This window comes from Pavona decussata, unplaced genomic scaffold, assembly GCF_977016875.1.
Source record: "Pavona decussata unplaced genomic scaffold, jaPavDecu1.1 SCAFFOLD_153, whole genome shotgun sequence".
NCBI lineage: Eukaryota > Metazoa > Cnidaria > Anthozoa > Scleractinia > Agariciidae > Pavona > Pavona decussata.
The window spans coordinates 198778-311115 of NW_028145565.1; the positions used below are offsets into that span (position 1 = coordinate 198778).

Below are 112338 nucleotides of genomic sequence, written 5' to 3' on the forward strand. Positions count from 1 at the left end.
CGGCAGCTGTATATACCTCAGAAAATTTTTATCGGCCGGATTAAGCGCTGAAGGCGCCCGCCAGTCAGTAAACATTTTTTATAAGGGTGCCATTATCCTTTCGGACAACTTATCAACCAGTCAAAATATCAAGTAATACCCTTATTATAACAGGAAACAAAACGACTCTTTTTCGACTTCTGCCAGTTTCTTTCTGGGTACGTTTGGGATCACCGGCTTTTTTAAGAAAAAAAGAAGGAAAGAGTAAAAGTAGTCCTTTGATCCGTTCTCTTCGTCACTATCTATAGAGATAAGTAATAACATAATAATGCAGAATTTTTGGCAAACATTTGGAGAACAAAACTTATTTTTATTTGAAATCTTTAATTTGTCATTTTATTTCTCATAATGAATTTTATGTTAATTTACCAACAAACGTTGCCTTCTCTCAAGATTTCGCTTCCTTTAACAAAACAGCTGTCAAGGCGATCTCTTGCGCTAAGAGGGGAAGTTTTCGCTTGTCTGCCATCAAATGAACTTTGTGCTATAATTGTATGTGGAAACCACTCAAACAATGCTGTTGTGACAAGTAAGCGGTTTTGGAAATTAATCAAGGTAGTAAATCCGTCTAAAAATAGCTGAAGTTAGAAATTCAATTACCCTGATGCCATATGCCTCTCTTCCAAGCGTTGTCATAACAGAAATCCATGGGTCTGTCGCCCAGCCAACTAAAGATTGCACATGGGGTAGTGGTTAGGGGATAGAATGATCTGCATCGAACAGGAAACTTTACTACCCCCCAGGAACAGGTGCATAAATGGCTTTTGGGGGTGGATACCAGTAACGTGCGTCTTTGCAGTCGCCTACAGAAACCAACCAGTGTCGCTTGTGTCCATAAGCACGAGAATAAGAAAAATCGCAAGGTTTTTATTTGTTTGGCGTTGAAAAATACCCATCCGTAAAAGGTCCGTTGGTGTTGGTTAGTATTCGCATTGCCATCGATTTGACACGGCCTGGTAAGTTATATTCTTGGCTCACACGTTAATGACTGACAAGCTTCTTTGACAGCTTTTGTTGGTGACTACAACACACGAGCAACTTACTTTTATGTTTTCGTGTGCACAAGGGCGAAATTAGTTTTTGTCTCTGTTTTGGACCAAGTTTACAGAGAACTTCTCCACCTTTCATGTATGAACAAGTCAAAATTGTCCGCCGAAACTCGATATATTTGGAAACAGGCACACCAGTTTTTGAATAAGGAGACTTGTTCACGAAAACTTCGCTACCAGATTTTATCGTACACACGAGAAAATGTCAATGAAATCTTGCTCATTATTCAGACAAGCAAGCTTGGACAAATTAGTTTCCTCGGTTTAGGTTGCTCAGCGATAATGGTGTTCAACACTGGCTATTTTTTTTATTTATTTTTTTTTTTTCGAGAGACTTGCCAAACCGGAAAAATACACGCTACTATACTTTATCAAGAACACAAAAAAATATAAAACTTACCAAGGAATAATTGCTTGTGTATGTAAATAAATGAAGTTTCATCTAACGTAGGGTGTATGTTAACAAAAAACCGGTCAAATTTAAATCGGGTACATTGTTTGAACTGGAAAAAAATTATCGTCACCAGACCCTTCTGTGACTGCTGTCGCTAACGACTATCCGTTACAATGATTGTTTTTTTTTTTCACTTCTCTGAAATCCGTGCTGCATCCGGGCATTGTTTTGCCTGCCTGCCAAGCAATGGTTGTATAGGGGACTATGTAGTCTAGATAGGAAGACAGAAAAATAGATAGAAAGGTAGACATAGAAAGAAAGAAAATCGTAATTTTTATGCGAGACAAGTGGCACGAAGCCACTTGCCTTATTTAAAGCCTGAGTGCCCTTTTTTCAACAAAAGTTCGCGTGCGTTCTGCCTCAATTTCACTCTGGAGTATGCGTGATCAGGATCTCGTTCTCCAAATTCCCTGCGCAGTGATTCATGTACAGTGCGTGAAGCACGCGAAAAAAGAGGCGGTTAGTAATTTTCATCGCTAACCGGCGGAGTTTACGAAAATGTCCGTGTTGTGTATTCAGCTTGTCTAATCATGAATGTTGGGTGTCTACAAAACCAGCACAACAACTGATGGCGACTGAAGAAACCGGCCTCATTAGTCATGTTCCCATGTTTTGGTTTGGCATGGCGAGTGTCTTTAAGAATCAGTTTTCCTAAGAAACACTTATGCCGCACGTTTCGTTGAGGGTTCAGTTTTGGGAAAAGAATTAACTTGCAAATAATTTTACAATTAAAGGCCGGAAAAAGGATGATCAACCATAATTCTGAGAATAACGCGGCCTCATAATCAGACATTCAAAAACAAAAAATTTTGACAACAGATGTGGTAAAATAAAAAATATAGAAATTGTGAGAAATTAAAAGTTCTTCCTTAACAGTTCTTCAGCCTCCTTCTGGGCCTGTGAACAAACAAAAAAATACAACAGTTTTATTTGTTAAAAGGCATGGACGACCAACGCAGTTACTAACGCAACTTTAGCAGTCGCAAAAAGAAAGCCTATAAGAATTTCCGGTTAAGTTAATCAACTGCGGTGGTCTTCCATGGGACTACATGCAAGAGGCCGAGGTTAAGGTGATTCCCGCGAAATAAAAGTTGTTGTGAAAATTTTCTCAAAATTGCTGTGATTGTTCTCTACTATATGTTATTTCGAGAAATGTAATAAAAAAATAGGTCATCATGTCCGCGAACGAACTATGATCCACTCAATTTACCCCATAATCACTTAAATATTCGCTTTCAAAACTGAGTTTACTTGATCAATTATTGCCATGTCTGGTGGTAACAGAAGTTACATAGATAAAGCAGAACTTAGAAAGATGAATTTCTTGGTAGGGAGGCATAGTATGAAGTAGTATGCCCGCGAATGGTGGCCAAGCTCGTATTTCTGGCCATTACATTTTTCTGTGGTCAAATTTTAATTAAATTTTCAAACATGCATAAAGAGGATAATAGCTAAGTTAAAATAACGAGATAAAAAAAAGATAGTTCACCGTGCTCGTTTAGGAGAAAATAGGCATTAGTTATTGGTTGGGCTTAGCACTGATCAAGGAAAATAGACCACGTTTTCAGACCCTTTTCAACGTGCGTGCGAAGAGGATTGAGAGCGAGACTTAGGCCTCTATTTTTTTCGGGTTGGTTGGTCAGTTTGTTTCGTTTCACGTTATACGCTCCTATGCATGCCACGGATGTCACTGCTGGTGCGAACGCATTTCCTCGCGCGGCTAACAAGCGCCCTGGGCTGAGTTGCTCGAAGCTTGGTTAGCGCTAACCATTGGTTAAGAGGTATTAAAACCTATGGGTCGTCATGGTATTTAACCCGGGTTAGCGCTAACCATGCTTCGAGCAACTGGGCTCAGGGCGCTGCTTTATTGAAATTTTGTATTCTTTTAGTTTTCTAGATTAATAAGCTGGTTTGAATTTGGAAACTTATTGTCGCACCAGGAAAAGTGGTCTCTTCTTTAGTGTGCGTTACTTTATTAGTTCCAAATTATTTTCAATTATGAAAGGCGAAATCCTGTTCTTGAAAAACTCTAACTCTCAAGGAAGGGCGTCTTAACGTCTTAATGACGTTAAGACGGCAAAAGGTCGCTTATTTATTTAATACGGTATTTTCTATCGCATCACATTGGCTGAGATCTCAGTTCTTACCAACTGATCATCCACAGTTTTAACTGGATTACTGTTCGCTGCTTTGTCCAGCCACATCTTGGCTTCCTCTTTCTTTCTTTGCCGCAGTAATGTTTTTCCAAGGAGCAAGTGATTTTTGCTGAAGAAGTTTGCTTCCACTGGGAAACGAAAACAAATATGTGTTATGTTTCGTTTAAAGTTTTTTGATCGCGTTCGACGTAGTCCTAATTGCGATTGGAATGGAGATTGTATGGGGACAATCAACGAATGGATCTTGGGACGCGTATCTGCGACTTGAATTTAAGATCAAAGGAAATGAAAAAAAGAAAAATGAATAGCCTCTGAACAGGCTCCCAAGTGGGGTATAGGCGAAAGGAAAATTTTGCAAGCCGGGCAAGCGAAGCGCGGTACGGGGGCAGAAGCTACAAATTTATGCGCTTTCGTTTTCGCTGGATTTCCCCAATGAATAATTTTATATACCATTATTATTGATATTCCGACTCAATCGAGCGGAATGATTGGCATAAAATTACCTTGTTGACATATTACTTGCAGGCTAATTACAAGGGGGCGGAACGGCGGCATCAAAAGAATGTCCACAGGTTCCCTCCCTTCCCCCCCACCTCCTCCTCCTCTTCTCCGAGCTCGGTGGGTTTTTTTTTAATGAAATGCTTTATTCACCTTTTAAGCTGAGCTCGTCAACAAATATATACTAGTGCGCCCCAGCAGGATTCAGCTTCCTAAAACCACTATAGCACTCCACTTTTACTTAATAGTGTTTCTGGTCGTGTGTGAACAAGTCAACAGCAATTTTCTCTCATGGCCTTTGGGGAACTTAATCACAACCCTAACGTTAACAATCCGTTGTCAAACTTCAGTGTCTAAGTTCAGAGTTCATGCCGGGGCCAAAAGATACCCTCCCTTGATCTCCTTAGGCAGCCTTCCACACCACCATCTCCGCTCTTACCCCCGAGGCACTACGAGACGTCCCGCCTTGAACACCAGTCCATCATAATTGCTCAGTTCAACTCTCATAGTATAACAGGGTGTCACCTGAAGGGGAATATTCGATAGATTCTCAGGCCAGCCTTCAAGTATGGTAGACATTTTGTAAGGTTTCATCCTTTGTGGTCTCCGGCCTGATGTTCTGTATCCTCTCTTGTCGCATGGTCGGGAATTGAACTGCATTGGCAAATTCAAATTCACAGGAGGTTCCTTGACCATCAGCTCAGATCTGCTCATCATCTCTGCCAGGTGCTGAGTGTGACCAGGGATCGGAGGAGCATACCTTTTAGGTGCTACACGGATGCCCTGTCTAGTATAGTCTCAAGCTGCTACGCCACGTTGTTGTCAGAATAGATCACAAGCCTTATGATCTGCTTTGACAACAACGTGGTGGCCATAGACGAAAGTCAAAAAGTAGATTAAAGAAATACATTTAATGTCCACAACACGGGAAGTGCTTGCGCAATCTCCCGAGCCAGAGGCTCATGATAAAGTGCTTGACAATAATCCAGATGGAATTGGAATTTGGAAATGTTGGTTTTTGAGGAGAGGGGAAAACCGGAGTACCCGGAGGAAAACCTCTCAGAGCAAAGACGAGAACCAACAACAAACTCAACCGACCCACATATGACGCCGAGTGTGGAAATCGAACCCGAGCCACATTGGTGGGAGGCTGTAGTGCTCTGGTGCCACTTGGCCAACATCTCTTTCTCTGTGGTAGCATAGTGAGTCTCTAGACGTCTCAGTACTCTTCTAGCATACGCAAGCGGCCAACCTTCTTGGATAAGGGCAGAAACAAGGCCCAGTCTGCTTGGATCACACTGTACGAGTTTCTTGTCTCGATCGTAGTTGGTAGGCAAGAATTGGAGCTTGGGTAAACAATTGCTTCACCTTTGTCGTCCGTGAAACCTCGTAGCATTCTACTCCGACTTGTCTAGAGTGTGTCTCCTAAGTGGCTCCATGACTTGAGAGAGTCTTGGGAGAAATTTGGGAAGGTAGATAACAGTACCATTGAGTTCAGCTCTCTATATGTCTTCCTTGGTCTTAAGTGTTTCTTGCTAAAGAATGACTTCCACTTTATTAGCATCAGTTAACAAATCTCCCATGATATCCACAGCCACTTTGCCCCTATTGAACTTGACTGACTTTTGCTGGTAGCGCTCCAATAGTGATATAAGATTCTTGTCGTGGTCATGGAGTCGCTTCGTCAAGGCTGTCACCAACTCCATACACCAAGATGTCATGCGCGATGCATGCAACGCTCGTGATTCCTTCTACAGTTTGGTGAAGGCGTTTCTGGAATATGTCCACCGTCTCCTTCGAAATGGTGTCGAGAAGGTAGTGAGCAGACTAAACTCTTCTTCCAGGATACAGTGGTTATGCCAACATCCATTGACACGACCGAGGTTGACCTTCATAATCAATTTAACAATTCCAGACATGGCTATAAAGCTAACTTTAAACCAAACCCGGCTTTAAATATCTCATTTCCTACAAAATGAAAGAAGTTCGATTTCCTTTGACCATCTCACCAAATATTTCCCCAATATTTTTTGAAATTTTCTCACGATTTCGTGTGGAAGCAAAAAGCAAGAAGGTCAGACGAGCTATTACAAGACCTGATGTCTACAGGGGAACTGATTAGAGTGTATGTGTGTGGGGGGGGGGGGGGGGGATTAATAGAAATTTCATGGCATGGAAAAAGCCGGTAATTTGAGTCGTATTCGGGCCATTCTAGCCTTACTTACAATTCACTCTAAGGATATTAGAAATTACCGTTGCACACTTACATTCTTCAGCTTTTCGAAAATGTTCCAGTGCCTGTGAAAACGGAAAAAAATTATGACAAAGTGTACAACAGCCAGTTGTTGTTTTTAAGACCTTACAGAAAAAAAACCCCGATAACAACAATAACTTGGTAAACGCATCTACATTATTTCGGGGCAGACTGAACAACTATACATCACAAGAAAATACGTACACTAAGCTTAACTTCAACAATTTTTGAGCACTCATCTTAACAAAATAGTATGTCCTAATCCTTTTAGTGTTAGTCTTTCTCTCCTCTGCAGGACTTTGGGGAGGGAAGGTTAGCTACTGGGTAGAGTGATTCAGTTGTAGTTGCAAAGAAACACGGGGATATAGAGTGCAGTCGATAACCAATCCCATCGGTTGGAGCTGAGGTCATTCTGCACATTGGACCCATCCAAATGCTTCAGCAAATTTCTGGTGCAGCAAGAGCATATTTAACATTAAAAAAACATAATCATACTGTTTATTTGAGAACTCTTAGTTTGTTAACCTCTTCATATGTAGCAGTTGGTGGTGAAGAATATAGAGTAGCCGCCAGTTGTCTTGTCATCCAACCCATGTCAGCAAAGGTGAAACACCTGTGGTCAGTAAGAAAAGTAATAATATATTTCTATGAAGAAACAACACAACAGAGTAAAAAATATATAAAATATCCAATGTTTATAATCCTGTCAAGCCCAATTTTTTTTAATAAATTCACATATCTCAATGGTTATTTTCAGGGTTCTTTTACAGGAATTAATTCAGCAGATGGATCAAAATGACGACTTCCTTACTGGAAATGTTACTGTTATAGATTAATGTTTGTGAGGACTTGTTGGATTGAGGAGCTTGAGCAATCTTTACAAAAAAAACAAAAGGACTGCAAAAACTTAAGTTTGCAAAACATGGGGAAATGAGGTTGAGAGTGACACTTAAATAAAAGTGCTTTCAAAAATATTAAATCATGAACTTCAATATTTCAATAATAATTCAAAACTTTTGCACTATTTCAACCATCATATTACACAATTATTTTTGCAAGCTAATGACTGGTATAACTTGTGGCTCTCTCAACATAAATATACTTTATTTAATACACTTTATAAAGTAGAACCGGTAATAATTGAAATGGCAGATCTTAAGGTTAATATCCATATATATGCAGACCTCCCAAGTATATGAAATGTTAACTAATGACGTGACCAAACACCTCCTTTGAGCCTCCTGCTGAGCAGGTGGAGTGCAGGTGTGAGACTAGTCAAGTGGTGAAGCTGGCCAATGCCCCTACCCTCTCAATGTTACATTACTTTATACCTTCACTGAGTGGATCCTGCCCTCCCTAAAGCTCTCTTAGAGATTCTGCACTGGATGAGAGGTGACAGAGTGAATTATGGGAGCTAATGGTAAGTTATTGTGTACTGATTGCATGAAACAAGAGTCCAAGCAATAAAATTGGTTTTCTAATGTCAAACGTGGTCTTTCATTGGCCTCAAGAGAAATGCAGGTCATTATAAACTAACTAAAACCCAGTACCTACCAAGTACCAAGCAAATGGTGACAGGTGGGGTCTGTTGGATTTAGTTCTGTTGCTTTCTGTCAAAAAATTTCATTTTGTGAGGACAACATATGTAAGAAAACAATCCATGCTATAATATCCGACTTAAAAGTATTATAACTGCACTGTTAGTGTTTGGTTAAATGTCCAATTATGCTTGAGAACCTTGGAATGGGACGATGCTGATTATGTCACAGCATAAGGTTTTATTTCATAGGCAATTCTTGTAATAGACGGAAATATGCAGCCACATTTACTGGGGGTGAAAACGAAGGTGAGAAAATGTGGGGCAGGAAACAATAATTATTGGTATCTAATGTAAGATGATGAGCCAAAGCACAAGAAATAAACAAAACAACCAGTATAAATATTATATATATGTATTTTGGAAACTTTAAGGGATTTAACAGTACAATCAGGTGATAGCCACCAAAACAATGGGGAGGGATTCCCAGCAACTGAGTGTAAAGGGAACAAAACTGGAACAGTAACACTCCCTGTACATCCCCCCATCCAACCCTAAAACAGGTTTCATAAACTATATTTTTGGTCAGAGGCCAACAGGATTTAGCCCTCTCACTCCCAAGAAAGCCATATGGAACACGAAGTCATTACTTGCTCAATATTGGGTCAATTTGTATCACATTTGGACACCAAACAGATCAAGGCGAGATCTGTACGTTGCAAGCATAAAATTTTACCCCCTTCTATATTAGACATGATAAACCACCCCTCCTTTTTTTGAAACTTTATCCTACTACACTTTTAATACCAAGTAAACAGTTGACAAGAAACTATGTACTGAGATCTCCAAATTAAGCTATAGTTTAGGGGTATACCCAATATACATGAAAAATGACATATTTTTAAGGTTTTTTATTTTTTCGTTTTGAACACTTTTCAATCTAATCTATTATTTCCTTTGGTTTTGCAAGAATGTTATATGCAATGTCCCAGACAAAACCTTGGTATATTACATTAATTTTGGTATATGGGTTCACTGTTGCCATTTTCCAAAACTATGGCATTTCCCAGTGGGAGTGAAAGGGAATGCAAAGTGTGACTAATGTTTGCCTTTCAAAATACAGTATCAAAGCATCAAAGTTCGAAATAAAAAAAAATAATGTAAACATAGCTTAGTGTCCTTTATCATTCTTGTGGCTCATTAAAATGGTGAATTTTAGCAATTTTTCCAATAATGCAAACCTTTTGGTATTCCTATACAATCCCTAATATACTGAATTTTAAAAACTTCCAACAGCTAAACATTAGACTCACCCTTTGTGTGGGTGGCCTGTGCCCCTCCATTGAACATAATGAAAATTCCAAGTGGGAATGGTGGCGCTGTTCAATGGAAACGTTTTTGAGGAAGAATAATGAAGCTCAATTGGAATTTGGCAGAACCAAAACAGCTCTCCTTGAGAGGGGTGTAGGCATCTTCTGGAACAACAATTAGCATGAACAGAGAATAAAACTTACTTCAAAATGCTCCTTAATGGTTAATGCATTCTGCAATTTATACTTCACTCCTTCAACGTCACCAACAAGTGAGAATGAGATGGCATACCACTGTTGAGCATATTAATACAGAAACACCCACACAAATTAGTGATGATATTAAGTTGAGGTTTTATTCATAGATTCCTATAAATATCTGATATAATTTTATCGGAATCTATGAATAAAACCTCAACTTAATTAATGTCATCACTATTTGTGCGGGTATTTAATACTGTGAATTTGATGGAACATTATTGTAGGTTTTTAGACTTTATTTTTCCATGGAAGAGAAAAGAAGGCCTAAAATTCAACCAATCACAGAGAGTAGTAATGCAAAACCGAACAAAGCTAAATTACTTTTGACAATCAATTGAAAACCACTCTAATATACCCAAATTATTTTTGACACTCACCTTATGGCAGGCAAAGTTTTTGTCATCCAAACTCAAGCCCAGTTTAGCATGTTTCTGTGCTTCATAGGCCAAAGCTTTCTTTTTCTCTGAATCTGCACTTTTTATTGCCAACACTCGGCAAGCTCTTACTAATCGCCACTCCACTTCTGCATTGTCTTTGTATTTAATAAGAATTTCGTAAGCTCCTTGTGGCTCATCGTTGTTAAACAACTCATCAGCGGTCTTCAAATCACTTTCAATCTCACCCATTTTGCTTGCAGATTCTTGAGCCATGAACAAGCAGTAGGGAACTACCTTTCCTGGTGATTCTGTAGAATTTTCATGACTTTATCCAGAATGTTATGGTATAATAAACATACATTATTGTTCTAGGAGCTAAGGAAATTGTAAAGTGTATAGGTAGCAGTCAAGAAAGGAAGCCCCCTGGCATAGCCAATCAAATGTTAAGTAATCAAAGTTGAATCATGCAATCAAACTCCATCCACTGAGTACAATCAAACAACAATCAGTCCGGTGAATTTAAAGTTTGATGGAGTTTAGGGATTGAACTGAATCATCAACAGAACAGCTTGCCAGTAAACTTAGCAATCAATTCAATACCTTATAGGAATATAACAAAGCTTATTAACAAGGGGAACAAAATCTATGTGTTATAAAATTAACGCAAATTTTCAAAAAGTATGTTTACGTGTATTTAATAAAAGCAAATTTGTGTAGCATATGTTTCACCTCACCTAGGTGAAAGATACTCTGACAGTCAGAGAGGGGTATAGAATGGTCCTTGAAAAATACTGGGTCTCAGCAAATTTTCGGCGGGTCTCGAGATCTCGGCATCTCAAACTGAAGTCTCCGAATCTCGAGCTCGAAAAACTAAAAAGGGGTCGCGGAATCTAGCTATTGAAATTTGAATCTCAGAGTGTCGCAAACCAAGCGAAAATTAAGTCTGAATTAACTGTCCTAAACTGACAACAAACAATAATCTTGAAAAACGGCTCAACATCGCAATCGCTTCTGTAGCTTCTGTGAAACATGTAAGCTTGGATAAATTCTGCTTGTAAATTGCTACACTATGCTTTTCGGCAGTGTTAGTAAAAAACACGTTTTGCATCGCGACGTCTCGGGCTCGGATTTAGAAAAAGTAGTGGAGTCTAGGTCTCGGATTTTAAATGAAGGTCTTGGCGTCTTGGCAGGTCTAGGATTTTACCATTCTATACCCCTAGAGAGGTACAGGTAGATGACATGCAATTTTGTTGGAAATAAAGGTGTCTTAAAATAACGATGCTGTAAAATAGTGTGATTTTAATTAACAATGGTGTAAATTAAAGTTCATAAAACTTACAGAACATGCATTGTTAATTTTCTATAATCAAGTAGTTAGAAAATCAAACATTGAATTGCATTCAGTTGTCAAGAGTTTTTTTTAGTTCAATTAAGGATAGTGCCTCCTAACACAGCAGTATCTCCAACATCGTTCCCAGGGTCTCTTCTCTTCAAGACCCTGGGAACGATGTTGCAGTATTTTAGTGCCGTTTATGACTATGCTGAAAAAGCATTTCTTAGGAAGGGCTGTTGGAATCCAATTGGGGGTAACCATTCCTTTTAATTTTTTTAGAGATAATTAACTAGCACTACCTCCAAAAAACTCTTAAATACATAACAGTGTAAAGCATTTTTGACAAACTGAAGCTTAATTATCTCTGGAAAATGTGTGCAGTGTTTATCCCCAATTTTCTTTTTAGATTTCAAAAGACCTTGCTAACACCTTGTTTTCCCGCAGTCAGTCAAAAACTGTGCAGAAAATATGTTCGCATTAGTAGGTATTTTCCTTAAGAAATTAGAGGTTCTCAGACTAGCCCAAAATGCACAGTACAGAACGTACACATGCACAGTAGCATATGGAGGCACATAATTTGCATTACCGAACTGAAATGAGTCACAGGTAGGCCAAGCACAACAACATGGGCTATTTTGTATACAAATTACCTAACTGAACTCCTTTGCATGGCTATTTATGTCTTGTGTCCTTGAGCCACCTGTGACTGTATATCCTGTATGCATAGTTTTAGCATATTATGCATGTATGCACAGTTTGTTATTCACCATTCTGCATGGACTTTGCATTAGATTCTACATTCTAGGGACGTTTGGCTGTGGATAATATTATTGGAACCTACCTTAGAATTACAGTGCTTATCAATATCTCCAGCTGCAGGGGTCGCTAATTTCTCCCTGCATGGTTTTCTATCCCAAATTATGCAAAAATGGCTGACATTTTGATATTCTTTTGTTTGCATTCAAACTAACCTCACTACCCTCGTTCTTGAGTTCAATTATCAAAAGAATATTTTCCCTTGAACGCGGCTAGTGAGGCTAATTTGAATGCAGACAAAAGGATAATAAAATGTCAGCCATTATTGCATTGAGTGCCCCATACAATGATGGCCCATCGCATTTTTTTCCCGGCGAATCAGCGTGTGTTTTGAGACGTCGGGGCCTGGGACTGAGGAGTCTTACGCAATGACCTTGAAAATCGAGATTTTTTAATTTTTTAATTTGCTTTGCGTTGTCGGTATTGATTGCATTTTAAAGATTTCCGGGCTATTCCAGCATCGAATCTAATACTTAATTTAAATAAAAGTATACAAGTAAATGCATACACACAGCCTTTAAATCAAGGGAGCGAAATTTGGACAAACGTTTTAGGGGAGGAGGTAATACGAGTCCTCTAAAAGGGACTGCGTGAGAGGCTAGGAAGCTGCTTACACGGGTCTGAAATCGATTGTCCAAGGAGACTACCTTCCAGGCCTAATGTAGTCAAATGTACGTAAGCTGAAATCTTTGAGCTTTTACGACAAGATCTCCACAGAGCCCCCACATTAATTATGTATACATTTTGTGACTCAAACTCTAGGACCCTCTGGCTATTTACGTTTACCGATTTGGGAAGAGGGTTAGTATCACAGTATGTCGGGGCTGTGACGTGCGGTAATCTTTCCGCTTTCACCATTGAAACTACGTACAAAGTGATGCAAAACAAAAATTCAACCTACCCGAGCTCAGCACAACTCTCTCCGAGGAAATTTTAAGTGTCGAGTAACCGACAATAACTCGTGTCCAGATAAATTGACTTGTTGAAATATCTTGTCATATGTGACTGTCTACAGGTAGGGGTATCCAAAAATATTTATATACGAGGCACGCGCGTGATGGATCTAGCGAGTAGCAAAGCCAGTCCCTCCACAGGGGGCCCGCACAATGTGTCTGTGTAGCCGATTGTTATTATATAGTAAATGCACTGGATTTACCGTTTGCTTCACCTATAGCGATATATCGCTAACTATGTATATAAATCAACTAGAAATACGTGACTCGCAAAACCTCGCGAAGCTGGGGCTGGGTGGAAAGCCCTCTTTACTCGTATTGTAGCATCGAATGAGGAGATTAAAAGGTTTCTGAACATAGCAACTATTTTGATGAGCATGGTCTTTTCGTAGTTCCACAGGCTAGTTTGCGGTTTGCGGTTAAAAATCTATTTCTGACGAGATGAAATGTACAACGGGCGTACAATGCTGTCGTGTTCGATGAATTTATTTCCCACGGAAAATTATTTTACCGCGGCCACAAAACGTGTAATTTCTTCAATGCAATCTTTCACAAAAAAGATTTCTGGAAGAAAGGGAAAAGATTCTGGAGAGATTGATCTGGATCCAGGGAATATTGATTAAATTTTATCCGACACGCAAACTTTCCCGATGTATGCAAATTTTGCTGCAGACGACGCCAGACAACCTGACGTCATTCATACTTTGTTTTTCACCGTTGCTAGGCAATATGCGGACACCTTCACGGAAATATATAAACATACATACATACATATATATAAATATATGTTCGGCTCGAATTTTCACGGCTTAGCTCCCGAGCGCGGCCTTCGGCGGGCCTTCGGCCCGACAAATTTATTAACCTCGCTACGCTCGGGCCTTCGGCCCTCGCTCCGCGAGGAATGATAAATAAACGTTGAATTACCTTATCTGGGGTATATAGTCGTCCTTTTACCTCAAAAGCGGTTTTTGAGTGATTTTGAAGGAGTTTGAGTTCGCCGTTGACGGCGAACTCAAACTCCTTCAAAATCACTCAAAAACCGCTTTTGAGGTAAAAGGACGACTATATACCACAGATAAGGTAATTCAACGTTTATTTATCATTGATTTATATACATAGTTAGCGATATATCGCTATAGGTGAAGCAAACGGTAAATCCAGTGCATTTACTATATAATAACAATCGGCTACACAGACACATTGTGCGGGCCCCCTGTGGTCCCTCCTCGCTCCCTTTTCTAATTTCAAGGCATAATTTAACCATCACTTTGTGCGCGTAATCCGAGGAAAAAAGTACGATTGCTCGCATCCCTTGTTCCTAAAATCAAATTATAAAGCTTGTTATTAGCCCTGTTATTAGCCGTGGTCACACTACACACTTTTACCCGGCAAAAAAAAATAATAATAATAAAAATATTTACCTGGCAAACTCACTCGTATTCACCAGAGGCAGAAGTTACTTCGCGTTTCAATTTCTCCGGTTGAAACGATTATGAAAGGTCATACCGGCCTAACCGGTATGTACAGTCAGCATCCTGGACTCAGCGTGTGGGGTTGTCTTGTGAAAAATAAATTTGAAATTTTGGCACGCACTTGATAGAAGACTACGCTATGCTCGAAATCAAACCGACTGCAACGATAATTTTTCATTTTATTTTCTTGCTACTTCTAACGATTCTAATTTCAGCGAGTGAGACACGGGTGCAACGGAGAAGGCGAGCAGTACTCAGGGCCGTACCTAGGATTTTTTGTCTGGGGCCGGACAAACTCCGCACACCCCTCGCATTTCGTCTATGATCTCCCGTATACAAGCAGGGTTTCTAATTGGACGTTTTGTTTTCACCCCTACACGGAAAGCTGCCTAAGACCTTTAAAAAAAAACACACGCGAGTGATGCTTTTTGTCTTAAATGTCATGACTTTTTATGGCATAAACACCTTGTTTAGCTGGAACCAAACACTGCCTCTCATTTAATGGAAAATTTAAATCACAGTCAATGCACTGCTGTAAACAAAGAGAAAATCATTGAGCTCCCACAATTCAAACGCACTATAACAGTGGAGGGAAGCATTTGCAAAAACACAGTCGTGGTTTACGTACAATTCAAGCCTTTTGTCACTGTGAATGTACTGTGACACGTTGCATAGCTCTATAACATGCTACAACGATTACCAGAGAACCAAAAAAACAAAAAGCAGTGGCAAGAAACACAACACCTTGTGACAAAAACTAATAGTCGGGCCCGGCATTACAACAACTACAGAATTAATGAACCTCACAGTACGATACAAGCAACTGATTAATTCCTGTCCAGGGAGGTCCCTGATTCCTGTCCAAACATTACACAACAAAACCATCACGCACGTAAACGAGCCAAACCAAACCCAGCTGAAATGCCTTATGTGCCATAAAAACAGCATCGTTGAACACACAGAATACTAAGAGGTTATATGAATGCAATTTTTCGGAAAAAAATGTGTCCTTTGAAGCCCGATCCGTGCGTCGTTAATACATTAGTGCTTTATAGTAATTATGTACTCCTACAACAGTTTGCACTATAATAAGAGTTTATATAAACATAACAATAAATGAATTAATATTAAAATATGTATAACCATAATATTAAAGGCTGGTTTCCATATGATCGCGGATCGCAGATCGCAGATCGCAATAAGGTCTGCGATCGTCTGCGATCATATGGAAACCAGCCTTTAGATAGAACTACGTGGTTCGATCTTCTGCGATCGTCTGCGATCGCGATCGCAGGATCGCAGACTATCGCAGAAGTAGTTTCCATATGATCGCAGACGAACGCAGACCTTATTGCCATCTGCGATCCGCGATCATATGGAAACCAGCCCTAATAATAATATTAACCACGAGAAATTCAACAAGCAGAGATTTTTAGTCAGCGATGAGAAACAGTTAAATATGTTTAAAAAATCTTTAGTAGATGTCATGTTTCAGCTTTCGTATAAATCGTGACGAAATACAATGTATACCGCCAATGATTTACGTCGCAAAAATAAATTTCCTACAAAGAATCAGAACTGTCACTGTTGTCACACTGTAGTCGGCGATTCTTCACTTCCCAGGCTGTAACGAAAAACTTGCAGGTCAAAAACTTCTTCATTGTCATCGTTTCTCTTGTGCCTGCCGCGACGAGGGACTAAGTTGTACGTCGTTCCATCTTCAGCAAAATCTGTTGTGTTCATTGCAGAGTCCATGAGGCCGCACTCTTGGTCGTCTTCTTTGCTGCGAAGCCGTACGAAACAAAGTGTAGAACACACAATGAGACAAAAAATTACAACCAAAAACATGAAAGCGCCAAGAAGTAGAGCGATCATCGTCATTTTATCAAAGGTTATCATCCCTTGATTTCGCATGTACACTGGATAGATTGTAAAAACCGGGCAACGAAACAAGGACGTTCATACGAATTTGGTTATCGACAGTTTTTCTTCCAGTACATGCATCTCAAACAAAAGATAGCTACAGCTGATTTTGTGAGTTGATCTGCAGCTCGGAAGCCGATTTCATAGACGGATGATTTTGAGCGGAACTGAAATAATTTCATGTTAGTAAATTTTCTGTTATCATTTTGGCTAAGGCCGGCTTTTTGTTTCGGTTCATCCTTGGAAGAGCACTTATATTTGCATCCCAATAGCAAGTGAAAGCAATGCATGTTCGAATAAAAGAGCGGATCTTCAGCTTATGCAGGTTGAGTGGAAACTAGCAAACACGATCGGTTTACGATGGTTTACGCCGAAAAACATTAGTGTTTTTATTATTTTTCTTCGTCAAAGAAAAAAAGTGCAATAAAATAAAGCTTGAAGGTCCCCCTCCTTGTCGCTAACATGCCATTTCCGAGTTGCTTTGAGCCTCATTAAGTGCAAAGCTTTTCATGTGAAAATCAGTTTTATAATAATAATAATAAATAATAATAAACTTAATTTATATAGAGCTAAAATTATAAAATATTGTAAAGCGCTTTACAGTACATATAATTAAAATCAATATAACAAGGCGCACTAATGTGAAAATTATCATAACAAACTACAGTGTATAAGGCATGTCTTTAATAGAAACATTTGGACTGGATCGTATATCGAGAGGGAGGTTGTTCCAAAGTAATGGCCCAGAATGCGCAAAGGTCCTGTCACCAAAGGTCTTGTGATTAGTTTTCGGCACAAAAAGAAGTCCCTGGTCACAACAGCGTAGGGGATAGACTGAAATGGAATGGGATAACAGCAGTTCTTTAACGTATTGTGGAGCTTGATCGTTAACAGCTTTATAGACTAACAACTGAAAGCAAATGTGAATAAGGCAGATAAGGTGTGATCAAATTTAGGTAGACCAAAAATTAATCGAGCAGCTGCGTTAAGCACTTTCTGAATACGATCAGTTTGATATTTAGGAATGCCAAAGAAAAGAGAGTTGCAATGGTCCACATGTGAAGTTACTAATGCATGAATAATAGTTTTCGCCGACTCAGGATTGAGGAATCAGTTTCTAATTTGGCGGATTTTATACCACCTAGCAAAGGCGTTGCTACATGTCTTGGCAACGTGAATCGACATGGACATGGACATGTTAGAATCGAACCAGAAACCCAAATTACGATCACTGTGGAGAGGCTGAATGGTAGAGTCGCCAACAAAGATGGAATTAATTGATATTTTTGATAGTTGTTGGCGAGAACCAACAATTAGAAATTCAGTTTTCGAATCGTTTGTCATCAGGCGATTATAAAGTAGCCACGCACGGACATCAGAAACGCAGGACTCAGTAGCAGCTAGGGCAAGGTCCTGTGAAGAACCGCTATCGGGTCTGAACTGGAGAGATCAGGAGGTGCGTGTCATCGGCATACCCTTGAGCTGAGGGAAGGTGGTTAGCAATTACGTGATAGAGTCGGGAGGCGTATAATATGAATGAAACAGGACCCATACAGCTGCCTTGTGGGACACCGCAATGTAATTGAAATTCATCAGAAGAACTATCATTGATGAGAACGCATTGTTTTCTGTCCGCCGGATAAGATGCGAACCAGGTATGAGGGCTGAACCAATGACTCCAAAATCATTTTCAAGAACACTAAGGAGAATTTGATGATCAATTGTGTCAGAAGCCGCGCTCAAATCGAGTAGCACTAGAGGCGTAATTTCCTGATTGTCCATAGACATGAAAATATCGCTTTGAACCTTAAGCAAGGCAGTTTCAGTCGAGTGGAATTTTCGGAAGCCTGACTGGAATTTAGGTAAAGGAGCATTGCGTTCACAATGTGGGAGTAATTGAGCAAGAACTGCCTCTTCAACAATCTTAGAGATGAATGGCAGATTGCTAACAGATGTTTTCAGCTAATTTTCATAAATAGAAAATATGCACGAAGCCTCGCTTTCATAATGAGGCTCAAAGCGCGCGGCCTATTGGTTACTTTAGTTCGTTGGCATTCTCGTCCCCAGAGCCCCAACGTTTTTTTTTTAATTAATGAACGAGTGGCTCTGGGTCCATCCAAAAATATCTTTTTTTTCATTGGCTGTCGAAAACCTGATGCGCTATAAGGTGAAAAATGCTACGCTTCTGCGCATTTGTCTTTACTTCCTAATACTGAGTGATACTGAGCAATAATAATACTGAGCAAGCGCAATGGTAATTTATCACACTGAGCGTACGCTACCGGATGTCGTGAAATTCACGACATCCGGTAACGGCTGTTACCGGAGCCTACGATCCAACCGCTGACCAAAAGATCGTAGGCTCTGGGAACGAGGATGGTTCGTTGGTTGAATTTAAAAAAAAAAGGAAAACAGATTGATTTATGTAGCTAAATTTTTTGCGATGGATGTAGCAAAAAAGGTGGATTTGATAGGGTTTGGAGAAGGGGGAGGGGAAGGGCGATGAGGTAGGCAACGCCAAGCACACAAGGGCACACACTACACCATATCCGAGTACCTTACGCATGCGCACAACCTTATTTCAAGAGGAATGTCAGGCATAGACAGCCGTTTTGTCCTTGTTATGATATGACTCATCAGCATGGCATAGCCACAGGCGGCAATGATTGGGACTCAAAAGTCATCACCCTCACCCAGCATATAAAGTGCTTGTACGCGCGAAATAGTCCTGCATAGCCATGAAGTATTCACTTTTGGCTAATGAACTCTGTTCTGTTACTGTACGTAATATGATATGCCCAGTCTTCAAAAATAAAAAATAAAATAAAAAAACATTTTGATTCAAATTTACAGTTCTTAGGAAATGAATTTAGATTTAATTTCGCCTCTCTATCGATGACGTTGGGCAAACATTTACTAACTTGATGGGGGATTTTCAGGATTAACCTACACTGACGTTTTCATGTCTGATCTGACCTGTCTGAGACTGAAGTAACAGCAAAGAGCTACATAAAGTATTCAAAAACCCGTTTTGTTTTACGTACATCGCTGCAATGTGAAGCGTGGAGGGGGAGGGGAGTTTTCAGTTAACGTTTCTCACGACTATCACACTGTCAATCCAATCTTTTGCATAACTCAGACCGTGGTGGTGCCGGAACACGCCACGTTTATAATTAGACGATTGTAAGCCAGGGCGAAAATGAAAAAGAAAAAAAAACAACAACAAAAAGAGAACTTAATGTTGCGCACGGAACGTGATATTCCAGGAGAAGCCATTGCACTCTATAATTCAGGCTAGTTTAAATGCTAGTATACGAAAAGTACCAATTAAAAAAGGCTTACTGTTTTGTTTTACATTCTTAAATTAATGTTTATTTACGTTCTCCGATACAGTAGCCTTTGCTTTCACTGAACTGCTTCAAGGTATCAAGAATTTACCCTGCACGAACGTCTTGTAAAACTGATATTTTTACTGAAGCCCCATTAGGTCTTAAATGAAGACAGCAAAAGTTCAATTTAAAGGTAAAAACTCGGAGTTACCGTGAATCGGCTAGGTTCAGTTCAACTGTGTATTTTTATATGTATTATTATTTGAACATATTTGCATACATGTTTGCCACAAGAGCTAAATGAGCTCATTAGAGGGTGGGGGCTGACATCTAAACTCTAACTACAAAATAAAATGATTGACACGGGCACGGTACAAGTATAAATACATCAAAGTTAAAGTTATGATATAAAACGGCGTTAACATGAAAATAACAAAAAAAAAAAAAAAAAGGATTTAAGTTAGTTGCCGGATTTGGTAGGGTAGTGCTTGCAAACTGTCCAGTCTTAACATAAACGTTATGCATACAAGAAACGCAGCCAGACACTTTTCATTTCAAAATTATAATTGATGGGCTTTTAAAATACTTCACAAAAGGCAGATGCGCTGAATATTTCAACAAACTGTCAGTGGATTGGCTTATCTGATATAACACCATTAAGAAGGCGGCGGTACTTGAACTTCCTTGGAGAGTTCTGAATGCTCTTTTACTAACGAAATAACCTGAAACTTTTGCTGATTTGCTGGTTAAAGTCCAGTTTCTTCAGCCATGTAAATTGTATGCTCAGTTCCAAAATGTAGAAGACGGTCGCACTCGGGAATATAAACTTCAACATCTGTAGTCTGCGTCTCAGAGTTAGCCCACGAAGCGTTCATTTGCCGGTGTTTTTTCACCGTCCTTTTATAAAAGAAGTTATAAACGGTGAACAAGCAAAAACAGCAACAAATTATCGCGACGATCAATGACAAAAATCCAACCACAGCGATAACAGCACCTCGCTCAGCACCTTGCAAGTTGCCCATACGAAAGAGACTGTGAAACTTTCCTTGGCGAACTTATGTGTTGTAAGTCTTCTAGAAGTTTGACCTTCTAGTCCAGTGTTAGTAAGATGTTTTTGTAAAGAGGCTATCTGAAGCGGAGGCTTTAGTGAACTTGAGAACGCTTTGGTGTATTTAAAGCGTTTAGACGTGCGTAGCCTCAAAATGATTCTGATTTGTTTATCAGGATAAACGTATTACTAATCCGATGATGACATTTGCCCACTTTTATGAAAAAAAACTGGACATTGCTCGGTTTTGTTTTACGGTATAAAGGAAATGTCAAGCGATCATCCGATAAATACTCGAGCTCCGGTCTTCTCACATTTAGCAAATGGATACGGCCATGGTACTCTCGAAACAGGACAATGAAACTCAGATCATCTTTTGTTATGTAGTATTTAGTTACTTAAAATGTTGTTTTCCTCAATTGTTTTTATTCACACAAATGTTAACTAAGCGTAGAAGATGGTTTAGTAAATCATGAATATTGTTTTCTCTTTCTTGTATTTTTGTAGTAGTATGCGGCGACCGGCTTTCTTCTGCTTTGATGATCATGATCAGGTCAGGGGATACACAGACACTTAATTTGCAACGCACGATTACCTCTAGCTTATACGACAACAGACAAAATAAATTCCTCAATTCATCGACATCAGTGAATTTTTAGCGCTATTACTATTTGGATGTCCAATTTAATTATTAACAAGCGTCGGTGTAATGCACGGAAAACTGAACGATTAAAACATAAGGATGCATTTGATAAATTATTTGAAATATATTATATTAGAGGAGATGGGCGGGTAAAAACGCGTAAAGAAGCATTGGAATTATTTCTTAACTCGCAGTTAGATAAATAACTGTCATTTCTGAAATGTCCATCACATGTCCATAAAAGGCATAAATTTATAACAAAATTGATCTTACTTATCCTTCAATACCTCTACCTTTATTTTATTTGCTAAAACGCGGGATTTTTCTTTAATGAGCATTTAGCCAAACTGGCAAAGAACAATAACTACATTTGCCTGTGTTTTTTTGCAAATACAGGACTAATTAAATAATAAGAAAAGCATCAAGATGGGTAGAATGAACAGATGTGTCAAACTATACAAAAACTAGCAAAGCAGAATGTGGAGATGGACCAGTAAAATACGTTAAAGGAGAAATTGAAAATCCTAGGTGGCGTGCATTTCGTATTAGGTCAGTTGCCGGCAAGAAATGCCGATTGACCACGAAAGTAGAAAAAGCGCAATAAACCGACAACCGGATGCTCGGGAGAATTCGTGAAAGGAAGTCTCGAATAGTTTCAGTCAAACTTAGGGCCAGTTTTTTTTATTTCTCTGCCCTCACTATTAATTATCCTTTCTATTGTTTTTTATGTAAAAATTGTAGTATGATTTTATGCACTCTTTTGTTTTTTGCTACTTTTTGATAGGCCAGTTAGCTGCACGTGGCAGTTATCAACTCGAAGCCTAAAAAAAGTTCCTTTGGTCACTGCGCACATTTTACCTTTGGTGATTTATGTAACTTAATGTTGTCTTTATGTTACTTTTGTGATGTATCGTTTTTTCCTTTTTTAGTAAACTATTGAAATACTGCATAACTAAAAAAGAAATCTGAAAAAATCTGTTCTCAGGTTTGCATTGCGGGTTTATATGCGGGATTACTCACGGGAATTCTTGCGGGATTTTTTGTCCGATTTGTCACGTGAATTTGTCCCAGTTTCTCTCGACTGTTCTTACGTTTAATAATAAAGGAAAAATAATTACCTTCCAATTCTTGAGCTCAAAGTCTTCCAAGATGGACAAATTTGAGTTACCAATCCGGGATTATAGAAGAAAACTAGTAAATGCGGTGGAAGAAAATGCTTTTCTTGTTGTTGTTGGCGAAACAGGAAGCGGGAAGACAACACAGCTTCCACAGTATCTTCGTGAAGCTGGGCATACTTCACCAGGGAAAATGATTGGAGTGACGCAGCCAAGACGTATCGCTGCTATTTCAGTAGCCGCACGCGTATCAGAAGAAATGAAATGTCGGTTAGGAGGTCAGTAGACTGTCAGTCTGTCAGACAGTTTCACTGTTTGCTATTTTATTATAGTCATGATCAGTGTACTCACATTGACATACATTCCTGCATGAAGTCAGTCAGTCTGATTCATTGGCCATTTTTTTACACAATATATAGTGAGGAGACAGACACACTATACTTGAGCTACTTAAGTATCAAAACGTGGCCCTGTATTCTATAATTTGAACTCACTTATGATAAAGTTTTATAAACTTTTATTTTCCATGCAGAAACTGTTGGTTATCAAGTGAGGTTTGATGACAGCACAAGTGATAAAACCGTTATCAAGTACATGACTGATGGCTGCTTGCTGAGAGAGTTTCTTGATGATCCTGCACTTAGCAAGTACAGTGTCATCATCTTAGATGAAGCTCATGAAAGAAGTTTGGACACTGTACGTGTTGATAATCTTTCTTTGCCATCTATTAGTAAATAATGATGTGGGTTGTGGTGCCGGGGCGGCACTTGACCCATGTTTGGGTATAGGGGTGCCGCTGGGGGTTTGAAACCTAAAATACCTACCCTGTGTAGGACAATGTCCTTTATTTTAAGACCCTATTTAGGACAAAGGACAACATCTAGCTCTTGTCCCAAAATTTCGCATTAACAGCGGTGAACCTTGAGTGGAAACTCAATCAACGTGAAGCATTGTTCACTAAAACAAATACAGACTAACGTCTCTGATTTCGGATTGCCAAATACCTGACGACAGTCTTGCAACCACACCCTGTCTAGGAAGGGTCCAGGGCAGACTCGTTTGAAATTATTATATACCCTGTTCATGGCAGAGAGGCCAAAAACCATACACTATCCAGCGGCAAGTCCCCGTATAGGCCATATAGGGGAGTACCCCCCTCCCTGGGGTTGTGGTATTTGATCCATTTCTGCTATTCTTCATAAGGCAATGTGTCAAACTAGCTACGCACTATTTTCATTGTTTTAAAAAACGGGGGTTTAAAAGCACTGTGTGCGTCAACATTGTTGGTGTACTTGTATTGTTACTGTGGCTGTATGTGATTTTTGATCTGAAAGGGATTTTGATCTTCGTTGTTCTGATTGAAGTAATTAGAAACTATAGCTATAGGTCCACCATTAAACTGTTGTGTTGTTTGGACTCTTATATGCAGAAGACATCTGGAATTTATACTTTTTCAATATGGTACAAAAAATGTAGATTTAGTTTTGTGGTAAGGATGCCATTAAAGGCCAACTGAGGATCAGGCACAAAAAAAATCGCCTGGCTGTGAATGTGGTTGTACCAGGTTGTCTAATGACCATCTCAGCCAAAACCCTGCATGTAAATGACCTCTTTCACAATAAAGGATAACTTCCGTTTCATCAGCATGTTCTGAAATGGTTAGGATCTAAATAAGTATTCTCAGCTGTCTCATTCTTTAATTTCTTCCTGTAAATATCATCTTGTTTAATTGATATGGCTTTGTGGCAATCATGATGACTAGAATTCAGAACCCAGTAAGCAGTTATGCTTAACCTAACTACACTCTGTTACTCTTTTGTTTCAGGATATACTTTTTGGTTTAGTGAGGAAGTTGTTTCACAGTCACAGAAAAAGATCACACAGCAAAGATCAACCTAGCAAACTACATGTACCAAAGGTTGTGATCATGTCAGCCACCTTAAATCATGAAAAGTTTTCAGAATTCCTTGGTGGCTGCCCAGTCTTTGAAATTCCTGGTCGCTGTTTTCCAGTCAAAAGTATCTTCCTGGATTATGTTGGTGTTAAGGACTTGCAGACACCCAGTTATCTCAAGCGAGTAAGTCTGTTGCCCCCAAGAAATCATACAACCTTTCACATAGTTTATACCCCATCAAATGACACAACACTATACACTGTTCATGTAAATCAATGAGGTAGGCATTCTTCTGGGACTATCATAAAATTTGTAATGTACAATTCCAAGTATTATTGACCACTTTAGGTGCTTTGCATGATCAGATTTTATGATTTTGATGACATACAATTGAAAGGTTTTGGGCAAGAGAGGTGTATGTGTCTTTTTTTTTTCTTAAAATCAAAATTGCTCCAAATAAGCTCTAATTTGGCACGTGTGTTGCACAGAGACCGGTTGTCATGTAAGTAACTTTGTGGCATTTTTTTTTTAACAAACTGTTAAATAAACAGGAAATAGCTTTAAGTTATTACTTTTCTAGAAAATGCAAGTGACCTATACAAAAGGGATACCAATACTCTACTTGGAAGTTTTTTTCTTCAAATTTAGAACTGTATTTTGTTTTTGATACTGTACCTGATCTCATTTTGCAGGCTGTGGAGACAGTAATGAGAATCCATCTTGAGGAGCCTCCTGGAGACATTTTAGTTTTCCTAACTGGCCGGGAAGAAATTGAACATGCATGTGACAGGCTGTTTGAGGTTGCAGAGAAGGTGGATTACAGACATGATGTCCATTACAGTGAGGTTGAGTCTATGTTGATTTTACCTCTGTATGGATCCATGACAACAGGTAAACTTGTTTGACTTTTATATTGATTTGTGATGAGCTAAATGGGGTGTTCAGTGGGGCTACACTTTTAAGATTAGTGTAATATGGTTGGTAAGTGCTAAGGTTGCAATCAAGCCACTGGTGGTTGATACAGTGGAGCTAACCTGGTTACTGTAGTGTGAAGTAAATAAAAATAAAATAAAAATAGAATAATCAACTTCTCCTTCTTCAGGATGGGATGCTAGTCCAACACCCCATGCATGTAATATTTTCTTTACTGGCACCTATTTAGACATTGTGGTTGAATTTTTTTTTAGATATTTAAAAATAACAAACCCATTTAATGTTTATTTTCCTTTGTAGTGAATCTTAGACAGAGGAAAATAAAAGTAAAACTTAATGTAATCTAAAATGTGTATGACACTGACTTTTAAAACGTTAAAAACCAAACGTTTATAAAAACTTAACTTAAGTTTTTTATAAACGTTTGGTTTTTAACGTTTTAAAAGTCAGTGTCGTACACATTTTAGATTACATTATGTCCATTCCTGACTGCAATTTCAGTATATTTCAAAAGTTAAACTTGTTTAAAAATTTTGATAAGATTAAATTTAGGAATACAGTTGACTATGAAAATAAGCGAAAAAATGGAACGACGTTTCAGTGTCATCTTGGCACCATTATCAAGTAAAGAATGTAACAGAAAAGATAATTTATACAGAAAGTAAAGGTGTGAATAGAATAAATTAAATTAAGACTAAAAGTAACTGTCCAGTGTTCATTTCAGTGAGGTGTTATAAAGTGAGAGTTATGTCCATTCAATAGGTTAGACAATTAATAGTTTTGTGCGAGTGGAGTCTGACTGGGTGTTTATAGACTTGGTTTTTCCTTGTGGATCCACAGTATTTCAAAGATTAAACAATCAAGCTTTCCCTGGGATGGTGATGGTGAAGTAGCTTGTCAGGTCGCCAATTGTCAACTTGGTGATCATTCTTCAGGTGTTTCCCGATGGCTGAGAACCGATGCTCATCAATGTGTTGGTGTAGCTGACGTAATCTGCATCACACAGATGACACACAAAATTATACACAACATACTGTTGATTGATTATGGGTGGCTTAGGCTCCTGCACTTTAAGATTATCACCAAGTTTACGGCTTCTAAGCCACCCATGATCAATCAACAGTGTGCTTTGTATAATTCTGTATGTCATCTGTGTGATGCCAATTACATTGGCCACTATTTGTCTAACCTGGGCATTGAATGGACATAACTCTCACTTTATAACACCTCACTGAAATGAACACTGGACAGTTACTTTAAGTCTTAATTTAATTTAAAAGTTTAATTAAATCCCTACATAAATGCCCTATGTCACACTACCACAGAGCCATAATTTACACAGTCACTGTGCAGAAAATTAACATTGAAAATTACGTGGATTATGGACATGTACTCTGTTAGTGAAGTTGTAGTTGTACACTCATCAAAGTGAAAGCAAACGTACCACAAAATGTTCACCTCTGATGAAAGAGCAAATTTAGAATCCCCACAGTGAGTTTAGCCATTTAAACTTTAGAGAGCTTGAAAAGGCTAAGACAGTTTTCTTTCCAATTGCTTATTATAAGTTTCTAAGCTCACTGTAGGGACCCCTCTGTTCACTCGGATGTCTTCCACGTGTGTCTTACAGTCATAGAAAGTTGAAACATGTGGTCCGGCCAACAGCATCTTGTTAAAAAATTATCCACATGAATTTTCCTCTTAATGTCTGGAGATGAAGACACCACACATGGTTCTCCAGTCGATTAATTTAATGACTGAGAGGGAACTTCTCATTCCTTTTTTTTCACAGAATTACAGAAAAGAGTGTTTGATCCTCCCAGTCCATCTGTAAGAAAAGTAGTAGTAGCTACAAACATTGCAGCCACATCACTCACCATTGAAGGGATCAGGTAAATAAAAAGGATGCAGTCTCAAGATCAGCTCCTTTTCTGGACATTGCAGAACAAATTTTGTGTTATCAGTAGCAGATCTGGGGGACTAAGCTCTGCAGGCCCCAACCTCCGGCCCAGCTCACCTAATTTTTTAGACCTAAACTGAAGCCCATAGTGTTGCGGCACCAAGATATTTTGTTAAAGAAAGAGAAGGAAGTTGAGTGTTCATTACATGTAGGAATGGGCCTCCCAGTTACCTGAAGGTTTGGGCCCACCACTGGTTATGGAATCAATGTTATTTTTCTTACTCTTTATTTATCAAATATCGCACCCTCTTGGTATGACACGTAACAAGATGTAGCGCACCTGGTTTAAACTGTAGATACCTAAACCCCATATCAAATTAAAGTTTATAGAACTGGCTATCAAACTATACCACAAATTTTTCACGACCTCTAAATGCGAGTGTCCGAATCACCTTTTGAAAGCTTCAAGTCAAAGCAAATTTTATTTTTCGCTAATTTAATTTGCTTCTCAGATTCTGGGCCCAAAGTGCTTAAAATGTGTCTGCATTTTGCCATTTTCAATTTCAGTGAAAAGTTACAGAACTATAAGCTTTAATTTGATGTAGGGGTTAAGGTACATGTAGTTTAAACCAGCCTTGCTACATCGCTTGGAAGCGAGACATGTCTAAAAGTATACGGTAACCTTAAGTAAACACAGGAGCTCCTGGAAAACACAGTTCTAAGAGATCGAGCGAGTATCAGTGTGAGTTTACCATTTATTGAAATAGAATTTTCATCCTCATTAAAATGAGTTCCAAAAAATATACGGAACATTATATGAAAGAAACTTTGTTGACAGAACGATCAAGGGGCATATAAACAGATGATGAAAACATAACATTTTTAACAGCAATTTTTCCTTTGCCCCCCCCCCCCCCCCCCACCCCTCTTTTGCCTTGTTCTACTTTGGCAAGAATTTTCCATAGTCCCCCTTAAACCTACCGCTGAAAAATCATGACCCCGCCCCCTCAAAATCGTCATAGCTCCCCTGCATAAATTATGAACCCTCTCTTAATATGACCTTTTGGGTTTGCTTCACAATCTGATCTGTCCCAGCAATCTGTCCCTCAAAGCGTAATTTCTCTGCTGTCATCTCTCCAAGTTCCACCTTTTAAACTGTTGAGTACTTCTTAGAACTTATTCTTTTGATTCATCACTTCAAAAAGTTTTGTTTTCTTTCTGGAAACAGCCTGTTACAGTCTTGAGACGTATAATCAGTGTGGCCATTTAATTTAAACTCAAGATTAAGCACACACCAAAAGTCTTCTTTCTCAGCCCTAGTAAGACCTATAAATACAGCTATTTCAATTAACCTTGTCGGATTAAAATCAAGCTAAAAGACAAGACCGCAATGTTTTGTGGGATTATTTTTTATGAATAATTTCATCAAAATCATCCTTGCACGTGCAGGTCATTGTACTGCTAATTACAACCTATTGTTTTCTCCAGGCATGACTGATTTTAATGAATTTATTCATAAAAAATCCCACGTAAACTTTCGGTCTTGTCTTTTAGCTTCATGCTTTGAACCGACAACGTTAATTGAAAATTATAGCTGTATACGTGCAAATAATGGATTCTGGTTGACCCATTTTTGTTGAAGACAATGGCAACAATAGGTGACAAAAATATCTCTTCTAGGAGAGAGCAGAGTTTAATCCAGGTTTAATTAATTTATTCATTACAATTTGTGACTAAGATGAAGAAAAGGATATGTGACAAAAACCTTGATGCAGTCTACCCTAAGGGCATCCCCCGTAACAATTAAATATTTTATAACTAAAAATTTAAAACGTTCTCTGGTTGAAAACTTAAAAGGTATGAGCTTTCGACGACCATCCTGTTGTCTTCAACAGATAAAATATGAAGAGAATATGAAATGAGGACTAATAAATACAAAAAAATTTACAGTACAGGTGATAAGTATGAAAAGCATTATTTGTTAAGAAGAATAAGGTATTGATTGCGCACTCTTGGTTATGGCTCTTGACAGTTTGAGTCCCCAAAGAGATCAAACCTTTGACAGCTTCCACACATGAGTTACATGCTCTGACCATTGGGTTCCAGTAAGTTTCATAATAAGCTTGGTCTTGGTGTTTTACAGGTATGTTGTGGACAGTGGCTTTGTAAAGCAGTTATCTTACAATCCACGCACAAGACTGGATTCTCTCAATGTTGTATTAATATCCAGGTTAGATTAATGTTGTATTAAAGAAATCTGTTGACAGTTACTTGTATATGTTGCAATGGGTTATTCACTGCATAATTAGTTGTCATAATATTATGCTGGATTTGATCACACAAGGATGCTTACATTTCTCACAAGCCATTTTCGTTCTGAAAATCCTGTTTATAAGTAAGTAAGTAGGAGAATTTATTTAAAGAGGGTAACACATGACATCTTACGCAGATAACCCTGTGGCCCTCTACTAAGCATAACATAATACCTAATATACATGAAAGGAAGAAATAAATAAAACTAAATAGAATAAGTAAAAATTAACAAATATAATAGCATCACTACAATGAAACTAATCAAAAGTGATCAATAATTTTTAATCTCTCAAAAAACTTGTTATAAAGGTGACTTTCAAGAATTGTTAAAGACTCAGATGTTTCACAGTGTTTTTACAACCTTACCATTGCTGTTAGTTTATGTAACAACCCTCAGGCAATCAAGCAATCTTTGTAATGCAACAACCCTTTAATCAAGCTTATTAATGCAATCACCAAGCAGGCAATCAATCCATCAATGCATCAATCAATAAACCTATGATAAGCTAAAAGCTTGTGGGGTTGTGTGAGAATTCAATATTTATTGAGTTGAATTAAAATTTGTACATGGATAAGATAAAGTGTAATAAACAAATAACTAAATAAAATAAAATAAATAAATAAATAAATAAATTAAGTTTCTCTATAATAGAATAAAATGGCAGTTGTTATTACTAAATTATAAAAGTTGTGAGTCATGTGGTAAAAGGAATAATATTTTATTAAATTACTTGCATATATTTCAGGTCTGAAGCAATTCAAAGAACAGGAAGGGCTGGAAGGACTGCTCCTGGCAAATGCTTCAGACTTTTCTCAAAGTATGTTATTATGCAAAATATTTGCCTGGTTTTTTGCTGTTGAGATTTCAAGAGTTGTTTTTGTTTGTTTGTTTGTGTTTTGTAATAGTTCTTACAGTATTTTTTTGTTCAGAAAATAATAATTTAATACATGTAGTTAAAAATAACACCACGGGAAGGTACCGCTGTAGCTTTCACAGTTACACTTTAATACAATTTAATGCACTGTGCTTTTGGTTATTTTTATAGAAAAAGTGCAATATAACTAATAAATATTATTATAAATATTACTACTTTAGAATTTTAGAGAAGTTCCAAAAGGACTTTTTGTTTGAATGTTCTGGAAATTGCTTAATGTAAAAAACAAATCATGGCATCCATGCATTCTATCTGTTTTCTGTAATAGGGAGGTTTATGAGACAGCAATGACTGAAGAAACAACTCCAGAAATACAGAGGACAAGCCTGGGTCATGTGATACTTTACCTAAAATCCATGGGAATACACAATGTTTTAGGGTGAGATCCTTTCACAAAATAAAAGCCTAAATTCATTTATTTTTACAGATCAACATTATAACTAGTAGTTTGCCTGCTAAAATCATCTCCCATAATTTTTTAGTTCACTTGTGTGTCTTGCCCACTGCCATGTGCGTTATTATTATTTTTATTATTATCATTATTATTATTATTATTATTATTATTATTATTAATTGCATAGCAAAGATGAACTTCAAGAGAAAAGTCTGAACTTTCGTTTTGTTACGTTCCAGTTTAGTTTATGTTTTTTGTTTTAATTTTGTTCCAAATACTGAAGTGAATTCGATTTGTTATGACGTTTTAAAGCTTAATTAAAAAACAGTAAATGAAAAACGTATTTCGATCAACACTGCTATAGCTCGTTTTGAAACGGTTTTTGTTCTGGTTCTAAGCCCCCTCAGATATAAGCCCCTCCGTTTATAAGCCCATCTAAAACCCCTTACGAAGTTGTATAAGCCCAGGGCTTATAAGCGACAGTTTGCGGTATGGCTAAGTTCCATGTGCTTATTGGCTAGTTACCACTGACCAAAAGCAGTGATAGTTATTCTCCTGCTCTTGTTGTTTTCTAATGCTGTTGATTTCCAAATTAGAAGTGATTTTTCTATTCATAGCTTTCAGTTGGTTAAGGCCTGGCTAAACTAAGAAACCTTGTTGCGGAAACATTGTTACAGAGACAAATGTTTCCAAGTTTAATGAATTTTTTATTAACAAATGCCAAAAGAAACATGCCCAGAGTCATATGTCTGGACTTACAATTTCATATAACAAATGTGCAAAGACTGTTAGATAAAATTGAAAAGGCATCCATTCACAAAACAGCGTTTATGACGTTCAGTTCTGACACGTGGCAGGATGTAAGGGTGTCCCTTTTTCCTAAGGCTTCTTGATCTCTGGAGTGAAAGCAGTTCATGAAGGGGATGAGTATTATCAGCAGTTATCTTATCCCATAGTAGCCTATCTTTAGTATAGTAATTAGATCAGTTATAGGTATAGCGATAATGTAGAGCCCGCTCGCAAAACCTATCAATTTGGGAGAGAGATTTACTATAGATATTTACCTCAATCGCATAGGTGAAAAGGGACATTATCAGGCTGTCAAACAGCAGTGTTAGCCGTAGTATTTACAAACTCCAAGAATGTACAGTCTAGAACTCGCTTTGCTTGGCATATTTTCGAATTGAGTGTCCCAATTACATGGATCTTCATTGACTGTAACTCCTAACAGCTTTAGTTCACTCTTCCTAGCTATTCCATCAATGGACTCTGGGAGGGGCATCCTGGTATTACCCTTAACAACCATCTCAAAGGTCTTTTTCTTGTTCAGCTTCATCAGGTTATCATCAGCCCAACGTTTGATGTTTGCTACTTTCTGATGTGATGAATCAGTGTGATTGAGGCCAATTGTCACAGGCACACTTGCTGTGATATCATCAGCATATTTGATCAGTAGGGTTTGGGGGATTACGGGTTTGATGTCATTAACCATGATAGTAAACAATAAGGGTCCAAGCACATTCCTTTGGGGAACCCCCCTGTTGATGTTGAAAAAACTGGTAACCACTCCATCAACCACCACTCTCTGTTGGCGAGCGTAATGTTTCCGCGCGGGAAACACGTTGCGGAAACAAATTTTCCTGCTCGTAAACAAGAAAACGTTTTGCCTCAGGTCAAAAACATTTTTGCTTCCCGGACACAAATTTTTGCTACCGAAACATATGTTTCCCATTTAGCCACCACGAAAGCAATGTTGACTAGTTTCCAGTGCCGCTCGTTAAGTCAGTTTATTATAATCCGCATGCGTAACCCTTTGTTTTCGTTTCGTTTAGTTACCGGGGCAGCAAAACATTTTGTTTGCTTTCAGCTAATTTAGCCACCCCGGAAACATAACAAGAAACAATGTTTCCTAGTTTAGCCAGGCCTTTAGAAAACATTTACTTGTCGGTCAATATATGTACCTATAACTACAGTCAGTCCAAAAGCAAATTGATAATTTTACCACCTTTGTTGCCGGTTTGCATTCATGTCCAAGTTGACAATGTGTTTTGAACAGCTTTCAGTACATCGATCCACCTGAAGAGAAAATGATTTTGGAAGCATTGAAGCAACTGTATTTCTATGGTGCACTAGACAGGTAAGACCAATTCCACCTTCAAGTTGATTCACCAAACAGTTTGCTTGTTCCATCCTTTCCAGCAGTGCCATCCGTCCATCTATAATTTCAATATGGATGTGCTTTTGTACCATGACTAGGGACCTTAAGCAGAGACGACGACGAGGAAGTCAACGAAAACGGAACTTAAAAATTACATTTACGTTTTCTGAATAAATTTGCGATAACTTCTGCTCATTTAGTTTGCGAAATCATGATGTGGCCAAACTATCCAGGAGCTAACGTCGTAGGGGCGGCTTTAAAGTTCAGATTTAGGGACAGGAAAATAAATCATCATTCGTTCAAGTTCTCCACAAAACGTTGAATGTGGTGATTTCACGTCCTTGTTTTGCAGAGGACGACAAAAAAAATGTACCAAAGTTTGTAACGCACATGCAGAGCCAGTGTTTGCTAACTGAGGCCCTGTTCAGACTAGGCGCCAGTGCCGGCCGAGAACCGGACACGGTCACCTAGTCTGAACGGGGCCTAAAACTAATGTTGTTGCGGTCGTCGACGTCACCTGAAAATACAACTTTATTTCATTTGTGCTACCTCACGATTATTTCAAAATTTTCAACTTTTACAGAATCGGCGTTCAAGTTAAAAAGTGTCGCGTTCAAGTCAAAAAAAGAAAAATGAAAAATTCACCGTCTTGTTTTCACATTCTCCACGAAACCTTGAATTTGGTCAGATTTCGTATTTGTTTTGCAGAAGACAGCAACGAAATGTACCAAAATTTAAAACGCATGTGTAGGGCGATTGTTTTTGCTCATTAAAACTTATTGTTTTGCGGCGTTGTGGTCGCCGTCGTCGTTAGGTTGCTTTAGCAACGACGACGGCGACGACAGCGGAAATGTCCCTATTAAAATGAATTCGCATTTTTCAAACGTCGTCGCGAATATTTCAACTCACTTTAAATGTGGATATGTTTACGTCCTTTATAAAACGTCCTTCTTTTTTCTGTTCTAGTGGTGGAAATGTTACTCCCCTTGGTCGCCAAATGACAGAATTCCCCCTCTCTCCAGGGCTCTCCAGGACCGTTATCCTCTCGGCCAGCCTTGGTTGCGAAGTTCTCATTCTTCCAGTAGCTTCAATGTTGTCGGTAGAAAATGTCTTTGTGACCCCAGGTGGAAAAAAGAATTTGTCATTAGCAACACAGACTCATAAGAAGCTTGCCGAGGAAGCCGGCGGAACAAACGACTTTGCAACGCTTTTGTACGTGTACAGACAATGTCACTCCAGGTTAGTTGTGATTTTTCAAAGCAAAGCACTGCGTTGTGTGGGACCCACTGGCTGCCACCCATTTAGCTGAATTAGTTACCTTGCCAAATTAAAGTTGCTTACTTAATTTATTATAAGTACTTCAAAGTTTTACCGATTAAAACGGACAAACTGCACTTGTGCAGGTTCAAACAACAGTGGCCTGTTTCCCGACCTCATTTGTACCTTACAAAAGACCCCGCGGCTCGGGGGTTTGGATAGATTTCCGATCTCTATCCCAACACCTCAACAGAGGACACGCCGCTCGCTCGTGCGTGTGTGGATGGAAACTTCAACAGAGATGCCCCTCCTTCGTCTCGCATCCGTTTGAACGTTTTTAACTCCAAATGGTAGTACTTTAATCGTACAGTTTATAGGCGTAAACGATGGAAAACGGAGATTTTCAAAAATGCAACACAAAGTGGATATTTTAGAGAGAGAGAGAGAGAGAGAGAGAAAAAAAGAAATTTATCGTTTACGTTTTGGACGGTAGGAATGGAGATATTTTTGATTTTCCAACCACGTCAGTGAAAACCAAGTGATCAATACACGATGGCAAAAGAGATTTTGGTAAACGACGCTGTACAACATCGGAGCAGGTTTTCGTCTAGCAAAAGTGTCTTCGATCATTGCCAAACGTTTACATACAGTGAATACGTATAAAAGCGTATATGTCGAGTGAAAATGTTTTTTTTTTTTTTTGAAAATGCGTTTTGAGATGCTCCTTTTCCAAACAAAAATACGAGCTTGAGAAACACCTACCAGCTGGTTTATATGACAGTGGTTTTAGTTTAATGAAAAAAAGTTAAGAAAGTGTATTGACCGTTCACCTTCGTTACATTGTGTTTAGTATCTGTTAACTAGATTATTTTGTGTCATTTGTTGCAGCTCGTCACCCCCGCGCTGGTGTCGTGAACATTTTATTCACTGGAGAACACTTAAAATGGCGTACAATATTCATCATCAACTGGAAACAATTTTACAGAGACAGGCAAGTTTAACAGATATCATCATCATTGTCATAAAAAAAAAAACATTAATCAAAGATCATTAATCAGGCTTATATAAAGAGGTCACCTCGAAAACACAGTAAATAAAAAATAGTGCTGCGTAAGTGCGACTTGAGCAATTCAGAATTCTTTCAATAAAAACTCCTACATTCGTTTCTTGAGCTATAGAACTTCGTACACAGCGTTTCTTAGTTATAGCGCTTTTCAAGTTCACTTTTAGTTGATCGGAAACCGGCACTATGAAATAAATGTGACAGTATATTTCAAGCCTGGTGAACGAATGAGAATGATGTATTTTTCTAGAAAGTGCCACAGGCATACTCGAAAAAAGAAGCTCAGTGGTAGAGCATCCCAACTAGTTATCGGAAGGTCTTGGGTTCGACTCCTGATAAGAGCACTCGGATTTCTTTTTTCCGAGTATGCCTGTGTCACTTTATAGAATAATACATCATTCTGAAAACCGGCACTATTGGCCATCGCTAATCACGCAGCAAACTCCAAACGTTTTCATGAATTACTTGCTCATGTTTTGCTCATTTACTTGTATTATCTTCGATTTCTAATTGGTTCATTGTGTTCTTTATGTCTGCCACGATTGACTAGAGTGGTTAATTTGATTTTGGTTGTACAACTCTCAACTAAATATTAGCCTGCGTAGCAAGCGTTTTCCGCATGGGGTTTTGTGCGTGCGTTTTTCGCTTTTTGACCGCGCGGAAATTGAAACAATAGATTTTGATTGACCCCAAAAAGATACCTACAGTATGTGTCAAAGATCAAAGTTGTTCAAACTTCTCCGTTGCCATGTCTTTGTTTTCACACTGTCTTCATTATTCTCCTGTTTTTACAGGTCAATAAACATTCTCTTCCAAAGCAAGTTACAGATGACACCAGGAAAAACTCCAAAGAAATGCTCAGAAGAGCCTTGTGTGGCGGATACTTCTGTAATGTCGCACGAAAGTGAGCCATGTTTTAAGTTCATTTGTACCAGAAATAAACGAAACAACACAACACAAAAAAACAGATTGCATGGCTATGGACACGTTAGTTCGAAAACAAAATTAATTAGACCCATCTCTCGAAAGTCTTGGTAACTTACTGGATCCAAAATTTATGTGCCCAATGTTCCCTAGCAGAAATTCAATATTAATTACTTTTGACATCTTAGTAATTTTATGGTGAAATATAAACTCGACTGAACTTCTTGCTTTTTGCGGTGGCAACTAATTTCTGAGACACGTGGTTGATAGCATAAGCGACAATGGACGTTGCTCGAAGTATGCACGTATTACTCCTGTTACCAGAGAAAGGTTTTTTTTTTGTGAACATTTTAGACCAAATTACTGTTTTAGCCTTTCATCCAAAGAAGTCCACTTTATCGAGGAATACAAACTTTCAGTGGTGCTTTTACAGTAGTCTCACCAACTTCGTAACATGAAATAGGCCATCTCAAACGTGCCAATACCAAACTGCACCTTTTTTCTACGTCTAGAAGCAGCAGTGGGAACAGTTTTCGAACAATGGATGGGCATGGTACTCAAGTTTATATCCACCCTTCTTCTGCGGTGAGGACCGGTGTTATGCAGATGAATATAATGCTCCTGTTTACGTTATCAACTTTTCAGAGACACTTCTTTCAGTTGGTGTTCATAATAAAAGCTTTTTTCGTGAAACTTCATTAATCACAAAATCAACGCACTGAGCACATCCAAGACTGTGAAAAGTCTGTTGACCGAAATTAGTGCAAGCTTATTAAGTTCTCGGAGATCAAGAACCTTCCGAGAAGTTTGCGTTAGGCTCAACAAATATAAGATCAGCTTTTTTCCCCTCTGGAACAAATTTTGATATGTATTTAACTGTTGATATTTTGTCTTCTAATTTTTTATAGTTGTTCGGTTATGAGAATCAGCTGGAATGGATAATATTTCATGATATCATATGGACGTCGAAAATTTATGTCAGAACAGTGTGTCCGGTGAGTTGCACTAGACTGGCTTTCACCAAATTTAAATGAATTACCAATTCATTGGCGTTTTAAGATTTATCTCTGGTTGGTTGGCTGGCTGACTGAATGACTGACGGACAGACTGACTGACCTGCTGCCTGACTAACTCACTGACGGACGGACGGACGGAATGATTGACTGGCTGGTTGGCGGCTGTCCCACTGACCAACTGATCAACCTGATGACTAACTGAAGATCAACTTGATGGCTAGTTGACTGACTTCCTGACTGGCCGAATTTTAATTTTTAATGACATATTTAGCGAATGGACACATGAACTGACTGGTAAACTGAATGGTTGACTTATCATGTAAGTACATATACTCTGGGGTTATTCGTTTATGCACTGAATATATTTGAGCTTCCATTGTTCCGCTTCAGATACGATACGAGTGGGTTAAAGACCTCCTTCCCAGATTACATGAAGTAGATAGTTACTCATTGTCAGGCTGGGCTGAAGGTAAACTAACAACCAGTAAACACGAAGGAGATGAGTGCAAACTGAAAACAGCACGTGACCACGATCGACATGAAACAGGTTTGTTTTCCAGATTGACAGGTTTGTCTTATTGGTCGTGTAAAGTTTAGCATGAGCAGAACCTTTAGGAGTATTAATGGCGAATCCCGGCAGTGGAGAGAAGACAACAATGTTCTCTAAAAAAAAGTCTAAAGAAGGCGCAAGATAGTTGCAAGGGAGGGATTCCAGTGTGATATTTTGGGAGGAGTAATACTTCTAGTCGTCTTTTTAGGACCTCCCCAATCATTCAAGATTTTGACTTACTTTTTTCTTTACTGACCATTAACGAGATTTTTAATGAGCGAGATGAAAACGTCGGTGTTAATCGGCTTTCGAACAGCCGGACCCAAGCTTTCCTTACGAGGGAACAAGAATACAGTCAAATCAAAACACCGGCAAAAAATATCCATTGAAACTTGGCTTTTCAATAAAACTTCACCCTTTTTAACAAAATTTTTGTTTACAAGAACGTTGAGGCTGAGATTGACCAAAATATTATGAACATACTAAGAACATATCCATGACCAGTAGAACGTTAGTCTTTAGCTATAGAGTCCAGTTAACCCAAATTCCGAGAACTGTTTCGCACGATATCTTGTACGGTTCCTGGTCTCACGTGCGCGTAGATTTATGGAAATACTATAACGAGTAACTTAAGAACATTTCAATAACGATTTCAGGCTCAAATTGTTCAAAACATAACGTTCAACCTCGGCTCCAAAATAAGACATTCTCAGTGCAAAACGATTGTAAAAGAGTGTAGATCCAACAGTACATTCTCAGTTTTGGCAACCGTAACCCCAAATATATGGTGAGGGTTTGATTCAGTTGCATTTGATTCACGTCAACATTAGGCTGATTTAGCAACAGAACGGGAACGTCATTTGAGGACGCGAGAGCGCGTGGAAATAGTTTGGACGCGTGTCTTTTCCGACTATAAATGGGCATTCTTTAAGCACGCGCCGTTGTCAATTGACGTTCCGGTTCTGTTGCTAAATCAGCCTATTTTCTTCCCTTCTTTCATCAGAATCTACCGGAGAAGCCGCTAAAATAACAAAACGAAACACAAAAGACTCTATCACAGCTGCAAGACAGCGCTTCCTAGAGAGAAAAAAGGCACGTGATCAACATCAGGCCACTTAAAAAAAATACGTCGCACGCGTAGTCCTTTGATATGTAGGGGGTTACTTGCTAAGACTGTCACTTGCGAAGTTCCAACAACACAACAGAGACTGTATTATAATTTGCTTTGAACTGATTTTCCATTTGGTCAGGACTTTACACTTGTAAGACCTTACAGGGTAAAAAATCTTGACTGAAAATTAAAAGTACTGAGAGGTGTTGAGCACAGCTGTAGTGTTGTTCATTATGCTGTAGTCCAAGGTGGTCAGTTCAAATGGAAACTATTGAGCAGTTCTTTCCCATCTGCTGTTTGTGTTGGGGTATTTTACGAAACGATTTTGAGAACTGTTCCAGTTGATCAAAGGAATCGACGACGTTTCAATACATTTCGACAGTTTGTCCAGGAGTGAATGGCGGGATAGTGCATTTATTTCTTTACGTCTTTACAGTGTTTTCTTCTGTTCACACGAAGGTTATTTGTCTAAATTTAGTGTTAACACAGTTTCTGACATTAACATCGGCGAATTTCCTTTTAGGCTCGATTCCCGGGGGGGTTACTTCCTTATAAGAGGCTAATGGGGATGTGCCGCTGGATGGGGTCGCATTTTCACGACTGGGTTGACTAGAATGGGGTTGCATTTTCAATAGAGTTACTAGAATGGGGTCGCACATTTTTGGATTTTTGGGGTAAGAAAATTCTAGGAAGATTAGGAATGGTTGTACTGTATGTGAAAAGTAAAGTGTTCTCTATTCAATTTAATAAAATGTGTCAATTCATTTTAGGATGACCTATTTAAAGGATTGATAAAGTAGATGCATAAATAGAAAGTGACTTAGTTGGGATCGCAAAAATTACATTTTCCCAAAAGTGACTAAGATGGGGTCTATAACTGGCCACAAAATAGACTATAACAGGGCAGGGGCTCTGAGAGGCCAGCGGCACATACCCAGGGGGGGGGGGGGGGGGCTCGATTACTAAATGAGCCCGTGTAAAGAACACTCATATCACCGTCGCGTCCATAATGAGTAATCGATGTCTATTATCAATTGGTATTGGAAATCAATCACCAATCGATCAATATCAAAAGAAGTCCTATCATTGATCATCGATTCTATCGATTAACTGGCCAGGCTATGAAAGCGAATTGTTTTCCCGTAAAGAGCCAATCAAAACTGATTTAATACGCAATTCACAACACTATACAGTGGCCCGGAAGTTTCTTTGTTATTTAGTGCGGGAATGTTATTTTAATGAGCGAGTACGATTTGTTTGACGTAATTCATGTTTGGTCAATTAAACTAATTGGTTGACTACGATACAACGAATATTAAAACGACATGTAACATGTGAAAGCGAGCAGTCTGATAGCGTGACATGAAAAGTGAAGGTAAACAACACTATCGTTAGATTCCGGTGTTTAATTCCCGCGAAACATTGCGCAAAGTTATTGTTTTCATGTTTGTGATCATCAAAATCCTGCTTGTTCGCGGACAATGGGGAAATTTTGGTTTTATCTGCGAGCCAATCGAAACAGCCGGCAACAAAAATAAACGAGATTAGATAAAATTTGCATATTGCAGTAAGTTCGTTTACTCCACAATGAAAATCGATAATTAGGAACCGCTGTATGTTTTTGATGCGAAAGGGATGGCCGAAACTTTAGTCTTGATCAGTTTCGCTGGTTAAATTTAGCAACATTACACCGAAAACACCCCTAAATTAATTCGGCCACTGACATCCAGCAGAAGATTTGAAACACTCTTGACGTATAATTTAGGGTAAATATTACCGGTGACCTCTCAGTACGACTGAATAACGCTATGGGAAATACGGTGGTTGTTTCAGTACGGAGGTTTCGTCCAAGGATAAAGTTTCGAAGACCATTTCATGTGGTGATGTTAGGGCTTGACAAGAGCGGAAAAACAGCCATTTTGTATCGAAGCAAGTGGAAAGATTGGAAAGAGAGAATCGTTCCGACTCCGGTGTTTAACGTGGAGACAGTTCGGCCTTGCAAAGACTTGCGATTTAAAATTTGGGATGTTAGCGGAAAGGAACTAATTCGCCCGCTCTGGAAAGCGTACGCTCGTCACACCGATGCGATTATTTTTGTCGTTGACAGTGCAAATGAAGAAAGAATAGACGAAGCAAAGGAGGAATTGTTCAATCTTGTTAACTGTGCTCAAATCAACGGTGCACCGATATTGGTGTTCGCAAACAAGCAAGATTTACCGAACGCGTCGGCGCCGTTAGAACTTACAACGAAGTTGTCGCTTACAAATCTCAATTCAAGGCATTTGTGGTATCTTCAGCCTAGCTCGGCTGTCTGTGGAGATGGGATTATTGAAGGCCTTAGAGTTTTATCCGACATGATAGCACAATGGAAGACCGACCTTAAAAACTTGAAGAGCGGCCGTCCAAGGAAGAGGAAATTGGCGGCCTCGCGCAGTAATTCAGTGAACAATATTTTATGATGGAAACTGTGAATTTTAATGCAAGGTAGATAGTGTAGAAAACGATTCAACAAGTCCTTTATTCTTTATTATTATCTACATATTTTTATTCACTTCCGATCGATAAAGAACTGAGAAATGTTGCGATATAAACGTTCGGTTTCGTCAGCTGTTCCGACCTGTTCAACCCTGTTCAGTCGATTTTGAAATTCACTTACGGAAACTGCAATTGTCATGATACAATTCAGTTTCAACTCGGTGACACGTTTCGTTTCGTGAACAAGTTTTACACAGTTTTGGTTTTCAAGCGAGCAGTTATGTTTCCATTTCCACTGTTTTATGGTTTAAGTGTGTTGTGTACAATGATTTTATGATAATATTTATTATTCGTATTAAATTCGCCTCACGCTTCGCGTGGGCTAAGAGCACGAAATATCAATGATATACATTCATTTATCGAAATTGTCCTAAAATGTTCATTCGACGTATGAAAATGTTTACTAGAACCAAAAAGTATTAAGTCATTTTCTATGGCAACAGTTTTTACACGCAGGAAAGAGTTTACAAGGAACTCCATGACAGATCACGCATGTACAACATTCGACATACCTGTCCAACGTTTAAAAAAAAATATGCAATTTTTTTTTACCATTCACGCTTCATGTATTTTACATTTAACAAGACATTTAAATCGATGTCGACGTAAATAAAAAGAGAGAACGTTTGTACATAAGTTCTTTAATTTCTGTGGTGAAATATACGTTCTCAACTTTCTCAAACTGTGTAGTGCAAAAAGTATAAATTATTTATGACGCATCATTTCACACTGTTAATTAGCGCGACTTTGTGTTTCGAAAAATAAACTTTAAAACTAAATCTGACCACTCTTCTTCTACGATGTCCTTAAAAACACATTCTTTTCTGTCGTGCATCCAGTGCAACGGTTCCCAACAAGGCTGAGTTTTCTGTGAACTTTCGAACCAGTTTCCAATACGGAACAGGACATGGAAGGCTCATTAATGTTCAGTAGACCTGCACCCTTCAAAAGCCGTATTTTCACTGGACCCCGATAACCTGCAGGTACAATTGTTTTTTAGGATTGGGAGCATTGTTGTGTCGTTCGATCTTTTGTCCTCTCGACCAACCATGTAAGACGTAATTAATTGCCGGCCCTATTACTAATTTGTGTTTCGAGAAGACGTTAAAGAGAAACAAGGGTCTAGAAAAGTTTTTCCTAAGACGAAACCTCGTGTAACGTTTGGGTTAGGGTTGTATTAACGTTGTGGAAATTACAATGGAAAATTCATCGCATTAGTTGAGTGCACTGAAAAGTTTCCGTTCACAGTTTGTAGACACTATCATCAGACTTTCAAATGATCCATTTGATTCCACAAGCTTCTTCACTTAGGACTTATGAATAAATCGATTGGAAGTGATTTGCAAATTTGTGGACAGTCAAGCATACATCGCTATCTGGGTTTTGATTTTGTCGATACGCTTACACAAGAACGGAAAAATCAGTAATTCTCCACGCTAGTTCAATTATTTACCATAACCTGTTTTTCATGTGTGTTTTCACTGTGATCAGCCTCTTGGCAAGTTGCTGACAAAGCCAAGACAGTGAGGCGAGATCGTGGCACCCGGGTAATTACTAAACCTAATAACATCTGGCACCCAGCGCAACGGATGATATAGATCAGTAGCACAACCCAACAGTCCTTTTCGTTGGTATACCTGTTCGAAAAGACATAACCACCCTCTGGAATATGAAGAAAAACTAGCGTTTTATTTAGGTAAAGGTCATCTCAAACTTTCGCAACGCTGAAAAACTTATCCTTTTCATTTTCGGAGGGGTAAATGCGTCGTTAAAAGTCCGTACAAAGGCCAGCTAACATGTTCAGAAACCAACAGCAGGAAAAGATGCCCTCCCCTAAAATTTTTGGCAGTTTAAATTTTCAGCTAAAGAATCCCAACAGATCCAACTGTGTTAGCTTTGAAAAGGCCAAACATGATCTGAGAATGAAGGAACAACAATTTAACTACTTTGCTTTAATGTTCTCGTTGGTTGCTCCTTAGAGGTGGTTTGCGACCAATCCGTGGAGCTGGAGAATAGATCCAAAAAGACAACGGTATGGCGGCCATGTTAAATGACAAAAACAAAAGGTTCTGTCATCCAACCTGGCTTTCACACCAGTGTCTTTTGGATCTCGAGCGATTGGTTGCAAACCACCTATAAGTCACCTTAGAGAAGGTGCCTGAACAAGGGAGCCTGAGAAAAGGGGAGCAAGTTCCTCGATGTTGTTGACCACAAAACGAGTATAGCGGCCTTGAGACTATGGTTAGGGTCGCTCAACGAGAACAGTGTGAAATAAATGAAGCATTGAACCAGTTCAGCAAACTGAATACTTAAAATGTTGTCTCCTGGTCCCCAGGCCGTTTTGTGCCCTTTTAAATACATATTAATACAGTCTGACCTGTGCTGATGCTTTAGTTTAAAATTTAAGTTAAAGAAAGTTTTAGGGAACAAAATCTCATTCCACGAATTTACGAGCTATTGGTGGCTTTCCGAAAATGCTAGCTGACATATTAGCCCCTTTTCGAAAATGAAAGAAATTAATTTATAATAAGTTGTCTCGGTAATGCTACGAAATTTTGACTTGACATTTGCTGAAGATTTTCTTTACGACTAAATCAATGGGGTGTCGCTGTAAGGTTAGACAAGCAACTGAAAAGCAAACAGTGACTATAAAGATTTCCAGGAGCAACTAATCTGTAATTCATTTTGAAAAAACGTCTACAATATACCTTTACAAATTCAACTTTTTAACAAATATCTACCGATAATTAAATAACTACTTATAACTACCGATGATCATCACAAAATCTAAGCCCAAAAGAGTAAAAAAATATAAAAAGAACGAAAATGAACCTCATATGTACGCTATGCTTTGACCCTTTACAAGAGCCACCTCATACAGCATAACAACAAATGTTGCAGGAAAGTATTGCCTGATGTCTTTCATTTTAATTACAGTAATTTACAATTTTACATACAGCTTCAAAAGTTAAATTCAGTATTTGATGTTGAGACTAAGGTCTTGACTAGGGAATCTATCGATGACATTTTAAACCCTGCCATAATTATCGTCTCCGTTTCTCCAGGGCTTCACCAGTTTCTGTTGCACAATCTACCTAAAAATGCACAATGTAACCTTCGCTTGCAAGTTTGATACTAAACTTGAAGATATCAGTGACTCTTTGTAAACAAAACGGACGACAAAACTGATGCTGGGTTATATAAAAAAAAACTGTCATGAAACCAAAGCCAATCGAAAATCACATCTAGCCAAAGGTAAGAAGCTACCAAAAATATAAAACAACGACCAAATAAATTGATATAAAAAAAACCTCTTAACCGGCACCAATGTAATTGCACCAGAATTATAGTGACCCTTTTATAAAACAGTCCCCGACTTACAAATATTGGTTTCCCAACGAATCACTCAATACCTAAGTAATGCACTAAGGTTCACCGGGTCCCTCCGACTATAAGCAATGCTTTACACATCAGATTTCATAACAACTCCCCCCCCCCCCCTAATTTATTTGTGTTTAATTACGTTTCGTTTATAAAAATCGCGACACACAACATGTTAGCCTGCGTAACAGCCGTTTCCTTTCTGAGAGCGTAACAGGTTCGTAAAGAACGGAGCACAAGAAAGAGCAAAAAATACTCTGCGGAAACTTTTGTTCGTTTCTCAAGCTCGTCTGGAAAGGTAACGACAGTAACCCTGGCTAAATTCATGTTTGGAAAAAAAAATACTGTGCAAAAAAGTTTAATCCACAAAAATTATGATTCAGACAAAGTGCTCCTTCCTCCCTACTCATGAGGCCTCTCTAATAAGCCACCCTCCCCCCCCCCCCTCACAAGTACGGACAAAGATGGTGGCTGCAATTTTACCACAGTACCTTGCAAACCTAACAGCCAATAGGCACATAAAAGGCCACATTGTTTTTTTTTAGTTTTTTTTTTTTTTGCGAAGTTTGCGCCAGTACTAACAACATTGTGTTTTCTAGGTGTGGAGTTTTGGAAAACTTTTCTGTGCATTTTTATGAGCGTTTAAGGGTTTTCATAAATGGACCAGTCGCCATCTTTCTCGGGAAGGTGGATTTGGAACTGTACATCATTTTCTCTTGAACACGCAACTTTCTAGAAGATGTAACACTGTTCAAAATGTGTTATCTCTGGGTTGCAATAGACAGGGTTGTGCTTGTATATTAATGCATCTTCCTCTTCTTCCTTGCTTGAAAATCGATGTCCACTTAGACGAGCTGCAAAGAAAAAACAAACTTCAACTACGCAGAAAAAAGTTTGCTGTTTAAGGTTGCATAGTGTGCATAGGTAATTGGCCGCTCTCCCTCTTTCAAGACCAGCTCGATCTAGTCTGGAAAAAGCCCAGCACGATTGTTTAGCCACTTTGTCTCCATTACTCAGTTCAGAAACTGTTCAGAAGCTGCAAGTAACACGAGCATCAACGCCAAAAAAGAAGAAAATATACATCCCCAATTAGATATGGTAATGGCGGTGATGAAAATTGATCTCACCCACCCACGCACCCGACCCTACCCTCGTATGGATGTGAAAGACAGAAGAAATCAGCGATAGGTAGACCACCACCCCGGGGTGTATGTCCCACGTGCCCTACCATCATTGTCAGTTACTTGACTTGTCCCTGTGTACAGTCCAACCCAGCCTGCATAGCAAGTGTTTCCGTGGAATTTTGTGCGTTTTTCGCTGTTTGAACGCGCCAAAACGCAAACGCACACTTCGCAGGCTAAGTCCGACCCACTTTACAGACACCTCGTTATTACAGACGGTTCTGTCTGTCCTGCTGAAAAACAAAACGCACATTTTCTCCGACATTAACCCAGTTAATGGGGATACCCGTTACTGCAGCAAAAATCGGAAAAAAGATAGGTCCAGACTGAAACTGTCATGCAAAGTCAACCTCGTTTATTGAGGACAATTTGACCAATTTCAATTGTCAGCTTTAAAATCTACATAAAACAGCCAAGCATAACCTATCACTGGTTGAACGAAAATTACATACTTTAGTCTAACCGTGGTTTTTCTAGTGTCTTATACGAAGGACTGTACTAAATATCGGTACTTTTGGAAAGTACATTCGTGAACCCGGTTAATATAGCCACGCCTGCTGAGCATGCTCACCTTGGTCGACAAAAAAATCCGCAAAATACTGAGTAACCAGAACCGCCTCCTCAGAATGACTTATGGCTTCTTTAGACGTCCATTCAAACGGATTTTTCTCAGGATGCCACTGGACGCCATAGAACGGGTAATCATACGCTGGTGAAAACAGTTACTATTCAGTAGTGTTATAGACAACTTCTTAAACCTCTAAATAAAAACCTGACCACTGGGTTTTCATTTCACGTGGTGCAAGGTGTCCAAGGTGTGCGGATTTTTGGTAAACATAACATGAAACGTTCTAAACAACAGTTTCAGCTCTAAACCGCGCTCTAGCAATGGAAATGGTCAGATGCAAAGTGAGGTTTATATTCTAAATTTTTATGCAACTCGTAATTTCGACAGTTAAAATTTTTACTTCATTACTGCCTTGGGTCTTAGTTTTTTGGGGTCTTAGATGTCGTAACACCCCAATCACCTTCAATTGTTGAGACAAACTGTTTATTCCCTTCTTTGTCTCTGTTGGTCGACAGAAGCTTGTAAAACTTATGAAGTACTTCATTACTGTGGTAAGTCTAAAAGAGAAGAAAAATCGTTATCAACACTTTTAAACAATGCCATGAACAACTGGCCCGGCTGTCTGATCACTCTGTCAGTAAGGAGGCTTTCTAGGGTGGGTTCTCAACAATAGTTAGATTATACTAGAGTGTTTATGAGCACTTTACACTACTACAAAGGCAAAAAAAAATGTTTGAATATATTTAGTTATTCTAGCCTTTGTTGTTTATTTCTATCAAGTTGGTCACCTCTGCCATTAGGATAAGTCTACTGTCAGTATTTTGCATGTGAAATAATTTTCTGATCCAGGTCTGCAAGCGATCCAGCAACACTCATCGGTTTGTCGCTGTAGTCTTGCAGATTTTATTGTTAGTATATACTACAATACATCACAGGTATCTAATTCCCAGAACTTATAGGGCATATTGTAGTCAACACCTCTACTATACATACTCAGTCTCTTAATGTTCTGTTGTTAGAACCAAAGATCCTGTACAAAAATGACTGGCCACGCCTTTCCGAAGGGGTGAGGGGTTGGGGAGGGGGGTTGATCGTAGCCTGAGTATCCCTCCCCTTCCCCCCTCCCCTTAGGAAGGCCTGATACTCAGGCTAGGTTGATCGGTACTACTAAGCTAAGGGTGCAAAAATGTCAAATGACCACTATTAGAGTGATAATGGCACCTTTTAGGGTGTTGAGGTAAAAAAAATATGAAATGAACTATTTATCAGTCAACTGATAAACTAACTATTTATCAGACACCTGTAAGGAGTGAAAATGAATTTGAGTCATGCCAACAAAACAAAATTCTGTACACACCTTCTATGGTGTTTTTCAATTTTACCCACCTCCCTGCCCCCCAGGGTTTGAAGAACTGCAACTATACATACATGAAGCCTTTTATAAAATTACATGTAAAAGAAGACTTACATCTGTAGAAATGCATTTTTGGTGATGGTTGTAAGTAACATTTTTTGTTTTCAGGTAAGTTATAATCTCTTCAGGGGCAGATCCAAGGAGTCTACTTGACTGATAACCTGTAACAAATATAAATTAATTGACTTATGATAAATCAATTAATAATAATACCTATTAATTGATTAATTAATTGGAAATATAAGTTCTGAAATCTACTTCATATATCTGGCAAATATTTGCATAGAGTCAAGACATACACACCAAAGGGTAACAGCAGAGAAATGCTTGCCTCAATCTTCTTTCCTATACTTGCATATTTGAGGCTATCTCAATCTGTACCAAAATCACGCTTGACAAATGTAATTAGCACACAGAAAGAACATCTCAAGAGACTGATACTCAACATTAACATTTGGTAAACTTTTTGAAGAGATTAATTCAAATATTATATCACAATCCACATATATTTAGCCAAAATTTCCTGCTGAGAAATTTTGAAAATCACCTCCTTGTTAAATAGCTAGAGAATGAGAGCTTAAATTAATAGGTACTGCAATTGTTGATTGATAGGGTGATTAATGAGGGCTAGAGGGGTAAAGAAAAAGATCACTCAAGAGGGCTAGTACTACTGTTTTTTGGGAGGAGGGTGGGGTGGAAGGACTATATATTTGAGGAGGGGCCTGAGTGTTGTACATGGATTCATGAAAGCGGTTGGAGGGAGTAAATCTCTCAGGAGTGTCAGCGCTAAGTATACATTCATTCATAGCAGGTTGGGGGGGGGGGGGTTAGATCTTCTATACTAAATTAATATACCCACCTTCACTGAGGTTTAAAGGAATAGAGTAGTCTTCACCATCAACAGATGATAAAACATTTTCACCACCTGCGCCAAGAACACTCAGAAACTCGAAACCAAGACAAGTTCCCCAGAGAGGAAACACGTCTCCAGCTTTGTTGGCTTTAACTGCTAGATTAAATAGTATTTTTCCTGTTCGTTCATATGGGGAATCAAAGAGATTTACTCCACCACCAGGGAACAAGACACTGTTGGTAAAGGATATAAAAGAGTATGAAATATTTATTAAGTCAGGGACCATTGTTGCTAGTGTTGTTTTGGTATAGATCTGCAGTCTAAGTGCATGATTGCTTCAGATATTTATTTGAAATTAAGTTTCTGTAATCATGGCATTTTACAAAATTAATAATGAAACTAGTAATAATCAAAGATCAAGGAGTACGGTAAATGATCTCAATTCCAGGCTCCCTCTCTCTCTCTCCTTTGCCAAGTTGGTGATCTCATCCCCCTGCAAAATCTGTGGGGGATGCCAGATACGCATCCCAAGATTCATTCATTCATGGTAATCAGGTCAATTGTTCCATACAATCTTGACTCCAATCTGTGTTAGGAGTGTGTTCTTTCTATGTTGAACACAACAATGTAAAATATTGATCCATTATATTTAATTTAACTTTTTTAACTTATATAAAAACTGTGTTCTTTTTATCTGACTAGTATGCATCTTACCCATTTATAGAATGAAATAGTTTTTCCAGTTGTTCTTCACTCATGTCATTTCTGCTGAGAGTTAATTGGACAAAACAACAAGTGTTTGAATTTTTGTTACTTTACTAAAAGATTTAGTTGGCGAATACTTTGTACAGCCCAATCTTTTCACAAGTGCAGAATCATTGAAGGCTTACTGATCCAACAATAGAGCCCCAGTCTGAACAGACAAGTCCACTCTTGCTTAGCGAGACGGTTCCCATCGGGAATCACCTGAAGCATATAAAATAGGCATGTAGCCGACCGTCTTTTTACCCTGAGGATGACTTGATTAGTCGAAAACGTTTGGTTTTTTAATATCTTTTAACTTTTTAGCCTTGTAAATAGTATTGTAAATCTCAAGTGAATATTATGGACTGTACATAATATCTTGGAACAGAAAAAGGTGACAGAGGTGGGAATTGCCAAAGAATGGAAAGATTAGTACAAGGACAGAGGAAGCAGACCGTAGCTGCGCCCCTCTCCAGTTTGGGAACAACAGCTTAGAGATAAAAGCAAATTTTACACCAGGTTCACAAAACAAAATTCCAATCATCAAAATTTTAAGAGCTGCTTTCAAAATTTCCAGCAATGGTCTCTTTTTTCAATCTGTTCTATTTAAAAGACAATTGCATCATAAAAAACAGCTTTTATCACCTCATAAATAGAGGGATGGGTGCTCCAATGCTTAGTTCAATACGATAGGAGGCAGTCCAGAGGTTAAATTTAATGAGGGAGCCCAAACTCGCCATAGCCATGCCTGTAAATAGCCAGCTATTTTGCCTCCTGCCAGCTGGAATTCTTAACCATGTTATGTCGTATTATTTTAAAATATTTGCTTCTGTCTGGTTTATTACATTATCCTTAAAACGCCCTGCTAGGGGAGAGTTTAATAAGGTATATCATTATCATCATCATCATTTTCTTCTGAAAGCGAATCCCTGCAAGTAATAAGCCAGAAAATTCAGGTCCCTATAAGTTATTTAGTAACCAGTACGTATTATGAAAGGAAATAATCAATAATCACCAAAGATAAAGTACTGACTGACATTTTTGCCACCTCTAATTTAGTGAAATCTATGATGTTTAGTCTGATTGGTTTATGGCTGTGCTTTATGACGTCAGTCTTGTATTACCCTACAAGCAGTGGTTTCTCCACCGGACGCTACGCCATGTTTCTCTCCCTTTCATAGCACAGGGTCCAATGTATATACAGTATACACTGATGAATAATCAGGAGATTATGTTGAATAATGATAATATATTGGATGACTTGAATGCAACTTTAATTTGTTTCAAAGGATACAGTATGGGGACAACCCTGCCTCCTGCAGACTCTATGTACTTGATGTAAGAAGCAGCAATGTATCTTGGGCCAAAAGTCTTGTTTATGTACCCATGTGTGTTTTGGGATAAAATTCCTACAAGTCAAACAAATTAAGTAAGTTACTAGCTATAGTTTGCTTAATCTATTTCTCCCTTCGTCGAAGCAGAAGAAGAAAGCGATTAAGCAAGTAATTAACTGAACAAGTCATTAAAAGAACAAAAACGTATTTCAATATTTTCTTTCTTCGTCGACACAAAAGAAGGAAACAACATCTGCATACCAATGATTGGATGATCAGTCTTCACAGCAGAGCTGGGTGGCTGAGGTCTTGATTCGGCGTACAGCAACAAACCCGAAAAAATGCAAATACATATCACACTTGACTTCATCTTGGACAGAGACTAAAAGGCATATAATTTCCTTCAACTGGCGCAGATCTCCACCCGGGAAACTGAATAAACGCAATTTCAGCGACGATCAAGAGCGTAGCAGCATCACATGAGCATCTATCAAAATCGTCACATGATGTTTTTGGCTCCCCTCCCGTGCACCTAATCAATCACATGTTTTTCTCGTGTGGACATCTTTGCCAGGCGTTCTCACCCTCGAACCCAATCCCCTGCGTTAAAGCTGGAATCAAAATGGCGGCAGCACCGGTGTTAAGAATTTGTCGAAGATGTATTTGTTCTCAGTCCAGGAAAACGCGTGTTGGGCGACCTAAACCTCATATAGACAGAATAATTCGTGTAGATCATGCAGGAGAGCTTGGTGCCGACCGTATTTACGCAGGACAAATGGCAGTTCTTGGAAGGACAAGTGTTGGACCAACCATTCAGGTACCGTCACCATGCAGAAAACTGAGCTTGTCGCATAGATAGATAGATAGATAGATAAATAGTTTATTAATCAAAAACCTTGCAGCCACAGGCTGAATTACGTCAGATTTACAATTAAAGATATAAAATTGAATCACAATACTAAGCTAAAAAACAATAAATCGCGTGTCCCCCCTAGATCTGGAGTATAAAAGGACAAAATATGTAAATTATTAGGAGAACAATAAGCTTATTACGTAATTGCTTTATGGACATAGCAATAGATAAACTATTGCGAGTACGGATGGTGTGGAGGCGCTGTACCTTAGAATAAGTGTGTTCTGTCTATACTAGTTCATAAGCATCGATATACAGTTTGTAGCTTAGTTAAGTAGCTGAATTTCGGTAGAAATGCATGCAGTGATCACTTTGCCGGCAGTATCTTTAACTTTAACTTGAATAATTGCATCTTAGCTTTCACTAATAAATTATTACTTGCAATGGAGGGGAGCCACGCTTACACTACTGTGCTAGTTGGGACTTTGAAAGCAGCTATCATGTCTGCTTGTACAGCTGCCGCAGGAAGAGTGTTCCACATTGGCACAGCTCTTACAAAAAAATGCTTGTAAGTGTTCGCAGACCTGCCTATCTGCCTATACTTGCGCGTGTCCCCCTAGATCTGGAGTAACCCATGCCAGCTCTTGAGGGAAGGACATGTTCACCAGGCCCATTTCTATCTTGTAGAACATCTCTAAGTCTCTTAGGTCACGTCGGGTCCTTAGGAGGGCCAGGGGCCATTCTAAGGAGTCTATCATTGCTGATACACTGCTTGTGTGCAGTTGTAGTTGCTACAGACAAAGCAGGCCGCCCGCCATTGTACAGACTCTATGGCAGAAATTCATGGTTGTTTTCATGTAAGGCGATCAGCCTGTTGTGGCATATTCTAGCACAGGATGAACCAGAGTCAGATAGGCACGTTCTTTGACCTCACGACTGCAACCCGATCAGTTCCTCTGGAGGATACCAAGAACCATGTTGGCTGTCTTCTCAACCTCTTCGCACTGCCTGGACCAGTTCCGGGTGCACGTGATGAACAGATACTTTTGATATTGGACCCCCTCGAGAGTAACATCACAGATAGAATATTGGTAGTACAAGGGATACCCCTTGAGGGACACTGACATCGCCATACACTTCTTGGGTGAGAAATGCTTTTGCCATGTTGCTGTCCATGCCTCAAGGGGATTGAGGTTCTGCTATAAGGCCGCACAGATCTTGTGGGGAGGTGTTGTTACGAAACAGGATGCAATCGTCAGTGAACATTTTGATGCCCGAGGCTACGTTAACTGGTAAGTCATTAATGAATAGCAAGAATAGTATTGACCCAAGTACGGTCCACTGGGGGACTCGGTACAGGACTGACCACCAACATGATAATGAGCCATTCACAACAACGCGTTGCTTCCGATCAGTCAGAAAGCTATGGAGCCAGATGTGAAGTTTTTTGCGTATGGCGGGTGGATGATGTCAAAATTAGTACTACCAAATTGAATGGCGTTTTACCAAAATGAATGGATCACGTCTAAATTGAATGGCTACCCAAACTGAATGGTTTATCGTAAATTGAATGGCATATTACCAAAGTGAATGGCAATTTACCAAAATGAATGGATTACTTTCAAATTGAATGACGCACTGGATGGCAAGTTACAAAATGAATGGATCACAGTCAAATTGAATGGCTTACCAAATTGAATGGCTTACCAAACTGAATGGCTCCCACTGCGAATGGAATTCTGGACTACTCTCAAAGAGCCTGGGATCTAGGTTTTCGCGTGCTTCAAGAAACATGGCAGCTAGAACTCCTGATTCGGGCGGAGGAGAAGCAGACGAAAGAGACGATCATGGCGGTGGAGATCCACAACAAATACTAAGGAGCTGTGCTGAAAGTTTACTTATGGCAGTAGCTCGAATACAAGAAGGTGAAAGACATCGGACACAGACATCAGTTGCTCGTTCTTCGAAATTGGAAAGAAGGTACCGTAACAAAGACATTTAATAACACCTAAGAACATTTTGTTTATTCAATTTTTCTATGACACTATTTACAAAAGAGAACTCTGCAATAACCCAATATTTCTTTTTTAATTAATAATATGAATATCAATCAATGCAGTGTTGTATGGAACATTTCTACCTCCTTGATTGTTTAACACTCCGTTCACTGTATGGAGCTTCTTTTGCAATTTCAGCTTTATGATTTTCACTTTAATCTTGGTGAGGGTAGCAAAGGGTTTATACCTGATGCATGATAAGGGATAAAATTACTGGTGGAGAAAGGCTTGTGAAAATAGCTAAACGAAAAATTTAATATGTGAATTTTTGACTAAATCTGTTATTTAGGATACAAGTGACACATGAAATTCTTTTAAAGTTTGTACCTTAATGGGGATCAAGATCCCCTTCCCTTCCCTTGGCTACCATCCTCAGTGATGCAACCATCATTAACAGTGTCTCTTTTTGGTCCACAGAAGAAGGAAGCCATGAATTAAGTAAACTGCTACATTTCATGACAGGCCTGTCACATATACCTCCACTTGGATTAAAGCAACCAATTCAGCTCGAATTCAGTGCTCACTCCACATCCTTTTTTTGCGGAAACCTGCACCTATGTTTTGAGAGTGCCAAATGGTCATGAATCTTTCGATAGCTTCATGGAAAAAGTTAAGGAAGCATGTGACAACAGTTTAGGTTTTGCTTGCTCTTAAGGCGATTTAAGTCAACAATGAATATATTTGTTGCTACTGAAATGTTTGTTACTGTTGGTATTTGCATTCTTTCTGTACTTGGCATTCCATTTTCTTTAAGACATAATTTCTTATTGAAAATTTAAAAATTTACACAATGTATCTGTGGATTTAAAAGATTTACAGACTTGAAGTTTTAAATGTTGTTTTGGATTTAAAGTTTATTACTGGAGAAATGCATGAGGTGTTTTGGTCATACTATCTGCCTTGTTAGACGACAGGCAAGTGAGACAAATCAAAATTTCTGAACTGCATGTGAACATCTCACACACTATGCCATTCAATTTACGATAAACCATTCAGTTTGGTAAAATGCCATTCAATTTGGTAGTACTAATTTTGACATCATCCACCCGCCATATTTGCGAAACCTGCAATGGTGAGCTTTCAACAATAGGGGCTCATGGGGCACTGAGTCAAACGCCTTGGTGAAGCCTAAAAAGATGATGTCGGCTTGGCCATGAACGTTCAGTGTTTTCACCCACTCATGTACAGCAGATATCAGCTGAGTCTCACAAGAGAGCCCATGTAGGAGTTAAGTTTAAGGAGGCTTTAAACAGAGTGGGCAGAGAGGCGAGAGCCATTTGACAACACACAACGTGCTCCGTAACTTTGGATATAAGCGATGTTAGCAAGACAGGCCGGTAATTCGCAGGGTCAGACCAAGTCCCCTTCTGAAAATTGCAGACAAGTTTGCATCCTTCACTGGAGTTGTACGACTGAAACAGGAATGCAAATACAGGAGCAAGTTCAGTGGCGGCCTCATGGAGAATTTGAGCTGGAATTAAATCTGGGCTGCACGCCTTGTCTGGTCTGATGGCTTCAATTTGTTTTTTTATACCCGACATGAAGAAACAGATATCTGGTATGTCACTGAATGGTGAGCCAAGCATCCACAGGAGACTCTAAAGTCTCTCTTTCATAAACACACTTTGGTATTGTTTGCATAGAGCTTCCACCTTGGCTTTGTCAGAAGTGCAAACTTTGTTGTCCCAGAACAGGGCTGGAATTCCAATGGATTCACACCGGATTTCAAATATGACCATGCCTTCTTGCCTCCCCTGTATGTGGAGCCTTGAGAAGGGTCTAATGCGATACAACACTTGACTTCGTTGAGATATTTATTATGGGCACCATGCAAGTGCTTGGTGGTCTGATTAGGAAGGCGCTTGTAGGTGTCAAAATGGTGGGGCTTTCTGGTGCGCCTGACTTTCTTGGAAGCCCTGTTCATCATCCATTTTATAGTGGGACTAACCCAAGGGAGATGACGCTTCATGGTTTCGACATTTTGGCCTGTAATATATGTTTGCTGCAATGGTTGACCAGTTCCCAGCAACTGTACTTAGCTCTGGGTTGGAATCAAGATAGGCTGAATCGAAGTCAGAGAGACTGGACCTGAGATGTCACCTTTGTGGAATTGGTAGATCTTGTGGGGCCATTAAGGTGTGTATTTAGGGAACACGTCGACCTCGAATAAAACCGCATTGTGATCACTCATGCCTGCAGTCATGTGACATGCTTGGATGGTGCTAGGTTGTGAGGAGAAGGCGAGGTTGAGAGTCCTGTCAAGTTGCGTCTGCCACTTGACATGCTGTGTAAGACTGAACTTGTCTACGGTATCCAATAGGGCGTGGTCTCAAACATGGTTGGAAAACTCAGGATGGAGGCCTAATGTAGACCAGTCCACGTGCCTGCAGTTGAAATCGCTATCAAGAATCAGCTTGGGAGACTGAGACTGGTTATACAGCTTGCTGAGGTAGTCATCTAGAAGCTCGAGGGCGCTCACATCAGTTGGCGACAGATTGTAGAAGCAGGAGATGTAGAGTTTCTTAGTTCTAGAAAACTGTATAGAGGCTGTAACGATTTTGCAATCTTGGACATCAAGATGAGGCTCTTCAAAAGCAGTAATGCTTTTGTTGATTGCATTAAGGTTACCGTGTACCTTCAGGGGTGGTTTCAGTTAAACAGATATAGCGCCTCTCAGTTACATCACAGATACCCAAAACCCTATATCAAATTAAAGCTTATAGAACTGGGTATTCAAATATTTCATTGCTTTTCCAAGAAAATAAATTACCAGGTTTTCTGTAAAATCGGAACTTGAAGGTCCAGGTCATTGTTCAAGAGTTACAACTCAATGCGATTTTTATATTTTGGAAGTTTGTTTTTTTTTTCCAGGTCAGGATCCCAAAAGCTTAAAAAATGTGTCGGGGTTTTCCTTAATTGGATTTCGTTCAAAAGTTACAAAACATTTTCAAAACTGCGAGAAAACCATGCGGAGTGAACGCACGGAAATGGCTTTCAAGGAAAGAATTTTTAGAATTATCGAATTCCCCGACACGCTTTTGTTGGTTATATATTTTTCTACCATCTGGCCAAATTTTACTGAAATCGGCCAAATTGCTCTTGAGTTGTAACTCTTGAAAGTGTCCCCTGCAAGCGAAAATTAAAATATGAAAAAACAGCACTTGAAAAAAAATTCTCGCTACACAAACAAGTACCGCCCCCTAATGCCTTTATGGAAAATTAGCCAATCATTTTGCAAGCTACTTTTTCTTCTGGTCACCTCCTGTGAAAATTTTCTCGCAGTTTTGCACGTACTCGCGTTCCAGAGTAATCAACTCCGTCACTATTTTGTTGGATATGTATCTGCCATGTTTGTTGCACACGCACGTCGATTTTGTAATCTGCAATGATTATGGGAAAAACAAAATGGGGACTGAAGCCGACGTCATCAAGCAAAGCTGTTGAGCCGAAGCAAAAGCAGCTGAGGAGGGTAAAATTATCAGCGCTATGGAATTATCGGGGAACCACCGTAACCGCATGTATTGTCTCAGTCAAAACAAAAATTCTTGCTGCTCTTCAGGCGAAAAGCCGGCGAATAAATCTATTTGCGCAAAATATTGTTGAGAATAGCGAAGTTTCGAAATTTCTTATCGAAAGTTCGGGTGAAAATTCGCTCTTGTACGAACGTCCCAAATTGTTAATGCTGCAAATAGGAAACAAGTATCCATTTGACGCTTGAAAGGAAACGTTTAAACGGAACCATTTAAAAGAGCTGACTCCGTTTAAGGCTTTGAAAATTACCGTAATACAGTAAGTCCTTGTGAAAACGCTACAAGCAAAAGCGGCGGCTTTCCCTTTACTAGTTATCTTATAATGACGGGCGACGTGAGAAAAGATCAAGACATAGGACATGATTCTTAGCGTTATTTTTCAATTGCTTTTTTGTTTTGTTTCTGCTTGCCGAGACTTGTAAGTTTTACGCACCTGAACACAAGTGATCTGATAACGTTTAGCTGCAAATAAAGAAAGGAAGCTCATGAAGCGTGATTCACAGACTCGCGAATTGCGTCTCCAAATATTCGCTTAGCTGGAAGATTTAAAGACCTTTACCTACTTTAAAGTGTAGCTTAAAGCTTTCGTCTTATTTCATGTCAGTGTCGTACTCAAACAAACGCAAGTTCTTCCAAGAAATACAGGATATTCGAAGCGCGAGAACGTGAGGGATTCAAGACTGTAGAAAGACTGTTTGCGCAAATATCGCAACGGGTGGTTACACCGGCAGCAATATGCTGTCAATCAAAGTAAAATTTAACTTTTGGTGGAAATCGCTTACGTCCCAATTTCTCGGCAAATACTCACACTTTTTCGAAAATTCTTTTTTTGTTTGTAAGAACTTACTGGGAAGTTTATTTTTGTCTAAAGAAATGAAAATCCAAAAATTTTCTCTCTGAAGGTACACGGTAACTTTAAAGACACCACCACCTGAGCACAATCTGTCCTTTCTAAACACTTTGTATCTGTCCGAGAACACAGAGTATGTTGGAATTGTTGAATCAATCTTTGACTCGCACCCCAACAAGACATCAGGCTGGAATAAGTCGAGCAGGGCAAGAAATTCAGCTTGTTTGTTGGCGCTTTTGATGCTGTTACAACAATTTAAAAACCAACCTTTAGTTTTCGCCAGCGCTGACATGTGGCACGATTAGTCCTAGTGGTGAGACTTGATGCGTGTAGTTGCAGTCCCAAGGGATTTGGGTCATCAGTTAGATTAAGCGAGTAACATGATCCTAGGCTCTCAAAGCCATTACCATTCCCAAAGTCCAATAAATAATTTATCAGATAATTATTATCCAACAAAAATGTGGTAAAGAAATTCAGGAAGGTGCATCTTTTACAGACCCAGACAAGGCCAGAATGGTTTGCAAAGTTCTCTAATGACTGTGCTGGCATTGCCATACAATTGACATGAAATCATGTCAAACACTCCTCACATTCGATGCCCTTCTGGTTTGCCCTGACTGCTTTACAACATAGGCCACATGGCTCTTTAGGTTGGTCAGGATTAGAGCAGGAGGCAATGTGGCTAAGCCAAGATGGTGGCTGTCCTGCGATGCATATCAATGAAACCCCACCAGGTTTAGACTTCCTGATGCCTTATTATGTAATAGCTCTGGTAGGCTGAGCATGAAGCTATATACATGTAAGCTGGAATTAATTTCCAGAGAGATGGTGGTGGGGTGGGAGGTTCAATGGATATCTTCTGGAGAAAAAACATCACAGTAAAATTCTGAAATAAAATTCCCAGGCCTTTCCTGGCAGGAATGTTTGCATCTGAGGTTTTGGAGGAGGCCTACATCAATATTCAGTACTTTATGAAATCTTATTTTGGCTATGATTGAAATGTTTTTGCTAGCATATTGGGTATTTAAAATAATCATAATTTTACTTATATTTGATAGCATATGTGGGATCAAGAAAAGGAACATCTCCAAAAGTTTGAGCAGATTATAGCTGAGAGACGAGTTCGACCCACACTCCTTGTGCCACTGTGGAATATAGCAGGATATGTTTTAGGTACAGATGATGAACACTGTGATCTTTACAGGGGCTATGTTAGAGTGCAAAAGGTAGCTAGTAGCTATTTTTCAGCCTGTGGGTTGATGTATGCATTACAAAAGTAGTAAATATCAATAATAATCTACATTACATGATCTACAATTTTCTTTTTGTATTGAGACTGTGCCATTATTTTAATTTTTCTCAGTCACTAAAATTATTAAATTTTCAGAATTTCAAATGATATGACATGTAGTACATGCATGTAAAAACAACAGACGTAGCTATGGACTGGTTAAAGGGCAAGAGCTGCAAAATTAAATCTCTGACACCAAAATTGATGCGAATTTTGCATTGTAAAACTCCCATAGACAATATTTTCATGCTGTATATGTAGGTCCCCAAGTCAGTTAGAGAAAGTCTGTTGCCAAAGGCCACAAATCTCACAAGTGCAACGCCCAGGTGTAAAATGCTGAGTTGCTATAGCCAAAATATTACGACCCATGTCAGTTCCTTGCCTGAAGGACTGTTGATTGATTTCTGTTGATCAATATTAACTTTGGGTGGTCACATGATGCTCCTCCCCACAAGCATGACATCAGCAGCTCTTCAGCTTAAGCACTGCATGATGATCTGAAGCATAGCTGCATAGAAAACTGCATTGAGCTTGGAATGTTACTATTCAACATTTGGTGGAACTTGTGTTTATGTAGGTGCTGGGACAGCATTACTGGGAAAGGAAGCTGCAATGGCTTGTACTGTTGCTGTGGAAGAAGTAATTAGTGAACATTATGACAAGTGAGCATTGTCATTATCCATTTACTCTGCCTTTCAATATGATGCAAACTCAGAACTTCAAAGGTTCCCTGTTTGGTAATTATTACAGTCTCCAAAATAATTACTGGTACTTCTGCTCAAAAGACTGAATCACAGTGGTTGAACATATGGTTACCTTTTGACCTCATGGACTAAAACTTCTTAGCATTTTCAAATTTCTCCTACAATAATTAACAACTGAGACAAATTAAATGGAGTTTGCATAATAATAATATTGCTGTACCATGAAGCAGCTAGGAGTATTTATTTACTACTGTTGCACCCCACCCCCTACCTCTGCCCCTCCAACCGATATCGTTTTCCACATATTCAATGCTATTTCACCACGTTCATCTTTTGGTAACATAAAACAATTATTTAGTGGGATATATATATTGAATCTCATAGCACTTTCAACAGATAAACAGACATTTTTTTTTAATCTCATCACCAAAATGTTTGATCAGGAGATGACATTGTAAGAAGAAATACAATGCTGGTAACTATTAGGAACAAAAACATTTATTATTTATTTTTTATTTTAGTCAGCTGAGAGAACTACTATCAGAGGGGGTAACAGAAGAAAATAAGGAGTTATTAGATGTAAGTAAACATTAATGGCCTTTAAACAAAGTCTCCTAGCATGGTCAGAAAAGGAACAAGTAAAATTGCTGGGGGAAGTAACTGATTATTGCATTATGTATTTTATAATAAATATTGAAAGGCACTAAGAAGCAGTTACTAAGTTGAGGGAGGAGCTGGAAATGGGATTAAAAGGTACAACAAGGGGAAAGTTCAGACCCTCCCCCCCACCACCCCTACCATTATATTGGTGATGAATCAAATGAAGTACAGTCAACTGGGGCACGACAAAGTGGTCGCTTACAGGAAAGATCAACGAATTAAGCCTAATACTGGCTTGATTAATTAATTACATAAAAATATTATGTTAGCAGCTAAAATTAGGCATATGGAAACTAATTTATTTGATTTTTTCACATCTATTCATTCTTCTGATGAAACTTTGTATAACAATTTGGAACAGATTACTGTAACAATTCCTGTTTACCTACAGATCTAATTATAGCCATCTTCTCTGTCTGAAAACTGTTAGCAGCAACCTGGGATAGCGTCATTAAAAATTGAACTTTTGTCACTAACGATCTTGTATGATTATGTTGGGTGGTTGCTTACCAGAAACAGAAAACAAAAGAATATGACTGTGTAATTTCTTGCCTAAAAAGTGGTCGCGGTCCCCTAAGAAATTTGAGTGGTGCTCGCTTACAAGAGACCTCTTGAAACAGTATTTAACTGAGAAACAAAACGGTTGTTTACGAAGTGGTCGCTTACGGGAGGTGGTCACTTCAAGAAGTGGTCGCTATGAGAGAGTTGACTGTATACCAAAATCAGCAAACTCACACTTGAGGCCTTCTTGGCCCATACAGCTGTATGCTTGTTAGTTAATTTTCTATTAATAACAAATCCACTGACCTGTAGCAGAAGTTCATACACTTCAATCTCTTTCTGGATGGGATGCTTGTCCATTGCAGCAGTTTTACTCTAGTACCCATTTACACAGACATCTGTATGTGTTGTGTATGTTAATCTCCTTTTTGTCATAAACTGCACAAAATACTTTTCTCACACACTGCTGGGAGCCATGTCAAGCCGACCACCACAAGCCTCACCTTTACTCACACAATAACAATAACAGCTTCACAAAATATACAAGTATACATGGAAGGTTAAAGCATGAACTCGCTATAAATCAAAATGAAATCTAAACTCGTTCAGACGTGAATTGAACAACTGAAAAACTCTAGGGTGGGTGGGTGGGTGGGAAGGTCGAGCAATGGCAGTCAACAAAAAACAATTGCCCGCCTTACACGTCACATGACCGAAACCCATCCCCAGGCCCCAGCGGTGTGTGAGAAACACATTTCCCCTTATTTTGTTCCACTCAGCCAGTGGAAAATCACCCTTGTATCAGCAGGCACCCTCCTTTTCAAAGAAGCCTGCATTTCTCAGACCCTCCTGAGATGCACAGAAAGTATGCACAATAGCAAAAGGAGTCACCATCCTCAAAGTGAATAATTAATTCAAAGTTACTCGGAATTTGTAGTTTATCTTTAAGTTTTTTGTGATTTTACTCAAAGATCTGTGGCCTTTTCTTACAAATGTTAGACTATACAAAAATTCCGTGACGAGGAGCTAGAGCATCTTCATATAGGAGAAGAGCATGACGCTGAGAAGGTAATATGCAATAGTGATGCTTTTAAGCTGACAGTGTTTAGATCTTATACCAAATCAGCTGCCATGATCTCAAGAATCAATCACAAGTTGTGAACATTTTGTTATCCCAAGTTGCGGTGTAAAGGGTTTCAGGGCAGCAAAGTTGGGCTAACTTAAGTTTTAACAAATTCTGCACATAGACATGGGGAACTCATCCAGCCTATCTGCCATGATTTTTGATAATTATTTTGAGAGTGCCTGGCACCTCACTTTAGATAGGAGTGCATCTTAAGACTGTAAAATTGACTTGATCTCATGGGTTGCATTTAATGAGATTATTTTAGGACAGCAACAGAAGGCCTTTTTTACATTTAATGATTGTATAGCCTAATTGTTTTCTTTTATTGAATTCTAGGCACCAATGTATGAAGCCTTGTCAACAGCTATCCAGACAGGTTGTAAAGCAGCAATATGGTTATCCGAGAGGATATAGAATCTTGCAACATGTTCTTCTGAGGTCCTTTGCATCAGGGCTGTTAAATGACAGTTAACTGCTCTTGCCTTCCTTTGATGTTGCTACCTGTGAGTTCTTGAAACACAAGAGATTTCAGAACTCACAAATTTTAATGGTCAAAAGTCAGTTGCAAGTCGTTTCAGCTTGGTGTCTAAGTTCCATGTGGTAACCAGGTGTAAATTATACTGTAAGCTTTCACAATTTTATGACACAATACGACTCCTGGACAACCAGTGCACAATTTCTGCCAGAACCACCCAAAATATCATTTACAAAACCCAAGTTTCTTGGACTATCCAGAGAAGGACAGAATGCACGTGCAGTAATAAAAAGGGGCATTATCTTTAAAAGCTATATATAAATTTCTTCTTTTGGAGCATGTCTTTGAATAAGTGCCTGTATTTGAACACATGACAAAACATGCAACAGAATTGGATGTTTTTATCGTTAATATTTGACACAAATTAATGTTTATTTAACAGTTTTTGACCACTGATTAACTCCCTCAGTTGTTGCCATTAATTATTAAAAACCAATACTGCCTTACATAATTGTCGTTGTGAGAGAAGGAATGAGGAAATAGAAAACTCAGTTCATGAATTTAAGTATCGATGGTATAAAAACATACCGGTAATTAATCAAATTTGCCAAAAATGATATTGAAAGAGGGGCAATGTTTTGCTTCACTCAATGTGGTGAAATACTCCCCACCCACCTCCCTACTAACTCGCATTGCTACATACTTGTCAGAGGGATTTATGATCATCTAGTCAATTATTTACAAATTTGAGGCTGGAGAAACATCTTACAGTGAAGCTCCCTAAATAGAGCCTACATGAAAGATGCCTGAATAATTTAACATATGACCAGGTTGTACAGTGTATTTTTGTTTTGTTTGGAAACAAAATGAATGGGCTTTTGGCTTTTGTTCTGGGCCAAAAATGTGCGACTTCAACGAGCTAGCCATAACAACAGGCTTGTTGTAACTTGTAACTTGACCAAAGTTTGTTCTTAGGGCAACTTGCATTATTATGTAACAGAAACCAAAAAACTTAGTTCTGGGTCTCTTGAGATTACTCTGACTTCTGACTGGAATGATGCATTATGAGCTTTCTAAGTCTACAGGAAACCCAAGGTCCATAACAACATCAAGTCTTTTAATTTCTTGTAAAATGCAAACAAATCTCTCCAAGCTGCATTCAGGATCTCTTTGTTCCCATACAGAAAGAACATGATCCATTGGTGAGAATTTAAGGCATCTGTGTGCCTTGTCTTCAATGGACTTTATTTCATCCGCAGGAAAAAAACCAAGCTGTCCTGCAACATCTCGCCAGTTGTAACGTGAATGATAGGTTTCATCCAGTTTTTCACAAACTTTTTTCCGTAATGTGTAGTCAGGGATAATGAGGTTGCAAGTCCATCTTTCTCCCCAATGATGACCTCCAACTTGTTCACAGTGACTGCAAGGTTGCTGTAAACATAACAAAAGGATAAAATGTATAGTACTGTAAGATGTGTTTTCAAAGGTTTTTGCTGAACATGTTAAAGTGAGCTGTGTTGTTCTAGGATTGGCTGGAGATTAGAACATGGTCAAATCTCCAGCCAATTCTAGAGCAACACAATTAAATATAGGCAAGTTCTTTTCTTTAGGTTTCATATTTAAAGTACTGCATTATGTGACCTACACATGCTGCACTTAAAAAAGGGTAAGCTATGCACAAGCCACAGGTAACCCGCATGGTGAAGCTTAACATGGTTTAGAAGTGTGCAATGAATTAGCAACTAGGAGCATTGCCACTACCCCTAGCGGGGTTTCTAGTCCATTGAAGGATTAATCCCAACAGTATGTAGCCACTACCCATTAATATGCCAAGAGCGAAGACAGACAAAAAAAATAATAATAATGTCCATAATATTCGCTTTCCTTATTACTTGACTATTTTCACAAGGCCAAAAAGTTAAAAAGATTAAAAACCAAACCAAAAAGGAAGTGAAGCATAACTTTTATCTCTAATCTGAACAATTTCGCAGGTTACAAACACATTTTCATCGTCCTCTGGCAAACAAACAAATCGACAGTCTTTTCAACCTTAAAGACAAAAACGTTCACAGACCACATGTGGTCTACAAAGGGGACTGTTCTTGCAGTGTTGATTACATCGGGGAAACCAGGAGAAATGTGGAGGTGCAAATTGATGAACATCCAAACTCCTCTAATGACCTTTAACCTGCCCATCACCTACGCGAGAGTCCAACCCATTCTTTTAGTTAGTGAATACTTTGTACGGCCCAATCTTTTCATAAGCGCAGAATTATTGAAGGCTTAAACAATGGAGCCCCAGTCTGAACAAACAAGTTCATTCTTACGTAGCGAAACTGTTCCCATCGGGAATCACCTGAAACATATAAAATGTGCATGTAGCAGACAGTCTTTTTACCCTGAAGATGACTCTATCAGTCGAAAACGTTTGGTTTTTAAATATCTTTTTTAACTTTTTAGCGGTGTAAAATAGTATTGTAATAATAATAATAAGATAAATTTAGAAATACAGTTGACTATAAAAATAAGCGAAAAAACGGAACGACGTTTCGGTGTCATCCTGGCACCATTATCAAGTAAAGAATGCAACAGAAAAGATAATTTATACATAAAGTAAAGGTGTGGAATAGAATAAATTAAATTAAGACTAAAAGTAACTTTCTGGTGTTCATTCAGAGAGGTGTTATAAAATGAGAGTTATGTCCGTTAGAGAAATAGTTTGGCAAGAATGGCGTCTGACTGGGTGTTTAGACTTGGTTTCTTGACGAAACCAGATCTGACATCCAACACACTAACCACTATGTCCCTACACCTCTAAAACGAAATACATCCAATAATATCACCCATCTTTTACCGATAACTTACCTTCAACTCAAACTCTTCTGAGATGCCAAGATTGAATTTCTTGTTTATTGGACATTTTAAATCCAAAGGGAAATTTTTGGGTTCCACATGGACATTACCCACAAACTGGTCAGCTTTACTGCCCAAGTGTTCCAAATGGAACTCAATCACAAACCAAAAACCATGCAAGAGATTTTGAATGATGGTATAGTCAACCTCCTGTTGATAGAAATGTAGGAAATACATTAATTTTGCAAATCAGTCAAAACCTGCCTATCACCAGCTGTTGTTTCTTTATGAACATTATTGAAAAGTTTGTTGTTGTTGTTTCTCACAAAAGCCTTGTTGCAGAAACCAACAGTCAGTGGGCTGCAGTGGGTTATATGCTTCAGAGTGGAGTGAAAGGGCAAAAGATGGGTTGCATTTAATGACACCCAGTAATTTAGACATTTTCTGTTGCTGAGTATTTGGCCAAGCTAACTATCAGGCAAGGTTGTTTCACGCCTTGCCAACACCCTCAGGTTAAACATAACTCTAATCTGAAATATTTTGACTGTACACACCACAGTCAGCAAATTAGTACATGTGACTACATACAAAACTTGTTTAACTCACTTGGTAATCTTCACTGGTCAGTTTAAATTGCTGGCAATGATGTTTCAGTGAGATGACAATGTCCGAGGAGATGCTGAATGGGAAAGTCTGTAACAAGTGATACTTGCTGGCAATTTCTCGATCCTTCACAGTCTATTAAAAATGACCAGAATATCAGGTAAAATTAATGTATTGAAGTCTCCCACTCTCCATTGATCCTTTCCTTCTAATCATATCAAACTTTTAACTTCAAGATTCCATACTTCACAAGACATAAAATTTTACACAGTTTGTTAATTGCCTTGATTTCCTACCATGTTATAAAAGTGAAGTCTTGCATTGCCCATTGATCAGAGATTTTTAAAGGAATGACTAAAATGTACTAAAAGCATGTTCTATGGCCATGGAAAGAACTTAAATTTTCATCAATAAAAGTATTCAGTCTATTAATTCGAAAAGAGGGGTTACAAGACAAGTTTACACTTCCTATCAGCTTAATTAGCTTGAAACATCCACAGCAGTCCTAAACTACAAATTCTTCTTTATAACAGTAACCACATTTGTAATGTTTAGTGAGCACCCTGATTCAGAAGTCAAGAATGCAATATGCTGTGCTTTAAATCACAATAGATGGCATGCTAGTCTACCACAGGATTTACTGCCAAACTGTTGGGTAGCAAAACACTTTGAGCTGTGAACCAACTATTCTTCACTGAGGAAGAGAAAAAACTAAACATGAAGTAATATATCAAACACGAGAAAGCCTGTTTCATCAGATATCCAAACACTGAGAAGTAGGTTGAAAAAAGCAGCACAGCCGAGTTTTTTTTAAACGACTTTGAGGTGTTTGGATGTCTGATGAAACACACTTTCGAGTGTTTGATATGGCTTCTCAAATGATCAATAATTTTTGGAAAAATTCAAGGCTAAAGTTGGCAAAATTTTATGGTAATTAAGATCACATATCCAAACCACGGTCACGGTAGTGATTTTCTTTGTTTTCTCTTGATGAATTATTAATGAGTTTGAGAAGTGAAAAGGAAGCAACACAACAACACAATACTGAGTCTAGATCTGACCACTGACTCTTCAATCTTCTGGTTATAAGTCAAATCATGAGTCCAACAGGAACCATCAAATTACCTTAAAGGTAGCATCATCTTGATCATGTCTCATTACCACAATCCGCAGGTACCACACTCGTCCAGCAACTGCCCTCGATGCAAAAACTGCAATCTGAACTTGAATGTCCTCCTGAATAATAATGTAAATTATCAATACTTACAGCCATTGTTGCGATTGGTCAAAGACATACCTACGACATTTTCAAACACAAATACTTTACGTGATCTAATTACTCGGGCCGTAAGGTGGACTGAGTTAAGGTTTCAGTAGCATTATCAAATTCTTTTTTCTTTTTGTGGTCCCAATGGACCGAGATGAGACTTCGGACACCGAGTTATTGTTCTCAGTCTCGTTTTTTGTACTCGGCTGGTACGAGTTACATTTTCTGTCGTGTTATCAAATTCTTTAAATTCTCGGTCGCGTTCTTTGTTTTCGGGCCGTGAGGAGTGTTTACAATATGCGAGCCAGACGTGCAAGGCATGAACAACCCCAACATAAACTGCTAACCGTTAAGCTAACCGGGGAGCTATTTAAGCTAACCTAAGTGCTATTTAGGCTAACTGGAGTGCTCTTTAGGCTAACCGGAGTGTTTTTTAGGCTAACCTGAGTGCCTCAAGGTTAGCTTTGTTTAACTGAAAATTTGGCAACTAAATCAGTCTGTGACCTCGCTGGCCAAGATAGATAAAGATGTCTCACGTTTATTATTGAAAAACAATCAATGTAGAAACGGTTTCTGTCTTCAAATGGAAGGTTCCCCTTAATTTCATTTAAAAATATAAACAGCGAAACATTGAAAAACGTACAAGGATATAAACGCACGCGTGATGCGTAGCGTTACTCTAGATCCCGGGAGGGGAAGGGGTACTCGACAGATGCTTGGGTAGGGAGGTGCGGCCCGGGCGTTCAAACCCTGACCCTGTTTAAGACACAAGTCTCCGATTTCCTTATCCCATTTAAGACAATTCAAAATTTGCAGGCCTTTTCTAAGACATTTAACCCAAAATCACACCCTGTTTAAGACTAGAATGAAATAAGAATACACTAGTTTCTTACTGTATTTTAATGCTTGGCAATCACAATCTGTTTAAGCCGTTAGGTCATGAAGGGATACCCTGTTTAAGACAGAAAGTGACGAAATAGATACCCCGTTCAAGACTAAACACCCTGAAAACCATACCCTATCGGGCCGCACGTCCCCGTTGAGGTCACATAAGGGAGTACCCCCCGGGTCTAGATCATACTGAAAATTAGGATCCGTCATTGACCCGGCGTCACATACATATTAGGACCGTACAAATGGTTTCTGTCTCTAAACAAAAGGTGAAAACGTAAGGATTAAAGCCCAGGGATTATAAAAAGCATTCGTATGACAAATGTCGTTTTCCCCTGTATTACATTCTGACGGCAAGAAATGCAGTTCCATCTGGTGGTTACTTATTGCCTCACTATATCTCTGTATCTATCTATCTATTTGGTAGCCTGCGAGCAAGCTCTCTTGGGGGTGGGGGGCGGGAGGGGGAAAGAGGATTGGCGATGCTGGAGGTTATCACTGTTAAAAGATTGTAGGCTTTACGCACCACACAGTCAAATATGGCCCGAGTATAAGCTGGAAACAGCTTCTTGTTAATGAATATTAATACAGCTAAGTTAAAGTTCTCTTCAATGTTTTTGTCAGGTAGTGAAAAAGACTTGAAACTAATGTTTTTAATCTTATCTTTATAAATAAAGTAATAAGTATCAACAATTTTTTTAAGGTAAAACTGTTTTCTCTCTTGACCTATTCAAGTAAAGTTAGGAATAGATGAAAACATTACAGGAAGAACAACAACCCAATGCAAAAATAAATAAATAAAAAACTTATAGAGTGCCTACACTTTCTTCTTACCGTAGGGGCCATTACAGCACATTTCTTCTTGGGTGGACGGGGTGGTGGTGGAGGGCCTGTCTTAGGCAGCCTTGGTGGTTGTTTCAGTGAACGTTTTTTACCGCTTGATACCCTCTCTGGTATTCTTGGTGGCGGCTGACGGGGAAGCAGAATAGGAGGAGGAAGTGATGGCACGGGCTCCACTTCTTCTGTAGGCACAGTATTATTCCCAAATACATTTTCATAAATGCCTTTCATGCTTCTACTCATGAAGACATGATTAACATAACTCACTGCCTCCTTAGGGGCTTTTTTGAGATCTGGAAGATTCATATAAAGGTAACAGCTTGGTCTTGAGCCTGCTGGTAAGTTCACATAATGTATTTTATCATTACTGCAGTTCTGTTGTTCTTCAGATGTCATAGCTGATTTCTCATCATGTCCATCCTTATTCTCCATAAGAATGCAATCTTCATGTCTTGTTAAACAATCACTATTAGATGGCTCTAAGTCTTCCACCACATCATTGTTGGTTGTAGACAGAGGGTCTACACATATTGGTTGAACAAGCTCTGTAATTGTCTTTCTTACAATTGATGAGTCACTTTTGTAGCGCTGCCTTTTTTTGGAATACAAACCTGGCTGCTCCACAATCTGGAAGCTGCGTGTTCTTGGAATAATTGTGGTAAATTCCCCAGGATTGCATTTACCAGCAACTGTTTCGTAAGAGACTGACTGGTTCTTGGCAGAGTGAAACTTCTCTTTTGTATTCTCAATAACTTCTGTGTTTGCTCCTAAATTGGGTTTTAACTGTCGCAGAGGAATAGGTGGAGGAAGTGGTTCACAATCATCTTCAGCTTGTTTGCTACCACTCTTGATTTCATTTTCATGATCACATGTGTTTCCAGCTTGCAATTCCACTAGCCTTTGAAAGTTCACCTCATTATCATGGCAGGGCGTATGCCTTTCTGAATTTCTTACCAAACATGGGTCAGAGAAATGTTGGACATCTAGTGGAGGTGAGTTAACGTCACCATATTCCTCTTTACAGGCACTCTCATTGGACGAATAAGGTATATGGCTTAGTGATGACAAGTGTCTTTGACTAAACACAGAAGTGTCCTTTGTTAAAGGCAATGAGTCTGCTTTGGAAACCAAATTAACAATATTTGATTCCTGCAGCAACAATTGACAGCTTTTGCTTTTTCTTCTCGTGGATGATACAATGTTGAAATTCCTGTCACACTGTGTTACCCCTGCTGCTGATAAGAAGCCATCACAGAACTGTTGCCTTGCTGGAGAAAGGAACTGAAGTCGCTCGGTTAACTTTAATTTGATGTCACTTCCTTGTTCAGTCCTTAAATTTAGTGTTCCACTTCTCATGGTCAAGGTAACACCATTTTGTGTTGTCAATACTCGTGTGATAGAATTTATGGGGCATTCTCTAAGTAACTTGAAGTCATACCCTTGGTTTGCTGACAAACATATCTTGTCGTGAAAGACATGAAGTTGAGTTTTGCCAGAGTGTTCTCGTCCTTCAATATCCACATCATATGAAACAACTGCAAGGTACAAATGGTAAAAAATAATCTAATTATAATGTGGCCAGTGGTGTTGAATATGAAGGTTGTCAAATTCAAAAGTATGCCTTTTTACTGGTTGCCAGTCTTATTTCTTAAAGTCAAGTGGACATGCCATCCTTCAAAGGAAGTGGAAGATAAACCAACTGAAGAACAAAAGGAGCACATACTCAGGACTGCAATTCATTTGTCTTCTCCCATTGAACTATGTAATTCTGTGTGATTGTTGAGATTGTGAGCATTGGTCGAACACTTTTATAGGTTCAACACTTTACCAATCAATCAGACAGGGTGTATACCATAACACACACCATCTTAGTTTCTAATATTAAGAGTGAGTTGGGGTTATAGGGTTTGGGTCAACCAACTATGTTCAGCAAATTAGTTCACTCTGACACATGTAACACAGTGTAGGAGCCTTAATTGACTTGCAGAATGATAACCTTCTCTTTTGCTTACTGACAATTTGAAATTCTCAAGCCATTAGAAAAAATATCACAAATATTACAAATTACATTATTTTTTTATATATTGTTACAAGGGTATCAAGCTGATTGCTTTCATGTTAAATTTGCAAGAAAAACTTGCCAGATGATTAATAATGAGGCTCGGCCATTGAGCAGTGAAGATTCAGTCTTAAAAGAACACTTAATTTTCAAAGAAACTTACCATCACAACATCTTGAGAGCAAACCTTTAAGGTTACTGACCACTTGCAGGTCTTTAGATGTAAAGAACTGCGCTCTTGTCTGAGAGCTCTGATTCAGAGGTACAAGTGCAACAACATTGTTATGATTGTCAAGGGTGTCCATGTGAATGACGGCATGGGTGTTGGGAACTAACTCCACAGTCTCAGGTTTTTTTGACCTCCAAAATTTGGGTTTCTTTTGAGCTTGTTGAACCTCAACTACATCTGACATAAATAAAGAAGAAAAGACAAATTTTAACATAACAATTTGCAGCAACTCACTCAACATTTTTCATTTGACATATGACCATGCCCATGAAATTCTTTCTGTATGCCACCTTAAAGTCTTTGCAATGACCAAAAGGTCTTTTCGAATTGAGGGTCTCTCTGTTTTTCACCTTGGGCCCTTTTCAAGATGTCTTGTGGAATGAAATAACTATTGATTTCTTTATACAGCAACAGTCAAGTATTCAGGAAACTCAAACTTATCATAGCATATGCCTGCATGGCCTGTGATGAATGTGGATCAATGCAACTTTATCTTTTTCACTGACTGAAAATACATCTATCATTTTATAATCACCCGCCTCAAAACAAAACATCATATTTCTTTCAATGTGCATATGCAGGTTTGACTCGTGTTGGTAAAACTCAGATTTTTCTTTTTCCAAGTGTGCTTGTGTCACTCTCGTCTCTTTCTTCCTCCTTCAGAAATACCCAATGACTGAACCTTCCATGCAAAATGTAATTAAAGTGGCTTGTTTTTGTTTCCATTTTGTAACCTTAGAGCCACTAGCTTGCTGACTTCCCTTCTCCTGGGCCTTTTGTGTTAGAAGATGTTTTGCACTTTTTCTTAATCATTAAAATAGTAAATAATTCAATATGATGCAATGATTATTATATTAGACCGTATATGATTATCATGAGCAGGATAACCCTTGTAGCAGTCTCGCACAGTTTGTTTAGACTGTAAACTGGAGGTTATTATACACCTGCCAACTCTCACGCATTATGCGTGAGTCTCACGCCTGGGGACTAGAGACATCGATCTCACGCATCAAGGACAATATCTCACGCCTGACTCACAAATCCGGACGAGTTGTTCTAAAAAAAACTTCATTTCATTTCAGATTTGTTATGTATTATTCCTTTGCTCCTTATAACAATTGCAAAAGCTTTGAATTCAAATGTCTACAATCCGCTTGAATCGTAAGTATTCAAAGGTCGTCGCAATATCGTCGGACATTTTCGGCAACGTTCGGAAGTCTTCGGAAAGCTTCGGAAATGGCTCGGACGTTTTCGGAAATCCCGGTCATGACAAGACAACAATCTCATGTGTTTGACTCGGAAAAAGTTGGCAGGTATATTATTATCATGTGATAGAAACCATCTAAGCAACTGTCAAAGTCAATATTGAAAACAGCAGAAAGCAGAAAGCAGAACCCTATGGTGCAAATCTGTTCTGGGAAAAATGTTTATTCAAGGGGCAAATGTCTCTGTTTTTACATTGTGCTTTATGTGATCTGCCACCTACACCTTGCTGAAAAGGCTATTAAAAGTTACTGCACCTCCGTGCACCATATCACAGTACTATGTTGCTTTATTCCTGTATTTGGTTATGCAGATAGAGTTAACGATGATGCTGTAACAATGATGTTACCTGTCTCTAATTTGTTTTAAACAGCACACAGCCTTTCATAACAGCATATACAAGTATGATTTATAGTGATATTTGAGCAATACACTCCTTGATATTTCACAAACTAAAAATCAATAAATTGAAGTTCACCATTGATAATAGACCAATTATACTGATGTATTGAAATATGCACTTAGCTAAGAAGCTTATGGGGAAATAAAACAACAGACAATAAATAATTATTAAAGTTCAGAGATTAATAATTAATTTCTCTTAGCCTCGTAGCCTGCCAAAGAAGACTGATCAGATGTTGGGAATCTGACAGAAAATGAAAGATAACATGTAAATTTATAAAACGTGTTGAAAATACGTTATTTTCCTACGACTAGAAACCTAGTGCACCTGCAAAACAATGACAATAACCAAAGCAGTCTTTGGAAGGAGTTTGACAAATAATTCCGTGTCATACGGTATTTAGCATCAATGATGCATGCGCGCGGCACCGGCGACCTGATCAATAGATACACGTCTTCCCATGGTACATATGAGCTGTTTAAAGCAGGGGAAATAAAACACACTCCATTTACACGGCTTTGAATCGCTAATCAAGGCGAGTTTGTATTTGATTATTGCTGAAAACGTATTTGATGACTAGACAAAAAATTGTACGCAATACAACAACATTCAAGGACGCAACACTCACATTTTCGGTTGCGCTCATTCCTCTTGACTGTAACATTTCTGTGTTCCCACTGTTTCCAAAAGAAAAGAACAGTAAAGTCATCCATTTGAATCATTCATAAACTCGCAGCTTGAAAATATACAAGGCAACCGGAAATTATTTCAATAAGGTAGCATAGTATGGCCGGAGTTGATCTGCTGAAGACACTGAAATGCCAACTCCGTTACTTCATCGACCAGTATTCTTATAAAGACAAGACAAATTTAGTCCGCCTGACAAAGCCGCCTCAAAGAACTCCTGAGTTTGAAAACGACTTGACAGGTGACAACCGATCGATGTCAAACAGTTTGTCTGCTACCTTACCTTGTGTTTGCTCTTCCCAAGATAAAGAACTTGCTCATAAACAGAATGCTCGTTTGCAGTGGACATGCTGCGAACTAAAGCCAGTTCTTTCACCCAACCAGCCACTGAGCCGCAAATAAAACAGCACCTCAAAATAGACGGTCTTGAACTATTTATCGAAGCAAAAAGAGGAAGTCGAAGGCCTTTGACGTCATCGTGACGTCTGGTGACGTAGCGAGGGTGGGGGAGGGGAGTCCCCGTGAGTAATGAACTTGACTCCTCGTTTCTGAAGAAAACTTCGACCAAGATGGATCACCAACTTTCAAATATACTTCAGAACCATTTTTGGCCTTACATTCTTATCTACTTTCGCGAAGACCATGAATACAAGAAACGGAATTAGTAGAATTAGGATCGGTCCAAAAAAATTTCAATTTAAAAGAAGGACGGGACATGGAATGCGAAGGAGAAACACGTGGAATAGGTGTGTCAAACCGGGTTTCCCCTTCTGTGCTAAACGGGATCAAGTACCCTTGAAAAACCAGCTAAGTACCATATACATGAAATTCAATTGTAACACAAGCTTAATCATTTTAACAAATTTCTGTTAAACACCGGAATTCAAGATCAATTCCTTTCGCAAGCTCTCTTCGTGCGTGATTAGCGTAACTAACTTTGGCCCAGTTCATACGTTGCGCTACAGTCGAATTTAATTCAAGGTCCCACAAGCAATTAAATTCCACGATAGCGCGACGTCTAAAACGAATTAAACTCGTCTGAATTAAATTCGACTGTAGCGCGACGTATAAACTAGGCCTTAGTAATTTGAAAATTTAAAAATCACATATCGCATATGAGCAAAGGCTCGTTCGCGCGTGTTCCAGACTCCAACAATGTGCCTATTCTGCTGCAAGCTATCAGTTATTTGGGGCAGACAAATTACTGTGAGGATGTAAGAAAACACATTCACAACTGATCACAGACCAGTTCCTGTCTCTTTTTTGGCGATATTTGCGGAAGTATTGAGCACTACACAAATAAACACATCACACGGGTGGGTGATTCCAGTTAACTCTCGATCTGCTGCTAGCAGGGTAGAACCCGGTAGAACGGAACTAGACAATACATAAATAAAAAGGCTGCAACTCTATTCTTCTTCCTCAGGTTTCCATCCCTGTTCCACTAGAAACCTGCTGTCATCTTCATCAAATGCGGAATTCGTAACGGCAGTGTAATCAAAAACTCCGAATCAATCCAGAGTGTTTTCAGCACATTGTGCAGTAATTAAAATAACTTGCAAATTCGGTAATAACGGTTCAAAAAAGGCGTCACAGATAGAGAAATAGCGACAAGTGCGTAAAAATCTAATAAAGTTCAATAGAGCAAACGAAAATGTTAAGATGAAAAAGTAAAAAGCTCAAAAGTGCCATCCTCTGAGTGAAAATGAAACAATAACTATTAAAAACATAACACAAACAATAAAGACGAGATGGCACGCGTACAACTATTAAAAAGCTGGACTTGTAAAAAAGATGTTTAAGTGCAAAGTCTACTGTGATTTTCATTGCAATGTTTCATGCGCTTCATACCGCTAGTGTAAAACAACTGCGATTTGTGTGCGTTTTGAGCGCAATCACTCCAATATTTATGAAACGTGTTCATTTTAAGCACTTGAATATTAAGTTTAAAAACGTTATTTTTTGCGCCAGGTCGGCGGGCGCACTTTTTTGTAAAACCTGACCGCGACCTCCATACCCACCTTGGTCCTAAGATGTGGACAGGGCGTTATTCCAGCGCGTTTATAACTATCGGCTCTGAGCGAGAAAAATCTCAATAGGCAATCAAGACAAAAAATACATCAACAATCGCTGGAGTAAACGGACAATTCTTATGAAATCTAATTTCCAAGGGCCCGTTATATGAATATTAAGAAGATTGGAGATAAACCTCATCGGTGCTTGGCGACCCACCACGATAGTTCAAGTCTAACTGAATAAGTCAAAGTAAATTGACATCTACCAAAATCTCTTAAGGGTATATTAAGGAGAGAAAGAGATCATATCAGTTACAATTTTATAAACAAACTAACAAAAATAACGCGAACGGGAAGATTTTAGCCTATGCCGACAGAGCATTTAGAGGTGTTGTTTTTGCCCTTCCTATAGCGATTCCATCATCAACTTCCTCACTTTAGAATAAGGATATCGTTGCTTTTTGCCGTTTATTCCACCAAAACTATTCATTTATGGAGCGATTAAATAGAAATGAACTTGCTTTTAGAATGATGCGAAAAAGGAATTGAAACATGAGATGATTACGTTATTATGCTATACAATGATGGGGGAGAATTTTGCTACCCGACGTTGGCGGTGGGGGGGGGGGGGGGGGAATTTTAGCGTCCTCCTCATGCTATCCTATACAATGCCGTAAACTGCCGTAAACCCCCCCCCCCTCCACGTTATAGGCCCCCATCTATATGTAAACCAAAAAATTCACCCGATTATAAGTCCCCTCTAACTTTCCTTGTTTTGAGTGATATTAAGCACTTTCACAGAACTCTGTACTACTTCAAACAGACAAATGGAAAAATTATTGCGGAACAATAAGTTTATTACTCCCTTTTTAACTCGTGAATGCCCGCATGCGCAATGAACGAGTGATCGCGATGTGGGTTTTTTTGGCCACTTGGTTGGTGGGTTGTTAAGGTTACCCGGTACCTTCAGAGGTGTCTTCAGAGGTGCCTCGCGTCCAAGCGATGTACCACGTCCGCTTTAAACTGTAGATACCTGAACCCTTATATCAAATTAAAGCTTATAGAGCTGGCTATCCAACTAAACCAAGAATTTTGAAATAAAATGAATTGCCGAATTCTTAGCGCTGTTTTCTCGAATAAATATTTTTCACTTGGAGGAGCCACTTCAAAGAGCTTAAACTCAAAAGGAATTTGTTCGTTTGCCTTCAAATTTGGACAGTAACTAGTTTAACATATAAACAACAAAAACGTGTCTGCGAATTTTTTCTTTCGAAATATTTTTTCTCCGAGAGCGATTTTTGTACGATTGCTCCACATTTTTTTCATCCTATTTCGAAAATGCTCTATAACTTTTCACTGCGATTGAATATGGCAAAACGCAGACACGTTTTTTTAGCGCTTTGGGTCCGGAAACTGAGGAGCAAATTAAATTAGCAAAAACAAAATTCACTTTGACTTGTAGCTATAAAAAGGTGATTCGGACGCCTGCAATTAGAGGTCGTGAAAAATTCGACAATTTATTTTATTTCAAAATTCTTGGTATGGTTTGATAGTCAGCTCTGTAAGCTTTAATATGATATAGGGGTTTAGGTATCTACAGTTTAAACTGGACGCGCTACATCGCTTTAACGCGAGACACCTCTCAATTTAATCGTTATTCATGAGTCAACCTTTTGTGCATGTATTCACCGTCAGCCACCATTACGAGACAAAAAACAAGTACGTAAAATCAACTCAACGAATAACTTATTCTAAAAAGAAAAAAGCTGTTAGGTGTGTTGTCTGCTAACTCTTTCCATCGACCGAAACTAAGGGGTAACTTTCCTTTCAGGACGGATATTTTCCACTCCTTGGTGGCGAGGTGACCGGATACCGCGAGAGAGGCTACACTTCGATAGGCGGAACTGCTCGTTTCAGCAAACATCAAACGCAAACATGAAAACCTTTAAACTGGAGCTTACCCTAAAAATCCGAGGAAACGACTTAACTGAAAGAATACGAAATTCCACAGAACAATAAATCTCCTTTCGTTGTCTAACGGAAGCGATAAGATCAGGACCTAAACACTGAATTTACGTCCAGCCGAACTGTCAACACAACACTTCATTCATTTCTATCTCTGGCCGCAAAACATATGTCAAGTTCAAGTTCAAGTTTATTAAGTTTTCCAAAAAGTTACTCACAATGAACACCGCCTGCAAATAGCGAGCTAATCTAGGCAGGCGGTGTTAAGGACATACATACACGAATTACTAATTGAAGGCGTTAAAAAAAGTCAATTTTGAATACATTATTTGTCAAAAGAGTAAAAAGTAATGAAAAGTGAAAAAAAAGTGAAGAAAAAAAGTGAAGAAAAAAAACCGTTCAATTAAAGGGGAAGTATCACGAAAATTTGCTGTCATTTCAAAACCCAAAAATGTTTGACTGTTAGCAGAAACAACAAAATAATTGTCAAGTTTGTTAAAAATTATCACCCCAGTACAATAAAACTGTCGATTAGTGCCTCTGGTCAGAGACAGGGTAGGCCGGTTTCGATTGAAACTTGAAAAATATTAGGCTAATGTTTTTCAAGTTCTCGCATTTTTGTTTCCAAAATGCGCTAGAACAGATCACAAGTTGTTTCTTTCAAGAATTGAGTTGATTTCGTTCCTCTCGTCATTCTAGAATTATTTGGCAGGTGATTGAAGGTCTTATTTCATGATTTTTAACAAAAGGTATCAAAAACCCCTTGATACTTCCCCTTTAACTTTGAAGGTTCAAGGCAATTCCGTGGGTGAAAGGCTAAGGGTTAAAATACGAAACTAAAACCTAAGCTTCGCAATAAATTTCATTCGGCGTCCAGTGAGATCGATTCACCAGAACAAATGTCAACACTGAAAGTTTGCTATGCACAGCGACAATCATCGCAACGCTTGACGCATTTCTAAATTTACGTTCACTTGGAAAAAGCCAAAATAGCAACTTTAACAAGATTGAAAGCTTCTTCCGATGTTATAAAACGCTGACAGAAGCCGTCGTTTGAACGTGAAAAGAATATTACCATACTGAAAACAGGAAGATTTTGGTCACATGCTAGGCAGCCAAACTCGTTGACACGTAACAAAATTACGGAAGTTCTCGGAAGAAAAACTGGACGACGCTTTTTTTATGTCGATTGGCAACCACATGAAACCACCAAAAGAACGTGTACGTCCACCTTTGCGTTTCATCGCGTCTCGAAGGAATCAGAGTGCGTGTTTAAAGCCCCGACTAATAATAATAATAATAATAATAATAATAATAATAATAATAATAATAATAATAATAATAATAATAATAATAATAATAATAACAACCGATCTAGCATTGTTGTACAACATCAAGAGAGGACAACATTTGTTAGGTCAACGATGTTGAAACATTTAGCACTCCATTGTTTGATGACGTGTGTTCAACATTTTTTGTTAAAAGAATGTTTTGCTTTCGATCAAACATTTCGGCCAACATTTCACAAATGTTGAAGCGTTTAGCCGGCTTTTCAACATTGTTGAACTAACAAATGTTGTACAACAATGTTAGATAGTTTGGCCGGAGCTTTTAATTGCTTTGCGTGTTATGTACCAGTCAAATCGAAGCTTATTTAAGCGGCAGTTTGCGGTATATAAACACTGGCCTAGAAATAAGGGTGTAGTGACAGAATATCACTAAACCAGTTGCATAACCAAAATGTCATAGCTTCTGCATGCACTTGTACATGCCATGTTTTTTAAAAAACCTTATAAACATAAGAGGATGTTTGAGAGAGTTCAAAAGTTGACTTCAAATACTCTTTAATTATTCATAAGCCCACTGACCCATCAAATGGTAGATAAAACATCACGTGCAGTGGTTTTAAAAAACCTGATAAAACCTCCTCCTTATTAGTATGTGGTGTTTAATATTTTTCTCTTATGCTAATTTCCAACGTTCACAAAAGCATCATTGTTATGAACTCTCTTGACACACACTTTTCCAGGAATGTTTTTGAAGCCATTCAAAAAACTCACAGCACATGTTTTATCGGGTCTAAAACCACTCAGCTGCGCCTCGTGGTTTTAAATCCAAAAAAAACACTGCTGCTCGTGTTTTAAACATTACGTAAGCTACCAAAGTGTTTCAATGGGTTATGTTATATAACAAAGCATCCATTCTTTAATTTGACAAAAAAAAGCCACCAGATTAAATTGTTATAGATACTAAATGTTTACTGATAAGTGTTCACTAATTTACAATGGCTAAACGAGAACACAAAAAAATAATTTAATAACATGGTTAATAATACAACTTGAGGATGTATTCCACTCTTGACAACATTACACCTACAATATTACTGTTGATTATGAATATAGAGAAAAGCAGATCCTGGCAACATTTCAGAGTATGTACTTACTAAGGCTCACTTTAAAATATTGTCCATAAAGTAATTAAATAATTTAACATACTTTTACTACTTATAGCATTGACAACATGTTACTCGTTGAGTTGTGATAATGTCACCCTCATCAGCTTGAATTTCCTCCATTCCTGTTTTCTTCACTGTCAATAAGAAGGAGTATCTATACTGTAAGTTAAAAGTCAAGAAGCTGTAAAATGAAAAAGCATATAGAGCATTAAAACTTAATGTTATTATACTATGCTTGTTGTTGAGCTTTTAAACAAAACAGTCAGAGTACGGCGGTTAAGTACTGGACATGCAGTTGAAACTCTAATAATTATTCATTCCTTTACCTTTCATTTATTTATTTATTTATTTATTTATTATCTGCAGTCAGTTTTCATATGAATGCTTACCAGTTGTGGCAGTATTTTTTCCAGATGGTCTGTTTCTACAGTTGGTGAAGATTCAACCTATTAAAAATAGATCACTTCATTCAAGTATCAAAGTTTTTAATATAATGGTAACTTGACAATTGTGACTCTGACAAGCAGTCTTAATTATTAAAAAGTAGGCATTGAATTTCAAACAACAGTTCCTAAAAAATATCAAATTATCGAAAACGATACATTCAAAAAGTTTATAATTTAAATAAAAAATTCTTATTACCTTGGCTTGCTGTGCTGCCCTTGCTGCACCCTCTTAAATAAAAATAATAAAAAAAAAAACAATTAAAGTGGAGTATTATACTAATTTTGCATAGTATTGCAGATTTGATCGTAATGTTTCAAGATTCAGGGCAATTCATACTAAGTGTTTTCCATACATTTATTACCTGCAACAAAGATTTTCAAGAGCTCTGCCATCAATTTTATAGCATCAGCATTACCTGCAGAGTGAGATGAATAATCAATGTAAGAAAGAAACATGTTATATCAGGGGTTTCATTGAGATTTTGAACAGTTGGGCAAGAGGTTATTGCACCTGGGCAGGATAGGTAACTTGGATATGGTCTTTTATTTAAAACTTTGGTTGAGATGTTCAAAGCAGCTGGGTAAAGTTGTGTTCACAGATGGTCAATTTGCCCCGTGGCTGGCCTTTAATGAAACCCTTGTCTTATTAATGAATATATTCTTTCAAGCTTGAGTTCAGAACACCATGCAGATAACAACAATGCAGACTATTTCAAATTATTTAAAAATATATATGTAGGATAAGAAAAACTAACCTAGGAGTACATTTAAAGAGAATGGCCAAGGTTGAAATACTTTTAACCTGAAAATATTTGACTTGTAGCAATATAATACTCTTTCTTGATTTTTCAAGACGATTGAAGTCTAGGAATTTGACAAATTGGTACAAAAAAGTGGAAATTTTGGTGGAAAATAACTGGGTCAGAAAAATATTTGGAAATCCCACCCAGAATTTTCAGGGTACCTCCAGAGCACTCTTCTTTTACCATTCAGAATAGATTGATTTCTTTCAGTTAGTGTGCTGTTTTTGTTTGTTTGTTTTTGTTTTTGTTTTTTTTAATAAAAATTCATACCATTATTCAACATTGATACCCATCAGTGAGTTGGGTCTGAAGAATGCTGAAAAAGGTACCCCTTTCAGGCGGAGCCTCGCCGTTTAGTTCTTTATAGAGAGCCCCCCCCCCCCCCCCGACCCCCTGGATTAAGCTCACCTTTTCAGATAACTTACAAGAGAATTATCTGCCTAACATTTTCATCAGTTTTATGCGATATCTCCTTCTCCACTTCACTAAGGCTCACACAACAAAATACTCTCTCTCATATGAGGCATAGTACTTACATTTGGTTTTTTGCTTGTCATGAAAAAAAATCTGTAACAGCTTGTTCACTGTCTCCTGTAAAGTAATACAAATAAAACTTTTTAAAAACATAAGTCTAAGCTTAAGTTATCTACATCTACATATTTTACTCGCAACATCCTTGCTTGGAGAGTTCGAGAGTTGAGTGTAGTGCTCTAAAAATAAACTAAGGCAAAACAAAAAGGGACAAAAAGGGTGAGTGCAATCTAACTAGTTCAAGCTTTTATGAAGCTGATAGAAGCTGATATCAATTTTTAATATGTTCTGATAGAAATCATGAAGCCCATGAAGTCCAGGGAAATCTCTAAAACCGGCCAATTATCGGAAATTAAAGAAAAATATTCAAAAGAAGCTTTAAATAACACCTTATCGCTTGAACTTACTAATTTAAACGCTGGGTTATCCATCCGTTAGTATTTTAAACTGAGCTGTTCAATTTCACGATCGACTCTCTTCAGATTTACCGCCAGTCTTTTAAAAATCCCAGGATTCACTTGTGCTTTTCATCCGGGATTGTCGTTCCCAGGGTTCTCACCTCTATTCATCCGGGTTTTACGTGTCTGTGTCGGCCATTGAAGAAAAGCGAGTGACTCCTAACCACGTTGTTGGTTTTGTCTCAACTGTTGGATATTTTCTGCAGAGCGTGATTATTGGTTGACTTTCTTTGAAAATGGGACGTAAGAAGAAGAAGGCTACAAAGCCCTGGTGTTGGTATCCTTTACATATACAAAATACTGCTTTATGCAGGTTCGAGCCAGACCGGTCCTGCGGCCGGCCGGCGTTTCAAAATCTTGATCACGGCTATCGTTTGTGGTTTCGGAAATCGTGCTTTCATAAAATTTTAAACCCCTCATTATGTATTAGATCCTTTAATCGACAGTGCTATTTGCAATACATTCTACTGCTTCATAAAAACGTTTTGGGCATGACAACAGCCAACTATTGACGTTGTGATTGATCATTTTAGCTTTAAGGCAAAGTTTTTTTAACGTAAGGTAAGCTTAATTTTGTTATTTACGCTTAGATATAAGCTTAAGCTTTCTGATACGTATATGTAATTGCATGAGGCCGAGTAGAATTAAGGATTAATTTTCAAGAAAATACAAGTGAAAATTAAGCCTTAACTCTACAAGGACTCATTGTGATTATGTGTTTATGACATGGAGGGCAAAATTTTCTTAAAAGAGGGTCGTACAGGGGGGGTCTCTTGCACGGTTCACGAACAGAAAAAATAGCAAATCACGGATCACGGAAATGAAAATTTCATTTTCAAGCTCTTCACGGGTCACGCAAAACATCAGGTCACGGATTACGAAGAATAATTTATTACATCACGTTTCACGAGAAATAAAATCAGCTAATCACGAAAATACCCCTGTACGACCCTGTTAAAACTATCGAGGCACTTCGTAAAACAGTCAGCCACGGCCTGGTGTAAAAACACTTGGCCGCCTAAGCAAAACAAACAAACAATTAACCTGTTTCAGACAAAACAAGAGAAGTTTATTGTTATATACCTGTAATTGTAAGAGAAAATACAAGTTTAATTCACAAGCAAACTAACAACAATTAAACCAAATGTAAGGTATAAATAATTTTGATTCACCTGCACCGTGAACCTTTCTAGCGCTTGCAAATCACATGATTAGAGATCGATAAAAATAGCAAAACGTGGGTCCAAAGAGGGAACTTGCAGAGTAGTTTCTTCCACTGAATTAGACCTGCTCTTTTCTCCCATCAAAAGGGCACTGTTATTATTGTTCGGTTATCGTTCATTTGCAAGAAGCCGTAGCAAAGGGAAAGCACTTGGTCGTGGCCATGAATGATTACAGTTTTTCAACCAAACAAATCCAATGAAGTTCTTAGCTTTTGACACAAATAATCTCTTGCTGTTTTCTTGTAAGAAATGAAAGTAAGAATTGAATGGGCTTTAAATAATTGGATAAAAAAAACTGAACCAGCTACGGAAAAAAATGGTGCTATTTGGGTGGGCTTAAGGAAAAAAAGAGGAAAGCTACATGTATTTTTTTTTCCCCGAACCAGTCATCCCTATAAATAATGAACTGTCCCTAAACAGAAATTGGCTGGCAGTCTCTGCAGCACTGCAGTTCGTGACAGAAAATTATTCTCCAATTCAAATCAAAATCCCATGAAATCAAGTCCTACACTGTATTGGTGTTGAAGAAGTGCAACCAAGGCGATCAAATTTGCTGAATACACTATCACGAAATTGCAATGCCTCATCATGCATTTCCCGGCTTCTGAAGGGAAAAATATAATGTACAGTTGTAGGTTGCTCTAGTTATTAAAGCAGGTAAGAGTTTTTGTAACATGAGATGGATCCTCAACACATCTTGTGTTGCGTATTGTCTGGCGGAGTCCGATGATTTAATTTTGCAATCGTTGGAGTTCGCTTTAAAATCCTAGTTCATCTTTTGATATTCTTATTTGATTACAAGATCTGAAATGTAAAGGAATGACAACTAAGTAGCAGCTGACACAGATATCTGTGTCATTTTAGCAAAGTTGTTCTGTGACCTGTCAAAATTCCTGCGTGTTCAATTGCATAGTGTGAGCTTCAGTGCATATTTACCCTGCATTTTAATATATACAAAAGAAAATTGCAGTAATATTTATTTGACATGAACGTACCGCGACTTATCGGGCAAATTTCAATACGAATACAGGTTCCACGTGTTGTTCTCACCAAACAACTGTCGCGTTTCTACCACAGTGTTAGGTTAATTCAACATTTTTTTTTTAACCCAGTCACTTTGTTCAAGAAAAAAACACAAAGCCTGTCACCACGGAAAGAAAATTTTTCAAAGCCCATTCTGTTTTTTTCCTACCCGGTCATCTTTATAAATAGTGACCTGTCCCTTAGGTATTTCCTTTGTAGCTGTAGCACTTGATTTCCAAGTATTTTTGGCACAAACAATCTGTCTTAAAAAGTCAAACTCCAAAGAACCTGAAAGAAGTCGTTGTTGCGGCAGAAAATTTAGAAATGGCATGCTCAGCCAATCAGGAGCGAGTATTTTCGCCGCTCAACCAATCAGGAGTGAATAATTTTACCCTCGGTGAAAGGAAAATTAAGACAAAAAAGGCCCTCTGTTTCGACCAATCAGCATTCAGTAATTTTGCCCTCTATGTTATAAATAAACTTATCAGCCATGACTGATAATGTCAGTGAGTTGTTTTGTACAAGTTTGGACCATAATTCAGGGATTCATTATTAAAGGCAAGTATGTGTAAGTTTACTGTCACTTTTAAAATCTAAAGGACATTTTTCATTGACTGCAGCTGAAAAAAAAAATGTTTTTGCATGCTATTGTAATGCACTGAAACTATTAATAAAAGCTTTCAGCTACAGATAGCAAGGGTATCGATTCCAACTTGAAAAAGACAGTCCAAGGCATTGGAAAGTTACTGTAACAATTTGTCATTGTTCCAAGAAATGTAAACAGTCACATGACCCACGACTTAGGTATGTCGTGATGATGAAATGAAAGTTTAAAAAGTCCTTGACTGTACTGAAGGTATTGCAATCGTGACTTTGATGAGGAGAAAATATTAATTCAGCACCAGAAGGCAAAACATTTCAAGTGTCCAATATGCCACAAGAAATTGTACACTGGCCCAGGACTGGCCATTCACTGTATGCAAGTACATAAAGAAACTATAAGCACAATTCCTAACTCAGTGCCAAACAGAGGAGATCCAGAGATTGAGATATATGGCATGGAAGGTATTCCGGAGAAAGACCTGAAAGAACGCCAACAGAGAGGTGGCAATGCAGTGGATGGTATGTACACTTCACTTTGTGAAAAGTGCAGAATTTGTGTGCTTTGTTTGAAGTTATGCAATAATAACGATTCTGTGCACACTGTGATCAGCTCTTGCCCATGATCTGTTAAAAGGCAGAGACATTGCTGATATTGGTTTTTGTTACTGCTTGAATGATCAGGGTGCAGATTCCTAAGCGCTGATTGACAAAGAGTTCCAAAATTTTTTTCCAGATTTTTTTTTTAAATGGATAGGAGATCTGAACGTATAGTTGACCTCAAGTTCTTCCTTTTCATTGAATAAAGAATTGTCAAAGATGTTGATGCTGTTAAGGGGAAGTACTGCTGTCTAAAAATATCATTTTTTCTTAGCAACCAGCCCCTTCCCTGAATGTAGAAATGTCAATTTATTGAATTTGCCATTGCTGTTGTTTCTGCTCTAGATGATGAACCAGAAAAGAAGAAAGCCAAAGGTGATGACCAGCCACAAGCAACAACAGCAGTGCCAGCAACTGCTCTTCCTGGTGCTGTTGCAATGATGCCAATGATGCCTGTTCCTGGGATGCATATTCCTCCTGGATTTCCTCAAGTTCCATTTGCTCAGCCAATTCCAGGTAAATCCTCTTTCTTCCTCCTTCCTTCTCCTCTTCCAGCAGGATTCACTTAACAACCCAGTTGGCAAGGTCACCAAAACTTTTGAAATGTAAAATTAACTTAAGTATTCAAGCAAGAAACAACATATACACCCAGTTAGCTAAAAATTAAGCCTTTTCACCAACATACAGTACCGTGCAAATGTAAGTTGACAGTCTCGACTCGACACTCGATCCTCGATCCTTGAAGCTATCAAGAATCGAGGTTCGATGCTCGAGTTTCGAGTATCGAGTATCAAGGCACTCGAAGAATTTTTCGAGGATCTCGATGGCAGCTTTCGAGGAAACAATTAATTTCTCAAACCTCAAACAATAAGAAAGAACAAAAGTGATTTTCCCATGGCTCTTGCATGTGGTCTTTTTTTAGTTTGGTCAAAAGTAGAAGTAATTCAAATCAGCTGCAGTGAGTGTTTGATAAATCTGTTTCGGCGCGTTTCTTATTTCCAGGTATTGTTTAAAACACATGCAATTCTTTTTAATCAAACCTCAAACTCAACGAAGATTGCGGCTTTCTCGCAAAATGCAACACGATCGCTTCTGAAATATCTTCGCGGCGCAAGATTATACTTGAATCCTTTGAATGAAAACTTCGAAAAAAGCATTTCCTTATGTAAAAACGCACAACATTTACGGTAGATTCGGTAAGGAACCGGGGAAACTTCAATGTGGCCGTTCGCTTGCCTTTGAGCAGACTTTTAAAGCCGCCGAGTATGTTTACATCTGTGGCGTATCGTTACAAATTTGCATAAATATTATCGAGATCATCTCAAAAGGCAATGTCACATTTTCTTCATTTTCTATCAACTGTTGATTGTAACCGTATCCTCCTCTGACAGATGACTGGATTACTTGTTTACTAAACCCAGTTTTAACAGTGAAGGAAGCGAACCTAAAAGATTGTGACTTTTTTGGCCGCTGTTTCACATGCAAGCTGAAAATGGAAACACGCGCGATTGCTTTTAGCCTCGCTAAGTAGTACGCTGCACATAATTATGCTTGATTGTCCTTTAATCTTTCGAATCAAAACTTTAAAAACAGCCTTTCCTTGATTAAAAACGTACAAAACTTTAGGTTGTAATCGGCAAGGAATCGAGAAAACGCTTGAAGAGCTAACTCTTTCCAGCTCGAGCATACACGTGTGACATCGCTCTAACAAAAATGTAAACACAGTTGGCCGTCTCGCAGAGATGGTTCCTGTAAAAAGGAACTGAACTGTGGCCTCGGATAAGACGTGTGAAAAACTAATCACGCGAGAAGTTGTTTGTTTCCCTGCCTCGAAACTCGATGCACTCGACTCGATACTCTATGCACTCGACTCGAGCCTGGATACTCGAAGCTTTCAAGTTTCGAGGATCGAAGTTCGAGTTTCGAGGGACTGTCAACTCTCACATTTGCACGGTACTGTAAAACTTGCACAAAAATTGTCTCAGACAACATAACCCCTGGTGTAGTGCAGATCTGGTCGCCAAATTTTTAAACAATGGTCTTAACTCCCACGAGTCCCCTGTAGCTCAGTAGTGGCGCACCCAAACTAGTAATCAGAAGATCTTGGGTTCAACTCCTGATAGGAGTACTCGGATTTCCTTCTTCCAAGTATGCCTGTGTCACTCACTACATACATCATTCTCAATGGTTATTTGTTTATGGAAAAAAACAAAAACAGTAGAAATTTGATTGAAACAGTGCACAACTTTTACCACTTTGTTGTACAGCAAGAAAATACAAATGTTGTCTGTAGAAAGTTTAAAGCCCTGTTTATGTCCTTACGGATCAAACATCTTCCCTAAATTCAATAATTTAACTTCAAAGAATTGTAAAAGCAATTCTTTTCAAGTTTCACATATGGCAAAAATTGAAATTGAAGAAAGGTCTTCTTTTCCAAGTAAAAGATGGTGGAAGAAATCACTTCACACTTAATTTGAAAGCATCCTGTTTTGATGGCTTGTTTCTGCATTTGATTAACTGAGACAGGCAGTCATTTTGAAGCCAAATCAAAATGTGTCAGATGCAAGACTTTAACAAACTATTTGCTTGGTCTGATTCCTGGAAAACTCAGTAGTTTGTCCGATGAAGCAAAGTAGATTCCCTGGATACCAGTGCGTGGCATTGTGGCAATAGCATGCAAAGGTGGCCATCTGAGGATGTTTCCTTATGATTTTTTGTAAAAGCTCACACTTATGGGTGTATTTTTTATGAGTTACATGTACCTTCTGTTTTACTTAGTGCCCTGTAAGAGGGTTTTCCGATGAAGCCATTATTTCTGGGTTATGTGCATGGACATGTAAGTGCATTTAACCACAGGGTTAGAACTTTCTTGTCTAGTTGAAAGCAGTACATCTGATATCATTATTTTGTCTTTAGGTGCACCACATATGCCACCCATGGCATTCCCAGGACAGATGCCGCTTCCTACAGGATTTCCTGCCCCAGGGTATGTTTTGTTGCTCTTTTCTTGCAGAACATTGATTTTATGTAGTGGCTGCTTCTATTAATATCCTGGAAATGTATTTTAGTGGAGGTGTAATTAACTTCTCATTAATTCATTGCCAAGAACATAACAAAACTTTTTAAAAATATGAACGAATATATGAAATAATAAGATAAAATGGTCAAGCATTCACATGTCAGGAAATCTGACAAATCAGAAAATTACATGTAACACTGTAGTGTTGATTTAAGTGGTGGAAGGAAACTACTTACTTTCCTACTGATTATTACCCTGGTGAGAAAATGTGGTCCACACAAGTAAAAGAGAAATCTTTTACCTCACACAAACCCAAGAGTTGGCAAAGCCAGATAGCAGCTGATTGTGGGCAATATACAGTAGATGGTAGTTTGCACTGATTATGTGAAGTGTACATGTTTTGCTGGACAGCACTGGTTATATAACTGAGAAATCAGACAATTAACTCTGCAGAGTCAATGAATTTATGTGAAGGGTACATTGAATGTGGACTACATCACCCAGCTAGGGTAATATTGACCAGCTGTCAGTTGGCTTGACACATGTGGCTTTGTTGGTGAGACAATCATGATCAGTATTGTGCTGTCATTGGTTTGACTTCTGTTTGTTGCTAAATTTTTGAAGCTTACTGCAGTGTTGTTCAGTCATAAAGAACCTTACACAAACTGTCAGCTATGGGATGTTGTGTTTTATCATCTTTAACCCATTGCAGTCCAGGTGTATTCCAGCAATTCCACAAATTAGCATATCAATTGTTAATAATTAACCCCATGTGCAGTAAAAATACACAACTTTACTGGGTCAAAGAAACAGCACTCTTTTGGTCTAAAATAGTTAGAATTTTTTAATTATCAAATAAAATAAACTAGCTGCGAATTAAAGATTACCTAAAAAAACAAACCTGAAGGTAATAATTTTGTTGAAATGTGATCCTCGCATCGCATGGCCAAATTAGATCCACTCTCGAGGAGGTATTTGTTTATGCGAGGTTAGGCAGTCGTCACGTTTCATCAATAAAGAAAGAGAAAAACAGACAAAAAGCTTTTCTAAATGAAAAATTTATTCAAATAAGTCTTTGCATAGGCTTGAGAAGGAAACGCATATAAATTTTGCCACAAGGCTACCGACTCACAAGTGATTTGAAGGAATTGCGAGTCAATTTTGAAGCAAATTTATCGACCCGTGTGGAGCACGTTTTTCAAATATTTTGCAAAAACTGTTGAGAATACAAAGAATTGGGCATCACAATCAAACCTGTAATTCTTTCTGAGTTGAATTCCTAGAAGCACTCGAAAATTACCAAGAAAGTCTGTGGGGTAAATAGCGATTTGAGATGTCTGGCTGCTCGCCGACTTAATAAAATGGCAATTTGTCCTCAAAGCACAATTTCTTCGCCGTTAATTCTCAGATTCCTACTATTGAAATTGTCAAGTATTACTTAGCAGTTCTTCTTTCCATTTACCATTTTGAAAAGGTGTGTTTTCCTTCTGAAAAGTGAGGTCAGTGTCTGAAAATTTAAGCACAACTCCACGTTTCTGCCATTTTCCTCAGAAATGGGGATCATTGCATCGACAAAAACCCTTTTGTGTCTAAGCCCCCCTTAGATGTAAAAATATATACACAGACGATGGATTCTGATTGGTCAGTCTTTTCTAAAGATAATAGGCTATTTTACAGATGTGTGCTTAGTGACCTGGCCTTGGATTGGAAGCGAGGCTGGGGGTGACCTTGTTTTGATACAGACCTCACTGGTTTTCATAATATTATGAAAATGCAAACTAGTTAGCATAAGAACAGCATGATCTACATATGAAAAGTAGTGAGGTTTGTATCAAAACACGGTCACCCCCAGCCTCGCTTCCACTCCAAGGCCAGGTCACCAAGCACACAACTGTAAAATGGGCTATAAGAATAATAGAGGACAACAATTTCCCTTCTAGGGGGGAGAGGTGGGAACACGAACGTGTGGAAAATCTCAGGTGGTTTTGGGTGGCTCGGCTGTTCATGGGTTAAGTCCCCATAAAATATTATGACCAACACTTGATTTCTCTTTACAATATCACTACTTGGTCAAACACATAGATCATTGTATCAAATGACAGAAATGAACACCCAAGGTCAAATATCTTGAAGTTCAAACAAACTCTCTGACCAGTGCCATAAATAGTTAGTGAGGAGAACATGGCTTTTGATACCGGAGGGTATAGGGTTGAAAACTTATGTCTGTTTGATGTTGTATCATAGCATGCCATACCCAGGTCCTGGAATACCACCATCTAGTACAGCCACACTGACCACACCACAACAAAAAGGTCCAGTTATTGGGCCTCAGGTACCCAACACCAAACCCCTCTTCCCTGCAGCACAGGTAAGCAGCTTTGTTTTAGTTTGACAGGGATTCCCTTTCCTGCTTTTATGCAACTAACAGTAAGTACATAAAGAAAACTGTAGTCTATAGTACTGTTACCTGCAAATGAAGACTCACAAGTCTCTGCATCATTGTTTTAGACTTCCTTTTTTTTCCCTACCTTTATCTGTGGTAAATAAAATTAATTTGAAGTCACAAAAGGCTGCATGCTATGTAGCTTCCTTAGCTGTTTTCGTTAAGTTCCTGAATATGAAGTCTAAGATCTCAACATTTGCATTGTTATTATTCATCAACGATAATTGTAGTGATGTACCAACTTATCATGTCTGGAAATAATTTTTTTAGTGCAATTATTGCATTTTTTATGATTTCTAGTCATGAAAAGATGTAAAAGTGGTTCATGGCTTGCTTGAAAGCATTCTTTTTGTGTGTGTGTGTCTGATATGTTTGTGCAGCTGCTACTGTTGCTTACTGTATGACACTCCTGGTAACTGCAGGTTCAACATAACACTGAAATATCTTTAACTCATCCTTTAAAATTTAAAAATTTTTGCCTGAGTGTATTCTTCTAGCTGTTCAAATTAATAGTTTCTCATTTGTGAAAATTGTTCTTCGTTTCTGTTCAGAATGTGAATGGAGCTGCTAAATCCAGTGCTGCTTCTGGCCCTGTGGGTGCTGACTTTAAACCATTGCAAACAACAGCAACAACCACCAGTTATCAGAGTCCACCAGTCTCTGCTTCAGGTTTGTGGAATACTTTGAAATCCCTCTTCTGCTTAAGATTTTCCATGGTTGTTTTGTAATTTTCCCATAAATGAGAATCTGTTACTAACAGTGATTTTAATAGAAAGTATGATTTAGAACAATTTTTTAGTGAAGAAATAATTTATTCTTGTTACTCCGCGTGGCATTCTTGTAGGTAAACCAATTGTCCCACCTCCTACATCAGCTCCTGTTGTTTCTAAACCTGCCACCATTGTTGCACCAGGGGCAACAAGTCGTTTGATTCATCCTGATGAAGACATCTCCTTGGTAAGAAGTTATCTTTCTCTTAGGCTTTGAAAAATTCCTCAGAAGTTGCTGAAAATTGATGTGAAATAGCTTTTGCTTGTTGAAAACGTGACAAATAACAAATTGTCTCAATACTTTGGTTATCAGGAAGAACGGCGGGCATCACTACCCAAGTATGTTCCCAAGACACCCAGCTTACCTTCATCAAACCCACCAACAATGGTTAGTGGTCCACCCTTACAGATGCAGGCACCTGGGGGCCATCCTCCACTGGGTCCCATGCCTTTAATGTCCAGCATGCAACAGCCACCAGTACCTATGTCAGCAGCACCCACAGGGCCACCACAAAGAGGGCCTTTTGCACCAGGGCCCATTCCTGGTGGCCCGTTGCCACCTGGAATGAGACCACCTGGATTTCCACATCCCATGCCTGGGCCACCACCACAACAACAGGGCATGCCACCAGGGATGCCTCCAAGGCCTGGATTAATGAACAGTCACCAAGGCCAGTCACTAATGGGACCACCTCCCCAAGGCCTTGGTGGAGGGCCCCCTCATGGCCCCCCACCAAGAGGGGGACCAGGACTTCTTGGACCTCACCCAGGTGGTAGGCCACCCATGAGATTACCCATGGGTCCTCCTAGAAGGTTCTAGACAGTTAAGTTACATTGTAACAGAAATGCCAGATGACTGTGCCTTGTAAAGTTCTGTGATACAAGGTGCAAGGTGCTTAATTTTGCTCCAGTCATTGATCTAAATGATGTTCACCTAATTTTTTTTGTAGTTTTGTTTAGCATGTTTTGCATTATTCATCATACATAATATGTGGTTTATAGTAAGGTACATTAATTTTAGGGCTGGTGTAAGGTGAGTTTTTACTTCTGATTTCTTTGTGGGTTATCCTTCAATAAATTTCAATGCATATTTGAGGAAACAGTCAACATTTTGTATTGTCTTGATAAACCACTGAATACTCATCAGCCTGACAGCAAGGTAGTATTTTAAGGCCAACGTACTTCTAAGGAAAGTGTTTCGAGGTAAATACTTATTTCTTTGTAGCTGTTGAGCCCAGATCTCAAACTTCAGTCATTATTTTCCTGTCATCTGGCACTTCTGTCATAGTTTGGGTTGAGGGTATGAGTTGGCTTTTGATTTCAATTCAGTTGTACTGAAAATGGCCAGTGTGTGACATACTTTATTCTACAACTGATTTAGTAAAAGGTAGGTGAAGGCCTTGGAACTGGAATACTGACTCTGTGGCCGCTTAAATTATCAGTTACCTTGTATCAAAACAAGTAATGTTACATTATTATGTTATTATAGTCTGTATTTTGCAATGTTTCTGATTTATTCTAGATTCTATATCAAAGTACCATGCTGTTGATTGAGGTTACAGTATGTAAAAACATCTTGGCATCTTTGTATTAGCTTCAAAAGGAGCGAATTTAAATACAAGTACAATGTATCTAAGCTCTCTTGCAACAACTTGGACAAACAGCAGTTATTACACATTTGATACCAGGATGCCATTATTAAAAAAGAAACATTTAGTTGGTAATTACTTAATGTAGTGTACTTTCATTAATGCCCAATTTTGTATGGTAATATTCAAGTTCATCATGATAATTTTATCACAAAAAAGAAAACATGATAATAAAATAAGCTGCTGTTCGTACATTTTTCAAAGTAAATATTACATTAATGTTCTGGAAGTATTCAGGTAGGTCAGGAATTGTTTGTCATTTAATTTTAAAATTGTTTTTGAGGTGATCGTAAACTAAAAAGTTCAACAAAACGTCTTTGAAGGTATTGTTTGTGTCATCCTTCTGTAAGTGGGAATTACCTTTTTGTCCTTTTTTCTATGTGGTGATGACTTAGGAGTTTCATAACACTCATCTTGCTCTATTACTCTAGGTTTTAGAATATGCACAAAGCGTGCAAAATTAACGGGTGAAATTTGTGTGATGATGGTTGACGCACACCAAATTATACATTTTTATTCACTTTCGTTAAGAACTTGATTTGGCCCTAAACATTCTCTTAGAAAGGGAAACTGCCCTTCCTTATCACTTCCATGGACTTGAGAGAGGAGGTAAAAACTTTCAAGTCATCACTGCATAATTTATTTCACCTTAAAAAATATGTATTCTTGCGTGGCAAGCGTTTCCATGTGTTTCTCGTGGCCACACGTATAGTGCTTCAGGAAACAACTGCTACCCAAGCTTTTCGTTAGTTTGCGAGCCAATTTCCTTTGCATTTGACACAAGTGTCAAGGTGAGCTTGGTTTGTAAGCCACAGCTCAGCCGCTTGCACTGGTGCAAAATCCAAACATGGAAACACTGCCTGCAGGTTAACTCTTCATGGATATAGCTTTTTATTGTAAGAAGTAAACTACTTATAACATATTTATGAAGCTTTGGGGCAAGGTAGGGTAGCGTTACTTTGGTGCAATATTCCAACAGTGTTTGTTCACATTGGTGGAAAGGTAGGGCCACGTTATTCAGGTTTGGCTGTCTTTATTTTCTAGATTTATGAAATTAAATCAAAGACTTTGCACAAAGTGTGGTTTTGTCTCTCTCTTGTCTTAGTCTTATGGTGACCTTCAATATTTCATCCCTAGTAAACCACTCACAATGAGTTATCGATTAGAGTAGCACCACAGTGCTAATGGCCAATTTTTATAGTTGTGCTTAGTGACCTGGAGTTGGATTTGTTGATACAAACCTTACACATTTTCATATGATGCTAAATAGTCAACTCCAGCCTCGCTTCCAGTCAATGGCCAGATCACTAAGCACAAAACTGTAAAATACACTATTGAGGACACCAAATTCTACTGGATAGAGTGATTTTCCTTGGACCATGAAATTGATACTGACTAAAGATTAGACTGACTAATACACTGTTAATATGTACTATTATACACTAACAACTAGAAACTGTTTCACGGGCTCAGGAAAATCACTCTGAGACTATTATATCCACCCCTGGGTGCTTGTGAGATTCTTCTAGGTAGTGGCCTCCTCTTTGTTCTCTTGGTGAGAAGTTGATCAAAGGGAAGTGAACTCTAACAAGTTTTGATGCATTTGTAAAGTATATGCGATTTCAGTTACATTAGCCTAGAAGTAGGTTCAGTTGGTTTTCATAAGTCTTGGTGGTGTAGCTGTGATAAAGGAGCTTGTGACAGAATCCTGAAAACCCAGCCAAAGGAACATTCACCTGGACTAAGTATCTACAAATCCAAAGTTCCTATGGGGACCCCTTCTCATAATTTACAGTCTTGGTCTGCCATTGAATCGTAAAAGTAAAAGAAACCGTGTGGGCTCCCGAGATGGGAATCCTGCCTCCACGTCAGTTTCCCAAAGGAGTAACTAACAGTCTGTGGTATGTTGGCCTCTGAGAATTGGGGGTACTTACTTTAGGCTGCCATCCAATGCGAAATTAAATAATAATAATAATAATAATAATAATAATAATAATAATAATAATAATAATAATAATAATAATAATAATGGCAATTTCTGTAGTGCTTAAACAGTCATGTCCTAAGCGCTTTACAAATCATCTACCTATTATAACTTTACTTACTATAAACTTAATGCAAAATCGCCTTTACAGGTGAATACATAGCTGTTTACAACAACTGAACTGGTAGCCTGTCAGTTGTTTTACAATAAAGAAGGGACAGATCCAAACATGTTGGAAACTATAGTAAATAATACTATCTTTTCTTTAACTTGGGCCTGGTCCAGAAGTTCTACCATGTTGAATTCAACTGAGTCTGTCAATGTTCGAGGTCAAATTAATTGCATTCAGCACATCAACTGCTGTAGAAATATAGCGTAACGGGGTCTTCATGCTGACACGAGAATAGAACATCTCTGAATTTATCCAACAGAGTCACCAGCTGGGATCGTCGCAGATTCTCATAATACATGACTTCTTCCAGATGGTGATTACCTCTGAAGTATGGTGTCAACCTGCAGAAATGATTCAGAACTTGGAATCAAATAAATAAAACAAGTAGATTGCCAAATCCCTTGTCCTTGTCTGTCATTGGAATATCCTCCAAAAGCACAAGTTTGTACTAATGATGATGATAATTAACTTGTATGGCATCGATATCAATATAAATATTCTCAACAGCTCTTGCACTAACAAAATTTAAAACAGAAAGTACTTAAAATACCATCATTTATGTAGAACTACATAAAACCTACTAAAACTAAGCGAAAATGAAACAATTTAACGAAAACTAATTTGATCAAAGTAAGATTACTGGAAGGCCTTCCAGAATCAAAAATGTCTTGGGTGATTTCTTTAAAAATTAATACCATGCTTGCTCGCAGGCTACTATTGGAAGGGAACATGGGACCATCTGTGTCCATTATATGAAGGGACTATCTGTGCCTGCTGTATGCAAGGACAGGTTGTTCCTGCTGGATGTTTTATCTTTTGTGCCCTCCTTTTAAAAGATTGGAGTGCCTCTTTAACTCTTGGAAGCTAGGAGATGTTTTGCATTTTGGGTTTTTCATCTTCATTAAATTTTGATTTTTAGTCACATTAATGTTGGTTCACTTATGTTTGAACTTCTTTTTTTTTTTTCCTTTCTAGATGTTTTTCAGTCAGAGTTGGGGTGTTAGTTTTCCTACACCCCTCGTAAACATCTTCAACATATCACTCTTCGAGCACAGGTAACAGTTCTTGCATCTGAGGTGGACAGCACTGTTGGAACCTATGTAGGGATGGATGTCACATGTTTCAGTTCTATCCATGTATTATTTGTGATTGGAATGAACATGTGATATCATTCAGTCTGTTTTACTATTTGAAATCCTAAGAAAAAGGAATCCTGTCAAGCTCACGATTCACATACTCTTCCAATACTAACTCTGAGTGCGATTAACCAGCTCCAGCATTTATGATGACTGAAAACTGTTTTTTTGTCCTTCTATAATCACCCCATTTATGCCTCAGGTGAATTCTCATTAATCTTGGTCACAATTAAGATGCCCTTACCTAGTGAACAATTTTAAATCTTCAGGGTCTAGTGCAGCAGGCACTTGTAAAACACTTTTCTTCTCTGCATATGTCAAACCCTTAAGTTCTTCTTCTACCTCAGGATTGATCTCATCTGTATTCGGGTCCTGTTGGTCATCGGCTAATGATGACAGGCCATCCGGGAAACTGTCCCCAAATATCCAGCGTACCCTGCGGCCTCCACTCTGGCCATCAGATTGTACAGTGGGCACTAGAAACACATAAGTGTGTAGCTGAAGAAATGGCAGGGAGAAAATAATGGACTGTTATATAAACACATGAACAAATGTAAACAGCACAACAAACCAATCATAACTTAAAGTAAATACGAGCAAATGATGTCAAACACGGGGGGTGGGGGGGAGATACGAGCAAGTAATGATGGGTAAGTAATTATGCTGAATTATGGCCCATTTTTTTAGCCAATGACGTTAAGCATAGTAAAGCAAAACTGAAGCAAAGTTAACGTGAAACCACTCTAAATGCAATTACTTCAAATTTTGTATCTTTACATCAATTATCAAGGTTTTATCTTGGAAGTGTGCCTTGAAGGAACAGAAGACAGTTCAAGGATGCATAGTACCCCTCGTCATTTGTATTTGTTGACCTTTCTTTTATCCCTGTCCCTATTTTTGGGCTGAGAAAGTGAGTTAACAAAAGACTGGAAACAAATACCTGTATCAAAAGCCTTCGTTGCAACATCCATACCACCATTTGTACCTGTTCTGCCTAAAAATGGAAAATGTTTTTATATGTTGGTAAATATTCCTCACAGCATCAGTATAAAGACTGGAGGATGAAGGAAGACAGCAGGCTGGCAGCATGTGGTTACAGGCAATAACTTGCAATCGGCCTCCCAGAAATCCCAGTCACGCATTCATTTCCACATTTATACTGGCTGGAACTTATCTTGCAACTTCCTAAATCACTGCAGCACAAGTGGACAAAACTTGCACATGGTTTATCACCTTAGGAATGTTCCAGGTTGGTTGAAATAAACGGCTCTTTTAAGGTTAAAGTACAACTGTTTTGTAATGTCAGGTCAATACAGAGGTGAAAAAACATAAAAGAGCTGTATACAGGGGTCGTTTCAGGCTGGACGCAATCTCCGGTTGTTTGACATACAACTTCCGGTGGTTCAAACCCGGTTCACGCACCAAATAATAATTTTTTAAGTGTGAAAATCTGTTTGTTTTTCATTCATTAATCAAAAATAGAGTTGACTATTTTGCTCACTTATGTAACACATACAATCATTATTCATGATTCCCATCCCCTCCCCCCCTCCCCTGCTATCTGTTAACCATCTGTCATTTCTGGGATTGTCCCACACTCTTTGTTTGGAATCCGTTTTGGAATCTACTAAAAAAACGGACAACTGCGCACAAACTGTTAATTATTGCCAAATCAAAATTTTCATTTTTTGTGAGCATTCTTTAAATGCCTTAAAAGACCTTCCTGGTTAACCAATTCTGGTCCAGGGAATGCATTTTAGAGAGTCCAATTTTAAAAATTTCCCGGGGGAACATGCCCCAGGCACTCAACGTTCAGGCCTTTGGCACTCAAGTCGGAAGTCCACCTGTTTAACCTCTGAATCCAGTACTTTAAAATGCTAACGAAAACCCTGTGTATACCTGCTGTTGTGGCAAACCCAGAGGATTGTTGTGTTGACTGAGAGGAGCAGGTAGTGAGAACTCAGATAACACATTATGGAGTGACATCCGTGGAAAACGTTTTGTGAACTCTTCTACGAGTGGTGAGGATCTGCAACAAGAGGGAAGGATATTGGAATGAAGACTCATGTTGAGTAGCCACCTATTACTATCGTCAAAATCATCTTCTAAAATCACTATTCTACAAGACAGTTCTGTCATTACAAGACAGTTCTGTCATAAAAAAGTGAATTTTCAACACAGAGAGGACTTACAGGTTAATGGAGGAGTTTGGTGCCACAACATACACATTACTTTCACAGAGAGGGTACACGATAGTAGCCATTCCCCAGTAAACCAGATGGGCTGCTATGGCAAACACCTGAAAAAAAAAAAAACACAAACCTGACTTAACCAGTAAAAAAGTTTCTGGTTGAGGAGAACCGGCAAGAAAAAATGAATGTTGATATGAACAACTGACAGAACAGAACAGGCTCACTCATGATCACGAGAATCACAAGGTGATAAATGGATGAAGTTGGATTGGAACAGCTGACTTGGCCAGAATAAATCAGGAAGTGGCTGATGCAGGTTAAAAGCTCTATTTCGAACCATTATCCGAAAGTTTTGTCCTTCTGTTATTGGACAGTATTTCTGGAATAATGTTGCATTTTAACAACGCTTCACAAGAAATTATTTAAGAAAGTTTGTTCTCTCAATATTAAGATAGACTTAGGTATTATTATTTTGCTCTTATCAGGCCCTTGATAAAGGTTATGTCCTGTTTCTATGTATGTGTTTTCATGTTATATATTATTTTTTCCTTTGTTTTCTTTTTTTTTTTGTTTATTCTTCCTTACAAAAGGGACAATAAACCATCTCAGTATTATGGGCTTAGTAAGGTAATATATTTTTTGCCCTTTCTCTGTTACATTTACACAATTCTTTTTCCAGCTCTTTTTGTCAATAATTAGTACTGTAAGTTCTAAACTACAAAAGGTCACACAGTTTGTGCTGGCCCTAGCTTTTAAAAACATTTTTGAGAGATGACAAACTCGGTTAAGTTTTAATCGTAGATTAGCATTAATCAGCTTTGGAACAAACAGGTGCAATTGAAAGTCATTCTGCTTAGGTAGTAACTACTTATTGAAATAAATAAAAAACCGAGGGCTATTAAAGAGCATATAAGGTGACTTGCTGTTTCTCACCTGTGAAAGAGGAATATCAGTGTCTTGTGATAATGTTTGAAAGCTGTTGATGTAAAAAAAAAAAAAAACTAATATAGGAGAAATGATGTGCAGTGAATCTTCCTTGATAGAAGAAACAGTTATTTAAAGGACATTCAAATCATTAGTAGAAGCACTCTGGTCCTTTGGTTATTTCTCTGCACTCAGGGTCTCCCTTTCCGTTATGTTCAGTCAGAGAGAAAGGGATAAGGTTGTGTATAGTATGTGTACTTATTGACTGACTGGAAGGGCAGAATGGGAAAATAATTATTTCATTCGAGCATTGTGCTTGGGCTGTGCATCATGATTAAGAGCCAAATATTTTCCCATACTGTCCCGTGACACTTAAGAGCCTGTTTCAACTGAAAAACCTGTGGCCTTTAGATTCCGGGTTGAATTGGAATTTAGAAATGTTGAAAATGGGGAAAACCAGAGAAAAGGAGAAAGTGCTAGCAATTTTACATGTTGTTTACAAAGTAATGAGGTCTAACTAACATATTGCATATACTGGTAAAAGAATAACACAGCAGTAATTTCTGGTGCATTTTCCTGAATAATTTTTTCAATCTTAGTCTGTGAGTTTGATTTTTAATGAGAATTATGGCGAGGAACATCATTAATGACCCAGGGAGAAAACTGGGGGTGAGTTCTTTACCCCTGACTACTGCGCTTAGGTTATACCTCTTCAGTGGACTAGCCATTCTCACAAGCCTAGTGACTGCTGGCGAACAATCACCTGGGAGAGACCTCACCAGATATACCTCATCCACCAGAAATAGCAATGTATGGTATGGCCTGAACAAATAAATTAAACAAATCTACAATCAAAATTCCCGTAATAAGATAGGAACATGTTTCAAGTGCTGTTCCCTTGTATGGATGATACAGTCTTGCATCTTTCCTAACAAGAGGTGTATCCTTTTGCGAACAGGAGGCTAAAAAGACAGACAAAATGTCCCTCCCCCCCCCCCCCCCACCAAAGTGGTTTCTGTTCCCCAAGATGAGCTCCTCCACACCATACCATTACTTTTAATTATACAAATGGATTTTGTAGGTTCAAGATACAACTTAAAAAACATATGATTCTAATACTGACACACTCTTTGACATCTGGACTAAGACGAAAATGGCGCAGTCCTCATTTAAAAGTAATGCAGCACGGGAATGGAACAGTTTGGCAACTGAATACCTTGTTCCATTTTTTTTATATATTTTATGGAACTCTATACAAGTGGACAGAACCATTTATGCAGTATTTTAGCCTATCTTATATTCCTTGTAGCTTTTTTTTTTTTGTCCGCGATTTCTGACTTCAAGTTGACAATATTATTGGGAAGAAATGAAATAATACTGACACTTTTGGACTAAAACAAATAAAACTGAGTTTCTTGTCATTGGGACTCGTCAGCAGCTCAATAAACTTAGCCCTTTTAGTCAACAAGTTGGTGATCAAAATATTGATCCTTCATCAAATGAACAATCACAAATTATAACCAAATAAGTAAAAGCTTCTTTCTATCAGATTCACATTATTTGTCATGTCTCTAAATATTTTTCTAGGGAATGCCTTCCGACATTAGTTCATGCATTAGTGACTTCAAGACTGGACTATTGCAATAGTTTACTTTACGGCCTGCCTAAATATCAGATTTCCAAACTATGCGTCCAGAATACTGCCGCTAGGTTAATAATGAACACTAGGAAGTATGACCATATTACTCCAGTTCTCTATGAACTTCACTGGTTGTCAGTGTTTTATTGCATCTATTTTATAATTTATATTAATTATCACTTTTAAGGCTATGTTTATACATTGTATGTCACAAAGTTATATCAGTAATCTAGTCAGCATTAGGTCCTGTTCTGCATATTCATTGCGATCAAATTATACAGTATTTTTAGATTGTCCAGAGGGGCGCATGCTCACAACTTTAGGCACTCGGTTCTTTTACCCTGCTGCACCTACGTTGTGAAACAGCCTTCCCGTGCATATCTATGAGATTGAATCACTTGGCACTTTTAAGAAACATGTAAAAACAACTTTTTATAGGTTAGCTTTTAAGTAGTTTTTAGTAGTTGTTAATATTTCTTTTGTTGTTATTCATGTTTAATGTTCAAAGTTTCCTAGTAGCCTAGGAATTTTTATTTCGTTTTTATCTAGTCTATTTCCTAATGTTTGTGAAGCGCTTTTGATCATTTTTATGTGAAGTGGCGCAATTGACAGTAAGTTGATAAATTATTATTATTATTATTATTATTATTATTATTATTATTATTATTATTATTATTATTAAATAAAATAGATCCCCAATCAATTAACTTCAAGAAAAGGGGCCAACTATGACAATACATTTAATCCAACCTTATGGCGGCAAGTGAAGTTTGTATGGCTTCTGGCTGAAAGAGCAAGATAGAATTAAAAATTGTTGTTGTTGTTGTTGGATCAATCCAAAATTACTTTTGTCGTATTATTAATGGGTCTTTAATTAATTATAAAAAATCTGGATGGTCCATACAGTTTCTTTAGAATTGGATTATTCATGAGGAATGCTGCTCATGCATGATATGATCATTGAAGCAAAAAAAATTCAGTCATATACACTTTTTTCAGGATTAACAGAGAACAAGTTGTGTGAATTTTACTCTGTACATATGAAATTTATTCTTACTTTTATGAGAATTGTTCCCATGTTTAAGTTGTGAACTTTGTGTGGAAGGCAGAAGCTGACGTTGACCCATCCATTGATTTTAAGTCGCACAGATCCAGTCAAGCACAGGCTAAAAAACAAAGAGAAACAACAACAAACAACTGTCAGGCTTTAGACATACAAGGATTAATAATTATTATAAAATTGTATTCATTCAATGGTAAAAATATAAAATGAACAAATTTCTAATTCATAGAACCTGCATATTGATGACGGAGCAAGATTTCTGTTGGAGTATCATCTTAGTGATGACAGTAACAATGTTTTATTGATAATTATAAACATTAGCAAACATATCAACAAACCTTTTAAATACATCTTTCAAGTCTCTTGCCAGCTTACTCCTTGGAAGGATGTGTTGGAATGGCGATTCTGCACAATCTGTCATAAATGCAATCATTTGATTTATGACCTTTTCCTACAAATACCAAACCACGAGCTTACTAAGAGATGGTACCTTCTGGCATTGAAGACATCTCATCATGCACAGATAGCATAGTTTCTCTTTCAGAGCTCAGATATCTACACCTAAAAAGCAAATGAAAAAAAATACTTATGGAAGCTGCAATAAGTGGTACAAACATGATTTTCATCACATGCTTTCTGGCAAGAACCTGTTCTCAATCATATCATGATCATGGTCATGGCAATGACAATACTGTAGAAGTAGTGATGACAATATTGAGAATAACAATGGTGATAACTTCAAGCAATGGTTGGAGTGAGAGTGGGGGGTGGTGCTGATGGGGATGTTGATAATATAATGATGACGAGGAGGAGGAAGAGGTGCGTGTAGTAGGAGCAGAATTATGATGATTAGCCATAAGGCCAGTAGTACCTTATCTCCTCATGCTTCAAAGCAATAGCTATTCTTTTGGATAGGTCATGATAACAGTCAACAACAGATGGCTCCACACTTGCCTACAAGACACAAACATATGAACCAAGTTGGGATTCAAAGTTATTCCTTACAACCGCTGTTGTGGTATAATGTATGACTGTCCTTTTTAAGATGTATTATTCACACTGTTCTGAAAACAACCTTACTGACTGCACTTGTCTTTATTGTCTAACAGCATGTGGATAGAATAATGGCAGCTTGAACCTAACCAGTTACATATGTAGGCTAATGGCTTTTGCTAAAAACTTGCATTAACTAGTATTAATATCCACAAAAAAATACCTGACGTGTAGTTACAAGAAATTATCCATGCTTCCGTTTGGCTTGAGGTGGTACTCATAGGCTAATTCATGAAAGTTAAGCCTTAATATCACTTACTGGAGACAGTACATGGCAGCCATTCTGTATGCTCAAAACTAGAGCATGTTTGGAGTCTGAGAAATTTGGATTCTTAGACCATACCATCATTTTCACCCTTCTTAGGGGGTGTTTACATGATACCAGCGCGACTTTCATTCCGGTACGAGTTCACTCCAGTTCCCTCTTGTGGCTCTGTATTCGTTTACATGATACCAGCACAAAATCTTGTACCGGAGCGAGTCACACCGGTGCGAGTTCACCCCGGTAACTGTACTGGGGCGAGATTTTCACTCCGGTACGAAAACTCATCCCGATGTCATGTAAACGCGGTACAGCTGTTCGCTCCAGCATGAAATAACTCTCCTGGGAGTCTAGAACGGGTAGCGCATGCACAGTCTTCGATATCCAAGCCAATATGGCATCACCTGAGCGTCACAATCACGTCGGTCGAAATGAAGTGTCCATTCATGTAAACACGGTATGAAATCGCAATGTCATACCGGTATCAAACTTGCACCGGGGCGAGTTTTTCACTTGTAAACACCCCCTAACAGTGAGTAGCTGTTAACATTTCACTGAATACGTAAAAGACAATGATTGTATATTTATCAAAGCTTAAAAATAATAATTATTACATATTAAATAGTAAATTGTAATAAAAGATGAGTACACTGTATATATTAATTTTAGTACCTGAAGGACAAACACAACATTGAAAAGTTTCATCATAACATCATCTTTCCTTGAGGATGCTTCATTTCTCTAAAAGGATGTTTAAAATTCAGTGGAGATTCAGTACTTTCTACTGACTAAGTAACTAATGAAACAGAAATTGTCTGGGAGACTGCATGCTGATGTGTGAGGATCTAGGAAGTTTCAGTTTCTCTGTCGTCATCTACCATTACCTGACCTCCCACCAATCTGCTTTAACTTCCAGTATGGCAGTGTAAATTGCTTCTACAGAGTTGTTGAACTTGTGGACCTTTGAGGGGGCCTGAGTCTTTTGTAGCCATCTTTTTTTGCCATTACTTACTTAATACATAATCACTCACCTTGAATTCCCGATCCTGTTTCTTGTATGCCAACTTTGGATGACCCACAAACAATACTTCATCAACATTCAATTCAAATTTGGTGCCACAAGCATCAGATTTTGGTGACAAAATGTTTGCCAGTGTGCTGTCTGAGAAACTACAAGTAAGTGAAAACAAAGGACTAATGTCAGTGAATTGATCCAATGACAAACTTGTCTCAAATTTGGGTTTTACACCACTGAAGGAATTTGTAATTATAGAAGCTGGCATACCTCTCAGCTTCCTTCAGTTTACATGTATGTAATTACCAGTCAAACTCATGCAACATAACTACCTCCATCTACTAAGATAAAGAATACAATATTATATGCCAACTATTACATATACTTGACTATTCTTACCCAACAAGATGGCCATCTTTAATTCCAGAGAAATTCCTGAAACAAACCAACAAATAAAACAGAATAAGAATAAACAGAGATATCAAGGCCTATAATTTCCACCACACATAAAAAACTTGAGTTTTTCTTTAGCCTATAAAGCCAGTCTCATGGCAGAACTGTCATTAAGCATTGGTGAAGCTGGTTACAAAAGCAACGTGGCCCATCTTAAACTTATAAAGAAGGGACCCAATTCTTGATGACTTTAATTACTAATATTTAAAGTCAAAGTAGCCAGCTATTTTCACTATAGTTGCCAGCCATAAAAGCCAGCTGCTGACTACTAACAACATCCCTGGTCTGTGCTGGGTCACTTTTTAACACACCTGACATATTCCCCCACTCTGAACAGGCTCACAGGCTAGAACTTTTTTGAAAGGATGCTGATTAACAACTCAGACTCTTATATCTCTCTATTCTTGTTTCTCTATTATAAAAGAATGAGCTCGTGAGCTATTGCTCATCACTAAAAACACCTAATCAAACAAATAGAAAACAACTCTAGCATAAGATCTCAAATGAATAATTCAGAGAAATAAGAGAAATAATTATTATTTCTCATTAATTCTAGTGTGAAAACCAAGTTCATAATCTCCACACAGACTCTGATTTTACAATAATAGAAGTATTATTTACATTGTGTAGGACCTGATGTGAAAATTCATGCCAAAGGAGGATTACAGCAATTATAGCCATTTTGTTTTAAAGCAGTGTTATTACAAACCTTGTATCTGTATTCTCTTCAACCTTTGCTAACACAAAGCGGTTCTTGGGAATTTCTGAAATGTAAATTTTAAACTTGTAAACTCAATCCTTGCATTTTGTTCAGTTATGGTAATTCAAGTGAAGATAACACAAGAGGCGGGGGGGGGGGGGGGGGATTCCTGTATAAAGGTGATGGGGGTAATCGTCATACCTTTTAGGGGTTGAAATTTGTGGTTTGGTTCCCCTACAATGTAAAATGACTTCCGTCAGAGGTACGGTGGTACCCCGGGGTGGTACCTTTTAGGGTACTGAACCGAAAAATATGAGAGGGTGTAAATGTCAGTCAACTGATTTGGTACCTCTTCGAGGTAAAAAATCGTTCAGACCACGTCCACAAAACAGAATTCTGGTACCTTTTAGGTTTTTTTTTTGTTGTTGTTGTTTTAATTCCGACGATCACCCCCGTCACTATTATATGGGAGTCCCCCTTCCCCCGCGGTGAGGTAACATAAATTTAGAATTGAGAAATGTTTCAAGGAGAATGGTCCAGGCTATGTAGCCAATTTATTCAAATCCCGAGTTACACCATGTAATCTTAGAAGCAATGGTCTAAATGTTGTACAAACTTCATACAATAGTAGATTCCTTCATGGCTCATATGCGTACATGATCTCACACATCTGGAACCAGTTGCCATCTGTTGTAAAAAACGCACCTAATGCATCATCCTTTCGGAGACTTTTAACTAAGTTAAATTTTAACGGCTGTCAATGCAGCAATTGCCTCTGACCCGATTTATTTTTATTTATTTATATTTAGATGTTACTTTTTAATTTAATTAGTAGTTATTATCTTTTTTTTATACTGTCAAACACTTATATCATGAGCCTGTGGCTCGGGGGACTGGGAGACCACCCCCTGTGTATTTGACACTAAATAAATTACTTACTTACTTACTTAATACCTCGCATTTCATGACAACCCCATTTGCACCAAGAAAAAGGTATGCATTGCAACAAAAAATGACAAAACAAACTAATTTGCATCGATCACGATGTTAATCCATTTTGGGAGTGTAATCCTCAAAAACCATAACAAACAACAACTTCTACTCTGTCAGCCGTCAGCGTATATTAATTACCTTTCTCTCTTTGCTCAGTAAGGCATGGTGGTGTAAATGGATACTTAAACAGCAGACTTTGTCCTCTGCTTCCAGCTGTCACCAAAATAATACTTACAGGATCGCAAAGATCCATTCAATATCAACTAATCTTGGGACAATCTTCATGTCTTGCCAGCCGCCATGTTTCTACTCTTTCGTCCCAGTCCTCTCGCATCGATAGTATTTTTTACCAGTCCCCAGTTGTTCAAAGAGCGGATAACTCCCGGGGGGGTACTCCAAAAAAAATTGGGTAGGGGTGTGCGGCCCGCTTCCCAAAACCCTTACCCTATTTATGCCCAAAATCTGCGATTTTCCCTACCCTGTTTATGACCTGAAGTAGCTTCTTCTAAAAAAGAATCGAACCCAGGACTAGAGTGCAAAAATCTATACCCTATTTATTACCAAAATGGCGGCAAAATGGCTAAAAGCGATACCCTATTTATGACCAAAACAGCCGAAAAACCATACCCTTTGGCGCCGCACATACCTATATAGCCCATATAAGGGAGGTCCCCCCCCCCCCCACCCCGGGGGATAACTTGACTTCTGATTGACTTTATCTACTGGATAGTCGCTATCCAAAGAGAAATAAGAATGTTTGAGCGGTCCAGCCTAAATCAGATAACAAAAGAAACAACAACTTTTATTGGTGTTTTCAAAAGTTAAAGAGACAGTGTCACCCATTTTCAGTGTCACTCTAAATAGCCAAAAAACATATTATTTTGCATGGATGTAAACGTCAAAATAAATGGCTTACAACTTTCACTGTTAAAACACCCTCCGTTAACAGTTCATTACTGGATGGCTCTCTAGGGATCCCGTTTCAGTAAATTATTCTGGTTATTTTTGCCTCTTTTGTCAAGTTACGCTCTCCGGTCTCGTGCGTTGTGCTTTCGACTTCGTCAATATCGTTGCTCGCCGCCAGTTGATCCGACCAACAACTTCAGCTAAATCCTTCTGTCTCAGCATATCAAGTTCCCGTTGGGCATCGTTCACAGGTCGCCGGGTAAGATTTTGCTGAGATAATTAACCAACAATAATTCCAAAAAGCTTTAAAATGCATAACAATGTATGGACTCCTTTTTCCAAATTGTGACATATAATTATTTCTGCAAAATGCGTGTCTAACCCCCAATTTTCAGTTCTTTTGGCAGTTTCAAATCTGGTCTTTCCGCATAGTCATAAACCGCGAAAAACTACCTTTGGAGTCACGTTAGTAAGCACTGTTCTTGTTTCTTGGACCAACCCAATATCTGCAGAGCGTATGCGTAGCAGCAAACGGAGCATGATGTAGCGACAAAGTCAACGGTGCAGTACGCATGATTTCCTTTTAAGTTTTATTCCCGTGGTATATCCCATGGAGTCAACAAAATCTGACAAAACACTAAACTGAAATGAAAGTCTGAAGAAAGTATCCGTAATGGCTTTCGTCGTTCTTTGGTTTGCTATTAACAGATTATTCAACACCAAAAATCGTATTCGTCGACCAAGTCCTGGACATTTGTGGAAGCATGATAAGCAGTTTGGTAACACATATACACTGTACGACATTTGAGATCGTTGGATACTGGAGTAACATCATTTTTTGAAACCAACACCATCACCATAGCACTAAATAACTTTGCACAAAATCTATCTTATTATTTGAGGATACAAAAAAAAGCGAGAAAATGCGATCGAAGTGACATTGATTTTCAAAAAGTGGACGGCTTGGGAGGGAGCATATATCACGATGAGATACATAAGATATGAGATATATGTAAGACTTCACATGCAGATACCTTGAAGGATATTTTATTTCCTCTTCAAAAGTTGCAGACCGCATTAATGTTCATTAGCATACCCAAATTTGCAATTAGCCAATGAGAAGCCTAGTCTACTGTCCTGATATCGCACGATAGCAGGTCACTTTCAAGAAAAGCAATGTTACCGTACGATAAACTGAAATGAGGTTTTACCAATAAAACAGAAACCTCGTAATTTAATATTTAACTGGTGTCAGTTCCGGTCGTAAAAAAGAGTAAAAAACTTAACCGCCAAAACTGAACTGCAGGGCGCTCACCAACTGCGCGGTGTTTGCCGACAAGTACAGTAAAATAATTTTTTCGCTAATTTGGGAACGGTTAATACCTAATGGTACCTTTTTAATACGCTTCGGGGGCATATCAGGCTCGTTTGGTCTCGCCAAACCATGGCTCGACCAAACTCGCCTGATATGCCGCCGAAGCGTACCAAAAGGGTACGACTACACAGTTTTGTTTTGACTAAATAGCAAGGTTGTGTAGTTGTGCTAATTACATTTCCCACAATGAAAGTCGGATAAATGTAATAATCTTGAAAGGTTGTTGAAAGTTCTGTGCTTTTGAAGCCTTACAACAGTCAACATTTAAAACTACTGGTTTCGCTACTGGCTCTGTCTCAGTTTTTGTTAACATGGGTTAATTGTTAATTACTGGTTTATTATAGCAAAAGTAGGCTGACAGAATGACAGTGAACTTGGGCCAATTTAATAAAACTTTTACACATGTAGCTAGCAAATTGTACCCTTGCAACTATGCACACATGCAGAAAATGATCTCAACAAACATTGTTAGAAGTTTTTAATTAGGATTACTGAATTGGCGCCTGAACGTTGTTCGATCGCACCGAGAGGTGCTGATCAATCGAGTTCTGTAGGGATCGAAAATATTATTGATTATATATTGATTATATTAAGAAATAATAGACTTATTGTTTCATCTCCGTTACGAACTGCTTTGAGACAACGATGGCCTATAAATTAAATTTTCTGTTCATTTTCCATCGCTATAAGCCTCAGACATAATGGATAGTACGACTTACAAAGGAGAAAACTTCCCCGGCAAAAAGTGTTCACAAATCCTAACAAATTCGGTGTCAAAGTTCCGCAAGTTTTGTAAAGATTTCGAAATCAGAGGTGCATTTAGCTTGCGTTACTTTGCTTGTGTCCCGGATAATCGGGTTCCTTATCCGAATACTCGATTTTGAGCGGAATTTTCATGTAAAATAGTAAGAAATGAACTTTCTTGACCCTAAAAACCCGAACGTAAAACTGTCGCTAGAAGATATGTTTGTTTCTCAGTATTAATTTCTCAGTGCGATTCCTTTCTTATTTCTTCCAACTAACCGCAAACGTTACAGAACTCCCATGGAAGGCGTCATGGCCTATCAAATGCTTTTTCTTAAAAAGGCTAAAATAGTGAGCATCACTGAACGAACTTGACGCGTTTCGTTAGACTTTCGCTAACTTCATCAGGGAGTTGTTAGCATTGAAATTTAAAAGTATTCTCCTCCTAGCTAAGAAGTCGTTCTGCACTTATTCTACAATCTCAAATTTGTTCTGAAAAGTCAATTGGTATAGGCAGTCTGTTTAATGAGGTCGACTACTACGAAAGGATGCTGATTCTCTCACTTAACAAGTTTGCTGTAGAGCGTTTTTACGGCAGTTATGTTGGAGGCACAAAACAATAAAAAATGTTTGAAAATAAAAAAAACAAAATAATTATTATTATTTCCCAAAGGAAAATCATTCTATCGTGTCACTCCTACAATATGGCTACCACGAAAACACTCTATAAAGAAACAATTTTACAATTTTGTCTCTTGTGATCTTGTCTCGTGTCACTTGCTTCCTACCTTGCATCACTGAGTTATATAAAATTAAGGTTATACGGGGTTTATTTATTTGCATTTCTTTGGTAGTCTAATTCCTCAAACACACTTAAATAATTTCAGGAAAACGGAACAAAACAAACTTAGTTCACTAAATTAAAATACTAGGTTAAATGTCAGTGCAAGTTATTTCCTTCATTTTTTGGCCTTTTGGCGCTTTTTGAATGTGGCGTGTGTTTGGTTTTAGATTCGGCTTGTTTCAGTAACCTTGTTTTCATCCTAATAATATACACTGTAATATTTGTTATCTTGTCAGTTCCGTTTTGGGTGTGGTGTTAGAATTTGGTGTTAATTTAGACTAGTTTTCGTCCTCATACTATACTCTCTAATTTTCGGCTTTTTGTCGCCTTTTGGTGGTGATGGTGGTGTTTGTATTAGATTAACCTAATTTCCATCCTAAAACTATAAACTTTATTTGCGACATAATTTTCGTCCTAATACTATACACTCTGGGTTTTAGCTCAAGTTTCAAGCTAATTACTATACACTCTAAATTTCTGCTTTTGTTGCTCTTTTGACGGGATGGTGGTGTTGGTATTAATTTAGCCTAATGTTCATCCTAATACTAGCACTCTAATTTTCGGCTTTTTATCGCATTTTTGGGGTGACGGTGGCGTTCGTATTAGAACAGCCTAATTTTTATCCTAATACTATATACCCTAAATAACGGCTTTTTGTCGCCTTTTAAAAGTGATAGTGTTGTTGGTATTCTTAAGCCTAATTTTCATCCTTATACTAT

The 112338-nt window shown here is 38.4% G+C and overlaps 9 protein-coding genes and 1 long non-coding RNA gene across 13 annotated transcripts; 5 read left to right on the top strand and 5 right to left on the bottom strand.

The window, feature by feature from the left end:
• Positions 1 to 2302: 2302 nt before the first annotated feature.
• On the bottom strand, positions 2303 to 13068 carry LOC146466115 (regulator of microtubule dynamics protein 1-like). Of its 3 annotated transcripts, none has more exons than XM_085127717.1 (8): positions 12986 to 13068; positions 9936 to 10243; positions 9502 to 9591; positions 8005 to 8060; positions 6976 to 7063; positions 6464 to 6494; positions 3690 to 3826; positions 2303 to 2439 (listed from the first exon to the last, which is right to left on the bottom strand). In XM_085127717.1, the coding sequence occupies exons 2-8, from the start codon at positions 10206 to 10208 to the stop codon at positions 2398 to 2400; spliced, it is 717 nt and encodes a 238-aa protein (XP_084983843.1). In that variant the 5' UTR covers positions 10209 to 10243; positions 12986 to 13068; the 3' UTR covers positions 2303 to 2397. The 3 variants fall into 3 exon arrangements, with proteins under 3 accessions (XP_084983843.1, XP_084983844.1, XP_084983842.1); XM_085127718.1 differs by lacking the exon at positions 12986 to 13068 and adding an exon at positions 12110 to 12397 and having other exon boundaries at positions 9936 to 10234; XM_085127716.1 differs by lacking the exon at positions 12986 to 13068 and adding an exon at positions 12110 to 12396.
• A 9473-nt stretch (positions 13069 to 22541) lies between these two features.
• LOC146466116 (putative ATP-dependent RNA helicase DHX40) lies at positions 22542 to 39227 on the top strand. Of its 2 annotated transcripts, XM_085127699.1 has the most exons (16): positions 22542 to 22845; positions 23100 to 23263; positions 24393 to 24644; positions 25154 to 25352; positions 27184 to 27283; positions 29435 to 29521; positions 30351 to 30422; positions 30808 to 30918; positions 32990 to 33070; positions 34058 to 34330; positions 35237 to 35339; positions 36206 to 36315; positions 36848 to 36920; positions 37244 to 37330; positions 37742 to 37898; positions 38905 to 39227. In XM_085127699.1, the coding sequence occupies exons 1-16, from the start codon at positions 22602 to 22604 to the stop codon at positions 39018 to 39020; spliced, it is 2229 nt and encodes a 742-aa protein (XP_084983825.1). In that variant the 5' UTR covers positions 22542 to 22601; the 3' UTR covers positions 39021 to 39227. The 2 variants fall into 2 exon arrangements, with proteins under 2 accessions (XP_084983825.1, XP_084983826.1); XM_085127700.1 differs by lacking the exon at positions 22542 to 22845 and having other exon boundaries at positions 23118 to 23214.
• Positions 39228 to 39534: 307 nt separating this feature from the next.
• LOC146466117 (uncharacterized) lies at positions 39535 to 39754 on the top strand. The gene is made up of 2 exons (XR_014868097.1): positions 39535 to 39616; positions 39648 to 39754. It is a non-coding gene; the product is annotated as an uncharacterized LOC146466117 (long non-coding RNA).
• A 244-nt stretch (positions 39755 to 39998) lies between these two features.
• LOC146466118 (ADP-ribosylation factor 6-like) lies at positions 39999 to 42321 on the top strand. Its single transcript, XM_085127705.1, has one exon. It carries the CDS (start codon positions 40821 to 40823, stop codon positions 41469 to 41471), a length of 651 nt encoding a protein of 216 aa, XP_084983831.1. The 5' UTR covers positions 39999 to 40820; the 3' UTR covers positions 41472 to 42321.
• Positions 42322 to 44202: 1881 nt separating this feature from the next.
• On the bottom strand, positions 44203 to 51583 carry LOC146466119 (gamma-glutamyl hydrolase-like). The gene is made up of 8 exons (XM_085127704.1): positions 51284 to 51583; positions 50983 to 51097; positions 49659 to 49709; positions 48951 to 49177; positions 48146 to 48252; positions 47138 to 47234; positions 46681 to 46818; positions 44203 to 45782 (listed from the first exon to the last, which is right to left on the bottom strand). Exons 1-8 carry the CDS (start codon positions 51390 to 51392, stop codon positions 45661 to 45663), a joined length of 966 nt encoding a protein of 321 aa, XP_084983830.1. The 5' UTR covers positions 51393 to 51583; the 3' UTR covers positions 44203 to 45660.
• Positions 51584 to 51596: 13 nt separating this feature from the next.
• Positions 51597 to 63465, top strand: LOC146466120 (NADPH-dependent 3-demethoxyubiquinone 3-hydroxylase, mitochondrial-like). Its single transcript, XM_085127706.1, has 6 exons — positions 51597 to 51839; positions 59371 to 59485; positions 60181 to 60265; positions 60829 to 60886; positions 62468 to 62536; positions 62931 to 63465. Exons 1-6 carry the CDS (start codon positions 51645 to 51647, stop codon positions 63006 to 63008), a joined length of 600 nt encoding a protein of 199 aa, XP_084983832.1. The 5' UTR covers positions 51597 to 51644; the 3' UTR covers positions 63009 to 63465.
• LOC146466121 (uncharacterized) lies at positions 63451 to 75078 on the bottom strand. The gene is made up of 8 exons (XM_085127701.1): positions 74448 to 75078; positions 74106 to 74154; positions 71746 to 71988; positions 69518 to 71058; positions 67651 to 67761; positions 66529 to 66660; positions 65935 to 66132; positions 63451 to 64500 (listed from the first exon to the last, which is right to left on the bottom strand). Exons 1-8 carry the CDS (start codon positions 74511 to 74513, stop codon positions 64132 to 64134), a joined length of 2709 nt encoding a protein of 902 aa, XP_084983827.1. The 5' UTR covers positions 74514 to 75078; the 3' UTR covers positions 63451 to 64131.
• Positions 75079 to 78316: 3238 nt separating this feature from the next.
• Positions 78317 to 82902, bottom strand: LOC146466122 (centromere protein X-like). The gene is made up of 6 exons (XM_085127707.1): positions 82787 to 82902; positions 82385 to 82439; positions 81408 to 81461; positions 81242 to 81273; positions 80989 to 81045; positions 78317 to 80780 (listed from the first exon to the last, which is right to left on the bottom strand). Exons 1-6 carry the CDS (start codon positions 82808 to 82810, stop codon positions 80766 to 80768), a joined length of 237 nt encoding a protein of 78 aa, XP_084983833.1. The 5' UTR covers positions 82811 to 82902; the 3' UTR covers positions 78317 to 80765.
• Positions 82903 to 82948: 46 nt separating this feature from the next.
• LOC146466123 (BUB3-interacting and GLEBS motif-containing protein ZNF207-like) lies at positions 82949 to 95242 on the top strand. Its single transcript, XM_085127703.1, has 8 exons — positions 82949 to 83114; positions 85940 to 86205; positions 86629 to 86799; positions 89200 to 89269; positions 91547 to 91670; positions 92297 to 92414; positions 92590 to 92702; positions 92829 to 95242. Exons 1-8 carry the CDS (start codon positions 83074 to 83076, stop codon positions 93333 to 93335), a joined length of 1410 nt encoding a protein of 469 aa, XP_084983829.1. The 5' UTR covers positions 82949 to 83073; the 3' UTR covers positions 93336 to 95242.
• LOC146466124 (GATOR1 complex protein NPRL3-like) lies at positions 93840 to 108082 on the bottom strand. The gene is made up of 17 exons (XM_085127702.1): positions 107889 to 108082; positions 106767 to 106821; positions 106004 to 106039; positions 105621 to 105759; positions 105262 to 105330; positions 104146 to 104228; positions 103765 to 103835; positions 103613 to 103688; positions 103269 to 103377; positions 102962 to 102996; positions 101281 to 101394; positions 100582 to 100624; positions 99649 to 99755; positions 99356 to 99485; positions 98397 to 98450; positions 97701 to 97954; positions 93840 to 96661 (listed from the first exon to the last, which is right to left on the bottom strand). Exons 1-17 carry the CDS (start codon positions 108001 to 108003, stop codon positions 96502 to 96504), a joined length of 1650 nt encoding a protein of 549 aa, XP_084983828.1. The 5' UTR covers positions 108004 to 108082; the 3' UTR covers positions 93840 to 96501.
• Positions 108083 to 112338: the final 4256 nt, after the last annotated feature.

What these genes read in the sequence shown, in the direction of transcription:
- LOC146466123 (XM_085127703.1), top strand. Translation starts at nt 83,074, where the DNA reads ATGGGACGTAAGAAGAAGAAGGCTACAAAGCCCTGGTGTTG. An exon ending in TCCACCAGTCTCTGCTTCAG is followed by an intron (nt 92,415 to 92,589) that starts GTTTGTGGAATA and finishes GCATTCTTGTAG; the next exon opens with GTAAACCAATTGTCCCACCT. An exon ending in CTGATGAAGACATCTCCTTG is followed by an intron (nt 92,703 to 92,828) that starts GTAAGAAGTTAT and finishes TTTGGTTATCAG; the next exon opens with GAAGAACGGCGGGCATCACT.
- LOC146466124 (XM_085127702.1), bottom strand. Translation starts at nt 108,003, where the DNA reads ATGGATCTTTGCGATCCTGTAAGTATTATTTTGGTGACAGCTGGAAGC. An exon ending in AACAGGATCGGGAATTCAAG is followed by an intron (nt 105,331 to 105,620) that starts GTGAGTGATTAT and finishes ACATCCTTTTAG; the next exon opens with AGAAATGAAGCATCCTCAAG. An exon ending in CCAAACTCCTCCATTAACCT is followed by an intron (nt 99,486 to 99,648) that starts GTAAGTCCTCTC and finishes CTCTTGTTGCAG; the next exon opens with ATCCTCACCACTCGTAGAAG.
- LOC146466120 (XM_085127706.1), top strand. Translation starts at nt 51,645, where the DNA reads ATGGCGGCAGCACCGGTGTTAAGAATTTGTCGAAGATGTATTTGTTCT. An exon ending in ATTAGTGAACATTATGACAA is followed by an intron (nt 60,266 to 60,828) that starts GTGAGCATTGTC and finishes TTTTTATTTTAG; the next exon opens with TCAGCTGAGAGAACTACTAT. An exon ending in AAAATAAGGAGTTATTAGAT is followed by an intron (nt 60,887 to 62,467) that starts GTAAGTAAACAT and finishes TACAAATGTTAG; the next exon opens with ACTATACAAAAATTCCGTGA.
- LOC146466116 (XM_085127699.1), top strand. Translation starts at nt 22,602, where the DNA reads ATGGACAAATTTGAGTTACCAATCCGGGATTATAGAAGAAAACTAGTA. An exon ending in GGAATACACAATGTTTTAGG is followed by an intron (nt 30,919 to 32,989) that starts GTGAGATCCTTT and finishes TGTTTTGAACAG; the next exon opens with CTTTCAGTACATCGATCCAC. An exon ending in TACAGACAATGTCACTCCAG is followed by an intron (nt 34,331 to 35,236) that starts GTTAGTTGTGAT and finishes CATTTGTTGCAG; the next exon opens with CTCGTCACCCCCGCGCTGGT.
- LOC146466122 (XM_085127707.1), bottom strand. Translation starts at nt 82,810, where the DNA reads ATGGATAACCCAGCGTTTAAATTA. An exon ending in TGACAAGCAAAAAACCAAAT is followed by an intron (nt 81,462 to 82,384) that starts GTAAGTACTATG and finishes CTCACTCTGCAG; the next exon opens with GTAATGCTGATGCTATAAAA. An exon ending in GGGCAGCACAGCAAGCCAAG is followed by an intron (nt 81,046 to 81,241) that starts GTAATAAGAATT and finishes TATTTTTAATAG; the next exon opens with GTTGAATCTTCACCAACTGT.
- LOC146466118 (XM_085127705.1), top strand. Translation starts at nt 40,821, where the DNA reads ATGGGAAATACGGTGGTTGTTTCAGTACGGAGGTTTCGTCCAAGGATA.
- LOC146466119 (XM_085127704.1), bottom strand. Translation starts at nt 51,392, where the DNA reads ATGAAGTCAAGTGTGATATGTATTTGCATTTTTTCGGGTTTGTTGCTG. An exon ending in AAAAATGCATTTCTACAGAT is followed by an intron (nt 47,235 to 48,145) that starts GTAAGTCTTCTT and finishes CTTCTCTTTTAG; the next exon opens with ACTTACCACAGTAATGAAGT. An exon ending in GTTTGTCTCAACAATTGAAG is followed by an intron (nt 46,819 to 47,137) that starts GTGATTGGGGTG and finishes TGTTTTCACCAG; the next exon opens with CGTATGATTACCCGTTCTAT.
- LOC146466115 (XM_085127717.1), bottom strand. Translation starts at nt 10,208, where the DNA reads ATGGCTCAAGAATCTGCAAGCAAAATGGGTGAGATTGAAAGTGATTTG. An exon ending in TTTTCGAAAAGCTGAAGAAT is followed by an intron (nt 3,827 to 6,463) that starts GTAAGTGTGCAA and finishes TTCGTTTCCCAG; the next exon opens with TGGAAGCAAACTTCTTCAGC. An exon ending in AAACTGTGGATGATCAGTTG is followed by an intron (nt 2,440 to 3,689) that starts GTAAGAACTGAG and finishes GTTTGTTCACAG; the next exon opens with GCCCAGAAGGAGGCTGAAGA.
- LOC146466121 (XM_085127701.1), bottom strand. Translation starts at nt 74,513, where the DNA reads ATGTCCACTGCAAACGAGCATTCTGTTTATGAGCAAGTTCTTTATCTT. An exon ending in TGACCAGTGAAGATTACCAA is followed by an intron (nt 66,133 to 66,528) that starts GTGAGTTAAACA and finishes TTCTATCAACAG; the next exon opens with GAGGTTGACTATACCATCAT. An exon ending in CAGAAGAGTTTGAGTTGAAG is followed by an intron (nt 64,501 to 65,934) that starts GTAAGTTATCGG and finishes TTATGTTTACAG; the next exon opens with CAACCTTGCAGTCACTGTGA.